The following is a 109969-nucleotide window of genomic DNA, read 5'->3' as shown; positions in this document are numbered from 1 at the left end:
AAAACTTTTATCACATTAAAAACAAAAAACACCCACCAAAAACAAACATCAAACCGTAGAATCAAAATCACAACAACAACAAAAAACCAAACACAACCCTTACTATTTAAGCATAACCCTATTTGAAAACGTAAATGCAAACCAAATGATAACTAAAATCTCCTCAAGCATGCCATATGGACTCCACTTTTAGGTTAGAAAATATACCTTCAAAACCCTAGAACAGCTACTGCCATATTTGCTCTTTTTGTAAAGTTTTGCTTCCAAAAACTTAGTGCCCTTTCAAAACTGAATAAACCCTTTGTATTAGGCTCGTAAACCTTCACAACTAGGGTATTTTCTCAATATTTCTCTCCTTGTTTTCTATCTTTTCTTCCTCCTACTCAACTCTGATTTTCAAGGGTTATTTATAGGGTTTTATTAGGTTTTTTTTTTATGGATTCAATCAAAAATTGATCATGATTGATCAATCTTGGCCATCTGATCGGAATGAAAGGGTTTTAGAAAAAAAAAACAACAACAACAACTGGAAGCTATGTACTAGGTTGGTTTTGAGTGGTGGTTTTGGTTTGGGGATTTTAGTGGTTTTACCAAACATGGAGACCAAATAAATATTGTTTTGGCCTTCTAATTTTAAGAGAAATACGGCCAACCCTTGATAAAAACATATTGAAAATTTTTTGAGTATGAACACACAAAAAAGTCAGTGGTTTTGCCAAATGAGTGCGAACCACTTTCGAGGCCTCATCGAAGCAACTTCGATGTCAACATTGCCTGAGACCACCAGAAATTGGTAAAGAAGGTGCACACATTTCAATTGGATCCAACCTTACTTAATTTGGAGGTTTGTATCTTCACATTCATTCGTCTAAAGGTGTCAACTCGATCAGCTTAGAATTTGAAAATGCAAGGAAAGTTGATCAGGGACAAGATGTCGGAGACTTATATGGAAGAATTGGGGTGTAAACATCCAATTTCATGGGTAGTGGTTACAGCCACTGAGGTAGTAAAAAATGTCACATTCATTCACCTGAAGATGCCAACTCAACCAGCCAAAATTGTCAAGGAAGGAGATGAACAATGGGTGAACGACACGTTGTCTAGATTAAACCTTAGAAATTAGGGTTTTTAATTTAAGATTTAGCAAATCTCAATTTGGTCCCTACTCTTTCAATCCCTATTAATTGCACTCGTAATTGTTTTCCAACTTTTAATTGCATGTAATTGCACCCCTGTCAAATTCAAATATCAGCCCCAAAGTTCAGCGTCTTTTACAAACAAGTCATTGTTTTTTAATTTGTTCAATTTCATTCTTAATTTACCACTAAAATTTTAATTCATTTCAATTTGACCCCTGATTTCACCAATTTCTACCCCCAAAATTGCATGATGCTAATAAGTTGGTACTTGGTCTTGGGAATCTGCAATTAAGTCCTTAAACGACCTCCAAACTTTAAATTTTTTTTCACAATTAAGCCCTTGATTTAACCAATTAAACCTTCCAAAGTCTATTTTCAATCCCCCTAAATTTCAATTTCTTCTAATTAACACCCAAATCGGCTCCAAATATTGATTTCCCTTACAATTAAGTCCTTAATAAAATTAATTAAGCCTTCCAAAATTCTCATTAAGTCCTTACCCATCCAAATTTATGTTTCTTTGCCCCAGATAAAAATATTTTCACTTATAGGGCCTTTTGTCAGTCAAAATTGGGTTGTTAATTTTGCTAATTTTATACGTTTTAGTCCTTCAACTTTTTCACTTGTCATCTTGGTCCTCCATAACCAATCTTAGGCAATCTTCTAGGCTTTCTTCATGTATCTCCTCTTGTAATTTTTATTTTTATATATTTTTTTACGTGTGGTAAAAAATAGGTAACAACATATGCCTCCTCTTTACAATGTTTACGAAGCAAATTATCATCAAGGTTTTGCGTAGTAAGCTTGTAAAGAAAATATTTTCACAGGCGACCTACCATTTTCAAATTCCTAAAAGAATTTTAGCAAGCATCCATGCTTCCCTGAAATTGGTTTATTTTCACGGGCGACTTGTCCATTTTGAAGTCCAAAAATTGGCCAATTTTCACAAGCAACTTACCCTTTTCAAATCCCAAAAAAAAATTTAGCAAGCGTCCATGCTTCCCTGAAATTGATCTATTTTCACGAGTGACCTGCCCATTTGAAATTTAAAATTTTTTGTTTATTTTCATGGGTGATCTACCCTTTCTAAATTCCAAAAAGAATTTTAGAAAGCGTCTATGCTTTCCTAAAATTGGTCTAATTTCACGGGAGATTTGTTCATTTAGAAATTCAAAAATTAATCTTTATTCCTAGCCAACCTACCTTTTTTTTAAATTCCAAATACTAGGATCTACAATGGATCCTCCCAAAACTTTTATAAAACAAAAAATACCCTTCAAATGTAATCTTTTAGTGCCTTGTCTTATAACCTTAATTACCCACACCTATGGATGAGACTTCTTCGTCATTTCTCGACTTTCGTTCACCCATGCAGATTTCACCGCCTTTCCTCTTGATTAACGTATCCTGCACCAACACCAATTCAAAGTTAAGGTTAAACCATATACAATACATGCCTTTATGAAATATACCCATCTCTTCTTCTAATTGATAAGGGTTGTAATTTCTAAGTTGGACTTTCTTGTTGGCTCATCCTCTAAGTTTAGTCGAGCAAGTTCATGCAAGTTACTTTCAAATCTTGAGTGTCGAGCTATCTTTGTAGCCTTCTCTTTTGTGAGTATTTAAGCTGTGGCGAATTCTATCCTAATCGAGAATAAAAAAAAAACTTCTTGCCTTATAACTATGTTTTTTTTTTTTTTTGCGTTTTTCAATTACTCATGACACATGCTTTGGTTTTTTAGGGTGTTTTTCCTAACAAAGATTTCACAAGATTTTACTTTGTCTTTTTAAGAACCTGAGACTTTTCAATGTCATATCAAATAACAATTTTCATGCAACTCCTATGATTTGTATTGGTTTTTAAAGAAAGGTATTTCATCATGGTGATTAGTTTAGGAGATGGCCCATTTTGTATTTGGATTTTCGCAATATGAACAAAGACAAATAGTTATTCATTTCATCATGACTCTCACAAATGGTTCCTTGCATTTTGAGAGCACTATTTATCAGTGTTTCCCGCTTGCTTGATTAGAATGAACTTTTCAAGACACGTAATATAGGTTGAGTTTCATGGTTGCCAAAGAATATGAGTTCACAAGCTCAAATAGTGTTTGAGGGTTTTTATGGGTTTAAGATCACATTTCACTCCTTTATGCCCTTTCATTCTCTTTCACTATTCTTCCAGCATATGTTATGCTACCAAAGACCTTCGCTTTTAGGAGATGAGATGGGGGATCTTTCCAGATTTTTCTTTTTACTTCAAACCTTTGATCAAACACCTAATCAGTGTTTCTTTCCTAAAATATATTTATCTGCTCTTATCAAGTTACCAATACCCTTTTCCTATTCCATTTGCAAGTTTCTCAATGATTCTCTTTTTTTTTTTTGTTCGTCAAAACAGTAGGAGAAACTTTTGTTTATGTGTCTTTTCAAGATTTGTCATTTAGCAAAGCTTTTTTCTTTTCTTCTTTCTTTTTTTTCTTTTTTTTGGGGGGGGGGGTTATTGGGCTTTTCTATTTTACGGCCTCAATCAAGATCTCATGGATTCCGTTCACATGTATTCTACTTTTTTTAGGTTTTCCGACCACTTTCTTATTGTTAGTGGACATTCTCAAATACCTTCATTTTCATCATTTTCTAATATTTGCCCCAGTGTAGGGTGTGATACTACCCAGGGTTATCTTACAAAGAAAAAAAAAACTTCACTTCAGCTCAAATCAAGACTGCAAGAGGCGTATTTATCTCTAAGGGATATAAAAAAATAGTCTTTCCTCATTTCAAGCAAGATTGGTCAAAATTGATAAATTTTGATCTCATTATCATAGCAATTTGCATGAAATCATTTTGCAAGTTCATGACTCATGAAAACCTCATCGTCTTTGCTTGATGTAGCTTTTGCACAACAAACTTTGCTGGTTGGATCGTTCATCTGGGTATTTAGCCATCTCCTAAGGAGTTTCTATGTGAATCATTGCATTTAACATATCATTGATTTTTCTTGAAATCGTTAGCCAAATTCATATCTTGGAAGAGAAAAAAGGTTTTGTTTTTAGCCTTTTAAGATCATTTGCAAAATGCACAAGATATAATGAGAATGAATAACCAAACTATATTGATTTAAAGAAGATGAGCACACTACACATAGTATTTCTTTATAGAGTTATAGCTCACAAACCTAGGCAAGTCACCTTCATCCATTCTTATCAACAATAGAGCTCCCTAGAAAAGGCTTTCTTCACTAAAATTAAGTCCTTAAATGGCCTTCAAACTTTAATTTTTTTCACAAATTAACCCCTGATTTAACCAATTAAACCTTTTAAAGTCTAATTTGAATCCCCCAAACTTTAATTTCTTCCAATTAACATCTAAATTGACTCCAAAAATTGATTTCACTTACAATTAAGTCCTTAATAAAATTAATTAAGCCTTCCAAAATTCTCATTGAGTCCTTAGCGATCCAAATTTGTGTTTCTTTACCCTATATAAAAATAATTTAACCAGCCTTCTGGTAGTTAAACTTGGGTTGCTGATTTTACCAATCTTATACACTTTAGTCCTCCAATTTTTTCATTTGTCACACGTGTGCGGCATCGCGGTGATCATCTTTTTAGGTCAAGATAGTCAGGAATGGTGTGGGAGGAACTGACAAGAAATCCTTGTCATTTCTCAATAAAAAGAGGGAATGAGAGTCGCCACATAATATTTTGGTCATTAGAAACCCTAACTGGTCTTAGAGTTTAGGAAAGGGGACTAATTGCATAAAGGTAAGGTATTAGCACTCCTAATACATCTTACATGAGGTAAGCTACATTGTTTATTTGTCTGGTATAAATTAAGGTATTGTTGTGTTTTCTAGTCATTGGTCTATCTAAGGTTTAAGAAGAGTCCTTATCGGTAAAGAGATCCTTATCTTATCAGGTTAAAGCCTAAACATTCTAGGACCCAAATTAGCGTCGCAATTACTTCCTAGATACAGCTAATTCCTAATGCTTATTAATTTATTTAATTTAATATTGTAAGTATGCATGAAGATTTATACCCTGAATATTAATTAAAAGAATTAGCCAAATTCTAAAGGATAATCATAAACTGGTTACAATATCCATATTGTATTTTAAAAAAGAAAACATGATTAAAAAACTTTTTTGTTTTTTAGAAAATATGCATGAAAATCTTTTAGAATTTGGTCGTATGCATTTAAAATATTAGGGTTAATTAAATTTTTTTTATCTTTTTCCCTTTTTAATCATTCATTTAACAAAAAATAAAAGGTAATAAAAAGAAAACACAACACACACACTTTTTTTTACTATATTTTACTCACACACACCCCCACAATTACATGTTTGCAAATAATAAAATTCCAAAATTAAAAAAAAAATCAAACACACCCTAAAAATTTAAAATTTGCAAAATGGTCATTCCAAAGGTTGGAAGCGGGTTAGAGAGATTGTTGGGAACTCAGAAAGCATATTTAAAGACTTTGGGGTTTGAGAAATAGTGGTGGCGTGTTTGCTCCACGCGCCACCGCCGCTGGCAACGCGTGAACCCATGCGTCGTCATCGATAAAGCAAAAAATGGGTGGATCAAGTAGATCACCTCTTCCTCTCACATCTGTATTGGCGATGTCATACATCATCACCTGCAAAGCAAAGAAAACACGCAAACAATTGATTTTTTTTCACAAATCTATTTCATGGGTCAGTTTTCTCAATTTTCTTCCCCTTTCTGGTTGCTTCAACAATAAACAATTGGGGAGAGGTGTGGTAGAAGTCGGCATTATGGGTAGGGATTGGTCGTTGGTCCTCAGTCGGGCTGGAGAGGAAGAGATTGTTGGTTGTGGTGAGGACGCGCTGTGAAGGACGTTGTTGTTAGGAGAAGGAGACGGCGCTGGTGGATCACGGTAGATCTGGGCCAGGAAGCGTTGGTGGGATCTTCTGCTCATGATGGTTAGCTTTGCTGCTGTCATTCGTGGTTGTTGGAGCTATTGGGATGTCGATGGTTGGTTGAAGATGGGTTGTATTTGTGGTTGTGATGAAGACCAAGGCTAACGATAGATGGTAGTAGTTGGTTGCTACTGGTCCTGCTGCTATGGTGGTAGTGTTGTGATGGTCTTTGGTGTCATGGGGAGGAGCTGTGGTTGTGGAGATCGTTGGTTTGTGGTGCATGACAAGGTCCCAGTGGAGGAGGGTTGGGGACGACAATATTGCTGGCTTTAATGGCGGTTGGTCGTGGGGGCTGCTGGTGGCTGGTTAAAGGAGAGAAGATGTGTTGTAGCCGGCGATGGGGAAGAGAAAATGAGAGTGAGGCTTTGTCGAGGGGAAATGGGTCTGATGGTTCCAGTGGTGGTGGTGAGTTGGCGGCTAGGTATAAAGAAAATGGGTTAGGGTTTTTTGTGTGGGAGATAGTGTGAAAATTTTATTTTATAGTTCTTTTTTTTTTTTTTTTTTGCCTCTCCCCCTCCTTCTCTTGTGTGAGATAAACATCTTTTTATATGTGGAAAATTTCGTCTTCTTTTCCAATTGCTTGGTCCAACACGCAACCTAAATTCATTTCAGTCCTTGTTTTCTTCCTTTTCATTTTGGTACCTTTGTCCAAATATTTTTTATTTTTTTATTTTTTTATTTTTTTATATTTTGAATTTTTAAAAAAGGCAAAATCAACGCTGACTCAATGAGAAAAACCAACGATTTTGAAAATGACGCGTTAAAAGTTGAACGTGTTGAAAAGAAATTTGGAATTTGAATCATTTTGAAACAACGCTGAAAATAACACAAACATATCAAGAACATATTTTTTTATTTTTTGTATGTTGAAAATATTTAGAAAAACAAGGGGTTAAAAATTAGGTTACAACAATACCCATTGTGGGCAATATTCTAGGTTTTTTTTATATATATCCTCTTGTATTTTTTATTTTTTATATATGTGGGAAAAAATGAAAAACAACGATCACCAAAAGAAAAGGTAATAAAAACCGTGGAAAAAAAGGAGCTAATTTAATTATTTCATATCTGCTCCACTTTCTTTTGCGCATAAAGTGTGCATAAAATATTATATTTAATACAAGAATTAGTTGAGAGATTAAAAGATTAAAAAATATATAGTAGATAATGACGGAAAGAAAAATCAATTCAACTTTGGAAATATATATATATATATATATAGTAGATTGATTTTAAATATCATGATGACCATATCAATTATGTAAAGTGCCTCTGTCAGCTGATTAAGTCTATCATGCATGCATGTCATGATCTATTTCAGTATAGATTAATTTTGATTAGACACCTTGTTATTTTGTGTCATGCTGAATGTTTCAAGCTAGAAAATTCCAAGTAATAATGCCAGGCATTGATATGAAGTGTTCTATTTTGTACATAAATTATTCAAAGAAACTAAAAGGGTTGAGATATTACAATAGCAATATTTATTGTAACTTTACTCATTGATGGATTGAAATAGTAAAATTATAATTTTGTCTTTCTCAACAAAAAAATAATTGGCTTCCCTGGGTAATAAGCTACTTTCATGTTTTTACACAGTAAAATGATTAACTTACCCCTTTGAAATAGGAAATATTAAAGTGACATTTAGGGATTGTTTAGATTTTTTCTTTATAAAAGCTCAGAAAAATAAATAAATTACCTTTTAAATAAGTTTTTTTAACTGGCATCCAGGGTTTTTTTTGGTATTTTTATTATGATTTTTTGTTATAATCAAGTTGGTTGAGGGATAATTTGATATTTCAATAAATATAAATATTAATAAAAATTGAAAAGTGTATAATATGTGCATTGCACGCGGAAGAGTGTGTGCTAGCCAATGTACCAAATGGCATGTGTAGCGTTGTCCGACGGCCATATGCCAATTTTCACAACGACGTTGGAATCATCTTGGAAGACCCTCCATCCCCTGGTGGCTCGGGTGGCCAACATACCTCTAGTTTGGCGTCGATGACCTTTTTCCCTCTCTTCTCCTCAATTTATGCGCCTAACCCTTTAAGTTTTTAAAACAACCCTTCAATTTTGTTTTCCCTTAGATTTAGTCCCTATTCTTTTTCATACTATTTTTTATTTTAAATAATAAAATTAGATTATTTTTTTCAATTTCATTCTCATTTGATTTTTTTACACCTATTAGATTTGGTCAACATTCTTTTGCTTGTTATTTATTTTGTTTTTAATCATTTTCTTAATTGAATTTGTTTTTCAATTTCATCCCTCAACATTTGATTTTATTTTTTTATGTCAATTTTGACTCTTATTTTTTTTTATTGTTGATTATTTTGTTTTGGGCCCTTTTTATTGAAAATTTCCTTTTCAATTTTATGGATCGGGATTTTGTTGGGTAAGAGATTTGGCTTTATGATTTTTTCAGGGTTTCCTTCTACGGTAATTTTGACCTTAGAACCGGGGTCACGTGTTTGAAAGGTTAGCCTAGGCTAACTTAAGTATTTTCATAGGCTATTTTTTACAATTGATTTTTTTTTCAATTACATCCTTCAATATTAGATATGTTGGAGATTAGGCTTCGTTATTTTTTTCTTTTTCCTTTCTAAAGGGTTATCTTGATCTCATGTGTCGGGTCACAGATTTGACGGGTTAACCCAGGTTGACTCGGGCTAATTTTATTTTGTTTGATTCATATACTCTTGTTCGCTTTTTTATCATATTATTAATTTAATCGAGCTTATTGGATCCAATCAAGTCAATAACCCAACTCATGAATTTTCCTTGTTTCTTTAAAAACACTATCATCACCTCAATATCTAAAAGAGGTGTAGGACTAACTATTGGGCAAGAAATATTATTATTATTATTATTATAAAAAAACCTTAAGTCGTGTCAGAGAAATATTAGAGCTAAAAACACTATTCACTCTCTCACATTTCATCATGGACTTACTGTGGAAGTTTTATTTTGGTCCTCAAATGTTTTTTTTTACCAATTCCATCCTTTTTTTAAGCCAAATTTAAGCCTGATTACTTCAAATTTGTTGACCAAAGGCAAGATTGAAAGAAAGGGGGCTGGAGTGAAAAACAAACAGAGGAAATAGGTGAAAAATTTTAAAATGGTGAAAAACGTTCGCTTTGGTCCTCATACTCTTCAGATTATAAACTTTTTGTTCCTTGATTTTTTGAAAAACCAATTTTATTCCAAAACTTTATTTTTCTTAGTTTTTGGTTCCTTGTTTGAGAGGAGATATAAAGTGATCAGATTTTGATGGTAGAGAGAAAGTCTAAGTTGACATCAATTCTGACCACAAAAAAGATCGATTATGGTGTCAATGGGTTCCATTTGATGAGGAGAGTTATTTGCCCTTAACTTTGCCAGAGATGGTAGATCCTAGCTCGAGAATTTGTTTTGTTTCAGGTTGATTTTGGGTTGTTTAAGACCACAAAAGGATTTATTAAGGTGTTTAAAGTGTTTTTATAGGTGTTTTGGATCAAAACTAGATTGTAAAATGGGTTTTCAAGTTAAAAACCTTCAACCATGATTTTTTAACCATCGTAATGGTCAGAATCTAGGGTAAAACGGACAATTTGTTGTCTACTGGCCTTTTTAAAAAAAATCCTGGGGTGGACAACATGTTGCCCACCCTATTACCAGATAAAAAAAAACAAGGGCTCATGCACGCAGGCCCTTGCAAAATGGACAAGGCCAAGTAGCGCCTAACTTTTTTTGTTTTGTTTTCTTTCTAATTTTGCTTTTTTTTAGTCGATACATTTTTTTAATATGTATTTTTTGAAATTTTTAATAGTAATATTCATTCTCTCTAATTTTTCATACTGTTTATTTAGCCTTTTTCTAAGCCCAAGCACACGGGCCACCCATGCCAAACCTGCATGTCTGGACTCTTTGTTTTTGTTCATTGGATTTTTTTGGTTCTTTTTTCTTCTTCTTCAATTTTATCATTTAGTGTTGGGTTTTTATTGGATTTATTTATTGGTTCTTTTTTTAATTTGTATATATTTTTATTATTATTTTAATAAAATATGATTTAATTTTTACTTAGTTTACGAATAGCTTTTAATTTTTTTTTTCTAGTCTTAGAAGGCATTCTTTCTATGCAACCTTACTTCAAAAAAAACTTTTCTCTTTAATTTTATTAAATCACTTTTCTATGCATGTTTTTTATTTTTATTTTTATTAAATAAAACATTGTTTTCAATAAACAATGTTATTAATTACAATCAAGCATAAAGTCCATGTTTCAAGATCTTTCTACATCCACGTCTATATCTCAACTTTCCAATTTATTCTTTAGATAAATATCATTTGATTTTTGCTTAGTTTTCATATAAAATGATAGCCTTTTTTTTCTAATATGTTCAACATTAATAATATTTTTTTTCTCTTTAATTTTATCTAATCGATTTCGTGTGTACATCTATGTATGTATATTATCATTTGATTAAATAAAAATTTTAATTTAAATAAATAAAGTCATTAAACACAACTAGGTAAATGGATCGTGTTAAAAACTTTTAAATGCAAGCATAAATTTTTTTTATTTATGTTTAGGATTTTTTATATAAAAAAAAACATGTTGTAAAAACTTGCGTATTTTTACTGGAAAAAAGAATTATTCAACATGCAGCAGAGCGCATGTCAAATAACTAGTTAATTAGCTATTTCTGATGTGTTGCTTCCCAGCTCATATAAAAATTAGACAAATATACACCAATTAATATATTAATGTCAATATTATATTGTAATTGTGTTTTATATCTTGCTTAGGTTTAAATTATAACTATAATATAAATAATTATTCCAGGTACAAAGATTCTCTATTGATTCGAGTCATTAGATTTTTATAAAAGTGTCATGCTTTGTAGCCATAATTAATTTCATTTATCTATTTTTAAGAATAATAAGATTATATTTTAATACTATATGATCATATTCAATAATCACATTAGAGCATTTTGAGAAAAATTAACAAAAAGTTTAGTGCCAAAGAAAATTTAAGATTTAAAAACTTTTAATTAATATTTTTTAATTGATATTTAGTGTCAAATAAATTTTCTTTTTGACAAGAATTTTTTTTATTATTATTGTATTAAGATAAAAGAGACAAAGACAACATGCATATACATGTTTCTCTTTACCTCTTGTTTTGTAAATACAAAAATTTATTTTAAAATTATTTTAAGAACAAATTTATTTTATGTTTTTATCTCTATCATTCAAATATAATTTTTTTGTTTTATTTTTTTTATTTTAAAACAGTAACCAAATACTAATATTAACTTCGATCCAATCTCAATTAATCTCCAATTCTTTAAGTTCTCACGGGAAAAACTCTAAATCAATTTCTAAAATAGTTTTGAAGAGTTCAAATTAACTTCACTGCATACATTTTCTAATTAAAACAAAATGTGAAAACAAACAGTTTAAAATTAAAAAAGAAAAAAAATTATAAATGTGAAAAAAGAAGCACACAGTAGGGTATACAAGCTGAACACTTTAAAGACATCTTAACAGGCCTTGGCTTTTTATTGAAAATCATGAATAGAAGTCTACCCTCGTTTCTATCTTGAAATTGATTGTGACTTAATTCTATAAATAACAACCAGGGTTAGGTGAACCGACTCTTAATAAATGAAGGACTCAATTGGAGCAATTTGTCGATGAGTACTGCTCAATCGAGGCAGGCAATGATCATAATAGTTCGAAGACAATTTTCTCCATTCCCTAAAAGGGAATATAAACCATCCTAGTTGTATATATTTTAAATAAATATTTTTATTGAAAAATTATCTCAATTGAAAATTCTAATAGTAATTTTATATTATTATCTAATAAGATGAATGATTTTTCATAGAAAAGAACCCGTTTCACATTCGATAAAAATTAGAAAGTTTGTTTATTGGAAATAATCAAACCTTGTTTCATAGAAAAAGATTGTTAAGTCAAACTTAATTATATGGGAATTAATGACATACTAATTAATGACTAGTTCTTCTTGAAGATTGCCCAGTTAATTATTTTTCAATTCGTACATAAAACAAACTTGAAATCGATTAATGGTTGGAGCATGTGGAAGAGAGTGGTCCTTTTTTCTTTTCTAAATCTTTGGTTGGTTGTGACATTCATTCAAATCGAGGATAATATAATTTAATGCAATTTGTTTGAAGAATGTACAATAATTGAGAACCCTTAGTAGGTACAAAGGGAGAGAAAAATGAGACCAATGATTTTTCAAAATTGGATCATCATCGCCAAAGTAATTAAAACTGTTGAAAAAAGGAGCTTATTTAATTATATTTCATATCTGCTCCACTTTCTAATCACTTTAAAAACAAAAAAGTGTGTGTATAATATTATATATATTACAAAAATTAGTTTGGAAATCAAAGGGCTAATATATATAGTAGATGACGACGAATAGAAAAATCAATCTTCTTTGCAAAAAATGAATATATTATAATTTTAAATATGTGAAGTGCATGCCTCTCTCAGCTAATTAAGTCTAACATGCATGCCACGACCCATTTCAGTCAAAATTTTGATTGTTATTTTGTGCCAGGCTGAATGTTTCTAGCTGGAAACTTTCAAGCTAGCAATAATGGCATGCATTGATATGAAGTGTTCTATTTCTTACACATGCTTGCTTCTAGACTAGTGCTCAAGTTTCCTGTTCATGCATGAAGTACCCAAAGAGTTGTTGGACTAAATATTGGGCAAGAGATGTTAATTAGCTATTTTCGGTGTGTTGCTTCCCAACTCATAAAACAATTAGACAATTATACACCAATTATGTGGGTTAATAAATTATTTTTCTTCTTAGCTTGCGCGTGATAAAATGTAAAAAAAAACAAAAAGATTTTAGTGCATAAATGTTCTATATGATTCACGCAGCCAAAAAAAATATTAAATTACACCTTAGCTATTTTAAGTTATTTTAGATGAATTTTAAACTTAGCTATTCAATTTGATATGAAAAGGCTTTGCAAGCTAAATCATTACGAGTTTAAGTTTCACCTTCCATGTTTTTTAATTAAAATTAAAAATTAAATATAAGATAATGGTGAACCTAATTTAATAAATATGAAAAAAAATAATTTAGAATTAAAAGAAATCTAAATATGAAAAAAAAAAAAAAACATAAGAGGGTATATAAGCTGAATACTTTAGAACCTCTAAAAGCAGTGTGTTTTTATTCGACATAATGGAGATTGTGTCAGAAATTAACATTTGTTTTTAGTTATAACAATAAATAAAGTAAAGATTTTTTAAAAAGCCTTGGCTTTTACAGAAATTCATGAATAGAAGTCGACCGTCGTGTCTACTTAAAGACAATAAATAAAGTAAAGACTTTTTAAAAAGCCTTGGCTTTTACAGAAATTCATGAATAGAAGTCGACCGTCGTGTCTACTTAAAGACAATAAATAACAACCAAGGGTTAGTTGAACCAACTCTTAATAAATGAAGGACTCAATTGGAGCAAATTGTCGATGAGAGCTCAACCGAGGCAGGCAAGCATAATAGTTCGATGACAATTTCTCCATCCCCTGAAAAGGAATATAAAGTATATATTTAGATAGATATTTTTATGTCTCAAGTTTGTTTTTCAATCTAGAAATTGTTGAAACACATATTTTTAGCCATATATAAAAAAAAAATATTTTTTATTTTTTATTTTGACCAGGTCGACCTGACTGAGTCAACTTAAAATATTTTGTTCGACCATAAATCGAATAAAAAAATATGATTTAACTTGAAAAAAAACAGAAATAAAATTAAAACAAATTAAACACCTAAAAAACACAAAAAAAAATTCAAAAATTCATGAACAAAACGGATCAAACATACAAAAAAAAATGAACACCCAAAACAAAACCCAACAATATGAACTCAAATCCAGACCAGATTTCATAAAATCAAAAGCATAGAAAGGTTGCAAATCATTCAAATATCAAGAATTAAGGGTTCATCACTTCGATTTTCATTAAATCATCACAAATTGGTCAAAATGTGTTTCGGTTCAAAACCAAAACCCTAATATTAAAAATCAATATAAATATGTTATTGGTGCAAATAAACATTATATTATTGGTTAGTCGTGCATAAAGAATGATTTTTTGCAAAGAAATGGACCGAAATTGGTTTGAATCAAGGGTTTAAGACAATGTTTAATTTTTTCCAAGAACACGAAGAACATTTGCCTAGAACCCATCACAAAACCTAGAATAAGGGTTCTAAAGCATACTCTTTTTATCCCAACAAGTCACAATATCATACACCAACATGTTTAAATATAAAAAAAAATTAACAAAAAAACATCAAAATCAAGCATAAGATACCAAATCTAGAAACTAACAACCTAAAACAACCTCCATGTTCATGCAACATGGATTCAAAATTGATTTTTTGAACTCATTTTATGCATGAAGAGGTACAAGCTAAGGATAAACACATTTGCATTAACATGCATAACTTAAACTAAACCAAAGCTAAAACAACATTTATATATCAAAATAAAAACTTAAATAAAAACTTTAATACATTAAAAACATAAAAACAAACTTTAAAACATTACTTGTTAAGCATTCAAAACCTCTTTTTATGCTTATAAACATAGATATAAACAAAACAAATAACAAAAGCAATAAAAGCAGCCCACAAAGAACCTACTTTTGGATCTGCAATGTATACCTAAAACAACTATTCTTTTTTTACTTTTTCTTGGAAAGTTTTGCCTCTTACAAGCTTACAAAGCTTAAGAAACTTTATTTTTACTCTTAGACCTCTAGCCTTATATTTTTTATTGTTATTACTCTACTTTTTTCCTTTTTTCTTTCCCTCTTTTTAGTCTGGCCCTTAAAGCATGCTTGAGGGGGGTATTTATAGGGTTTTGGGAGGTCTTGAATCCATTTATGGCCTCTTAATCTTGAGAGGAGTGTTGTGAACTCTTAGACCTCTAGCCTTATATTTTTTTATTGTTATTACTCTACTTTTTTCTTTTTTTCTTTCCCTCTTTTTAGTCTGGCCCTTAAAGCATGCTTGAGGGGGGTACTTATAGGGTTTTGGGAGGTCTTGAATCCATTTCTGGCCTCTTAATCTTGAGAGGAGTGTTGTGAACTCTGGATAAGGACTCATTGAGGAGCCCTTTATATGTGAACACACAAAAACCAAATCATTTTTTGCAAGATAGTTGCACTGTCAAGGCTAACCGAGTTGTCCATTTTCAAGGCTTTATTGGAGTATTCAAACATCATCGTCGCTTGAGACCACCTAAATTTGATAGAGTGGGTATTCACCTTTCATTTGGATCCATTTTTACTTAATTTGAAAGTTTGTAGCTCCACATTTATTCGTTCAAAAGTGTCAACCTGATCAGCCTCAAATCTAAAAAAATTAGTGATGTCTGATCATGAACAAGATGTTAGGGACTTTTCTTGGAAAACTATGTAAAAGTCTAATTTCATGAAAATAGAGTTGTAGAGGGGATGTTCCTCTTCTATTTGCAAAAAACATAATGCTATTTAGAGGTCTAGAACTCCGGAATGAGCTCTTGGAAAAAATAAATAGAGATTGAACAATGCATCATCTGGGTTAAAACCCTAGAAATTAGGGTTTTTAATTTGGGATTTGATAAAATTTAGTTCATGTTCTTCCAATTGTAGCACATACATCCTTTATTGACACAAAAACTTTTTAATTGCTTGCAATCTAACCCCCCCTCTGGACTCAAATACTAACCTCGAATTTTAGTGTCATTTTCATTTTGGTCCTTAGTTTCTGATTTTTTTCAATTGAACCCCCAATTGACCATCAAACTTTTAATTATTATCAATCCGGCTCCTGATCTCATTGATTTCAATCCTTGAAGTCCTGCGCGCCTTACAAGTTAGTCTTTGATTTTGGATTTCTTTAATCAAGTTCCTAATTTCTCATCAAATTTCAACATTTATGCAATTAAGCCCTTGATTTGACCAAATTAACTCTTAAAAATTGCAATTCAGCCCCTGGACTTTAATTTCTTCCAATTAAAGCCTAAATTGACTATAAAAATCAATTTTCCTTGCAATTAAGCCCTCAATAAATTCAAATAAACCTTGAAAAATTCTAATTAAGTTCTTAAAACATCCAATTTTGAATTTTTCTCCTTAAATTGGATTTTCTTTGTCAATAAGGCATTCATTAGTCGAAAATACATTGTGAAATTTTTTAATCTTGTATATTTGATCTTTCTCAACCAGTATTTGACATTTTCCCGACCATTCTGGTATACTCTTCTCATTGATATATATTTTTCAATTTTCTTCTAACAATTTTTTTAATTTTTTTGTATTTTCCATTTTTTAATATATATTTTTTTTATGTAGGATTCAAAAAATGGATAACAACAGTAAACATGAATGCTAGCCCTTTATATAGTGATCTCTTCAATCATTAATCGCAAATTCAGAAAGATATATGTTTGTTTACGGCCAGTATTAGACCATTAAAATATGATCCAAGTTCGAGTTGACTGCCATACATTTCTTATAATGTTTGTATTATGTCAACTCGTTAATGCATGGTTGTCTCCCACTAATGTATTTCAACAATAAATCTCTTCTCTTTTTTCTTTTTTTGGATGAAAATCGAGTGGATTAAACAAAAAAAAAATATAAAAAGTAAATCTCAAGTAGGAACACGTTGTATCAAAACAGTTCAAGATAGTGGAGGTCATGCATGAGGAGATAGAGATTTGAAGTCGAAGTTTGCTAATTTTCACTTACGATGAGGTATGTACTGTATCCCTCAACCATAAGGTTTTGTTCATCAAATATGTCAAGAATATATACATTTGTGGAGCTAAACAAATAGAATGCAGCACTACCATCTTTCAAATTCAAAGATCACTTTTATCTGTCGGCATGCATTAATTGGTGTATCATTGCACAAATTTAGGTCTGAGTTAGTTCCCCTATCCAATGTACTTGTCAATCAAATTTAGTCAAATGGTTAAAGTTGGCCAAAATCTTAGCTAATTAGCATGCATCACATGTCCATTTTAAGTTGATAATCCTGACTTCAATGGAAATTTCTAACAGAACTACAGGGAGTAACTTTGTCCTGAACTCAAATTATCAACGATCCATTTGTCGTTTTTGAAACTATAGGGTTAAATGTGACTAGATCATTGACCCACGAGACTTCCAATATAGAATAACCTACGGTTTCCATTAAATATAATGATTACCTACGCAACATCAACCATACGTGTTGAACTTGGTTTGTAGGTTAGCAGTGACTTATTGATGTAGAGCCTAGCCAAGGCTAGGGCTAAGTTTAATTTCAAATCAAATTGCAGGTTGACCTAATTTTACTTGATAGATCAGATAGGATTGATATTATTAAATCCAGTAGACATGATTGACCTATTTATACTTGATAGATCGGATTGATCTTATTAAATTCAGCAGATACAGTTGACTCTATTAAATCCGAGTAAGAATTTAGTGTAACAACTTCAAGAAATTTTTAAAATTTTATTCAAAATAATACTATTTTATTTAAGAGGAAAATAATATTGTTTTGAAATTAATTTGATAAACTTAAACCATCAAACTAGATATAATAACTATGACCTGTGTGCTCCTAAGCATTATGACATGATCTGTTTAACTGACTTATTACGAGATCCATTCTCCACACCAAGATGTTTTTAAATAGTAGATATGAAGGTGATTGTTAATTAGCTTATTAACTAGCTAGCTTGTAGAGTCTAGGTGATTTAATTAAATTCAAATTTCACTCATATCATTGGTTAAAAAAAACAAGGGAAGCATAAAGATACAAGCAAGGTTGTCAAAAAAATCATAAACTCATAAATAAAATATTTTAATTAATTATATATTAATAATTTTAGTTAAGTAGTAAATAATAACCTAGTGTGGAGTTTAGTAGTTGTTTAATAATATGAAAAATCTTATTTTTTAAAATGTTTTTAATTTTAAAATATATTAAAATAATATATTTTTTATTTTTTAAAATTTATTTTTAATATCAATATATTAAAATAATTCAAAAAAATAAATTAAAATTTAAAAAGTAATTAAAAAAATTCAAACCAGTCAGTATAGATAAAAAGTTGAATACTGGTGGTGACTTAGATCTTTGTAGTTAGTGGGGCTGCCAAGAACTTAGATTTCAAAGAAAAGAAATGGTAATTTGATAAATAGAACACAACATCAAAATCAATCATGAATAGTTGCCCAAGTCTTCAACTCGGTAAATCCTTAGCTGATGAGAAATCTTATGTGCTCATTTACACACACAACACAGTACCATCCCTATAGAGAGAGAAAAGAAGCCCACATAAACCATTAATTCAAGAAAACCTAGCTGGAAAGAGAGTTTGTTTGTTTACTTTCCTTTTCAAGAAATGGCAAAGTGGAGTTCTTGTTTCTTGATTTCAGCCACAATCTTGATCTTGATGCCGATGGGCTTATCATCCACCATTCAAGGAAGTGGAGAACTAGGGATCACCATCTGGGGTGGATTCCTCCCACTACTACCTCTAGATCATCAATATGTAATAAGGGTCTATAGCAGAGTGCATGGCCGAGGATGGAGAAGAGTTTGAGATGGACACAAAGATCAACAGGAATGTTTTAGCAATTAACAAAGAGTTTGTCAAACTTGTAAACTCGATCCGAGTTGACCGAGTTGATCGAGTTTAACCGAGTTTGCTTGTTTTTAAGTTTCTAACCTGATTTTACACTGTATATACAAGTTAACTCGTAAAATCATATGATTTTACGAGTTAACTCGCGAGTTTGACAACCTTGGATACAAAGATAGAATTATTTTAAGATTCTATTTGATTTTGTCATGAAGATTATTTTATGCGCCATTATATTGTGAAAACCCTAGATAAGGTGAACATTTTCCAGGACTAATCTTGCAAATACGAAAGAGTTCATGGATAATTACAAGGATTAAAAATATCAAATCCTTCTAAATTATTGGTCAAAATAAAGAAAAGTTTTTGAATAAATTATTCAGTATGTAGCTTGTTGCACTCCTTTTCTCCATTTGGTTCTTCAAATTGGTGTTTAAATAACATTGGTCTTCGGCTTATTAAAAAAATGTAATACAAAGCTCGAGATTTGATCAAGTTCTTATATTAAGTAAAAAGACAATTACAATAATTTCTACGTGGGCTTACTTAGAGGCATGCATGCCTAATGAGGTAGAAGTAGGGACGTGCAATAATATTTGCTTCAAATAACCTGGGGAGTCTTTCAAGAATACCAATGATTAAGACTTTAAATCTCTATTTAGAATGCTGATCAGGAGGTTTCAAACCTGAGGTCAATTACTTTAACTTAGGGTTTTGACTTGCCTAGCTCAAGGAAGGAAAGCTGACGTGCGTTTCCACAGTGCATGATCATATTTAGCTTGGAATCAAACAATTCATATAATTTTAAATAGAAAGCAATATGTGAATTTGATCAAGAAAACGCAAGTATATAATCCTTCTTGGAATTGTAATTACTGCCATTACATTACATTAGATTACGAGACAACAAAGTGATACAATAAATAACACTATTTCATTTCACCATGGACCTTCGCTATAGATCCTTATTGTAGAGAAAAGCTTGTTTCATTCAAGATCATTGCCTTCATTTTGGAAATTTGTTCGTAAACGATATAGAGAGAAGTACGTTGTTGCTACTGCTACGTATGCATCTCATATCTTGATCAAAAAGAAGCTTAGTAGTGTGGAGGAGGTGGGGACTTGTAGACGTATGGGGGATGGGGAGACTTCTTTGGAGGAGGAGGTGAAGAGTAGTGGTATGGAGGTGGAGGTGAGGGAGATGGTGGAGGTGGAGACTTGTAGATGTATGGGGGAGGGGGAGACTTCTTTGGAGGAGGAGGTGAAGAGTAGTGGTATGGGGGGGGTGGTGAGGGAGATGGTGGAGGTGGAGACTTGTAGACATAGGGAGGAGGGGGGGACTTCTTTGGAGGTGGAGGTGAAGAGTAATGGTATGGGGGTGGTGGTGAGGGAGATGGTGGAGGTGGGGATTTATAGACATAGGGAGGAGGGGGGGATTTCTTTGGGGGAGGAGGTGATGAGTAATGATATGGAGGAGGGGGGGATTTCTTTGGGGGAGGAGGTGATGAGTAATGATATGGAGGAGGTGGAGATTTCAATGGTGGAGGTGGGGATTTGTAGATGTATGGAGGAGGGGGGGATTTCTTTGGGGGAGGAGGTGATGAGTAATGATATGGAGGAGGTGGTGAGGGAGATGGAGGAGGTGAGGATTTCAATGGTGGAGGTGGTGATTTGTAGTAATAAGGCTCTTTAGCCACTACACTGGTGGCAACCACGCAAAATGCTAGAGCATAAATCATTTGTGACAAGAGTCCTGGCTGCCCCCCTTTTTCCATCTTTAGAACTACTGCTTCTGTGTTTGCATTGTAAGCCTGGATGCTGCCCTTTATATAGAGCTCTCCTATCATTATTAACAAAGATATCGGTGTTATAACCTTGATTAACGCTATAAATTTCCTATTGTTTAATGTCTTTTGTCAACTTTTTATTGGTGTGTTCCCACTATCTCAATCATGACCATAACAAACCTCGAAATTTTCAGCTTGAAATAGTTGGTGAGATGCTCTATTTCTCATCTAGAACTGTAAAACACTTCCTATCTGTACTACGTGCCTTCAAGTCAAGATTTGCAAATCTGATCACTCTAAAACGTTAGTGTCTTGTAATTTAGCCTTGGCAGGCAAAGTCTTGCAAATGGCTTAGGATCAACATGCAATAAGGGCTATGTGGACGGTAAATGCAGCTCCTGGTAACAAATTCATGGAGCCACCAATTTCAGTGTCGGCGAGTAAATTTTTTCACCGTGAAAAGGATATATCGCTTTTGCTTTTGCTGGACTACCACGTATTGAATTGTAAATTCATTTGTATATAGTATAATTTTAACTCACTTAACTATTTATCTCCCTGAAAGTTCAAAGTTAAGACGACAATTTTGATATTTAATTGAGTAGAAAATTTTCTAATTCCGCGTGGAATAAACTAAACTAATTAATAATTCCCACCTAATTTTTACAAGGACTAGTCAATATATATCCCTACTTGACACTCCAATCTGGGACCATAAATTAAAAGGATATTGTGCTATATAAATCTAGGGTTCAGTACTTTGTATGTGTTGAAAAATGATGGGAAGATTCATATTAATTCAATGTATACTTTAATTCCACTTGAAATTTAATTAAATCATTTTTTTAATGTTTCTGCAAAATTCCAGGCTGCTACCGAATTCTTTGATGAAATAGACATGTTTGGACTATTTAGAAAGTGCTTCATTTTCTTTTAAGATAAATTTAACACCTTGCAATTTAAGAATGCGTCAGAGTTCAAAATTTATATTTGTAAAATTAATCTGAACCATTTATTTTTAAAATTATGGATGTTTTATTTATCTATTCTAAATCATGTGTTTTATGAATGTTAGATTTCCTCGACGATGTATTTGTTTTTGCGTTACACTAGCATGAATTCATGTTTTTGTTGCGGCAAATACACAAGTATTAGTAGGTAGTGTTCTTGTTTGGTAAATCAATCTTCAATTGAACCACCAAGATATTGTTTAATGCAATTTGTTTGACAAAGGAACAAGTATAGATAAGCTGGCCTCCTTAATTGCACAAAGAAAATAAGGATAATAAGAACAAAGACTTGAGAGAATTCGATGCCTAACTCTTTGGCTCTCTCAGCTTTCAAGCACGAGATCGTTGTCAAAATACTCGACTTATCCATATAGTCAGGTAGTGATCGATTCCATGCAGCAGCTTCTGCAGAGTCAATAGTAATGTGAATCCGTCTTGTATGTATACTCAGCCAATAGCTGTCTAAAATTAGCTTGCAAATCATGCCTGCACTAAGAGATTGGGAGCTCCTTTCAAAGAGCCTCCTTAATTGCACGAAGAAAACTAGCATAATAAGAACAAAGACTTGGAGAATTCGATGCCTAACTCTTCAACAAATTACTTAGCTCTCTTCTTTCAAAAACAAGATAGTTGTCAATATACTCCTATAGTCAAGTAGCGATCCAATCAAGGAAGATATTTCAATCCAAACCTAATAGATATAAACTTAAATTGAATGAAATTGTTTATTTGATGGATAATGGATAGGATATCTATGATCAAATGTGATTTGATATATATATCAAAACTTGATGAATAAAGTAAGAGTAGCTTATATTTTATAAAGTAGAAATCCAATCTATAGATGCTCATAACCATCCCAAGATCGATTCTAAACAGCAGCTTCTGGAGAGTCAGTAGCAAATGTGAATCCGTCTTGTATATACTCAGCCAATAGCTGTCTAAAATTAGATTGCAAATCATGCTTGCACTAGGAAGTTAGGAGCTCTCAGTCCAAATCTATACAAGATTGCGAGAAAGAAATGATGAAGACATGAATGGCCTGCTTGAAATCTAACCCAAAAAATGATTCAGTCTTGGTGCAAACAGCTGTCCTGGAAATACTCCGGCTTGAAACCAAAAAATGGGGCTGGGATGTAAATAAATTATGCATCTTAAAAAATGCAATGGTCAAAAACTGATCAAAAACATCCAAAATGACTAGATAACAGAGGGAAGAAAAGGATCGATCTTTCTCTAAAAAAAAAAGAGGATAGATTTGAAGCAATCACCTGGGGACCCCAGTTATTACCAAACCATCTGAACTAGAATTTATTTGCAAGCATAAAATATTATTTTTAAAGGTTATGGCATCTAGATTGCTTTGAATTATATGTTCGGCATTAAAGTTCGACCACGTCTTGAAAAATTCTTCCCTGGAATTTCGTGCCGGCTCACATGAGTGCTGCCCCACGATACAAGTTCTTGATTCATGTTCTTGATAGAATGCCATACACCAACAGGCATGCTCTAATGAAAACCTAACACGGATGTAAGCAGACCCCATAATAAGGAAACAAGTCGATGGATCTTCATTCGTTTGAAAGTTAACCCTGTGAATATCATCGGTTACGTACGTGTAGTGTTAGACAATAAGCTAATAACACCATGAGATTGGGTTGATCATAAAAGCTCAGTAAAATCCCCTGCATTTTTTTGTAAAGTTTGTAATCTGATTTATTACAAAACTAGTATCTTTCCTTTCTACAGAAGAAAATGAAAATTTGATAGAGACAACTGTGTGAGCAAGAAAAATACCCAAACTTGAGAAACATGGAAAAATGAGAGAGTTTTCATCTTTATGTCCATCAGTCATTATAACCTTAATGTCTTGATGCATCGCCAAAAACCTCAGTGTAGCAAATGGGGCAAGCCTGTAGGTAGATGGTCATCAGCTTTTTAAGGAATTTGAAAATAAACCACAGCTCATGTTGTTCTCAACTTTGTCATGAAAATCTCAGCAGCTTACCTTATTGATGCAAAGCCATCTGGTCCCGCAACCAGCATGGTAGATATGTTTGCATGGTAGAGTGATCCGGCGATCACCTCGCTTATATTCCATTTGGCAAATCACACACCTATATCCAACAAGAAAAAAATGGTTAAGACTAGTGAAACAGAAGGAGAAGATGAACAAGTGTGGTCAGGATATTCATCGCAAAGTATATTCTGAAATTGCAATAAAAATGTTCACGTAGAAAGGAATGAAAAATCCACATGCTTCACCAATGATCAAGGAAAACCTATTCTTTACTCCGTTTTTTTAACCTTGCATCTAGCCCTCTGGTTCTAGTATTAACCGATAAATTTGAAAAAAAAAAAGTGTTTGAATTCATTTTGACACTCTTGGATAAGCATAAATTATGCTTGAAATGGTGTGCAGTGCCCGTACATGGATGTTGTCTACAAGATGTTTGACTAGCATGCCTCATATCCCAAAGCCTACACCAAGCATTGTTTTGCTAGAGTCCACAAAACCGAAAGTCCAATAAATATAAATAAGTAAATAAAAAAAATAGTTTCACCATTAAAACTAGCCTGAAAGCTCAATGAGTTTCCTCCATGAGACATTGAATTACAGACAGAATTAATAGCACACTGGATTGCAAACCAGTGGAAGATAGAAGGGTAATGAAAATTATGTCAAAATTCTCACTGCATTCATTTAATTAAAATTAAAAAAATGCAACCAATTACCAACCATAACAAGGAATCAGTGTTTATACCACATTACTACCCCTGCATCTAGTTCACCAATTAATTAACCAATCTAAATAATCTTACAGATTTAGCAATATAACAGAAAATCTATGCTAATGAAAATAAATTGAACAAAATAGAAGCAGAGAGCATGAACACTTTATTTATTGACAACAATTTGCACAGAATCCAGGTCCGGCAAGACATGACAGCTGTAAGCAAAATAGACAGCCAAACTACCACATGACAAAAAAATGTTCATCAATTTACAACAAATGTAAGCCCAAATGGTACCTCTCGCTTCTTGAATTCCTCCTTGAGAAGAAGCTGCGATTGTATTTTGAGATTGGAAGCAAAGAAATGAGCTCTTGGGTAAGACCTCGATTTTGGGTGCCAACTGTCTCGCCTAATTCAAGTAATTCCTGAATGGGAAATTTTTTATTAATAATATTTATACAAGTAGAGTGTTGTCAGCCAGACACAATGTCCTAAAGAGCAGAGAGTTCTGATTGCCAGATTTTCTGAGTTTGGAGGTTTGTACAGTATGATAATTCTGAACAAAGAAAATTTAACACAAGCGTGGGAGTGGCAGGAGGTGGATCTCTATTTCATCTCAGTGAGAAAAATCAGCTTTTTTCTGGCAATCTGGAAATGGACCTTTCATATTCTGAATGTCTTTTGGAAAGTAAAAGTACAACAACAATATGGAATTTATAAAAACAAAAAACTACAGAAGAAAAGAAATGGGAATTATGCTCTAACCTCATAAGTCATACTGTCTGGATCAACGTTGTCTTGCCAAATAGCCTGCGTAGGCCACAGATAATACAATACAGTTATTTAAGCGGGTACAACCATACAAGATATTTTAGGGGATGAAAAGAGAGTAGCAAATAACGTATATTAACTGCATTTATGTCTTATATCAACCAAAGTTGTCTGCAAAAGTGCCTCTTGGATCATGATTGCTTATTGATATGATCTAATGCTATAATAAGCAGAGACATTTCCAATAAAAGTATTAGGTGTTTGAAGTATGGATTCCCATTTTTACATGATTCTCTAAACATGGCCTTTTCCTAAGGACTACATAGTTCTGTATGAAACTATAAGCAAATGAAACAAATTAATGAAATTTAAAGGATTAGATATGAAGTTTCTCTTTCTTAGTTCTCAATTTCCTTCTCACTCTAATGATTATTTAGAACTCTGCATTGCTATCATTTCATTTGAGCGCTCTGTGTCCTGATTAATTACATTTGCTACATTTTCCTAAAAACTAAAGAGCACGGATGCTCCCACTGGGCAGCAACCTAGAGTAGGGATGTGTGTGTGTGTGTGTGTGTGTGTGAGAGAGAGAGAGAGAGAGGAGGCAATTAATATAGCTGTAGCATTGAGGTATAACTTCTTGTGCACTAAGACCATTACAAAGTTACCACACCTGATAATCCTGAACATTATGATGTCTGCGCAAACCTGGAAAAAAGAACATAACAAAGATAAGAAAAAGGCTGTTAATGTCCCAAATGAATGGTGTATAGGTGAAAAGAAGATATCACAATATGCAAAGATATGACTCAACTCAAATCAACAGAACATTAATCCCGTGACCAACTGAATGGAAATGTTAAATCTCAGAATAAAAGATCCATGAATAATTTTTCAACGTAATTCACATATGAAAAGGTACAACTTTCTTGCATCTAATAATAGAGGTAAGAAAATATTCATTAGGCTATTTGTTGGGTACATACTACCAATATATACCTCAAAACTTACATTCTACAGGGTCATCATGAGAAGTCCTGTTTTCATTTACTTCCCATTCTGTATTTACTCTGGAAGTCTGTTCATTAGTCGTTGTAGAAGAATTCTCCAAGGGCCTTCCATATTCTTCATTCCGTAGTCCATTATCATGGACCTCATAAATATGAGTAGGGTCATAATATGAAGTGCTCCCTGGTGGGGATATGCCGAACTTGTAGAAATTTGCATTTGTCGAGGGGTATACGATATCCTGTAAATGCAAGAAGGTCATTTGTACAAGAACAAAACCACAACCTACTAATTGCTCCATCATCTATATATTTAAAAATAAAATACAGATAACAGAACCAGAAAAAGAAACTCTATTTGTTTTGGCCACGAGCTTGCATTTTTATGGATCTAAATACTGTTCAAAACATATTCCAATTTGCAAATTTTGGATACAAAATTTGCAAATAAAAGGTACCTGAGCGTGGGAACCTCCATTGAAAATGAAATTCACATGGTCATACGTGAGACCTTCGAAATATTCAATGAAACTTCCAGCCGAATTATATGGGTAGCTAGGGTTCATGTAATGACCCTCCATGTGTGAATTCCAATTCATTTCGAACCACTAATCTGTCACACAATTAAGTCATGACATGATCCCAGAACATCAAAATAGAATTTAGTTTAGAAAAAAAACAGGTAAAACAGAGACCAACCTGCTCTTTTAAAGTTCAGACTCGGAGTTCTCACTCTCAAAACCAAAACTTTTGCATGAATAAACTATCCCCTAATCACTTTCTAATCAGCTCACTACTCCTACAAAACAAACCAACAAATTAGAATAAATTTTGATGGATACAAGAAAAATCAAACAACGAAATCAGCTATGCTTGCTTATTCAAAACACACCAAGGAACAAAGAATCCAACTTGTTGAAAATTGCTTCAAAAAAAGCCAATAATTACAGAGAAACATGGAAAAAAATTAGAGAAATACAACCAAAATAACTCTCTTAAGCCATAACTTGTCGTTTATACAAAAATGCCAAGAACCCATTTCCATTAAGCATCTAAACCAGATGCTTGTGATCTCTAATTACCTCTATCAACTCAAAAGGAACAGTTTTTTTACATTTTCAAACAGTTGTAACTACTGCAAGATTTTGATCTCTGAAAAAACTGTTAAGTGATTTCTTGATCTCTAAAAAGAGGAAGAACCCACATTGTAAGACTGAACCAAGGATTGGGAATTTAAGTTGTACCTGATTAATCAAGAACAAAAGAATCAATAAAATGTGGGAGAGCAATGGGAGAGAAACGTGAAACAAGTGGATCAGGTGATGAAGACAAGAATATATACCTCTCTATATATATATAAGCAATAAAGAACGAGAAAGAGAATCCGATACTTACAAACAGTAAAAAAAGAAAGGAAAGAAGAAAGAACCGAAAGACATTGACTGGTGATTGCTTTACAAGAAGAGAAGAGAAGAGAAGGTAGACTAGAGAGAGACACAGAGACACTCACTTTCTTTTATCTCTCTCTCTCTCCTTCTCCTCTTATTCTCTGTTCTGGGAGCAAGTGGGAGTGAAGGGTGGCTGTGCGATGTCTCGTGGCGTGGCGTGGCGCCTTTCCTGGAGCATTGGCTTTTCTTACTCGGTATACATATATTAAAATTATATTTTTTTATTTTTAAAATTATAATAGAATTGTTTTAATGTTAAAAAAAATGAAAACAATAATGTTTTAAAAAATAATATGTACAAAAATAATTATCTCATTTGAATTTTGACTCAAATAAATATTACAGAATCAATATTTAATCCGATTTTAAAAAAAAATCTCTATGTTCTCGCACAATATCAACAAAGTTGATAACCCTGTAGATATCTCAAAACAACACATCATATAATAATAACCATATCATTAATAGTTGAATTCCAAAATTTAATTGTTAGACCTAAAAATCTTGGCAATTGGCAGGAACTGCTACAGTTGTCAAGAAGATCACAGATGAGATGCTTGGAAAGGTGTCCACATTAACATTAAGCCGTGGATGGCCAATATTTTTTTTTATTATTATTATTAATGTGGGTGTTCAGGTTAATTTATGCGTATTTCGACTAATCCTACGGGTCCTGAAGTTAACGACCATATAAATCTCTAGCGGTCATCATATTAATAATTACAGGACTCGAATCTGAGATCACAAGAAACCGAACTTTTTAGTTTCAAACTCTTACTATGTTTATGTTTATGACTAGTATTTGTAAGAACATGATTTGGGGTGGCGCTGAGTGGTTGGTGGCTTGTGTCCCAGAACATGTGATAATATATATATATATACACACACACACACATACACAGGAAGATCACCAAACCATATGATTCTCTCGAGAGGAAGTTGGTGTGTGTCAGTTAAGGTAGGTTGGTTTAGGAATCAATCCTCCAAAACACACAAACACTCGTCAAAGATAAAGTTATTTGCCTCAGCTGGAAATATATCCATCTTCTGCTACACAAAATTACGTAATGGGGATCATTAGTTAGCATTTAATTATTGTTTAGAGACCGAAAAGACGGAGATGGTAAGAACTACATAAGTTATCTCATCCAAAACTGTCCTATAAAAGATTTACTTTTATATATTCACTTTAATTCTTTCAACTAAACATGTTTTCATCCCACTAACTTCATTTTTTATGTTCCTCGATAGTAACTAAGCTTTACCCAGTGTTTAAAGCTTTCTCATGGTAGGGTATCGATCTAGAACAATAAGCTTTAATATAAATGAAAAATAAACATGTTTCTATATATAAAGTGCATGGTTTGTATAACTAAATACGGGGGTGACATTTTTTAGCAGGTGCATGACATGGAAAGGATCAAAATCATGAAGAAAGTTTTGGGATGTCCTCAATGGGGACCCCACAAAAGAATTCTCATGTGCTTGGTGATTAGGGTTCGTGAGGAAACTATTCCAAGGAAGTACAGAGAAGTTCTTGTAACAAGCAAGGATAGAGTGGTTAGGTCCACCATGATGTGGGGCAAAATTAAAGGGAGTTTTTATCTCCACCTTCCATCTTCTTTCCTAATTTGTTCGGGAATATAATTGTGATTGTTTTTTTAAATATTTTTTATATTAAAATATATTAAAATAATTTTATTTTATTTTTTTAAAATTAACGTATTAAAATAATCTAAAATATATAAAAAATTAATTTTTAATAAAAACTAAAAAAAAAATTAAAAACTCGAGTATAACCATGATTCTAAACACAACCTCCACCTCAAGTTATGACAAATATTGGTAGGTGGAGAATTTCTCAGTAGTAAACGAGGATGGCTGTGCTAAACCAGTTTAGGTAAAAAGTCCCAACAAATTTCCTATTTGGGTTGAAAGGATAGGTGTCGAAGTTACATTCCCAACTTGGCCTATCCTGTTGTCATCCCCTCTCTTCAATATAATCAATCACATACTAAATGTCAACTGATCATTAGCAGGTAGAGTTTGTGCAGAGATGTACAAGTGAAAAGTAGGAAATTTCAAGTAAAATTTTATGGTGTTGACGGTGGTTATTTCTTGCAATCAATTTTAAAATGTAAAGTTAATAGTTTACTCTTGTGTTTAATTTTAATTATATAAATAGGGATAGTAAGATTTAAATTTGTAATTACTATGTCATCAAAACTCTGATACGATGTAAAAGAATTATTTTAATTCAATAGCTTAAACTGTCAGGTAAAGTTCTAAAATATAATTTATATTATTCTCTAATATAAAAAAAACAAATACAATAAAAAATAAAAAAAGAGAATGAAATTCATGTCCATTAAAAATAATAAAAATACTTCCACCTAGGATTGATTTCATCTAAAAAGGTAATTGATAAGATGTGATTAATGTCTGCAATTGCAGCTTCAATTTGAGGAACATAAAATTTCTCAAAATTGCATGGTATGTGACTAAAATTGATAGTAAAACCGATTAGATACTTGGTAGCTACAAGTCAGCTAGGACAGTACAGAAAGTGAAGTTCCTGCATCCCAATAGTTCAAATTTATGATGATTGGAGGCTACACCACTGGCCAGTGCCATGGACCATATGGCCATGCGATCAGTGTGGCCTGACCAAAGAGCCTAAAAGGCTGTCAAGCATGTGGGAGAAACAGAGAGGTGACAAAGAAACAGAACGTGAAGGTGAATGAACAAAACCTAGCGCGCGAATCATTGTGTATATATTCCCTCTATCCTTTATCTCCACGCTTGTTAAATGCTGAGTTCTGTTTTAGGCTATCCCTGATGTTAATATCAAAACCCAACATTGGATCCCAACTTACCTGCAAAAAGGTAGGGCTATTTATTTTCCTTACTTTTTTATTATGTTTTGCATCCCACCTAGACCCAGCCCTAGCTCTTTCAAAGAATTTCTTTTGGCACTCACTGATGGGTTCAACACAGCCATATTGAACCCAGAGCAAAATCATCATTCTTGAGAGATCAATGGCAAGGCATGCCCAGATGGGTTCAGCAAGCAATGCAAATGAAGCATTCCATGACTAATTGTTGTCTCAGTTCCATATGAAAAATGCATCTGATGTAGAGAATGCCATTGGGTTTGAACTTGAAAGCCTGAGAGGAAGTCATCTAAAACAGTTGAAACTTCAGACATAGCAAACTCCAATTGTCTTGTTAATCAGATTAAAACATTCATAAATCTGTTCAGATTGAGGATGTGATTTATCTCTAACAATAAATTCATTGATAATGCCATTCACCTCAATTGAACTAGAACCAGGAGTCTTCTCGACTCCTCTTTCCATCATCATCTTTCTTATGTTCTGAGCCTCCTCCCACTTACCAGCTTCCCTGTACATATTTGCAAGCAAGACGTATATTCCGCTGTCATGGGGATCCAAGTCAAGAAGCTTTGAAGCTGCTCTTTCCCCAATTAGAAGATTCCTATGTATTCCACAAGCAAAGAACAACGCACCCCAAACCATAGCATCTGCTTCCATTGGCATTGTTTTAATAAGCTCTTCAGCCTCCTCCAACAAACCAGCCCTACCAAGAAGATTCACCATGCAAGAATAGTGTTTAGGCTGGGGAGACAGGTTGAATCTGGACTTCATTTGATCAAAATACTTGCGACCTTCTTCAACTAACCCTCCATGACAACAAGCTGTTAGGACCCCAAGAAAGGTGATTTCATCTGGCATCAATCCACTATCAATCATCTTAGAGAAGTAAAATATGGCATCATTTACATTCCCATAAAGAGCCAAACCACCTATAATGGCTGTCCAGGTCAAAGAGTTTCTTCTTGGCATCTCATTGAAAACCTGAAGAGCCTTTGTCATATTCCCACATTTTGCATACATGTCAATTAATGCAGTACCTAAGGCAACATCTAAAGAGAGATTGTGCTTTTTAATATAGTTGTGAGTCCACATTCCAGTATCAAGTGCTCCAAGTTGTGAGCAAGCAGATAAGCAATGAAGCATGGTCACCTTATCAGGTTTCATATTGCTCAATTGCATTTCACGAAACAATTCTAAAGCCTCAAAGCTAAGATTTGCTTGAACACAACTTCCAATCATGGCATTCCATGCCACAACATTCTTCTCTGGCATATCATGAAAAAGCTTCCCAGCCATATCCAAAAGCCCATTTTTCGCATACCCAACAATCATCGTAGTCCATGAAACAACTGTCTTCTTTCTCATATTATCAAACAAAACTTTCCCCGCCTCAAGATCCCCACATTTCACATACATGTCCATAAGGGCATTAACAAGCGAAATTTTCAAATTCAATCCACTTTCTTCAATATACCGATGAATTTCTCTCCCGAGTTTCAAACTTTCTAATTGTGCACAAGCGGATACAACACCGATCATTGTCACCTCATCAGGCTTAACTTGCTCCGTTATCATTTGTTGATAAATCCCCATTGCCTCCCTTGGCTGCCTCCTTCTTACATACCCATTAATCAATGAATTCCAAGAAACCAAGTCTCTCACACAACCTTCATCAAACACCTTATGCGCCAACCCCGACTCTCCAACCGAAACCAACATATGTATGATCCCATTATACAGATACATATCCTTATCAAAACCCATTTTCAATACCTGTCCAAGAATCTCAAAACCCATATAACTTAACACTAAATTAGCACAAACTTTAAACAAAAAAGAATAAGTATAGTTATCAGGCCTACAACCAGCCCTAGTCAGCATCCTTTTATACAGGACTAAACCTTTTTGCGGATTTTCACTCTCTACGCACCCTCTAATCACTGCATTCCAAGAAAACACATTTGGGTTTTGTAAATTATTCAAAATTTTGATACAATAATCAAGATTTCTTGATTCTGATATTGCACAAAACGAAATTAAGCGACTTGAAGCAAACCCATCTAAGATCAACCCTGTAAGGATCATTTGAGCTTGGATTTGTTTCAATTGAGAGAAAGATTTGCAGTTTTCTAGTAAAGAAAGAAGTGGGTTTGAGAGAACATAAGTGTGTGTTGTGTTCCATGAAGTAGGGTTTGACTTGTGAGTAGAGAAAGAGTGTGAGTGAAGAGAAAGACAAGAGAAGAAGGGGTTTAAGAGAGGCTTTGGGATGAAGTGATGAGATCTTACTTTGGTTACATAGTAAACTGTCATCTGTTTATGTTCGTTTTCTGTTTGTGGGAGTTGGAGAGAGAATGAGTTGAGGCGGGAAAGGCTGTCAGTAGTAGTCTAGTCGTCATTAGTTATAAGGCCGGGGTCGGCCTATTAACCGAAAAGGTCCGGATTATGGGTTAGACGATCAACCATTGAATCAGCAGGCTGACTTGAATTTATGGGTTTTTTTGAAAAACAAATTTGTCTGATATTGTTTTAGATTAAAAAAATTAAAAAAAAACTAAAACAATATCATTTTAAATAAAATAAAAATGATGATGAGATCTCTTAACCAAATTATTTAGAATACATGTTGATTGATTGGATTATCTCTTCAGGCAATTCAAAATTAAATTCAGCTCAAGTCAAGCATTAGATTAACCTATCAATTTGGATTGGTTTGAATGAGATACGGAGATGATAATTTAATTTGATCCGGTGAATATTTAATTTATTAATCCGATCTAGTAGATATCAAATTTAAATATTCAACGTGTTTAGATTTTTTAAAAAAATATATATTATAGGAAGTAAGACATGGCTTTTGAATTAGATTATACAATACTTGATTTAAATCCAAATTGATCTAAATTGAAAAGTAAAAATCCTTCTTTTTTAATAATTAAATATTTTATTTTATTTTTATATCTAAACTAAGGTGAAAATTAAATTAATTTGATTAATTTGCTTAGATAATAACATATCTTATTAGCTATCAATTCAACTTTCTTAAATTATCTTAGTATTAATTTTTGCAGTTATAATTTAAAAAGTGAGGTTTAAAAAAATTATAATTTTTAATTGATATTTTAAAAGTTTTTAACATGACCAATATAAAATTATAGTCTGTTAAGTAGTAAACATTTTCAAATCAGCAATTAAAACACACCATCTACCATACCACAAGCATTAATGCTTGTTTGGTATTATGAAGTATGTATTTTTAAAAAATATTTCTTAATTAAAAATATATTAAAATATTTTTTATATATATTTTTTTTATTTTTAACATTAATATATCAAAATCATTCAAAAACACTTAAATAATAACACAAAAATAAACACAAACTTGAAAACCAGAAGAAAAGGTAAAACCCCGAAGAATGACAAAAACTAGAATGATCATCTATAATTTGATGAGATCAAAATCAATGTTTTGCAATTGCAACCATTCAGAATAGACAGGGTTGCAGGAATGGAAATCCTGAAACCGGGAAAACCCCTTGAGAAAAAAAGTAATTAAATGAGCCTAAAGAACTATCCAGGATAAATTATGGAATGGAACTCCAAAAATTTCATCACCATCTATGATTGTATGGGGTGAATGAGAATGAGACTTAATTAGGCCCCACCAGAACCAAACTTCTTCCCAAACACAATCATCTGAAGCTTGTCATATCCGGCAAGCACACCAGCACCAGCAACAGCACGGAGGATGTTTGCACCAGCACCCTTGAAGAGGGATTTAGCACCCTCGTTCTTGAGGATCTGAGAGAATGCATCAAAGGAGCTCTTGTACTTAACAGCTTCACCAGATGTCATCATCATTCTTCTGCGGACAGTGTCAATTGGATAGGATCCAAGTCCAGCACCGTTGGTGATGACCCAACCAAGAGCAAAGCTAGCAAAGAAGCTATCCTGAAATCATCGTGTGATAAATGAAACTACATGAGAATTCACCTTGACAAATGAGATCGAAACTGTTAAACAATTTATAGCAGAATTTACTAACCTGCATCTTTCCAGTTAGGACGACTGGCTTCAAAGAATCATACATTCCAAAATACAGACCACGGTACACAATAATACCAACACATGAAATGTTAAATCCACGGTAAAGCCCAGCAATACCATCTGATTGCATAGTCTTCTTGTAGACATCAACCAAGCCATTGAATTGCCTCTCCCCTCCCTTCTTTGCAGCCTTGGAATCATTTGTAAGACGGGTTCGGGCATAATCCAAAGAATAGACAAAGAGTAGTGATGAGGCACCAGCAGCACCACCAGATGCCAAGTTACCAGCAAACCACTTCCAATAGCCATCACGGTCCTTCTTGAAGTTGAAAAGCCTCTTAAAGTAATCTTTGAATGCAAAGTTCAGGGCCTGGAGGAGGGTTCACAGAATTACTAGATAAGCACAGAAATAAAACTCAAAAGGAATGAAAAAGGTTAGTAAAGCATCCAAGATGGAACAAACCTGAGTGGGGAAGTAACGGATGACATTGACAGTGTTTCCTCTCCACAATGACACCATCCCCTCATCTTTCATTGTTCTGCTGAAACAATCTCCAATTCCCTTATATGGTTCAGAGAGTCGACCAGTCTTGATCATCTCATCCTGGTTTTGGATCAAGAGCTTCACACGCTCAATGGGAGCTGCAGCAGTTTTGGACACAGCTGCAGAAACTCCACCCATAAGAAAATCAATAGCAAAGCCAGCCAAGCCTTTCTCTGATGGGGCTTGGACAAATACTGGTGAGGTAGATGATGCAATCAATGACATATCAGGGGTGGATTGGCATGCCCTTGTCATCGCATACTGGAATCCTGCATTGGAATAATTTCCATATGCAAACTGCCTTTGGTGTAAAGCAGGTCTCTGAAAGCCTTGGGAAAAGCTAGAACTGTGATGGGCCTGGCTTGCCATCTTTTGCATGACAGATGGTTGCTGGCGGCTATCAGTCATTTCCTCTCACAAATAATGAACCCCTGTTCCAAATTAAATCAAACAAACAATATTAAGGTACAACAAAACCATATCAAAGGTACCATTAAGCATATAACTTCATATGATTTTTCTGAATTCTAAGAATTTAACAAACCAAGAATTATATTTCCTTAAGCAGTATTGATAACAATACACCTTATAATTCATAAATATATATAATAACATTATACCTTATAACAGGGTTCTTTAAGCATGGGATTTGCAAACCATTTGAACTGACAAAACTGTGCTTACATAGCTAATGTAGACAGACGAGCATACAGCACATAGGGATATGGTTATGCTTATTCCTAACAAAAATCTACCAAATTATCAAATACCACCTTTATCAGCATGTACAAATCTAACAAACTGCCAAGAACTGTCAACCAGCTTTTCAAAAACTTCAAGTGGATAAATGGATAATCAATTTAACAAAAAGAAAATAAGTAACCGAACCATGGACTTATTATTTACAAGGAAACGCAACACCAAAAAGAGCAGCAGAAAACTGAAGCACTCAAGCTCCATAAAAAATTGATGCGACACTCCATCTGCAGTAACCCCAATAAAGTTTCAACAAAGCAAAAGCACATTAACCACAGTTGTTCTTTAAAAACAACTTCAGTCAGAAAACCGACCCCCCACAATAGCTTAGAATGCATGCATCACTCTGATTCAAGACATACCACTTGCGCAGTAATCAAATCAGGTTTTAAGAGCAAAACCAAATCTCCAAAATCAAATAAAAAACACCATTAACGATCGCATCATATTCTAACAATCAAATTGTCCATTCCAAACCAAGTAACACACAAGCATTCATCATTTATTCCGAAATCTAAGGAAAAAACAAATCTGTCTTATCAACACTAATCAAACATAATCTTTCTACTCTGTCCAAAATGAATTTACTAAATCAATTTCCCGAATCACATCAATCATTGATGAGATGGACACTCAACTTACCAACTGGTGGTTAGGATTATCTCATTAGGGACAAATATTTCAGAACAAATAGCAATATTCTGATCAAAATGACATAAAACAATAATCACATGCCAAAAAAAACAACCCAGTTCGTATATCATATCAACAACTCGCCTCACTATAGATTAAAAACAAAACAAAAATCAAAACTTTAAGGTCCAATGAAACCAATAAAGAAAAGAGAAATATTGATATAAAAAACAAACCTGTTAGTTTAAAAATCTATGAGAAAAAGAAAAAACTGGGCAACAGATATAACAAAGATGCCAAGAACCAGCAAAGGGAGGGAGGGAGGGAGAGATCTAAGAGAGAAGTGAAGTGGGTTTTATATAAACATGAAGATGTTAATGCTAGACAAAGAAAATATAGACTAGTCCAAAAAACAAGGAACAAAAGACAATGAACTATAACTCAAAAATACATGAAAATCACAAGTGAACGAGTCATGCGGCGTGTCAAATCAAACGTTTTCCTTGACCTCAAATGTAGCATTTGACAATTTAATCTCTTATAAAAAAAAAAAAAGGTGAGAGTTTAGACAAAAATCAATTATGTTAATGAGATTTCTGATTCTGTTGGAGTTGTTGGGTCAATTTTTCATTCATCAAATCAACATTAGTTAATTTTAAAATGATGAATTTTTTTTTTTATAAAATTTTTAATAAATTCCTTGAGTTCAAATTTGGTCGATTCAACCGAGTTATAATTGATCAGTTCGGTTACTTGAGTTTGATTTGATTAATATTTAAATGGTTCAAAATCAAACCTGGTCTAAACTAAATTCTAGGTCAGCAGGTTACTAGATGGACCTGTCAAGCCAGGTCATGATAAGAGTTTTTACTATGGTTTGGTGGTTGACTAAGGTCCTGTTTGAAAGTAAGGTAAAAATTATTTTTCAAAGTATTTTTCATTTAAAAATACATCAAAATAATTTTTTTTATTTTTTAAAGTTAATTTTTAACATCAATATATCAAAAAAATTCAATAACACTTATAAAATTTATTGTGATACTAAAAAAATTTAAAAGCTAGGTTAGACTGGAATGCCAAATAAATTTAATATGATATGATCATGAAAAACTTTGTATCCAACGGCAATGAAAACCTTGGTAGGTGAAGAGAGATGCATGTTTGAAAGGAAAGGTCTCATTTTGGAAATGAAGAAAACATGGAAATTGTCTCTGATTTTTTATTTATTAGCTCTAGGAAATTTCTTTACTTGAACAAGGTGGATGGATTCTTGCATATGTAGCTTACTTTCTTGACAAATTGGTGGCCGCTGTTCTACCACTGTCTGCCTCTTCATTTCAAGAATTTTCAACTTCTAGAAGAGAAACATTTTTGTTGCTGGGATGAAAAGTCTTTTACCATCATTATCATTTTTTATTGTATTTGTTGTTATTTTGATTATAATTTGTTGACTCTTCTGCTCTTGTAATAGGAATAAATTTGGTTCAAAATAAAGGTAAAATAAATTTGGATAAATAAATTTCTACTATCATATTTTTTCTGTATATATATATATATATATATATAAATAGGTAAAAAATTATTTCATTTATGTTTTAGATTTAGAAGAGGAAAAAAAAGTATATTTATTTTTGCATAAACTGAGTGTACTGGCTGCAACCAAGAATTCAACATGTGTGAACAATTGGAAAAAATTTCCAATTCTTTTGGGCTGGCTATAAAATATGAGAAGATAAATATCTTTCAACATAATCCGCTGAGTTTAGTGGACTGAAGAATTCTTAAGAGATTGTGAAAGAATTTGCCTTGAAAATTTGGCACCTTTATATTTGATTAGTATTGCAGACAGAAGAAACAGATAAAAACAAATCTATTTCTAGAACAATTTTGGAGTAAATTTCTATCATATTAAAACATGAAGAACAAGAAAACATGTCTTCTTTGTCCTAGTCCCTGTCTCTTCTATCGCAGAATGATAACCAGATACTATCTGTAGTGTTAAAGAGGTACAATGTGAGATTGCCATCTCCTGATACTTGTCCAAGTATCCACCCCACCTGCGATTTAGACCTGCGCCTCCAAATGAAAATCTCAAGCATGAAAAGCACATTGCAACAAGAGCACAACATATAAGACAAAAATCAACGTGGAGAATCATGAATTAGTCAAACACAAGGGGCAACCACCATAACAAAACACTCTAGTAGCAGCACAGTGAATGCTGGCTAAAATATGTTTATAGGATGTTAGAGCATTCAACTCAACCAAAACAAAGTGGAGAAGCCTGAAGAATACCTCACACGAACAATGAATGGAATTCCTAGATGAAGAAGTATTTCGGAGAAGACCAGCATAAGGTGCACAATGAAGGTTCTTACTGTCTTACAGATCACTATTTGGCAGGAAAAGTACAACTTAAGCAGCTTAAAACTTGTATTGATGTGAAATGGCCAGTGCAAACTAGTGAAGGATAGAACACTAAAGAAAAGAAGATAGATGGGCGTTTCATTAACTGTAAATGGGAATGCTTGAAGCTTATCGATTTGGTAGACCAAAAAGAAAAAATCAAAAAAGTTTCAAGCAAGAAAATATCACACGCGAGCATGGAAAGGGGGGAGGGGTATGGTACCATTCTGTTCGAGAGTAGGATTGTAGCTTCTGTTCATGTAGTTATTACTAGCAAATTAAACATTTTACAAGTCATATGAACAACCATTAAGTCGTAAAAGGAATGCATTAAAAGATGACGAGCAGTTAAAAGCTTCTGCACGTTTTACAAGTCATATCGAACATTCCTAAGGTTAATCTAAGGCAATATATGCGGTACATGATGTTAGGTATCATGTACATAATGCTATAGATATTGCGTGAAAGTCATACAAGATACCAGGAGTGAACTGTCAATCCATCTGTAAAGAAGCTATTGAGGCCTGCTCAGATCAATTGGATCTCTTCCTTGCACTCCGTCAATACCAAGGCAAGCAGGGTCGAATGATGGTTCCGAACTCCTAAAATCCATTTCCAGTTGCTTCTGCCTCAGTTGCAAAGCACTCTGCTCATTCTCCAGTTTCCTCCACTCATTCTCCAGCCTCAACCTCTCGAACTCCTTGTCTTTCTTGCTGCAGTATCTCAACCACTTGAACCGTTGTTTCTCAAGTTCAAAAGTTTGTGCCTGGATGCTTACCCTTTGCTCTAGGAGTTGCAACCTCTGCTTCTTAATCCACTCCTTTCTCTCCCATGGTGACACTGCAGGGTCTTGAAAAATCGCTGCCATTTCAACATCAAAACCATTTCGCCCACCTGATTGAGACCAAAGATGGGCATGCTCATCATTCACTCGCCCCTCACACAACTGGCCTACCCTCTCCCCGTCCTCATCAGCATTATTATTTTCTTCATTATCTGATTCATCATCATCATCATCACCATCATCACTGTCACCATTTCCCTCGGCTTCATCCTCCCCTGACCCATTATTATCTTTCGAGCTCCTCTCAAGGGGTAATGAACAACCTTGTAGATCAAGATCCTGGCAATTGGGTATTCTTTGCCCATTATGGTAAGCACACATTTCCTTATAAAACAAATGTTTTGAGCCCAATATCTTTCTGACATCATCCTTTGCCTTGGCTGAAAGATGAGGCATTGAATCCATAAGAACAGGGTTCTCCACCACTCTACAAGTAGTTCCCCTCCCAAGAATCTCGTTCAGCCTCTTGTACCTCTTATTCAGATCATTGAACTTATCCTCACACTGTTGTGGCGAAACATGACAGCCCTTGCTAATCATTAGCTTCGACACCATTTTCCATTTACCTTTCTTCTGCAAAAGCCCAGATTTTCTCTTAAGCCCCTCAACAGCATTAAGTGTACCATCATCACCCACACAAGCAACCACTGCAATAAGAAGCCTAACGACATTATCTGTCCATTTCATTCGCTGCCATGGAGATCCCTTTTTTCCCTTAACACCAGTAGAATTCTCACCATTCCCATCTTCCATAAAACTCTGGTCATCATCTTCGCTCGCATTGCCACTGCTTGCACAATTAAAAGGACTAACAGCTTTTCCTTTACCAAAATTCGCTGAATATACTTTTGATGGTGTACCTTTCACTTCCGATAACCCAATTGGTTGGTGATCATTATCAAAACAACCCACTAAGTTCACCTGATGTTGGTGCGCTAAGGAGGGATGACCTAACTGGGATTGTTGGTGTCTATGAATCGGGGACTCAAGGTCTAACAAACCACTATTTGGACCTGACAAAAAACGACCTCCCAAACCCGAATTATCCATGGCAACACACTTAATTCCTGAATTCCAAAATCCTAATGAACCAAAATTTCAAATTTCATATACTCCAATGCTCATGAAAGCAATCACTCCACTAATAACTACGGGGATCATCTAAACCAAGTTTCCATTATCAGAAACTTAGCAGCCAAAGAAAACAAAACCCCCCAAAAAATCCCACTTTCTCCCATTTTCCCTCATTTTCTCACCAAGCAAACAAAAGGGTCGCCATAGAAACCTCAAAACCCACCAAAAACCCCACCAATCCAATCCATATTAGAATGAGTACTAATCATCCAAAACCACCCTACAAGCTTAATCTCTAATATTACTCAAAAACCCAGTATTCCTAAAGCTGCAAATATACAAAAAAAAAGGTAACTTTATAATCAAAATCAAGTAAACAGCCCAACAAGATCCAATCTTTTCTATTCCAAGTAATAAAGGTTGAAACTTTCCTTATTAAATTATTAAAAAATGGATATTTTTTCATTAACTAAAGCTAAAAAACACAGTACAAATGAAACTATACTATATGATTGTTAAAAAAAAAAGGCGTTATTTTTCAAGCTTACCCTTTTAGTGATCCACAATAGAGGGTGCACTGTGGGAGAGGAAGAGAGAGAGAGCGCTTTTTTTTTTTTTTTTTTTAGAGAGAGAGAGAGAGAGAGAGCGCTTTGAATAGATGGGTTTTAGAGAGACAGAGAGAGACAGAGAGGGTTTTGAGAGAATATACTTAGATATGCCACGTGTAGAGATGTTGTTGTCGGTGAAAAGGTTGCTGGCTACAGACAAGGAATGTTGTTAATTCCGAACTATCAAACAGGTTTAACAAAAGGGACAAATTCAATTTACACCCTTAAAGTTTATGTTTTTCTAAATTTAGCTCCACAACTTTGTTTTGTCTCAATTTTCCCTTTCAAGTTTGAAACTTTTTTCATTTTTCTCCTTTTTTTGGTCTCCATTTAGTACATTGGCAAAATTGAAGAGATGACACTATTCGAATAATCCAACATAAACTTTTATTCTACACCATGTAGCATTAAAAAGTTTTAGGATTAAATAAATTTTATTTTCTAGTATAGTAGAAAACATTAGAGTAGTAGCACCATCAACCAGTATTCTTTTTAAATTAGAATTATATTGAAATATAATTATAATAATATTTACTTATATTAGGAAATTAAATTGTTTTATGATCTTTTAAGTAAAAATATTTATTTATTAAATCATATTTATATTTTTTATGGGATGATATTATCTAACCAATTAATGTATCAATCAAAACTAAATATCTTTCTAAATGATTTTAATGATACATTTTGTACTTATAACAACCTATCAATCAACAAATTAATACATTGAGTTTAATGAAAATATGTTATTTTAAACATAATTTTTTTAAAAAAAAACCAAAATAATATTGTTTTGAATAAAAAAATAAATTTCTCATCTGGGTTTGATCAGATCAACTCTTTAGATAATTCAAAAACAAAAATAAACTTGACTCGAGTTAAGCTAGACCTCGGATTGATGGGTCATCAAGTTGACGGAGTTGGCCCGGATAGGGGTGTTCACAGTTCGGTTCGGTTTAGACTCAAAAAACCAACCGAACCAAATTACATATTAACCGAACCGGACCAAAAACCGGTTCAAACCGAACCGGTTCGGTTCAGTTAAATCCAGTTTTTATGGTAAAAAACCGGGAAACCTAATCCCATCATTCATTTAGCAAAGCGAAGAAGATCTGTTTCGGTTCAATTTCTTGATCAAAACTGCCAGAAAAACACGATACAGGGAGCCATACTCTACTGATGCTCCCAAACACTTCAGCAAGATAAAGAAATAGAATAGCTAGTAGAGGAGTGAGGTGTTAGCTCTGTTAGCTCGAAGTATGCTGTAGCCCCCCTCACTGAATTAATTCATGTAGCAAATCCAAAAAATGATGATGTCAGCCTATTCTTGCTTTATTGACTAGATCAGTGTTTCTTGAGCTTGTAGAAGCATTTGATGAAGAGGTAGATGTTTCGTTTCCATCACGACTGTCGACTGACTTAGACGACTTCTTTGGGAGTCTATTGACTCAAGTCCACAACATGCATTGAGAGGAAACTGGGAAAGAAAGATTGAGAATTAATTTAGAGGAAGATTGGGATTTTCTCCAGGCAAGCGGCGGTTTTTTGTGAGAGGCAGGAAGAAGAAGGTTATGTTAATTGTTAGGGTTAGCCGGTTAGGTTTAACTATTTATACCTCAAAGATTTTTGTAATTTTTGGCTTTTAGTGGGTCTGGTTCGGTTTGGTCCGGTTTCTGGTTCAAAACCGAAACCGAACCGGACCTGTTAAAATTTATGGTTTTGAAAATCGGTTTATTTGGTTTTTCATTTCGGTTCGATTTTTTCAATTAATTTTTTTTTGGTTTTATCATTTTTCTCGGTTAATCAGTTATTTTAAACACCCCTCCGGATAACTATAGTCCCTGGTTCATTAGTGTTCTTGAATAATCTAAATAATGATTGAAGAGTATAGAATCAGGCCTCCTCAACTCTACCTGTTTCATGCCTTTTCTGCTACCAATGCTTGAGCCCTGATTGTTAGTTAGGAACTACAAAGACAAAACCTCATGACAAAGGGAGCTTCGATTAAACTTATGTCAAGCATTAAATGCAGAAATGACATACAATGAGAGGTATTGACTATGTTTTAATTGAAGCAAATTACAAAGTAACAGCTGCAGAAAGCAGCAATTGGGACAGAAGCCATGAGTCCATCTCTGTGCTAGCAAGTAAGCAGATTTACAGTGCTTTATACGAAGAGGTTACACATAAGACTGCAACAAAAGAGAAGAACAGACCACACTAAGAGATGAAGCAGCCATGCAAGCACCAGCAAGCCAAGGAGGTAACCGAATTACTTTGAAAGGGTACAGAATTCCAGCAGCAAAAGGCAAGCTAATCATGTTGTAGCCAAGTTTCCAGAAGCAACTAATCCAAATTCGGGATATGGTCCTTCGCGATAGGTCTATGGCTGCAACTACATCTTTCAGTTGCTTTTGATGAGAAGTATAGCAGCTGTAATCCACACCAACTCAACATGAACTCCACACAAGTAATCCTCAATATGTGCATACAATGGAGAGAGTGGATGCTGATACAAGCTGCAAGCAACCCTTTTGTTCGAATTAATATATAGCAGACTAGACAACAGAATAAAGCGGTGGTTCTGATTTAAGAGAAGGTTTTAACATGGAATAGGAAAAGACCTTAACTAGGGAAACAGAACGAGCCAGTTCCTGTTAGAGGAAGTAGCTTGCTTCATTGTTCGGACAAATTAGGCAATTAGCATATAAATTTAAAAAAATAGATGAATTTCACAGCTTTTCTTCGAGCGGTTCAGAACTGCCACAATTAATGTATATCGCGGTATAGAATCACGAGAACAATTAATTATTAATCACAACAATTAAATTATAGTTTTTATTAAAAAATAATATAAATTATTTTTTAAGACCTCACTTAATAATTTAAATTTTTAAATTGAATTGATTCTTTAATATGATATTATAATCTTTATAATCAAACAGTCACGAGTTTAAATCTCATTATTTTTATATATTTGATAAAAAATTAAGTATAAGATAATATAAATCTGTATAATTTTTAAGTTTAAATCATTAATAAAAAAAATTAATTAAAATAATATAAATTATATTTTAAAATTTTACTTAATAACTTAAAGTTTTTAATTGAATTGAAGATAAAAAGGCAAGTCACCAAAGTTCTCAGGGAGACAAGAAAGCAAGCTAAGAAGCCAAAGGCTAAAAAAAAAAAAAAAGAGTTGACTCTACCTTGGGACTGCAACTGGAAGTGAAGGAGTGGAATTTTTCCAAGAAAATGGAAAGAAACTAAAACAAGTGACTTATTTAGAAAAGTCAGTTATAGACAGAAGAGAAGGGACAGAAGGGAGTAAATACCTATGTCATGGAAAATTGACAGAATGTCACGCTTTCCGAGGTAACATTTATTAAAATGTTGTATTTTTAAAATAAAATACTACAAGTTAAAGCGTTCTATTTCATTAAAACAAAAATTGTATTATTCTGTTAAATGTTTTTAATTACTGTGCTAATCTTTGTTTATATAATTTTGCCCAGCCAGCCAGCTCTCTCTAGTTTTTTAATGCTGCTGAGCTTCCCACCTTGAACTTGATTCCATGAAAACCTTAACTACCACTAAACAGGAACTACTGCGACTGCAGTTTCTTTATTGCAAATTGACTGACTATTTGTCTCTGATATGGATTTCCTTGAATTAAAACAGTGTCTAATGAGGTAGGATTGTCATCAAATAAATGTCTTATTACTTTTGTTGTGATCCAACTCAATAATTGACCTAGAAAATAACTTAGATTATTAAATCATGAGGTCATTGAATTAATTCAGGTCAATTATATTTATTAAAATGATGTCTTTGTTCTTTTCTTTAAAAAAATTAATTAATATTAATTTGATTAGAGTTAAACTAAACTTGATTATGTCAATTAAATCACTAAAAGTTTAATTGGTAAACTGCATGAAAGTCTTTTCCCGATGCAACTTGAATCCAGACATAAATTAGGTTCTGGATAACAGATTTCCTAAATCAATCCATCTAAGTTGGGCCAAATTTAACGTCTGTGCTTGCTACTTTATCTTGCTTTCTCTCACAGTACTTTGGATGCTAATCTATTTTCTTTGTTCTTTGGAAAAGATCACAAGCAGCAACACCTGCTCTTTCACATAAAAGGAAGGGCACAGTTATGATCTGGGGAGTTAAAAGAAAGCATAAACTTCCAAATGATACATGCCATTGCCATGTTATATATGTTCCCAATGAATTTCCCACTATGGATTTCGTAATTTTTCCAATGCATACACTAAATTAGAAAGTAGAATTGACATTTCCTTCATTCTGTTTATTGCAACTGGCAAGTTGGAAGACTGCAAATGGGCATAGTGGATGGACCACTCTAGGCATATCTCATTCAAATCTTCCAATCCTTTCTTGCTCTAGTGTATTAGTTCCTAAGATCAAGACAAATTTATTGTGTATATACCAAGGGCATGCAAATGTTTATAATCACAGCAATCAGAGCAATGGTAGATACAGATAAAAACTAAAAACTAGCTAACATGAGATTGTCAAATATCGTGTAATGAGTTTTGCTTCAAGAGGCTCTATCTCTAACACGCAAAGGCTTCTTATAAGACTGCAGCATGAGAGAAGAACAAACCACGCTAAGTGATGAAGCAGCCATACAAGCACCAGCAAGCCAAGGTGGCAAACGAATTCCAGTGAATGGGTATAGGATACCAGCAGCAATAGGCATGCCGAGTATGTTATAACCAAGAGCCCATACGTAGTTTAGCCGTATCCGGGACATGGTTTTTCTTGATAAATCGATGGCTGTAACTACGTCTTCTAAGTTGCTTTTGATGAGAACTATATCAGCAGCTTCTATGGCCACATCAGTGCCGGCACCAATTGCCATCCCAACATCAGCTGCAACTAGAGCTGGCGAGTCGTTTATTCCATCTCCCACCATTGCTACAGTCATTCCTTTTCCCTGCATTCAGTTTACAAATTTATGCAATTTGAACACTAGTAAGAAATCAGTTCACACCCAACCCAACCCTATTGCTGTTCAATCAAAATGCAAAAGAATGACTAAAAAACAGAACCGCTCAGACTCCTTTTAAAATTACATTAGCTGCCAATTCTGGAAGTTAAAACTCAAAAAAGTTTCATGTCATCGTCTTGCCCTGGGACTCATCTAGGATTTCATCCAATGTAAACTGTTTAACATTTTTTTTAATACCATAATACCTTCAATATATAAAGGGATGGGCATTTGCATGTTTCCTTGAATGTCACCATCCTCATAAGATTAGTAAAGGTTAATCATTATTCAAAGCTCCAATTCATTAACATATAACACCATGTCACAAATTTTTATTTGCCTACTTCTCTGTTTATTTTCTTGCATTGGAAAGATACCTGTAAATCTTTAATCCTGTCAGCCTTTCCTAATGGATCTGTTTCAGCAAACACCTTCTCAATCCCAACCTCCTTAGCAATGGCACTTGCTGTAGCCCAGTTATCACCAGTCACCATGATGCTTGAGATGCCCATGGAACGAAGAAAAGATATGACACACTCAGCCTCTGGCTTCACTGGATCAGTCACAGCAAAAGCTCCAGCAACCCCTCCGTCTATGGCTACTAGCACACACGTTCTAGCTAACTGCTCATGTTCTCGAATGTAGTTCTCAACCTCAGAACCAACTGAGACATTACAAGACTGCATGAGCCTCCTGTTCCCAACCAAAACATTTCTGTCACCCACTTTTCCACTCACCCCAGCTCCAGTGTGCACTTCAAAGTCCTTAACCTCTGCAATATATTCTGCATTAGGAGCAATCTTCTGGCGCAGCCTCTTAGCATGCTTCACCACAGCTTTTGCTATTGGATGTTCACTGTTTGCCTGAGGATATGGATGGGGAAATAAAAATAAGCTATCTTCCCCAACATGTTATGAGTATGATTTCAGTATCTAAATATATCAATGATTGTTCAAGAGAACAATAACTATTCATATTTCATAATACTTCAGAAATGGAAACTGATCTTATTTTTCAGACAGCATTATTCCTTCCCACCCCACGGTAAACCAAGCTGTTTATTAAAGTGGCCTCTCGAACCTTTTTTTTATGAAAATCAAGATGTATCTAAATCCTATAGTTTTGATATCAGAACAATGCTCGAGATATAGATGCCCACCTCTGCAGCAGTAACCATGTCACAAAATTCCTCCATTGAGAAACTGGAAAAGAGCACAGCACTAACTACCTCTGGTTTTCCAACTGTTAATGTCCCTGTCTTGTCAAAGACAACCGTTTTCACCTGGAGGACAGTAACAGCATGATCAGTTACAAGAGATATTGAAGTTCGGCAACTGACTTTGTCCCTAGTGAATATGAAATGTATTTGTGAAATCTACTCTTGCCTAATGTAAAAAATGGCCAAGAAATTGCTTCATGGGAAACAAATCTACCACGGATAAGGCTTGCTAAGTTCTCATAACAGCAAAGGAGCCCATGCATTAAACCCAATTTCTGACAACAGAGATGAAGGTTTATCAGAAAAGTTGCCTTACCTTGTGTGCCTTTTGAAGTGCATTTCCGCCTTTGATGAGCACACCTTGAGAAGCACCCTTTCCAGTGGCAACCATGACTGCTGTTGGTGTTGCCAGACCCAGAGCACACGGGCAAGCAACTACCAGTACTGAAATACCAAACTGCAGTGCAAGCTCAAATCTGTCCATTGCTTTGGGTATCCAATGTTTTGGGTAAAGACCAGCTTCTCCAGGTATAAACCATCCCAGCCATGTAATAAATGCTGCAATAACAACCTGAAATGGCATTTCCAAGATACATAAAAATTGGAATGTTCTGCATTCCCAGTCATCCCATATAATTAAAAAAAAAAACAGTATTGAAACATGTGCAAGAGTGAAAAGATCAGAAAGTGCCTTGCCCTCACAATTATTATATGTACAAATGGATGCCTTATATCATGAAAGTGCAAGCCCTTGGAAAGAAAAGAATATAAAGAGAGAACTAGATGAAAACACACACAAAAGGAAGGAGGGAGAGGGAGAGAACTCTTCAAGAAAATCAATCAAGCCTCAGAAAAAGACAGATAGAGAGACAGAGAGAAACTCGCTTCATTTTCTAGAATGATGCATCTCCCTCCTAGTCAGACAGCAAAGTCTATTATTTTTAAATTACTTAAGATTTTTACTGATTCAAGCGATAGCAAACTTTTTTGTAAAGCATGTGGAGTGTGTCATCTCATAAAAGACCTGATAACCAAACATTAATTAGGATATCAAACGAAGGATTTAATGAACTCACTGTAGGAACAAAAATCTTGGAGATTCGGTCAGCTAGTTTCTGAACAGGGGCCCTGGAAAGCTGAGCAGCTTCAACAAGTTGAACAATTTGGGAAAGTGCAGTTTCTGATCCAACATGAGTAGCCCTGACCAGTAAGCACCCATTCTCATTCATGGTCCCGCCAATCACCTGTTAACAATTGAAACAGAAATTCCTGGCTGAGCCTTCTGAATTGTACAAATGCTGCATATAAAATCTATGTGAACAGCAGATGAATTGCAGTGTTATACCTTGTCTCCAGGTCTTTTAGCAATGGGCCTTGCCTCCCCTGTGATCATACTCTCATTCACATAGCTTTGACCATCTATAACAATCCCATCAACAGGGACCTTTTCCCCTGGAACAATCTTAATCATGTCATTCCTTTGTATCAGTTCAGTACTAATGTCCATCTCTGAGACAACATTTCCATCACTGTCTACTGTTACCAAATGAGCTGTATCAGGAGCGAGTTCAGTCAGCTTTGCTAAAGCATCTGAAGTCTTGCCTTTAGCCACAACCTCCAAATATTTTCCCAAAAGAATAAACGATATCAACATGGCACTAGTCTCAAAGAAATCTTGCCCTTCAAATGTATCTGACGTTATAGCTTTTATCACCATGTATACAGAATAGAAGTAAGCTGCATTAGTGCCTAGTGCAACTAAAACATCCATGTTAGCAGATTTCCGCCTCAAAGCATGGTATGATCCCACATAAAACCTGAAAATAACATCAATAGTAAAGATTTTAACAGTCTGAATTTCACTTATCAAAGACAGAAAATGTAGAAGTAAAAATAAAATTGATGAACATAAAAGTAACGCTTATTTCAGTACCTTCGGCCAACAATGAACTGCACTGGTGTACAAAGGATCAACCTGAGAAGCATCCCCACTGTGAGCATGTTGTGAATCCTGTATTCTAACCAGTTACCATAAGGATGAAGCATTGGGAGTACCATGGAGAATACAAGTACTGGAACAGAGAAAAGGCAACACAACAAAAATTGGTTTCTATACATCCGAACTTCTTGTAGTTGCTCTGTTTCTCTTCGTCTTGGAGGAACATATAATTCTGCGTGGTAAATGTTGGGACCAGATGATGCATCTCCAATGCGCTGTATAATAGATCTTGGGCCAATGAGATCTGGATCATAGCAAACAGTTACCTTATGTTCAGCTAGGTCCACTTCAACATGATTCACACCTGGTGTGGACTCAAGACAGGATTGGATCATGTTACCATCTTCTGCAAAATTAAATCCTTCAACTTTAAGGTGCACCTTGTTCATGTCATTCCCAGAACTGATGAGCTCAGCTCCAAAGCCAGCATCTTGTACTGCTTCAAGAATGCCGTCTGTATCAATGAGGTTTGGGTCAAAGTGGACCTTTGCTTCTTCAAGAGCTAGACCCACCACTGCTTTTTTAACTCCATCAGCCATTAGAAGGACACGTTCAACAGACTCAGAGCAGCTGGTGCACATCATTCCTTTAATCCTAAGCCGGCATACTTCTATATCATGCTCTGGAAATTCATCAACAGGAAATCCAGCATCTTCTATAGTTTCCTTGATTTTATTAACCTAAAGACAATAAAAAAAATCATTAAATTGCTACTCATCAACAGGAGAAAAATACCATACAAATTAGTACCAACAAAAAATTCAAACTAGCTATCTCAAATCCGAAATCAAACAAATATCAAAGAGTCCACCACATGTGCCTTTTCATCCACATTTGACAAGTATAAATAATCGAAACAAAACAACTCTAAAACATACATAAACATACTTATTCTAACAGGACAAAAGAAACATGACTAACAATAAGCTTATACAAGTTTTCCAAGCTGGCTTACATCAACAAGCTCAGGCACATAAGTGATAGCAGCACGGCCATCAAGGGGCGATATTACAGCACTTTCAACCCCATGAACCTCTCCCAACATAGATTCTATAGACGTCGAGCACGATGTGCACTTGATTTCCCCTATTTTGAACTTAACAGTTCTGACCTTCTTATCTCCTTTATCAGGGAAGACAGTAATTGCAACATCCTCCGACGGCTTCAGCAAAGGTGCCTTCAGATCATCATCTGCTTTCCCATTGATTTTCATTTCACCATCCGAGCCCATATCTGCTAAATCAGAAAAATAAAAACACTAATTTAGCACTGTTTAATCCAAATTAAAAAAAAAATTCAATCAATCGACCCCCATGATTGAAACTTTAACAGAATCACAAATACAAAAAAATATTTCTAATTTACCAAAATAAATCCATAACTTATTGAAATCGAATCATTTCAACACAAATAATATTAAAAAAATCAAGTTCTCCAAGTCAACAGAAAGGCGGGGAAGGAGAGGAAAAGGTCCTTACTTTATTGAAGAAATCGATCGTTCTCAAAGGGGGAATTTAGGGATTACGATTTGATGATTAGGGTTTTGTTGATTTTGATTGAGATGAGATACAAGTGTAAAACGTCGGCAGGAGGCGGGAGAGAGAGAGAGGGTTGCGTTGCGCGAGAAAGTTCTGTGCTTTGGGGGTTTGTGGGTTTTTTAAGGTTTTTGAATTTTTGAAATCTTAACGGTTTATATATAGCCTTCCCACCCGGTCTAGACTGATCCCCTTGGCACTGTATAATTGGTGGATGGACTGCAAGTGGAGAAAATGGTTTTCCCTTGTGTTTTTATAAGTTGACGAGAGGGAATGTTTGGGAACGCGGTTCAACCCGCGTTCTTAAAAAATTAAAATTTTTTTTTTTGTTAAAATTTAGGGTTTGTTTGGTAGTGTGGTTGCGGTTACTTTTCAAATAGCTTTTTGTGCCAAAATGCATGCCAATGATTTTTTTTATTTTTTAAAAATCATTTTTGACATCAGCACATCAAAATGATTTGAAAACACTAAAAACATATTAATTTGAAGTTAATAAAAAAATAAAAAAATTTCAAATTTTGTCAAAAGCGCTTTATGTCAATATGGTTTGTATATTTTGAATCGTTTTGATGTGCTGATGTCAAAAATAATTTTTAAAAAATAAAAAAAAATCATTGACATGTATTTTGGCACGAAAAGTTATTTAAAAAGCACCTGCAAACACACTGCCAAACAAGCTCTAAATCCCTCATCTTTTTTTTATTTTAAAACTTTGGTACATTGAACAATTCAACTATGGTTTTGAAATCATATCATATAATCTCACCATCACCACCACTATTATCATCCTTCGTTAATCACAAATTACTTTTATCAGCAACATAATTTGCTTCCACCAGCATTATAATAATTAAACTCAGTTTGATAGGTTACCTTGCTGTTAAATTTAAAAAGAAAAAAATATTAATCTAGTTCAAACTTGATCATATCAACATCAATTAGTTATTTTAAAAGATTGAAATAATGATGACTTGATAATAAATTTTTGATAAGTTTGACTTGGTAGTTCACAAGTTGACCCAACATTTAATCTGAATTGAAAAAATAAGTCTATATATTCGGTGGGTGTGGATTTAATTTGGTTTGCTATATTTTTACTCAATTTAACTATTTAGACAAAGTAATGGAAGGTGGAAAAAATAAATTGGAATAATTTCATACACAAAGTAATGAAAAAGTCACCATTTCCTGTCCTTAAATTGTTTTTACATATTAATATAAAAAATATATTATTTTTAAATAAAAAATAATTTAAAAAATATTTTTGTAGATAAAGCCATCAATATCAATAGTACTAAAATTACAAACACTACATGTGATAAAGCCATCAAAAGTATAGAATGAATAAATATTGCATGTCATCTTTTCTTCTTGTCACATGGCAAGGCTTACAAAATGAATCCAAAAAAAACAAATCATATTTCAGAACGGGGAATCCTTCTATGTTTAGGTCAATAAATATGAAAATAATTGACAAGAGAAGTAGGTCCATTCGAGGAGACATAGAGGCCAAAAAAATATTTCATTGATTAAGAAAAGTGAACTTCAAACTTTCTTAAAACTCGAAACTTTTCATTGTAATGAGTGCGGAAGTTGTTAGACTCCCTGAAAGTTAAGTGGGTTGAGCTCAAAAAACGTACCAGACAACCCAATGGAGTTGTTCTAAAAACATTGAAAGATAGGGTATATTCATTTTGGGTTGGCCAACTGGTCACCTGGAGAGTTGGGAGAGTTGGATTTACTTCTCAACAATCACGAATTCAAGTCTCCTTAGAATCACTGAAAGCTTACATAATCGTTAATTTCAGAGCTTATGAAAATAGTCAAAATACACGCAAACTGACTCAAACACCTACATTAATAATAATAAAAAAAACTTGGTATCTTTGGCGAAGAATTGGGGCTTTTATGAGGCATCAGTAGGGGAGAGCATCGGTTCATACGGTTTGGTTTGGATTAAAAGATCTAACCAAATTCAATAAAAAGAACCGATCCTATTGGTTTGAATTTATTAAAACATAATAAATCTAATTTGAATTAATAGATGTTTAGTTGGGTTATTTTTAACAGACCTTGATCTAATAGATTTTAGTTTACAACAAACTTTGAATTTACAATGAATTTCTTTAGTTTATTTTAAAAAAAATACCAAACCGTACCAAATCAATATTTTTTTAAAAAATTAAAACCAAAATTATTCAAATTTTTTTTTAAAAAATCATTCGATATAGTTCATCTCAAATCAGTTTTTACAGATATTTTGGATAATCAGAAAGTATGCTCACCTTCACGTATTGGACAACCAAAACTAATCTTTCATTACTCAAAGATTAATCGAGACAAATCACATGAACATGCTCAAAGTAAGTCTGGCTCTCATTACTAGCTACATGTTCTTCCAAATCCAGATCAAGGGAGTCTTGATTGAGGACCACTTCATCATCGTCCTGGATGGTCCTCTGTATATATCTCTTTGTTCTTAGGCCATGCTTATTTTGGATTCTTGCACCTTATCAATCTCCACTACGAAGAAACAATGATCAAACCTTGAAAAGCTTATGCACTCAGACATGGCGAGCACTTTGTCAGAGTCTCCACTACGAAGTAGCAGCGGATCAAACCTTATAAAGCTTGTGCGCTCAGCCCTGCAAAGATGCACAATGTTCCTGGAATCTAATCAGAATTGCTTTGTGATGGCCAAATTTACGAATCCAAGGAGTGCAAGGTCAAATCGTTCCAATCTTTTTGGTGCTCTGTAAGATCCTGATGTCTACTATTCAGAGCTTTTGCTTTGGCAGGCCATGACAGTGGCACACCATACAATGTGCATGTCAAGATCAACAAAGAAGTGGGGTAACTATTTTAAGAATTTTTTTTTTTGAAAAATGACAAAGTTTGATAAAAGTTCTGAAGAATAATATATGGAAAAAATAGTAACCATTTAATGCTTAGTTAAAATCAATATGCAAGTTTTATGTAAATTAACTAAAAAATAAGCAAGATATAATAGTTAAGAAAAAAGAGAGGAGATAATACGATGTGATATGAGAAAGAAAAGAAAAAAAAAATAATAGGTTACCGTGGTTTTGTTTGTTTATATAATCAGTATCATTAAAAAAATCTCAACGAGATGATTTTAATTACACATTGAAAAACCATCAAACGAGATCATAATTAACCCTGAACAAAATATTTAACCAATTATAATCTTATTTGGTGATCTTTTAATATGTGGTTAAAATCATTTCGCAAGAAATCTTTCTAACAATATTGAGCGTGTTGAAAACGAAGCACTGGTGTGTCTTTGGTGACCCATTCTTTGTTTTATTTTTTTCTTCTCTCATTCTTTCTCTTGTCATGATAGTTTATCTCTTCTATCTTTCTTAACCATTGGATAATGAATCTATCTCTTGACCATTAGATATTTATAAAAACTTTGGTTGACTTTTATATATATATTAATTAATTTGAATGAGAAATATATTTTGAAATAACTGTTATTTTTAATAGCAATCGTGTTTAAACTGCGTTATTTTCATAATATTTTTTTAACTTGTTTTATTTTCTCAAAACTTTTAACTAAATGTGTAAGAATTTTTTTTTAATAAAAAAAACCCATTTTATAGTCTCCCACGAGTGGTTACGTGAGATGATTCATATATATATATATATTTTAGTCAAATAAATCAACAATGTTTCATTTAGATTCTTATAAATTATAATTTTTGGATTGGACCCTCTCACTATAATCTTCATCAAATCCATATCATTGAATTCAAACTTAATTGTAAGTTTTGAAATACGACTGATCGTGTTATTTTTTAATAACATCAAAGAATTCAAGTCCATAACTTTTTATAATATTGTTGGATTCTTTAAAATTAAACTATTTTTCTCATTAAAATCTAGTGTCCAATAATAAATGCTAGTTACAATAACTTTTAATATGATAATATTAATAACGTTGTAATTCTTATGATTTTATTTATTTATTTCAAGAGTTTATTTTTAGTAAAAATGGTGGATCGATGTAGATATAATCTTAGCTGCTTAAGCTCAATATAAATATAATAAGGTTACGTTTCTTTTATTTTTTTAATACATATTCTTATCAGTTTCATATGACCCAATGTTCCTAATGAAATATCTGCCTTTTCTCATTACTTTTTATAATTTTTCCTTTCCAATTCTCGTAATTGTGATCATATTTCATTAATTATAGTTTTTATACCCTTAAAATCACTCAAAAAGAATTCAAAAGATGGCCACCTTTTGCATTATTTAACAACAAAGGATACCACTGTGGAACTTCTGAAGATTTTGAGGGCTGATGTTATAGATTTCTAAAGTATAAGGGGCATAGTGAAACATTGCAAAATCATTCACGCACATTGATCCAAGCGACTGTTCAAGGCATATTTTCCCTTGAATTTATCAAATTCAAGTTTTGGATTTAGCTGGCTTTTGTTTTTAAATGTTTCTTAGAAGTATGTTTATTTAAAAAAAAATATTGAATTGATATTTTTTTTATTTTAACATATTAATGCTAAAAATAAAAATAAAATCTAAAAATAATTCATTTTAATATATTTTTCAAAAAAAAATTACCCTTGAAAAGCACTTGTGAAATGCTACCAAGGCAATATTTGTTTTTATAATGATATCGTGATTTTGAAATAAATAATTGTTTTTATTTTAAATTAATTTTTTTTATGTTTTTATTATTTTAATATTAAATTTTAATATATTTTTAAACAAAATTCACTTTAAAAAATAACTATTAACTCTCGGCACACAAAAAAAACACTTCCACGAATCAAGATGATGGAATGGGAAAGCCAGCTATAGCATTTGTTGTGTTAGGCATTCAATTGGCTGAAAATTTGTAGTTTAATTGGTCAGGTTTTAAATTTACTTTATAGAAGTTAGCGGTTCGAGTCTCATAAATCTTAAGGCCACTGAAGATTTACATGGTCGTTATCTTCAGGGCCTATAAAATTAGTTGAGACACGAGCAAACTGGTCTGAACACCTATATTAATAATAATAAAAAAAATACTTAACACACAACAAAACACTTCTACAAATCAAAGTGATGGAGTAGGAAAGCTAGCTATAGCATTTGTTGTGTTAGGCATTCAATTTGCTGAAAATTTGTGTTGTCTCATCACATTGATACAAAAATAAATAAATAAATAAAAATACTATGCATGACCAAAAAATATTGATTAAGATGAGACCAAATGCATACAAGACAAGAGATCATCATAAACATCTGCAAAATTGTCTTTATGTTTTTTCTTGTTTTCTTCAACTGAGTTATCATCAAATAAGAGACATTACAAAGGACAAATCATGAAGAAGCTAATCTCTCTCTCTCTCTCTCTCTCTCTCGCTATATATATATATATATTTCAATTTAAAACTTACGATTACCTCATAAGCTTGTGCTTGTACTTTTGCCTGGCTTTGAACTACTATAAAATTAATACTAACTTGCAAGATTAATGTATAGGCACAACGCATTTTTTACATAAAAATATAAACACTAAGTCAACACAATCCAAAATAAATATACCAGGTCAATGATTCTACGAAAAAAAAAAGGTCAATATTCATGCCTTCTAAAAATATAATTACTAAGTCGGCAATCATGCATTTTTTATATAAAAAATAAAATAAAAAACATAATTATTAAATCCAGGCTGAGTTGATATGATAAATTTGTGATTTAAAATCAGTTTAAACTGAGTTTTTAAATTAAATTTAAAAAAATATTAACATCATCAAAATCTATTAATTTAATCAGATTTTAATGATATGGTTAATCTTTTATTATATATTTTTTTAATTTATCTTTTTTGGGTGAAAAAAAGAGAAAAGGAGGCTACGATGTGAAATAATTAAATAATAGTAAATAATTATTATTATTTATTCATGGTAAACAGTAATAAATAATAAAAATAAAAATATCGGACTCGGGAAGGGGGGCGTCAAGCTCTCAAGCATTGATTTTTACGATGGATGGATGAATAGGTGGTGGCAGGATAATGCACATCGATGAACTGAAGGAGAAAAGGTTTCTTCCTTTTGTCCTCAATCCTTCCTTTATACCTTTGAATTTGTTTTTGTTTTTTTGTAATTTTTTAAGTTAAGGATTAGGATCTAAATTTTGCAACGGATAAGAGAGAGGGGGAAGTAGATGCAAGGCTGCTGTGGTTTTGTAATTTGTGTGTGGCTGAATTATGTTTTTTTTATATATGCTGGGTGAATTAAATTATTTTTTCAAGTTTTATTTAGTTTCGGTTCAATTCAGTTTACTTCATTGCAAATGTTAGAAGCCAAGTAAATCAAATAAAACAAAATTTGTTTTTAAATTTTTAAACCAGTTTTTTTATTTTTTTCTATTAATTTAGGTATTTTGAGTTGTTTTAGTTTCTTTAGGTACCTGGTTTTTTTCCTACCCCTAGAAAAAAATAATGTTAATTTGCTTTTTGAATAACGTCAGCTTTTCAAAGAGTTTTTTAAAATGTTTTTTATTTAAAAATAAATTAAAATAATATATATTTTTTATTTTTTTAAAATTAATTTTGATATTAGTAAATCAAAAGAATTAAAAAATATAAAAAATTAATTCTAAATAAAAAAATTCAATTTTTTTAGGAAATTGCACCTAAAAGGCAGACAAAAATTAGAAGGAAAAAGTACATTTTGGTCCTTTTAATTTTGATATGGTCAAATAAGGTGCTTCTTGCTTGATGATGCTGTAAGTAACTGATACACCTCTCACTGGGGTGTTTTACCCCTTCATTTCTCCTTCTCCGAAAACAAATCCCCAAATTAATTTTCTTCAATTGGGGATTTCTTTTTCCTCCACCACAATGAGTAAAAACGACGACGTTTCCTTCACTTCATCTTCTCTCAGAACCCCCCCTTTCCTTCACCACCAAACTAAACCCTCTCTCCCTCTCTTCTCTCAACTCGCCAAAACCAAACTCACCTTCGCCAGCTTCCTCGACTCACTCCTAACCCGCCCGTCAACTCGGACTCCCAACTCACCCCCCCTCTGCTCCGCCTCACTCTCCCTTTCTCACTCCTCCTGCTCAGACCCCAAACCCCTGCCGATCCTTGGCTCCGCGTCGCTGTCGCTGAGTCAGTCCCAACTCGGTGAGTCGAATCAACTCGACGAGTCGAATCAACTCGACTCGGTGGTTACCGCCCAGCAGAAGAGTGGTGGGGCGAGTGGGGTTCATGGGTCGGGTAGGAACGATGAGGAGAGGGTGTTGATCAGTGAAGTGCTGGTGAAGAATAAAGATGGGGAGGAACTGGAGAGGAAGGATTTAGAAGGTGAGGCTTTAGCGGCGTTAAAAGCTTGCCGTGCTAACTCGGCTCTTACCGTTCGTGAAGTTCAAGAGGATGTGCATAGGATTATCAGTAGTGGATATTTTTCCTCCTGTATGCCTGTTGCTGTTGACACTCGTGATGGGATTCAGTTGGTTTTTCAGGTATGTGGGACCCACCATACTTCGCCTTGCTGCGCGAAAGCTGGCCTGAGAATACCCTTTGTTATAGTGTTGTTTGGTTATAATTGGGATGTTATTGTGCTTATAGAAAGTACAAGTCTTTGAGTATTGTGGTTTGCATTGGTGCATTGCTTCAGGGTGAGGATATTTGATTGAGAGCAGACAAGTCAGTGGTTTTATTCAAGTGTTGTTTTTGTAGGCATCGCAGTGTTATGGGTTGAATTAATGACTAATGTTGCTTTCTTGTGGCATAAGGTAGAACCGAACCAGGAGTTTCATGGTCTAGTATGTGAAGGAGCTAGTGTTCTTCCGACAAAGTTTATACAGGATGCTTTTCGTGGCGGTTATGGTAGGTGGTATTTGGCATTGCAAATATAGAGATTTAATAATGTATGTTGTCTGTAGAGCTGCCCCTTTTTATCTCTTCCCCTCCCCCATCTCGTTCTTTCATAATTTTGAAAATTGTTTGGCCCTTATATTGTTTGCACGTTTTTCATAAATGTATAATGTCTCAATCTAAGCGGATGCTAAGTATAGACCGTCTTTTTTTAGTTATGGTATAATTTGAATGTACAGTAATTGTTTGGTAACTATCCATGCGTATGGTTATGAGTGTTGTCATGCTTCATGTGAACTGTTATAATAGGATACTTTCATTGATTTTATTTTTGGCGTCAAGCTGTGCAGGAAAAGTGGTAAATATTAAGCATTTGGATGAAGTAATAAATTCCATCAATGGCTGGTACATGGAGCGTGGCCTTTTTGGCATGGTTTGTGCTTCATCTTTCATGATATTATTTTCATGTCACATTTTGGCTAATGTGGGATTGGACTGTTAAGTTCTCCATGGTTTCTTATTACAACTTTAAATTAACTAACATCTTCATTTACATTATTATAGGTTTCAAATGCTGAGATTCTCTCTGGGGGTATTATAAGGTTACAAGTTGCAGAGGCAGAGGTGAACGACATTTCCATATGTTTTCTTGACCGAAAAACGTAAGAGATTTCTTTCAATTTGTCGCACAATCTCATCTGCACTCCCACACACCCTGACATGGAGACAGAGAGACTCATGACTAGCATGTGTTTTATTGCTCTTCAGTGGTGAACCAACCAAAGGGAAGACAAAGCCTGAAACGATACTTAGGCAACTTACAACCAAAAAGGGACAGGTAATTCTGGAACAGCTTTTTTTGGGTACTCTCACACTATATGTCCTCAAGACCCCATGTATATATAGTGCTGATTTCTGGCTGAAAAGGGTGCTTCAGCATTTTTCTGCTTTGAGAGTCTCTTTTAGTTTCTGTATTTTCTAGCATTTGTTTGTTTTTTTTGTTCTGTGGTCTATGAAAGATAAAGTCCTCTTTTCATAAAAAAAGAACTCTTTAACTCTATTTCACCTTACTTCCTTTTTTTCCTACAAGGATCTTTACTCAAATTGCCATTTGTGGAAATTAAACGTGAGCTAGTGCTTAACATATTCACTGACAAATGTTTTTCTATTTGAAATGGCTCCTTTGTAGGTCTACAGTATGCTTCAAGGGAAAAGAGATGTGGATACTGTGTTAACTATGGGAATCATGGAAGATGTTAGCTTTATTCCCCAACCTGCTGGAGGTGAAAAAAGATGTTTTTTCATTTTAAATAGTCTAATAAAATATCATACTTAGAGAAATGCTAACTGAAATATACATCTATGAACATACATGTGCCCACACTCCGCACATGCACATTGCATACTGTGGATTGTTGCGGTAACATTGAAATCATTCTTGGAGAATCATGGGTAGAATCTGCTTGAGAGTACAATTGAATAAATCTGGTTTTGTGTGACTTGATATCAATTGGTGTGTCAAGCAAAACACAGAAGATTTGATGTTCTGTAGATTATACCTTTTGACATGGTCTATACTTTTTGCTAGTGATTCAGTGTCTCTTCTGTGCTATACATATTTTCAGAATAATCATTTATGTTAAGCATAATTGAATTGAGGTGCTAGTGGGCACACATAAACCTCAGCTGTTCTATCCCAATCAATGAATTTTGAAACTTTATTTGTGCTCTCTCTTTGTTTTAGATACTGGCAAAGTTGATTTGATAATGAATGTTGTTGAACGTCCAAATGGAGGTTTCTCCGCTGGCGGTGGGATATCAAGTGGGTGAGTGGTATTAACTTAGAGGGCACTGATACCATGCTTTTCCACCTAATTTACATGTATATTATTGTATCTTTGGTGGATTGGAAACATCATACACTGATTAATTTGCAATTTCTAGGATCACAAGTGGCCCTCTATCAGGACTTATTGGAAGGTAAGTTTAAAGAATACACGATGTGGTTGGTTTAGTTTTCTCTCAAATATGCTCGTTAATTCTTAATTATTGGCTGTCATTATGTGGAAACTTGCAAGGAATGCTGTTTTACCTCACAGTTGCTTTTATTTCTGTTGCAGCTTTGCATATTCCCATAGAAATGTTTTTGGACGAAACCGGAAACTTAATATTTCCCTTGAGAGAGGCCAAATTGACTCGATCTTTCGCGTAAACTACACAGACCCATGGATTGAAGGGGATGACAAACGGACTTCTAGAACAATTATGGTTCAGGTAATTTTTATTATGTAGCTTCTAGTTACAATTACTTCTTGGTGATAGTGTAAAAGTGCTCATTGTTGGGCGAACTGATTCTTACTGCACCAGAATTCAAGAACCCCTGGGAATCTTGTTCACAGTAACCAACCTGGCAATAGTAGCCTGACCATTGGCAGAGTTACAGCAGGTTTAGAATTTAGCAGACCACTCAGGCCAAAGTGGAGTGGAACAGGCGGACTTATATTTCAGGTACTTTATTATTGAAACTTGGTAGCATTAATGAGTAAGTGAAATTCTGTACCTGGCTTTCCGTAGCTTTCGCTCAATAATAATGATGTTGTGAATTAATGTCTTCATATGTTCATAGATTAGTCACCTGTTTCTTGTTATTTTATATTTTCCATGCCCATAATTATTTGGATGCTTGTTCCATTATATAATGTTTTAACCAGTGATTCAAAATAATTCAAGGAATTTTGATATCTCTATGGTGCACCGGGGCTGTATGGGAACATATGCAATACCTATTCTGGTTCCTTACGATGATTTTGAAAGTTTTATTCCCTTTGATAGATAACCATTTGGCATAAGCTGTATTACCTACTTTCATTTATTGGTCTTGATATCTCAGCATGCTGGTGTTCGTGATGAAAATGGCAATCCTATTATTAAGGACCATTACAGCAGCCCGCTTACTGCAAGGTACACATCTTTGGTTTAAAACGTTACGATGTTTGGCTGCAATGGTTTATTGGTTATCAATTGTGAATATTGCCTGGTTTATTGGTTATCAATTGTGAATATTACCTTGTGATTTACTGTTCTGTTTACATTTGTGTCATGCAGCGGCAAGACTCATGATGATATGTTGCTTGCCAAATTTGAAAGTGTATATACAGGTTCTGGGGATCATGGCTCTTCAATGGTTAGTCATCTATAACTAAGCAGGGATTCCTTATCCTGGCATTTTATTATGATATGCTTATTAAACACTGAAAAGAAAGAAAAAAGAAGGAAAAGTTTTCAGTTTTGGCTCTTACTGTTTTATGGATTAGCATTTTTGTCGGTGCAGTTTGTGTTTAACATGGAACAAGGACTACCTCTTTGGCCCGAGTGGCTGTTTTTCAACAGAGTTAATGCTCGTGCTAGAAAGGGTGCACAAATTGGTCCTGCTTTGTGTCTTCTGAGGTATGGTGTTTACTTTTTTTTTTTGTCTGTGAGCAGGCCTGTAAAGTAAGCTTAAATGACCTTTCTTGGGGATAAAGGATGAAAGCTTCAGATGATAAACAATAGCATTTGTTGGAAAGCCTTAAAAGCTTTGTACCAAGTTGCTGGCTATTCAATCTGGAAAATTTTATGTTTTTATATATTAGGGAAAATTACAAAATTATTTAAAGCTTTATAGTAAGTCAGTGCATGCTATCCACAATGTTAAAGTCCACTATGCTTCTGTATCATAGGACATCTTTTTCTTGGATCCCTGCCTGTATTCTTATTTACTTCAAAGATGATGCAAATAATAATCGGGTACTGCTGGCTGACTTGCTTCTTTTCTTTTTATTTCCAGTTTGTCTGGCGGTCATGTGGTGGGTAATTTTTCTCCTCATGAAGCATTTGCCATTGGTGGAACAAACAGTGTGAGAGGATATGAAGAAGGGGCTGTGAGCTCTGGTAGATCATATGTAATTGGCTCTGGTGAAATTTCTTTCCCTATGGTAGGTGATTGCGGGCAACTTTTCTGTTTTGGTCTCTGAACATTGCGCCACTGGCAGTTTTATACATGCGTTTATTTTTAAATGTAATGAGGTCCACTTTGATGACTTCTGTGCATGCTTGACACCAAATGCCAACATAATCCAAATGTTAAGGGGAAGCTTACTAATTTGTCTTTTGCTTTTCTTTCTTTTGCAGTTGGGACCAGTGGAAGGAGTTATTTTTGCTGACTATGGAACAGATCTCGGATCTGGACCCACAGTGCCTGGTATGTTTTTTGTGATTTCTTGATCCAGTATTTAGAATGGTGGTTCTGTCTGTATAGATGATGTTTTTGTGTGAAAAAGGATGGGAAAATTGGCACGAAGTTATTTGATCTCTCCTTGCATTAAAAGTTGATAGCACTTGACGCGACAATCGCTCCTGGAGTGGGGTGTCCTGACATACAGAGCTGGCTTATGCCAAGCATTAATGATTCTGAGTAGGACAGTCTTACCATTGTGCATTCATGTAGGGCAGGGTACCTCAACATGATTTATTTTGAGATAGTAACTTGCTGGCCAATGTATATTAACCCTGATTGCTGAATTAATTAGTTTTGATTCTTCAAATAGGCCGTGCATGAAAGGGTGACGAATATCTTTGCTGGGGGCCAGGGGTTTACTACTTGAATGATTTTCACATTTCACCTTTACCTCTGCCTTTTGTTGTTCTTTGCAGGAGATCCCGCTGGGGCAAGGCTGAAACCTGGAAGTGGATACGGGTATGGCTTTGGCATCCGTGTGGACTCAGCGTTGGGCCCTCTTCGTCTTGAATACGCATTTAATGACAAGAACATGAAGAGATTTCATTTTGGAGTAGGTCACCGAAATTAGTGTTCTTCGCTTCATATCATATTTTGCAATCAATTCTATTGCTTACTTAAAGAGGCCCTGTTTCGGTTTCTTTCAAAATCGATCTAATATCGTATCATCACTGGCTTTGAAACCCAGTGGCATGCTGAGTTTGTATACCCGGTAGCTTTTTTCAGTGAAGCAAGCTCGAGCCCTAGCGATCCTAATTTACTTCGGTACCATGAAACAGAAGAGGACTACTTCTACTGTATGGTCGTTGTATGCACTATTGTTTTGTCTGTGCATTGATTATGGGTGGTCACCTTCAAATCAAATCGACAATGGGGTGTAGTTTACATTGAATAGGATCATCTCCTCATGCTTTCCTTTCACCGTCCATTGTCTTTTGCATTCAATGTTTTGTCTTGGCGTGTGGCTCTTGTCCAAACCACAAGGAAAACTTGCCATTTGTCATGGAAGGAAATCTTCGTTTGCCTGTGGTTGGGGCTGTTTAATATCATAGATAAGCCACCTAAAGTGGCTTAGTAATTGTGTATTCAATAACCACAGTTTCCATTGATATTGTGGAGCCCTTATTATTAAAAAAAGGGAGGAATTATGTAAGGTTATACAGATTAAAGATATTATTCATAAATAAGTATATATTTTTTATTTTTAAAGATAAAATTGATTGATATAAAAGATTAAAAAAATATAGATGAATTAGAATAATCTCTTTAGAAATTTAATTACATACAAAATAATTAAGAAACATGGTTATTTAAAAAAGGCTAAAAAATGGCTAAATAAATTAGAAGGGGTATTAATTTAAATAAAAATTAAAAAATTACTTTAAAAAAACACATTAAAAAAGAAAAATCATATATATATATATATATAAAAGGTTAGGTTAGGTGTTGTTGGGTTTGACAAGTCAGGTTGACACGCTTGACCCATTTGGAAAGGCACGTTTGTTGGCTTGTAAGAGCAATTAGAGCAAGTATGTGCGCGTCAATTTTTATTTTTTTAATTGCGGATAACTCTTTACTTGTCTCAAGTTTTATTCAAAAAAATAAAGTCAAAATGACGTGTCATTTGCTTTTCCTTATATTTTGGCTATTATTGTAACCGAAAAATCATGGTTGTTGGTTTTTTTATGTAGAGACTTATTTTTCAATTTATTTTTGACCCAAAACATCTAGAAATCTTGATAAACCTATAAATGACCTTAAAAATCACACAAAAATCCGAAATAAAAATCTTCCTAACCTTAAATATGTTTTTTAGACGATTTGAAGGTGAAAAAAACATTTAAGTGGAACTCTCCTTATTAAATGAAATTTGTTGACATCTAGATCAATCATCTTAGTGGTCGAGATCAGCGTCAATGCTAATGTTCTCTCTCTATCAACGGGGTTCGACAACTCTCTCCCTCCTCTCTTAATCTAGGAACTTAAAAACAAGGAAAATAAAGTTTTGGACTAAAATTGATTTTGTTTTGAAATTTTAGAAATTGGAGGGACATAATATTTATAATTTGAAAAGTATAAGGAGTACAATGAACATTTCATCCAATTTCTAAAAAAGCCACTCATTTCCTCTATTTTGTTTTTTACTTTGGTCCCCTATCTTTAAATATTACCCATTCCTAATAAATTAACCTAAATTGGCCTATAATTTAGTCATATAAGGGTGAAATAAACCAAAAAAAAAAAGGGATAGGTCCACAATGTTTTGTGATGAAATCCATAATGCAATTTGCATAATGAATCCCCCATGCTTTTTACTGCCAATGTCTAGGGCCCATGTTAGATCTCATGCTCGAGATAAGCGAGCACGTGATTTAAGTCCAAATTCATTTTGCTTAGGCGTAATCATTACTCTTCAACTTTTCACTATATAAACTATAAAGAGATATTGTAATTTTTTTTTATGTAGGATAAAGAGTCTTGAGTTTCATAAAAACATGCTAACCAAGGATTATTTGACATTAATCTTATATTCACCTATAATTTATTTTAATCATATTAATAATTCATGTTAAAAAAACTCTTATTGGAGAATAATTTCTAATAAAATTTTAGCCCAAAAATTAAACGTATCTGACTTTTAATTTAATCTCAAACATGTTTATTATCCATGTTTTTAAAACAAATTTCCAACATTTTAAATCATCATTGTCTCTCGTATTCCCAAAAAAGAAAGAGCAAATAAAACGTGGCGATTACAAAAATTGATCCCTTTACTACCAGTTTTCTATATGTTTTTTAAATTAGCATTGTTTTAATTGTTTTTTTAAAAATAACACAATTAAAAAAAACAATTGGTGACGAAGTATAATTTGATACATGCCATGATTAGAAAATACAATATTTCAAAGAAACTGGTAAATGAATAGCACCAGGTAACTAATTTTTATCACATTCTCTAATCGCAATATGTATTAAACTGTAATATTTTGTTAATTTTTTTTAAATCATGTTATTTTACCAACTTAAAAAAGTTAGCAAAAGTACTCCAATATTCCACATTTATTTAATTCCTACCTTCTTTATGTATAAAAAAACAAAAGAAAAAAAATTGAAAAACATTGTATAGAGGATCCCGACTAATTCAAGTAGACCAATGAAGGCGCCAATGCAAGAGACATCACAAAGAAATAAATGTAGCTTGTTAAAATTGTACTTGGAAAAATAATTGAAGAAGCAAGCACAGGTAGATAGGTGAGACATAATGAGCTATAACACAATTATATTGGGCAACAAATTTAGATTTATTAATTTTGGTTGTTGGTTTTAATATATATATATATATATATATATATATATATATATATATATATATATATATATATATAGAAATTAATTTGATTAGTGTATAGCTATATATGAGATTTGCTTTCTAGTAGGAATTTTATTTTTTGGGATATTGGGGAAATATTCCATGCAAATTAAGCACCGTCATGGTCAATGTCCTGAAATTATGCTGCACAAGAAAATGTAAATGGGATTATTATAAAATAGACAAAGTTTTGTTAATTAGTGTTGAGGAAACAGATGCAGATGCTTGAAAATGCCATTACAAGACAAGACAGGAATTTTCAAAGAACTCACATTATATCCCCTCGTGTTGTATTGGAAACATGGAGGGATTGGTGCACACAATCTGGTCAGAGAGAGGAGGCTCTTTGTGAATTAATTATCTTATGATTCATATGAGCCATAGCTATAGGTCAAATGGAGACCTGTGATTTGATGTAGCACGCAGCGTTTTTAGCAGAAGGACCTTAACCGCAAGGCAAGGTTTCTTAAACCATTCTGAGCTAGCATGTCTGTATATATTTAGCTAGAGCAAGTCAGAAACAAGAGATCATAGAGAGAGATGCCGTTGTTGTAAGATCTTAAACAGTGAACATTTCTCAGCAGGTACTGAGCCAAGCCGACATGGGCGTGCCCCCCAAAGCAAGTGCTGGGCTGGTATCAAACTGAATGCTTCCCCAGGATCAGAGAACAAACCAGCAAGGCAAGAAGATGAAGTCAAAAAAGGCTGTACTATTAACCAAGCATATATACATGTATTAGCTAGGGTTGGGATGACGTAGAGAGACAAGCTTCAAACCCTAAGTATGATCAGTTGAGTTGAGTTGAATGTTGAATGTTGAATTTTGTTTTAATAATAATAGTAGAGATATAAAATTGTTTGGCAACGTGATGCAATTATTAAACAATTTATATTTCAAATAAAAAACATAAAAAAAAACAATATTTTAAATGCGAAACACACGATTGAGTTGCACTAAGATTATCTAGTATTAATATTAGTACTACTCTCTTCTCTTCCACTTCTCTCTTTGCCTTGGCATATTTCTCTATTGATTAGTTACACCTCACAAATGATATCTTGCCTCTCCTTTTGTAGTCAATTGGGCTAAATCAATCAACCTTAACCTTGTTCGTTTTTCCTTCAACCCTTCCCTCATACACTTCTTTTAATTTGGTGGTCTTGTTCAGGCTCCACCTTGTCAAAACTTTTAGCCATCTTTAGTTTTTTTGCTATCTCTCTTTCTTTCTTTCTCCAATAACCTATCTATCTACCCAAGTAACTGCTCTCTCCTCCCACTTTCAATCATGGCTGATCCATATTCCAATTACTTCAATGGATGGTACAACTTCAACCACCTCCACCATTTATCTGCCTCAGCATCTTCTTCCAATTCATCACTATATGCATCCCATGGATGCAATATGTACTCAGATAATAATATTATCTATGACAACTCTTTTATTCAGAGTCATTCCACGTCACCTCCTTCTCCTCCTCTCAGAGAAGCTCTTCCACTTCTTAGTTTAATTAGTCCAACAAGGCATCATGAAGATCAACGGGAGTACTCCTCATGTAGTGCCATGGAAGTGGACAAGAACAAGGACAGAGAAGAAAGCCTATATGATGATAAAACTGTGACTGTGGCTCTACATTTAGGGCTACCTAGACTTGATTCTGCTGATTTGGTGTCTTCCACAGAGATCTCATCAGACAACGAAGAAGTAACTGTTGCTTCTGGCTATCAAACAAGCAGTCGTACTCTTAACAAGGGTCAGTATTGGATCCCTACCCCTTCTCAGATTCTGATTGGTCCTACACAGTTTTCATGCCCACTTTGCTTCAAGACCTTCAACCGATACAACAACATGCAGGTATGTTTCATCAAACGAAACCCATGATAATTTCAAAAAGCTTACCTTTTACTCCTCGATCTCCCATCCCTTTCTATGTTTCTCCTTTTGATTTTGCAGAAAAAGAGAAAATTCAATTCTTATCCTTTGATTCAACAATTCACTTTTATTCTAATTTAGACTCTCTTGAGAAGAGAAGAGTAAAAATGGGACCTTACTAGGGTTTTCCCTTTTCTTTTCTCTACTTTAACACACATCTTTCCTCCTCTCCTGTTCCCCTCTTTCTTTCTCTCCTTTTTGCATGATTTGTTGCTCTGGGATTTATAAAATAAGAATAAATCAACCTGGTCTGACTGAGAATAAGATCAGTAGCTCTCTTTATGTGATTGAACTACTAACGCATTATGCTTTTTGTTCATTGGAGTATGTGTTTCACACATTGTCAGGAATGTAAAACCTGAAATTACAAGGTCATATGAATTCTAGATTCAAACTTTATTTATACCGAAAATGATTTTTTAAGATTTTTTGATGACATTAAATTATGGTTTAATAAAAAAATTTAGGTAGTTTTTTTGTTGTTTGTTGTAGTAAATTAATTTTTTTTTATATCCTTGTATTTCACTATGGTTTTTTTAATATACTCTCAATACTTATATATAAAAAAATATAAAAAAAAAAACAAGGGTCTTATGAATATTCATCAAACCCTGATCAGCAAACTAGTGTTTGCACATGAAAAGCTTAAGCAGTGTACCTTGCCTAGTCTGTTAGCATTACAGTTCAAGTAAAAAATGCATTGGTCTGCTTTTTTTTTTATCTTGACTTTTGAAAGTATAATTAAGCCCATGTTAGGTTATGATCATAATCAAACTTTCAGGTTAGAAAACCTATGTTTATATATAATGATAATTATAGAGTGTTATTTCGATGAATATTAGTTCTTAAAATATATAAAAAAGATAAAGATAGTTGGGACATATGAGATATGTCCTTCTGATCTTTTTATTTTGAAATGATAATAATTCACTCTAAAATTATTTTTGTTTTTCTCTTTGCATCGTCTATCCTGAAACGCTAACGAAGCGCAACTCCAGTATATAACTTTTACTTTGAGTCAGCGCAGATATATCTACAGCAAGCTTGTAGCATGCATCTTTCCCAGTTTATTTAAATTTGGATTCTCCTTTCTATCTGTCTTTACTTTAAGATATGATCAAGTTGGCAACTATGTGTTAAGATAGTTTTGTTGTTTTTAAATATATTGGTTTTTCTTCTTTGGTGGTTTTTCATATGTGAGCATGGCTTGAATGCATGTGTAGATGCATATGTGGGGGCATGGATCTCAGTATAAGAAAGGCCCAGATTCTCTAAGAGGTACGCAGCCAACAGCAATGCTTAGGCTCCCTTGCTACTGCTGTGCAACAGGATGCATAAACAACATTGATCATCCAGGAGCAAAGCCTCTCAGAGATTTTAGAACCCTTCAAACTCATTACAAGAGAAAGCATGGAATCAAGCCTTTCCTGTGCAGAAAATGTGGCAAGGCATTTGCCGTGAAAGGTGATTGGAGAACCCACGAGAAGAATTGTGGCAAGCTTTGGTATTGTACTTGTGGATCCGATTTCAAGCACAAAAGATCCCTCAATGATCACATCAAGTCATTTGGACATGGCCATTCGACAAATGACATTGATTTTCTTCAAGAAAAAAATGTTAGAAAATAATATAAATTATATTTTAAAATTTTATTAAATAATTTAAGTTATTGGATTAAGATGATTTTTTAACATAATATCATAGTTTTGATGATTAAACGATCACGAGTTCGAATCTAATTATTTTTATTTATTTAATAAAAATTAAATATAAAATAATATAAATTTTAAATTTATTGTATCCAAACAAATCCAACCACTCTTGAACTTCATTAGCGATCAAACCTTCTTGTACAATTGAGATTGTCAAATTGTCAAAAACTTCTTCCTTGTTAATGGCATCAAAGGCAATCGAATTCTCAACCATCAGATCACAGTGACTTTCTCCTTCAACTTTTATTCCCTACCTTGTAAGATGATGGTCCTTGAAAAAGATTCTGTACTGCCAAACACTTCACATCAGATCACAATGACATTCTCTCCCCACTAAAGCTAAAAATCTCACTTGTTTGCTTAACTTTATATTTTATAAAACAAATTTATATTGAATAACTTAATTTTTTAGATAAAATTTTAATATATAATTTATATTATTTTTTAATATGATATCAAAGTTTTGAAAACCAAGCGATCACGAGTTCGAAATTTACCATCCTTATTTATTTGATAAAAATTAAGCATAAGATAAAGTGAATCTGTGTAAATTTCAAGTTCAAAAAACTTTCATTTGAGGAGGTATGTTAGAAAATAATATATATAATATTTTGATATCTTATCTAACAATTTAAACTATTGGATCGGGATGGTTTTTTGACAGAACCAGCCTCTAAAATTAAGCAAGATAATGAATCCATTCAGTGAAATTAAAGGCTAATATCTGTTTGAAATCATGATCTTGTTAATTTTTAGTTGATACCTCATGTGTTTTACACAAAATCATGGATCTTTAGAGGAAGAAGCCTATCGAGGATTAGAGTTACTCGCTCTTTTCTTTATGTTTTCTGTCGCCCCCTTTACCACTTTAGTAGCTGTTTAGTTTAGAAGAATCCTCATTGAAAATTGTTAGACCAAGTTTCTGCAACTTCATTTTGTCTCTCTCTCTCTCTCTCTCTCTCTCTCTCTCTATATATATATATATATATATATATATATATATATATATATGATGTAAGGATATCTGATTGTCTGAAATTGCTTTTATTCTAGGTTGTTCTCAATATATGTGCAGAAACTTAAAAACCTATGAAGCATATGCCATGCATAGGTGCAAGAGAGGTTCATTGTGTAATAAGCTTAATATTAAACATGATCCGGAGAGTTAAACTAGAAAATATGTGATTCACATCTTAATTTAGATTGGATTTTAAGTTGGTAAAAAAAGAAATTAACTCAAAGTTTTTAGTAATTTTTTTAAACTTGACTAAGTTAAATCTAAAAAAAAAATAACATGAATTTGATTTATACAGATCAACTTCATTTACTAAAGAAGGAATTGCAAACATATATATATATACACACACACACTCACTCATGCTAAAAAATAATAATCATTACCATATTCCTAAATATTTAAATATTTTGAGATTGTGTGCAAGCAGTCACAGGGTTCTTCGATATGTACGTTGCTAGGAGGGTCTGTTTGGGAGTGTGATTACAATTGTGATTGCTTTTTAAAGTGTTTTTCGTGTCGAAATGCATTAAAATGATTTTTTTAAAAAAAAATTATTTTTAAAACCAACACATCAAAACGATCCAAAACATACAAAAAAAAAATTAATTTTTAACAAAAAAAATTAAATTTTTTAAAAACAAGGGTCGACCTGCATTTCCAAATAAACTCTCGTAGTTGTCTCTAACACCTTGACTCCACAAATTTTTTCCCCATATCTCCGAGTAATGGCAGTGCTGATTACTGAAGTAGCTGTTGGTTCTACAGGAGAGTGTAAAGGGAAAAACTTTTAAACGAAAAGGTGGTGATGAATCCGATAAAAAACAAAAGTGGGATTCTTTTCTTGTTTTCTTTGCTATTCAGTGACTTGTCATGGCGCATTTCATCTTTTTTATGCTAATGAAAAATCAACAATCTATCAACTAACCATGGAATAATGTTGGAGCCTTTCACAGTTCTATGTACTACAAGACCTATCCCACTTCGTCGATTTTTCCTTTTTAAAATAGCACATTTAAAAAAAAAAAAATAATAATAAGCTAACACTAGTTTCTTTTTTTTTTTTAAATAGCATAGCCAATTTTTAGTATAAAGATGTCTTCTTTCAAATACGTAGTTTTCATCTGTGGCTTGTTTAAATACCGCAGTTCCCAACTGTGGTTTTTTTAAATACTGCATTTTTCAACCGTGGTTTTTCACCGGCTGTGCAATTTTTCGTAGTCTCTTTTTCTACTGTTATTTTATAAAAAATAACACCCGTGCTAGAGCTAGTTATGCTCTGGTCAAGAGTGGAGTCCCGAGAGAGGGAGAATTCGAAGAGGATTCTGTAATGATATATTAGTCTACGGAAAACTGATCTGGGATTGCTAGTGGGAAAATTTGAAGGCATGGAGGGCCATGACTACTCTATTCAAAACTTCAACAATGAATTATGATTAGAATCACACGTGAGGCTCTTGATCGGGTAAATCAGGTTAACAGGTTAATCCAGATTTTTAAAAAATTAAATGAAATTATATCCGAGTAATTACTAAAGATAAAGTTCGTAAATGCATGAGTATTATATCTTCTCCTTCCTTTTTATATAATATAATTAAAAAGAGCAAAACTAGCTAATGAGTTATATTTTTTTAAAATGAATTTTGACCAAGTGGTTACATGTTGACGAAGAGACCCACCAACCCGGGTTGCAGCCTTTTCTTCTATTTTCCATCCCATTGTTTCTGCTGTTATGTTAGGAAAAACAAGGGCTGGCATCAATTGTAATAACTAAAGCTCTCATTTTCATCTATTTTGTAGAACTACAGCTTGTAACTTGCTAGCCCAGAAACCATTTATCTTCCATGCAAGCAGCAGTATACTTGGAAGCTCATTGAGTGGCAACACTATGATAAATGAAACGAACTTCATCGAAGAGTATGCAATCCATAATTGTTCCCCTTGTCAACCCTTACTGCCATTTTAGATTTTCACACTAATCAAAGTAAGAAGATCAGTACAATTTTGAGGTGCTTAAAGCTGGAAACCGCCATGTTCTCAAGGATTGTGCCGCCAGTTTGGCCTTCTGGCGAGGTCAAATCATCGGATTTCAATGTGACATTACACAGGCACCATGCAGCACGACCTAAATCTCTCTGGTTTGGGAATGTACAAATGGTTACGTAGGTTGATTAAAGCTGATCCACAGCTACAAGCTCATCTCCTCAGGGAGGCTGATTTCAAGAAAATATAGGCTGCAGACCAGTATCAATACATGTGAGAAAGATGATTCGGATTTTGTGACAAATAATAATAATTAGGATCTTGAAATAGAATCATGTACAGTACGAGTTCTATTACCTTGCCGACATGAAAGCCATACCAAAGAATACAGCCTTGACAGCTTGTTTCTGACCCGCATAATCAAATGCCAGTGGCAGCATTTCATGCAAGGTTAGGAAAGCCATCACCCCACCAACTGCAAATGCAACATAGAGTTATTGAGATTGAAATAGCAAATTAATTTTCCTAAATCATCAGAGATAACTGAGAAATAAATGGTACTGCATACCTGATGCGAGCAAACCCTCCAGAATTTCAGGACTTAAGCTGCTTGGGAATAGATATGCTGCAGTTAAGAAAAAGGACATTCTTATTGGTCAAAATTAAATGATATCCCATGCTTTGACATCACAAGCAATAAAAAGAAGTTGTCATACCGACAAGCACCACACCAAGTGGCTCAGCAAAACCAGAAACTGTCGCCAATTTGAATGCCTGCCACTTGCTGAAATGTGTAAAGAGATCAACCAGTTAATTTATATTACGAGTACAATGCAATAAATTCTAATGTAGAAATAGCTGCACAAAACATGTAGCCAAAAAACATCAGAAAGAAAGAAACCAGAACACTGTAGTCAAATAAATGAGGGTATCTACTACATATCTAATCACTCCGACCACCGAGGCAGGTGGCTGCAGTCTGGAGCCAAAAGTTGTTGTATGCACTAAATCATATGATTAAATGATATGCACTAAAATCGTAGTATGCTTTCTTTTGTTTGAAATCCTTGCTTTCTTCAGGATTTGAAGATTAAGGCCAAACAAAGAGTATTAGTGAATAGATTCAGGGTGCCATGGTAGCCACTAATGCTACCCCAATAACAGCAGCACTTCTGATTTTCAAATTTAGCTACAACACATGGACATAACATGCAACAATACAGTTGCTGCCTTGACCATCTTCAGCAGTCCCCGTAATATTCAAAAAAATTATATGAAACTCCAGGGCAGTTTCTGACCTCTATGCTCATTACTCGGCCACTCTACCCTGCTAGCTCCAGAGTTAAGACAGTAAACAGGGCATCTATCTCCACCTCTACCACCACAATGGTCATGTCACTATTTTGTTGATTCTTATTTCCAATAAAGAACCTTTTCAAGCTACTTCCACCTAAGACATACTTTGGACCAATGCTTTCTAAAGCAGGTTTTACTGATGCTTTAGAGAGCTGAAAAGTACAGTGCCTCGAGAGATTTTTACCTCTGCGTTGCAAAATATATAGGAAGTGCAACAGCAACACCCTGTAGAAATGAACATAAAGAAGTTCAGACAAAACGGAAAATCCCCCCTATTTATATATTTGTAGATGGGAAAAAAGGATCACGTAAGTTATAAATAAGTAGCTTCGTGTCTAAATACAGGTCTGGTAACCAAGGTTTTGGATATCAACCGGCACAATAGTCCGTGTGGGGACTAACCGCAAAAAATCCTGTGTTAGGGTGGATCCTAAGTACAACATCATAGAACTTTCAAAATAAAATAAAAAAATATATCCACTGCTCTAAGACAAATCTTGTCATAGGATAAATTGTGCATCGTGTCTACAAAACCAGAAAACAAACTTAAAACGCATTAATGCTGACAGCAGAACTCATCAATTTTTTTAATTCCAATCCATAAATATTTGGCACTGAAAATGTTTGAAGTTTAAAGGGACCAACTTCATTCGGGAAGGAAGCAACCACTTTGAAGAACCAATAGCATATGCAAAAAGGCAATACTACAGAATCAAAGAAAACATACCTCTGGAATGTTGTGCAAAGCAATTGCCAGAGCCAAATTAAGACCAACACGGAGGCCCTAAAAAAGTATCATTAAAAGAAGATGACAAAATTGACTTACCCAAGGATAAGAAATAAGCTTCCAAAACTCAAGACCAAAAATTAAAACAATCATAGTTAACTTCCAATTGCCAATTGCATTTAATTGAAAGAACATGCACACTAAGATTAATATCTAAAACCAAGTGGTACAAATTTGGTTACATCCAGGAACTGCCAAATATTGAAGTGTAACGTGACCACAGGCAAAAGTATAGGAAAAAAAATCTTTGACATCTTAACCAAATATCCTTTGCTGTTGTAGTTTGGCAATTCATGATAGTGCTTTGAAAATCAATGAATTTGTTTCTTTCAGATGCAGAGCAATTGTATCATTAAAAAAAAGGATCTGAATAACTGCTTGATTGGGTGCCCATTGAATAAATAGTGCAGCTGAATGTTTCAGTTTTCTCATCTTCAAAATATCAATGTTGAATAAACAATCTCCATAGCACAGGAATATTTTATGACTTAACACAGTTAAAATGGCATGCAAATGCAACCCAGGAAACCAAAGAAACCATTCAGGTAAAAATAGCGTGCATGTATAAGGAATTGTGCAGTACCTTAGTGCTAAATTGAAGCTCAAATTTGTTCAACAAAGTCACACATTAAGATTTTGAGAAAGACCCTTTGTGTTCCTTTTTTTCAGGATAAAGCTTGATGCATATATTTCATTCAAGACAGGTGCATTTTAAGACTGACATAAGCACTAAAATCTATGTACATATGTTGCAGCTGAATTGAATACTGACACTACAGAGAGATACAAATAAGGCTAAGGCTACCTTAATTGATCCAAGGAACACTGCCATTCCCTCCGGAAAGTTATGCAAACTTATTCCTGCAATCCATGAAAGACAAGATTCAATCCAATCAGACAAGTTTATGAACTTTTTCAAAAAATAGGAAGGTGCCAAATTTACAGTTTCCAACTATTGGGGGACTGAATTCTGATATCTCGAGGTTTAGTCAAAGAAAAAAACAAGAAAAAAACAAGGCCTGAAAGCAAATAAAATTGAAGTTGGATAGTGATAGAACAGGATCAGAGAAGGTAGGTATACCTATTGCAGTGATAATTCCACTGAACAAAACTTGACGACGATGCTTTTTCATTATGTCCTTTCCCCCTTGGTCGCCATTTTTCTGTTCCCAAACAAATTGCCAAACTGTCACTCTACATTCTAATATTCTAGCCACATCGTGAAAGGCACAAAACATTTAAGTATTAGAAAACTGTATCACCCAGAACCTTTTTACTTTTAACATCTGAACTTGGGGCAAATGTTGGCTCTGGGATAAAATTGGCAATGATGCCAAAGAATACAACACCTCCAAAAAACTGCAAAGCCAATTAATAGAAGAAAATGACAGGTATAAATGAATAAATAATGTCTAGTAAGAAATGCAATTGGATTTGATGAAAAAAAGGAAAGATATAGCTAACCCAGAGGTTGCCTTTTAAGAACCCAATTGAGTTGATAGCATTATGAGCAAGATCAAGGAATGATATGCTCAGCATCAGGCCTGCAGCAAAACCCTGCATAGAGAAGTTTAGAAAGTATTAATGCAAAAACTTTCCCCTGGAATTTAAAATCACGTTAGGATCATTCATGGTAACTCCATGCCACAACATTCTTTCATAAACATGCGAAGAAACCACTATCCTTTCATAGGGTGATAATACACTAAAGTGGGATTCTTTTCCTTGCAACTACTTGTACCTGTAATAGTCCAAGCATCTTCAAATTGGGAGCCTGAAAAAGAATTACAAAGAGTGCACCTGTTTCATAATCCAAGAGATATAATTAGATTAAACAACATGTAATCCTGAACTAGCTTCATCTGATTAACAGGCATGATGGAGGAAAAAATAGTATCCCAATAAAGAGTTAAATCACCTTTTAACTTAAATCAGATTTGCAATGAAGATATAGAAAAAAAATGCTGGTGATTTTTGTTTCTGATTGAGTTTGTTACAAATTCAATATCACATAGTGATCATTACAACTCAACTGAAGAGATTCTTGATCCCAGTAAAACCTCAACACCAAAAAACACACTACCTAAACCTTCAATAGTAGTATTATTTTTCCTTTCATTCAAATGTCTGAAACCATGTAGGAAACAGGAGAAACCAGTGTCCATACACAAAGTCGGCGAGTAGCCAAAAGCAACTATAGTTACTACCAATGCAAAATAATCAAAACTTGAGGAGTAAAAATATTAGTCAGTAGTAATATTTGAATTTCATGCCATATCATGTAAACAAGTGTTATTAGCTAACCCAATGAAGCACTCAAACCACCCAAAACAGAAACACCAAGCACGATCATCATGAAACTGTCCATGGAGATACTCTCACTTGGACCAAAATGTTAATAATATAGAAAAATATGAGTGTTGGGACTTGGGAGGTGTAATGTATGCTGAGTATTACTACTATGGATTACATACATCCGCGTACACCAGCCTTCTGAAAGAAAGGAATATAAAAAGAATGAGATGGTTTCATAAGGTGATTCAATAAAAGGAGAAAATAAGTTGATCGTTCCTACCACTGCATTCTATACAGTCAACCTAACTTTTAATTGTCCTCTTGTGCAGCATTTGATGAACAGATTATTCCCTCACTTATATTGGGTGAAAATAGAAAGTTTGCCTCAACATATCTCTTACTGTCCCACACTTGTCAGTTACTACCTCTCCCTGTATGAGCTGCTTAGACTAGACTAAGTAAATTAGGTAATAACCACTTTCAATAGAAGCTTGATTTGTTTTGTAAACTGTCTGGAAATTACGAATCAGGCTAATGAATTTATTTATTGACTACAATAAAAAAATCAGTGTCCATTCCTTGATGATCATCTTTACTGAAAAAAAGAATCCCTCCATTCACCAGTTCAAAAGCATCCTCAATAATTAACTTCTCTCTATATATAGCTTTTGGTTTTGGACTATTATAGACTCCAAACATATACACACGCAGCCTTCAAAGAGAAACAAAATATAGAGAGAAAGAGATGGTCTCTTAAGGTGATTCGATAAATGGAGATAATAAGTTGATAATTGTTATACCACCGTCTACAGAACTTTTAATCATTCTATAGAGCAACACACTGAATTGAATTGATAGTTCCCTCACTTATACTGTGCAAAAAACAGAAAATCCGCTGCCCAACTTATCTCTTCCTGAATCGTACTAATCAGCTACTGCCTCTCTCCATATGAGCTGCTTACACTAATCTTAGTAAACTAGCTAACTTTATAAGCTTCGACAGAAATTAAGGCTAATTGGTTTTGTTGCTTTAACTTGATATTCAAAAAATCATTGTCAACTAACTCCATTCGCAAGTTCTGAAGTATTCTTTACTAGTTCAATCACTAGTCTTCATTATATATAACCAGAAACTCTCAATCAACTTCTACATTAACATCCCTAAACTTTTAAATTTCTCCTTGTTTATAATTCAGATTCAAGAAATCACTCGCACAAGTAAAAACACAAAAAGATGTTTCTTTTTGAATAACCCATCATAGAAAAACACAAAAAGTTGCAAGCTTTTATGCATAACTTACCTATAGAAGTGCTTAATCCACCCACAAGAGAGAGAGCCAAAGCTACCATAACTTGAGAATCCATTGAAAAAAGATGCTTCTTTTCGCTATATGACAACGACCCAATAATTGATTAGAGCTGATATATATATGACCACTCCACTGAAGGAGTGATTGTGTTTAGAGGGAAACAATATAAAGAGGAGAAAGAAGTTCAAGGAAGAAGACTTTCCTTACAGCCGATACCAAACTCATTACCGTCGACCACGTTGTTATTAGCATATTTATAGGAACCGAACTGGGATGACCCGGTTCGAAATTTAGGTTACAATTGTTCATGCGATTTAAATTGTATTTAGCTTGAAAAAACATAAAAATATTTTTTTTTTCAAGTTAAACAGAGTTTAAACACACCATTATCACATAGATAAACAGGGATTTAGATTAAAAATTAGATGAATTGAGTTAAGTTGATAATCTATATTTTAAAAAAAAAATCATGTTTTAATTGATCATATCCTAGTCAAGTCGAGTAAGGCTTATCTTGTAATAGTAGTTACTAATATATAGACAAGAATTTAATTATTGAATTAAATAGAATTAAGTTAGATGTGGATGATCTCACGTTAATTGATATTCTTTTTACTTCAACTACAATGCAAAATTCTGGTTAATTACTCTACAATAAGTTTTGGAAAAGCGTGTAACAAACCCCTAGAAAACTTTTGGTGATAAAGAAATAACTCGATGGTCCAATGAAAGCAACAAAAAAAAAACCTTCTTAACAATTTGCTGCAACAAAAAAAATGATTACCTGCGGATGGAGCAACGAGGAATGATTCATGCCACAAGGAAAAGCGGCATGGCAGGAATTGCAACACGGCATTTTAGCCCTGGATTTTGCAGGCCCCAAAGAAGGACTGACCTGGTTCCGGTTGGTGCTGTTTCTTTCATGTTGTTTAGGAAGTGCTGCATAACAATTATTTTCGGTTTGATTTGATTTTTATTAAAAAAAATAATTAAATTAAAAATTAAAAAAAAAAACTGAAACAGATTCAAACTGGCCAGTTTTGGTTCGATTCGGCTCGGTTTTTTAGGACAAAAACCAGTTCAAACCGGTTTGGCTCGGTTTTTTTCTGGTTTTTTTCGGTTTAGGTTTGGTTCGGTTTTTTCAAAATTTTAATCAGTTTTTTTTCACGGTTCGGTTTTTTCGGTTATTTTTTTTCCGGTTTTCTCGATGTTTTGGTTTTTTTTCTTACCCCTACTCCAGAGCAATACCTTGCTTGGACTTCATTTTTTTCAGTTTGCTTTGAACTTCTTGACGTCCTATGTATTGGAAATTTTATTGATCAATGATAAAATGGATACCTACAAAAATGGATAAAATAGACAGTTTGCAGCTATTAACTGGTATGTAAACCAACATGGCTGATAATTTATACCTATAAAAGATCCTCTTTAATGGATATACTCTCTGGTGCTTAAGTCAACAACTTTGTAGAGGGAGGAAGTGCAATGATATTTTAGAAAAATAGACTCTGAAAATATGAATGTTGAAAGTGTTATGAATGAAGAGATTGTGAACCTTGAGTTTAAAGGATTCATGGTATATTTATAACCCATGAGTTTTGTCATTTTATGGTGAGTAGGGGTTAAAATGTAATTTTATCTTTGTGATATTTTAAGTTGTATTATACTCAAAATAATACGTATTAGATTAATAAAACACTAAGAGACCTGTATGGGGTCCTAAAAAAAATCTAAGGGAGTGGTGGGCTTGGGCAAGGTGCCGGAGCCTATTAGAGGTGAAAAATAGATCCAAACACTCTACCTGGACCCAAACATGTTGGGCTTGGGCTTGGACGTGGTAGCCCGAGCTCATGGGGATGATGGGTGCACGCCCAGCAAGGCTAGGCATGTCATGCCTAGTATGTTGGGCATACGTCCAAATGGTGGGCTCAAGATTCCATGCCCGAGCTCGGGCATACACCTAACATATGCACCTTAGTTAAAGTTGGGTTCAAGCATGGTAGCTCGAGCTAATTGAGATGTTTTTGGACCTTTTTGAGGTCTTTTGGGCTTTTTAGGCCTGATAAATTTGGATCCATCAATAACTCCTCAAATCTTTGTGGTATTAATTCGCAAAGACTTTAAAAATATCAGGTTATCATGACAAGTTCATCGTACTTTCTTTAAATGAGAATAGAGGTGGAAACCCTGAGTAATATACCAAAGAGCCTATATGGAGGAGCATGCACTATAAATGAAAAAAAAAATCTAAGTATGTAAAGGGGAAATCATGAAGTGTAAGCCTATACTTGAAAGATTTTCTAAATGGATAGCGAAAGGATCCATGTCGACACCTATACTTAGAAAAGTTTCTAAGTGATTGAGGAGATGAGCTCATGTCAACGCCTATACTTTAGAAAAAAACTTCTAAGGGGAGGAGAGGACGAGTCCATAGAGGGTCGTGTTATTGCACTAGAGAGACCAAGTTCATCCTTTGGAGAATGGTCACATTGGAGTGTAGGAGGTATGTGACCTTTCTAGGATGATATGAGGCATTAGAGCCCTCCACTAAAGAGTGGTTAGTGGAGTGTAAGAGGTATATGACCTCCCTAGGATGACATAGGACATGAAAGCCCCCTACTGGAAAGTGATATCAGTCCGAGACTATATTGAAGAGGCAGGAGATCCAAGATCAATCCCTAGTGAATTGTTGAGAGGCCATTTGACATCACCTGAAGAATGTGCTTGTGAGATCCCACATTGGAAGCGAGCGTCTAGAGCCAGGGCCTTATAAGTGCATGCTCACCTTGACTAGAAAGACGCGTTTAAAACCCTGAGGGGGGACCTGGGTGGAAGCCCGGTGATGGGTGGACTAGAAGGCCTAAAGGGAACAGTATCTCACAGGGTGAGTCTGCTGCGCTACTCTGAAAGACGCGTTTTGGGGCCATGCTTAGCTGCCAAAAACAAACCTGTGAGGAGGACCTGGGTGGAAGCCCTGGATTTGGGTGGACTTGGAGGCCCAAAGCGGACAATATCTTGATAGTGAGGTGGGATGTTACATTTGGTATCAGAGCCGAGGACGGCTCGTCTTAAGGTGGGGGGATTGTGAGATCCCACATTGGAAGCGAGCGTCCAGAGCCAGGGCCTTATAAGTGCATGCTCACCTTGACTAGAAAGACGCGTTTAAAACCCTAAGGGGGGACATGGGTGGAAGCCCAGTGATGGGTGGACTAGGAGGCCCAAAGGGGACAGTATCTCACAGGGTGAGTGTGCTGCGCTACTCTGAAAAACACGTTTTGGGGCCATGCTTGGCTGCCAAGAACAAACCCGTGAGGGGGACCTGGGTGGAAGCCCTGGATTTGGGTGGACTAGGAGGCCCAAAGTGGACAATATATTGCTAGTGAGGTGGGATGTTACAGTGCTAATCCGAGACTGCACGAGAAAATGAAGGATATGAGATTAACCTTTGATATATTGGTGAGATGCCTTTAATCATCACCTAGAGAATGTGTTAGTTCGAGACTGCACTGGAGAATATGGGATCTGAGATCAATTCCTGGTGAATTGGTGAGAAGCCTTTAGACATCACCTAGAGAATATGACAGTCCAAGAGTGCACTAGAAAATAGGAGATCTGAGATCAATCCTTGGCGAATTGGTGAGAGGGGCTTAGACATCACTTGGAAAATCTGTTATTGCAATTGGGAGATCTCATACCTACCCTTTGAAGATTGTGGGGATATTGCTATAGAGAGACCAAGTTAATCCTCTTCAAGAAGAGTGGTGTTATTGCACTAAAAAGACCAAATCAATCTTTTCCTTAGAAAGTGCCCAGAACCCCTCACTAGAGATTTGTAGTTAGAAAATGTATATCAGAGAAATATTATTTTTATTTTAAAAATAAACTTACATTGCTATTAAGGATCATGCATCCTGTCACACCCGAAAATAGATATTTTAGAAACATAGACTCTGAAAATATTTATACTGAAAGTGTTAAGAATGAAGAAATTGTGAACCTTGAGTTTGAAGGATTCATGATATATTTATAGTCCATGAGTTTTGTCATTTTGTAGAAAGGATGGGCTAAAGTGTAATTTTATCATTGTGATATTTTGAGTTTTATTATACTTAAAATAATATATATTAGATTAATATAAAATACTAAGGAACTTGTATGAAATCCTGATAAATTTTCCAAGGGAGTGGTGGGCTAGCTTGGGCAAGATACATGAGCCTATTAGAGGTGAAAAATAAATACATGCTCGAGTCTATGCATCTTGGGTATGGTAGGATGTATTTTTGACATTTTGAGGTTATTTGGTTTTTAAGGGGCGGGGCTTGGAATAAATTTAAGCATATATATGTTTCGTGTCTTGTAATAACCAAAACTTGAAACAAGCAAATATTGAAATTAAGTTCAATGGTCTTATCTTACATGAGACCAGAACCAATCATGATAAGTTGGAAGTTATAAACTAGCTAGTTTGGTATGCAAGCACAATGTGCATGGATTATGGTTTCTGCTTCTCAGAGTAGTTCATGAAGAACTCCTTAATGAGCCTTATCAGCAGCCAGAACACAGAAATTTGACAGCCTATTTTATACACTCTCCATATCAGATCAAGTCAAATTAGCTAGTTGAGTTATCAGAAATTTCATTGCTGAGCTGCTCCATTGCCTTTTTTGTGAAGTTTCATAAGGCTCTTTGTCAACCAAATTGCTGTTTCTCTTGATGATACAGCTTCTTCACTGAAAGGTCTTAGTACTCCTGCTAGCTCCTCGTACCTTTCCTGTCTAACCAAAGTTGCACAAATCTCTAGTAGTGATTCCAGAGCATCTGCTCTCTGCAGGCTCTGAGGATTCCAGTTAATCTTTGTTTCATCACCATGTAGAGAAGTCAGTGAACTCACTGATGAGATGTCACTAGGGGATCTATTCAATTCCTTTTGTCTATCTCCGTTTCCGTGAGGTGGTTTCGATTTACTTGGTGTTGATTTCATGTCTGTCACTGTTGGGGGTTTGCAGAATTCGGGTTCCAATTCAAGATCATGTCTAGTTTGGTCATCCATTGCCAATGCTGATGCCTTTTTGTAACCAGCAAGACCAACATAGCCTGTTGAATCCGCAGACAGCTTTTCCATTCTTTTGCTATTCCCTGAACTAGCACTTTTACATTCCATGCCAGCTTGGCCAACTCCACAGAGCTTCTCTTGAACTATTTGTGACTTCTCAGAAGCAATTTCTTGTTTCTCTTCATCATGGTGAGTCCTTGCAATACTTGCTGAACTGGTTCCTGAGTTGACCTTTTCAGTTTGTTCTGCACTTTTTGGCGAATCATTTGCTGCTACTCTTTGTGCAAAAGCACCAACTTTTTCCTGGTTAAAACATTTGCACTCCTTTGATGGGCTTGCTTTCAACGCTATGGCATTCTTGTGAACACTAGACTTGTTAGGTAATCGGGTTCCTCTTGGTTTATCCGTGCAGCTGTATTCGGACGTCACAGGGAGAAAAACAGGAGATAGATTTTGGCATTGAGCAAGATATGGTTGTAGATGGGGGTGCCTCAACAACTCTGCAGCCTAGTTGTGGAAATGCAAACATTAATAAAAATCATTTTCTGATCAAAAGAAGAGAAGGAGCAAGGGCAACTCAGACTCACTGTTGGTCTATGCTCTGGGCTCTTCCGCAGCATGGTTTTGATCAATTGTTTTCTGGAGATAAAAAAGCCAACCTATTCAGTTGTATTTTCCTTATATAGTGCATATGCATTGGGAGGTTGCAGAGAATATCACGTACAATGTGGAGGAATAGGCAGTTGGGAGTGGAGAAATGGAGGAGCGATTTATCTTGTTAATCAGTCCAGCCATATCCTGTTCATAAACATTGTAAAAGTTATTGACCTTCATCAGGACTGAAAAAACTTGATCAATTTTTGTCTGAACAATGCCGACGTGTGACACGTACAGAAGCTCTAAATGCAGGTTGATGTGCAGCAATCTCAAACATGCAGCAACCTGTAAAATTATAGCAAAATGTGATTTAAAGAGATTCCATGCTAGCAGGCTGGAAAATTAATGCATAAACATATAACAGGGTTTTCGTTACCTAGAGACCAAATGTCCGATTTGTAGCCATAAGGTATGTCTGCAAGAAGTTCTGGACACATATAGTTCGGAGTGCCTACAATCTACAGAAAAAACAAGCAGCATTAGTAGCGTTTTCCAGGAAAATTCAGTTAAACAAATGATCGTCCTTGTTGTGTCACCAATGCCAGAATTAACAATATATAGGAACACATCACAATCAGACCGAATCGACAATTGAATCATTACCGTGGATGCAAGATCCTCCTTGTTCAACAATTTTGCAAGTCCAAAGTCACCTGGACATGTACTGTGAGATAATACAGTTTCTGTACAATCGAAGCAAATAAAATGTAAAAGAGTTCTGTGTATTTGCATCCTCACCTAGCTGGATGTTGCCATCTTTCGCGAGGAATATGTTGGAGCACTGGCATTAGAGAGTATATTCATATCAGAATGATATCACGAACAAATTTTTTTCAAATGAGAATTGCTACTGATGCATACTTTCAAATCTCTGTGCAAGACACGATTGGAATGGAGATAGTCCAAAGCAAGCAACAGCTGCGTCAGCCATCTGCAGAGCATCTGGAGTAGAGTAGGAAAATAATTGCAATAGATGCAAAACTAACATGAGAAACAAAATTGTCTTAAAGGACTTTAGTTTATTGCAGAAATTTCATATGTCCATTACCTCTTCAGGAAGATATGTCCCTCTAGCTTTCTTAATCATTTGAGCCCTGTAAAATCAAATATCAGATAAACAAATGGATAAAATATCAACATGGTTGCCTTGAAAAATTAAGCCAGCTGCAATGGTGAGATGTTATTGGCAAGGGGAATACTTTGCGCAGTCCTGACCGTGCAGATCCCCACCTTCAATGCAGTGCACGTGCCATGGGAGCCAACCGTGCGTGCAGTGCATGGATGGTGGGGATCCGAGCATCCACACAGTCTCAACTGCACTTAGAAATAGTTGGTATCCTGCATGCCAATTCAAGATTGAACTTAAAATTTTATACTGAATTAACTTACATGTCTCCTCCCTCACAATAACTTGTTACAATGCATACATAGGATTCCTGAAACATATATGCAGAGAGTGAAGATACTATTTTTGTTATTGGGATAGATGATTTTCTCAATAAATTTTCTTTTTTTCCTCAATTGTGAGTCAAACCACATGAGCAAACAAGAACAGATTGCTAAAAGCTACCTTCTCCACCCATGAATCTTTGTACTGCACAATGTATGGGTTATTAAGCTTTGATATCAAATTCATCTGCAGCATATACCAATAGTAGCTAAGTTATACTCCTCAATGCAATACATGAACATCATAGCAGAGTTAAGTAATTGATGAATTAAACAGTTTTCTGGAGGCTAATTACCTCTTGATAAGCAGTTTGCTTGAACTTTTCTGTTTGTTTAGCCAAACGAATCTTCTTCAATACATACCTAAAGAATACAGATAGATTTCGTTTAAAAATGTACTGAAACCAAAATTAATTTTCTGACAGTTTGGTTTGTGTTTTACAACCAAAAAAAAAAAAAACGTATTTGGTTGAAGCAACAAGGAGGAAGATATAAAAATAAAGTGACGGAATATACGAAGAAGATATGTCTTTTCTGTCCCAACTATCCCCGTGTTTTTGTTCCAGAATATTAACCACACACTGCCTAAATCTTCCAAAATAACTTGGCTAAGCTGGATCAACGTCATGTCAGGTTTCTGAAAACAGCTGTATATGGCAAAAGCATATTGATTCTGTAATAATAACAGCAGGAGGAAATAAATGGCATATGTGGGCCTAATCACACTTCATAAACAAGAAACCGATCCTTTCAATTATCACTCAAAGGACAGTGCTAAGAACTTTATTTGGCATTTATTAACCCTCCTAAAGAATCCTCAGTAACATTCAGCTCTCTAGTTTAGAGAGAAAAGCTTGCATAATATTAGGTCAAAAATATCAATTCTAGTCCTTTATCCTTCCCAACTACCTCCTCCTCCTCCTCTCTCTCTCTCTCTCTCTCTCTCTCTCTCCTTGCTGGTTCTTAGTGTAGCAAGACAGGACTCAAAATGAGTCCTACCCCTTCCCCTAACTTGCGAGGGAGAGTTCTTCTACTGACCCCTTCCTAAGTACAAGTAGACATGATATCTAAGCTGAAGTGCAAACACATCCTATACAAAAACCTGAAGAAATTGGGAAGAGAAGAAGAGTTGGGAGAGATTTTTGTTTACCTCTTATTCTCAAATTTATGAAGAACAAGAAATGCAGCACCAAAAGTTCCTCTTCCAATTTGCTCTATAACTTCATAATCGTCCATCTTAGATACCATTTCTTTGTTCTTAGTCTCCATGACTAACTTCAAAGCTCAGAGAAGTAACAGACCTTTCAGCTATATATCCACTTATCCTCTAGCCTCTCCAAGGGTGCTCCTCATTGACTGGTTCATGTCAAGCAAGCCATTGTTATTATATGGCTACAAAAACCATTAAATTGAATTCAAGACCACAACAGAAACGTTAACTGTTTGCAGAGAACAATGTCACAGAAAAAGTTGTGTGGTTCAGAGATCACAAACAGGAATCATGCAGCAAACATGAAGACAAAGTGCGATAAATTCTTCATTTACACATACATATAACTACTCAAGAATCACCCCATAAAAAATATAGCTAAAGAAGCAGAATTCTTTGACTTGTCATCCAAACTCAAGAGAAATGTGAAGGGATGAAAAGATATTACAAGCTTAAGGAAACAAACTGAGCATTTTGAATACTAATTTTAAATTCAAAAGAAAGAGCAAATTTGAGGCAAAAGCAAAGGAAAGAAGAAAAAAAAAGGCAGAGGTTTTAGTTTCCTACTGTGACAGGTGTGCCAACCACAGTTTTGAAATAGATAGGAAAGCTTAGCAGTTTAGCATTACTTGCATTTTGGGATTCCCTACATATCATTACTGCCATATGTGGTGGGTGATGATGACCGAAATAAAATAGGAGGTAAAAAAAATATTTATTATTATTTTCATGTTTTTATTTTTTCAGGATAGTAACCAAATATTATTTATATATTATTTTAAAAAAAATAAATTTTTGTATCAATTTTATTTTTTAAATTTCAAATACATATTTGATGATAGAAAATCATTTCACATGGAACTTCACGTTTTATGTTATAAAATTATAAAAAATCAAGATTATTCGGAGATAAAATTTATTTGAAGGTAGATTTAATACTAAAAATATTTTTTTTTTCATGTTTAAAAAATATTTTTAAATTTTTTTGTGTCAAATTAATATTTTATAGTTTTAGATGGTTTTAATGTGATGAAATTAAAAATAAATTTTAAAAATTAAAATATTATATTAATATATTTGTAAATAAAAAATACTAAAAAAACAATTGCTATTTCAATTGAATTACTATATACCTCGATAATTAGAGAGTCAGTTTTTTTTTTTTTTTTACTTGGGACAGTACCTGATGTCTTGTCTATTTTCTTTTCCACCGATGGTGCCTTATTTACACAGTTTTTAATGGCTTTTATGGACAGAAAAATCTCTTTTTTTGACAAATTCTCGAGACATCAATTCAAGGTTGTAATTTCTTCGTCCATTTGGTAGGGCCATAGCTAATCATTATGAGGAAGGTGAAAGCTGGATGGCCAGACCATACCCACCAAGCAACTGATCAAATCTAATTATAAAGTTGGACTCTGAATATTTTTCTTTTGTATAATAATTTCTTGGTATTTGGCATCACTATACCTTGTTTTAATATACATGGAAGTCTTTTTTTGTGGAGTATTTAGCATAGCTTCTAGTTCTAGTGCTGCTTTTAAATATTTTTTAAAAATATTTTTAATTTTAAAATATATTAAATTGATTTTTTTATCTGTACTCAAAGTTTTCAAGGTTATAGTGTTTTGAGAAGTTCAGATATTAGAAAAACATTGTAGCTATACATTTAAAAATATTATTTGTTAAAACAATGTAATGGTGATTTTATTTATTCATTCAAAAAACTTAGTGGCTTTTGTTTATGCGATTGCGGTTGTTTTAAAGTAAATTGTAGTTGGTAGACGTTTGATTAAGAAAAAAAACTATTTAATATGCATGGGTCCCATAGTTAATTGCGTGTGAAACGCAAGCAGAAGGAAAGCAGCTAATTGTTGCTTTTTCTTGCACGGATGAAAAGTTTAACCATGCTACAATGTTCAGTGAACAGTGAAGGCATGCTACACTGTTCACTGAACAGTGGAGCAGTGAACAATGGAGCATAGCTCCACTGTTCCGGCCGGACATGGTCCAGTCCAATGCGCAAAATGTATTGAACCAGGTCCGACGCAGTAAAATAAAAAATATATTTTTTTTTATTTTTTTAATTGTGTTTTATTCGCTTGATGACGTAGTATCTGCAAAATTTGATTGTAATTCTAATTTTGTTCATGATTATATTTTACAAGTTATGTTGTTGCGCGTTTAAGAAACCAAGAAAACTGTCGGATGTATTTTAGATGTGATGGAATTGTAGATAGTTGAATGGAATAATAAAAAATATTTTATATAAAGTATTATTTATTTCATGATGTAGTAACAATAGTTAAATATACAATATTTAAATTAAAAACCATCAATATTAATATATATATTTTAAATTATTTTATTACCTCAATTTCAAAAGCATTCTTAACCAAACACATTAAATTACTTTTTATTCAACCTCAATTTCAACCACAGTTTTAATCAAACATATATTTTTCCAAATCAACTTCAATTAAAAGTACTTTTTTATAAAACAACTTTTTTCAAACTACAATCACAACAGCAACCGCAATACTAAACCACAACCACAATATTATTTAGCATAGCTTCTAATTTTGCTTTTAAATATTTTTTAAAAGTATTTTTGGCTTTAAAATGTATTAAATTGATTTTTTTTAGTATTTTATGGTGGTTTTGATATGTTAAGGTTAAAAATAAAAACTAAAAAAAATTATTTTGATGTATTTTAAGCGAAAAACTATTTTGAAAAACACCCTGCACCATGATCTCAAATACCCATAAAACCTGTTTGTCATTACCAAATTGACCCATGACAAATAAATATTTTCTCATTTTAGTTGGATTTAAATGTTTAAAATATACTTGAAAGCAAAAAAATTAAAATTAGCCTTAAGGAACACTTTCGAATTTACACAATGGATGTTTTTGTTATTCTAATGTCAACTGAAAGGTAATTTGGTATTTGACCAACTATAAAAAATAATAAACAATTAAAAAACACAATAAATCAACTAAAATACCCTTTAAACGACTAAAATACCCTTTTAAAAAAATTAAAACTAGAGTCAAATGATTTCAGCTAAAAATACCAAAAAAAAAAACAAGTATGAGGAAAGCGTCCGAGCATTTTGAGCGATGCGTACAACAAAGTATGATGTATCTTTTTGCACAAAAAATAATCTGGTCCTGCAACAAAGCGCGAGCACCAAGTCTAGTTTTCACTCAAAGTTAAATTACAGACAATATTTCTTACTTTTATGTAGTTTTACATATCAACATGGTTATTAAACCAGGTATACCTGACAGGTTGACCCAATAAACCTATAACATAGAATTTAATACAAGTCAAGTTTTAATTGAATTAGTTTTGAGATTAACTTGATAAAACTAAGGTGAATTTTACATATATTTACCATGTGACTCGAACAAAAGTGGCAAAGTTAAAATCAAGGATTTGTTTTTTTTTTTTAAATAAAATAAAATGATGTTGTTTTGAAAATAGATGATAGATCTCAATCGACCAATGACCCATCATATTTACTCGCTGCCTAGTGACCCCATGCCCTTTTCTAAGCTAGACCGCCAATTGAACTTGACAACAATATGCTCGTGACTCCACAAATCATGGGGCAACATCACATGTTGATTTTTTTTCTTTTAATTATGAAGTTGAAATTTCCAAGTCCAGTTTTCTAACATCATATTCAAGAAGATTTTATGAAAGATAGTCCAGGTTTTAGACAATAACATAACAATACCATCCAGAAATTTCAAGAACAAGTCGTAAAATTATTCTTATAAAATCTAACTCTAAAATCATATGAAATTCTAAGAATTTAGGATCAGATCAACTATCATATATTGAGATTCAATTTTTTCTAATTCAATATTGAATTGACCATTCATTTTTAAAGTGATATATCCATAAAATATTTTAAAACATGTTTGGTAGTGTAGTAGTTTTTACGATTATAATTTGAAAAAATAAATCTAAAAAAAGTTATAAATTATAAATCCTTTTGTAACTAGGATTTTAAGAAAGAGTTTTAAATGAAACTCGTATCAAATTACGGTACGGATTTATTAGTCAAATATTTTTAAAATTATAATTGACACAAAACAAGGTTTTAACTGTATACCACCCCAATAGCAAACTTACCCTAAGATTTTACTCTAATTATACATCTAACATGACCTTGGTTTTGATAAAATAAAAAAAAGAAAAAAAAGAAATGTACTTGAATGGTAGATGTGAGAAAGGAAAGCAGCCACACTTACCTAAGTGAAAAAAGGAGAGCCTGGAAGAAAGCATAATTTGGTCATCGGAAGAGGCCCACATGCATTTCAAACAATATCTGGCGCCTTGCTCCTTTGTAAGCCAGCCAAAAAACAGCACTCAAAACTCAAAAGTAATCTTGCAAATGGGGAAATCTCCTCCTGCCTTGGAGAATCAACTTGTGTGGTAAAGTACTGTTTATGGTCCAACTCTGCTTGTGTGTTATCCTCCTGCTTTTATTACAGCCCCTTGATTTTATCCAGAAAAAAAAGAAAGAAAAAGAAAAAAACAATTGTTCTTTGTGCTCTGAGCTCTGACAACCACCATTTCTTTTTGATCTTCGTATCATCGTTGTTAAATTTATCTTGTTCGACGGGTTAATTTTATAATTCAAGATCTGATCTGGGATGGATTTGATTTTAAATCATTTAAATGGTAACTCAATAAATCAATCCAGTATTTTGATGATGTGAAAATTTATAATTTTATTTTTATTTTTATTTCAAATAATGTTATTTTATTTTTTTAATTTTATCCAGAACAATATTATTTTAATTTTTTTATATTTTTTAAAATAAACCCAATAAATCCGAGCCGACCAATCTAATGCACGGCAAGGTTTTGTGAGCTCAGCCTAGTTTTATAACTATGCTTCCAGTGAAAACAAAAAATCTCTTGTTCATGGCATGGTTATCAGATCTAGCCTAGAGGTTGATCCAGTTAAGGGGCCGGATTTCGGGTTACACGGGTTGACCTAAAAAAATTAAAAAACAATTCATGTGAATATATGTTATACATGTTATAAATAATAAAATTTAAAAGATTATTTCAAAAGGTTTTGTATTCCACATTAAAAAAATACTATGTTATTATGTTGTTCTTTTAAGTTGAAGTATTTAAACCAAAAATTTTTTATTCCACATTGAAAAAGCATAACTTTTTTCTTGTGAATATAAAGTATATATATATATATATATATATATATATTAAAAGGTTTCAAATTCTACATTGAAAAATAATTTTTTTCTTATGAATATAGAGTATACATACTAAAGGATTTCAAATCTCACATTTAAAAAATAAAACATTTTTTTAGTATTTATATAATGAATTTTGAAAGGTTTAATAACCAACTAAAATATATATAAAAAGGGGTCTTTAGTTATAAGAAAAAACACATTTAAAAAAAAAACCCGGGTCTCAACCGGGTTTTGCAAAATCGCCTGGGTCAACCGAGTTTCGTCGGGTTTTTGCTTATCCTGATTTTTTATTTTGCTTAGACTGGTCCAGTTATCGGGTCAACCTACCAGGCAATTCAAGATTAATGACTATGGGTGATAGGTGACTTTGTTAATTGAAAGAAAAAAAAAGCAATTAATTTTCTATTCTAGTGATGGCTTCAAAATATTGATTTCAAATCAATTTTTTAAGGTTAAAGCAAAGGATCCTCGAGACCAAAAGGTCTCCATCCAAATAATTATAAATTCAAACATGACATGGTGAAGAACATGAAAGAACCAATTCAGACAAAATTCAACAGTCTTTGCAATTATTATTTTTATAAAGCACAAGGTCAATTAAATCCATGAAGTGACTGTTATAGCTATACACTTATTATTATTATTATTATTTATTCATTGACTTCTTACTATTGATAGCCTGAAAAGATAAAAAAACCTCGAGTCTTGAGAATTTAGGATTTACCAAATAACATTAAGTATAGTTGATTTTAAACTTAATTTAAAAATATATATTTTTAATTAAAGTAAATAAATTAACTTAAAAGTAAATATATATTTAATTAAAGAGTCAACAAAATAAGCATATAAGTAGCATCTTTAAAAAATGTCACAACCATGATTATAAACTCTAACTTGGAAGTTGATCACTTCCAAAACTCAGGTTACTTATCTGGAAAATTCACTCTAATAAATTTAATTTTTGGCTTTTTTTTAAAAAAATAATCTAAATTAACATCATATCAATATTTTTTTTTTTGAAATTTTACACCGGCTCCCCACTCCGAACAGATCCTAGGTCGGCAGGCCATCAAAGAGACCTCCCTTGATGCGTTGAGTCAGGTCTTATAATTAGGTCCAAAACCCTTAATTAATTACCATAAGAATCTGAAAAGCCACATTTTGGATGGATTAGCAGGCATAACAGCAACGACATGTCATTTTCTTGTATGTCATGTCGTCGTCAGGCACCTCCCTGCCCTACATAGTACATAACAACTGGCAGGTGAAGTTAACAACTCTCCTTCAGAAATGGCAAAAGCCGTTAATTAGTTGGAATCAAAAGGACAAAACAGGAAACCTTGAAAGGTACACGCGCATCCAGTAAAGTGTTAACACGTAACCCCCTAGTCAGTAAAGATGGTTCGGTTGGCTGGCAGAGAGAAGCCTTTATTTATTATTATTATTATTATATATTTTTGTTCCTAAAAATGGAAAACTATATTTTAGCCCTTATAGATTTAGAAGCATCTCATTTAGACCCATTTATTTTATAATTTTAGAATATAATCCTATGTTTTTTAGAAGATTTCAATCAACCTTGATTAATACGTGATAGATGACACTTGAGTCTCTTTATCTGCAACCTTTTCTACTTTTTTTTTTTCTCATATTTTTTTTATTTTTTATATCTTTTTTGTTACTTCTTTTCATAACTATAAGATTTAACTTGGGGGTTGATATGGTTTAAAACTCAAATCACGAGTTTAATAGATTAACTTATAAATTAATTAGTCAATTAGAATTATAATTTAAAAAACTAAAACATTGTTCTATATTAGTAGAAAAAAATTGGTTCAGAGTAAAGCTCATTTCAAACAAGCTCTGGATATTTTATTTCTTAAATTATTTACTTCTTTCTCATCTTATATGATTATTATTTTCAATTTTTCTTACTCTATCCATGGAGAAATTCCATTAAAAAATATATTTTATATAACACATGCATTTTTTTTAATTAATGAAAGTCTTCTATATTTAATATTATTTTAGACAAATTTCAACAAGTTTTAAAGTCATTCATAGTTAGATTTTATTTGTTATAATTAGTGTGAATTTTTGGAAACTATAATATAAAAATAATAATATATCTATATATATGTGTGTGTGTGCTGAGATGTATAATTAGTTTATAATTTTTTGAAAAAAATATAAAGAAACAACAACAAATAAAGTTCTTGACTTAGTTTCCTTTTTACATCATTTTTAAATCCGAATTCCAGCATGTTCTTAACTGGTGTGATTTCTTTCATTAAATATAGTAACTAGCTGACAATAAGAAATTTCAAACCATATAGATCAAAGTAAGATAGTAGTGATTCTCTAGGGACTGAAATGTAGTTTACCTTTTTTAAAATCAAAGAAAAATTATTGAGAATCAAAATTATATAAAACAAAAATAGAGAGAGAGAGCCAAAAAAAAAACACATCCCTCTCTCCCCTCCCCTCCTGGCTTGGCTCTCTATCTTCTCTGGGTGATCTGGTCCATTTCTTGCAAGGTTAGCACCTTTTGATTTCTGGGTTTTGATTTATTTTGCTTTGTGTTTTAATTAATTTGTTGTGTTCATATTTATTTATTTAATATTTGCTTATTTGTTTCGTTTCATTTGATAAAAGCAGGAATTTTTTTATGGAGTTTTGAGCTAAGATCGGCTCAAAGGAATCGTTTCTTGTTTAACCAGGTTAGACTTTATACATAACATGCATGGATACATGCATATGGGGTATCCATAAGCATGTACATGCATATATTTGTTGCTGGTAGCCTTTTTGTTTCTTTTTGGTTTTACAACTATGGGATTATGGGCATGTGTGATTTTATGGGTTTTGATAAGATGAAGGAAAAACATGATAAAGTTAAGATCTTTGTTAGATATTGATGATACAATCTGTTATTTCAATGGTCAAAAGGGCTAAAAGAGTCAGCTTTTTTATTTATTTCGAGAGTGTGTTTAAATGAGGATATGTATGTTTTTGTGTTTCGGATGATTGAAGTTGAGGTTTCTGAGACGTTTGGATATTTTGGTATAGTTTGGTTAATACTTTGGATGTGGTTGAAGATTTGTAGGAAAAGTTTGAAAGTAGGGTCTTTATTTCCTTTTGTCACTTGTATGCATGTGGTTTACGGCTGTTTATTAGGGTATGGTATTTTTGAAAATCGTTTTCAGTTGCTTGAGATTGACTTGTGTTGCAATCTCAGCTGGTTTCCCATTTATGTGCATACTGGTATATGAAATTTTCATTGAATGATGTTTGATGTAGGTTCAAACACGAAAGAATTGTTAGAATCTATCTTGAGGAAGATATTATCAGCCATTAGTTTATGAATTTTGTATCACTTGTATGCATTTGGTATCTGTTGTCAAGGAAGCTAAAGGCAGACTGAGAATTAAATATTCAAATTATGGAACATTGAATTTGCCACAATCTTTGCTTCTTTCAAAAGGAAGTGCTGTGTTTTCTTTGTTCTACTTGTCTTTCCTCAAAACATTTTGGCATTATGCTATGAAACCCTCATATTTGGGTAATGTGGCTGGATTATATTGCTTAAAAGTTTAAAGCAGAGATAAATAATCAATATCTGATATGTAAATAATTTCACTTTGCTCACTAGACTAACAAAGAAACTTTGCATGTATAAATCCAAAACTAGTTTGAATTGTTTAGTTTCATTTCGGTATTCTGGTTAAATATCTTTATGTAGGAAGTTTTGTTGTTTTTGTTGGAGAAATAGTCTTGCATGAGAGTAATAGATGGCTTTTATTGTTAGATGGGCTTTGGCCATTGGTCTTAATCATTGTGTGACCATGCTTCAGTTTGAAAACTAGTTTCAGAGAAGGATTTGTCTTGGGTAGATCATTTTGGAAAAGGAAAGGCCGTTTTAAAATTTTATGTTCCTTCTAGTATGGTATTAGAAATAATGTTTTGGTAGGGAAGGGTATAATACCTTTGGCAGGGAACATAGTTGTATGTCTACCATCGCTTTTGCATGTATCTGGCGCCTGAATATGCATTCTTATCTTCTGATTATATTAAAGTGAATTTTTGTTTCTTTTACATTCATCTTCTGCTTATATTGATCATCTAGTTGTTGTGCAGGAAAGGTGAAGGATGGACCATGACGAGACAGGATGCCAAGCTCCTCCAGAAGGTCCTATTTTGTGTACTAACAATTGTGGCTTCTTTGGAAGTGCAGCTACTATGAACATGTGTTCAAAGTGCCACAAGGGTATGCTGTTAAAACAGGAGCAGGCTAATCTTGCTGCGTCATCTATTGGAAGTATTGTGAATGGATCATCAAGCAGCAATGTTTTTGAACCTGTTATTGCTGACATCATTGATGTCCAAAACAATGCAGTGGAGCCTAAGACCATCACTGTGCAGCCATCCTGTGCTTCAGGCTCAGGGGAGAGGGTTGAGGCAAAGCCGAAGGAGGGTCCAAACCGGTGCACCTCTTGCAAGAAAAGAGTTGGTTTAACAGGGTTCAAGTGTCGATGTGGTAGCCTCTTTTGTGCATCTCATCGCTACTCAGATAAACATGACTGCCCATTTGATTATCGTTCTGCTGCCCGTGAAGCAATAGCAAAAGCCAACCCTGTTGTCAAGGCAGAGAAGCTTGATAAAATCTAAGTATCTGATGGAATGAAGTTTCATGTTCTGAAATATGATGCACATTTTCATCTTTGGGGCTTCTGAGTTGGCCGAGTATCGAATCAGGTGCCCTCTTTTAATTGTCATCTTTGGGGAGAAGGACAGTTTAGGACAACTCGGCAGTATGAAGAACTCCATATCTTGTGACTGCCGAGAGTTTGTATGTTGGCCCCATTGTTTTAAGTCTTGATCTATGGTGGTTTGAAGAACTCTGTCATGGTTAAGTTTGTAGTGTGCCATCCTGTTTCATATGCCATTTATCTGAAACCATTTCTGGATGTTGTGGAGGCCGTCCATGGACGCTCATGTGGACCTTTGTAAATTTCAATTATGGCTTTGATGGCATTATTTGCGTCCCTGAATCCCTTTTATGGTGGGTAGCTTCAAATTATAGTTGGAAAAATATATTAAAATAATATTTTTTTATTTTTTAAAAGTATTAACTCATCAAAATGATTTAGAAATATTAAAAAAATATTAATTATTTTTAAACAAATTTAAATTTATTTAAAAATATTTTTAAAACATAAAAATACTATACATCATCAATTTTTTTCCCATATTGAAAGATATGCCAATATAAAAAGGGTATCTTTTTAGCCATAAAAGACTGGCTTATGGTATTTTACCTCACCATTGATTTTTCCTGCACCAATGCTGTCACTCGCCTACTGGCTCAGTTTTCTCTAAAGACAGGACTGATGGGTTTTTTGAATTTACAGGGTTCTTCGAGCTCCGCTTGCTAAGATTTAGTCCTTTTCTGGTCATTCATAATTTCATACCCAAAAAAAGTATATTCACAGAATTCTCCCTCTGAATTCGAACCCTACAAACCCATTTACCATTCAGGTTAAGGGTGTAAGCTCGCTTACCATTCAGGTTAGGTTTTCGTTCGTTATCGTGGCAAACTGCAATAATAAACATTTCAAAAAGTACTTATTTTTGTGGTTAGATTTGTTTTTCTGATTGTATTTTATCAAAAAAAAAAAATATTAAATTGATATTTTTTAAAATAATTTTTTGATTATTTTGATGTATTTGTAATAAAAAAATATTTTGGAGAAATATAGTATAATGTTTTACCAAACGCACGAAACATTCAAATTTCAAAGTGTAAAGCAAGCAACAAATTGAGGAATTGTTGTCAAAAAGGTACACACATTGAACAAGTAGAAGCCAATTCTATGTTGTTTTTCCACCAAAGTATGATTGCGGAGTAAAAGCTAAGGCAGGCGTGTAGAGCACCATCATAGAACACAACATTCAGAATTTCTTCTCTTCCGTTTTGGATTACCTTCGTTCAAGATTCAGGAATGACAGAAGAGGTCCCTACAAACAAGTAATCCAGGAGTGAGCAACAGCTTGCCTGTTTTTCATTGAGTTTTGCAACCGCTAACTAGTGTGTTTCTAAAATGTATTTGTTCTATAAATATATTAAATTAATTTTTTTAATGTTTTTTAATTATTTTAATATGTTAATATTAGAAAATTTAAAAATTTAAATAATTATTTTTAAAAAAACATTAAAAAACAAAAACATATACCACAGTTCTAAACAAGGCAAATGAAATATGATTTGGATTGGTTTTCAAAGTGTTTTTTACTTGTAAATATATTAAAATAATATATTTTTTTATTTTTTTAAAATTATTTTTATATCGGCACATCAAAATAATTTAAAAACATCAAAAAAATATTAATTTTAAAAAAAAAAATAATTTTTTTTTTAAATTTTTCAAAAAATGCTTTTGAAAAGCAAAAGCAAAAACAGGCCTTAACTCTACACCCACGGACCACACACAAATGGCAAATCCAATCTTATAAACACCATGGAGAGAGAATCTATTCATCTGTTCTCAGCTTCTCACTCTGACGATCAAATCTCCAGTGCAGATATTGAGCTTAATCCTGATAGCATAACGGCACGTAAAAATAAACCTGGTACTCATTCAATAACAATCTCCTTTTTCAGCAAGTTCTTTGAAGCAAATCAAGGAAAAGTGGAGGAAAGCTGCATATAACACGGGAAGTTTTGGTATGATGGATTATGTGACATCTCAGGAATAGTATGACATTCAACCCTTCCCCTGCTTTCAATATGAGGTTATTGTTGGTGAATGAAAGAAAAATGCACAAACACGTCTCCAAACTTAATTTAACTACAAAATTTGCACATCATCCATAAAGGATTCAAGAATAACCCTTGATATTATACAGGCACTTCAGTTATTTGCTACTCTAAGAAGGTCTTGGTATTTTCTATTCTAAAAGGCTTCATAGCCTGATGAGTCAATAATGGGAAATCGCAATCATGAGAAAGCCAGATTACATGGCAATGCCTCTAGATTCAGCTTCCAGATACTTGCACATTCTCTCCATAACCTCTCGACCCTTGGCACTATTCTGCATGAACTTCTCAGCACATTTTTGCTCAACCTTCTCTGCCATTGATGCCAGTGCCGACAGTGGCTTAATCCGTATGCTAGTCTCCTGTCGACACACTGTCCACTCATTTGGATTATCTGGGTGAGGATCGTAGCGGATCTTCTCCTCCACTTCTAGGAACTTCTGGAGACTGATGTTGCAAGTGGTAAGTTGCATTGACTTAGTTCGGGCATCAACAACTGTTGATTCAACACAGTGGCAGATATCCTGACCAATGATTTTGCGGACAAACCAAGGTCCAGGAGCATGGACAGTAATGGCACGAGTCGTGTAAAGCTTCCCAGATTCAGGATCCAGCTTATGGTTTAAAGTATCAACCTCAACGATATGGGATAGAGTTCGCTTGTTCTCGGGGTCTGAAAACTTGCGCCAAGATGCAGATGTTACCCTCTCCCATGGGTGCTTGTAAACATGCTCCTGTCCGTATGCTTTCACCATGCTGTTTCAACTGGTGCTCTTCATTAAAGAATAAAAAATTGGTAAGCACATTTTCACAAAGGGAAGGATAACATTATTTTTTCATGATTAATTCAGATCATCATTCATAAGATAACAAATTCTGGACAAAAAGATGACCAAGAAGTCAAGCCCAGGCAAAAAAAATACATCGCTTCGCTGTTTAAAAGCTTCCATTCTAACCTCTTTTTGCTCACCAGGAATAAAGCATCATCTATAGCTTGTTTTCCGGGTTAATGATTAACTAGAGCATTACAACATGCAATGAAGTAAGAACATCAGAAAGACGAATGTCCATTCAACAAGAATCGTTTACACGCACCATTGCTCACAATGTTTAATCATCCTGGCTCATGTAAACAAGAAATCCACCAAAAAGATCATGGTTATTTCCAGAGCAAAAATTAATGCACAATTACTGGTAACTGATTACCAATTTATCAAGAATATGGGAAAATAAGCTTTTTTCTTTTTTCTTGAAACTGCATCCATCTCAAAGAAAATCCAAGAACCCATCATTCCTATGACTACGGGACAGAACAAAACAAAACAAAACCACAAGTTAATGAGATGGCCAAGGCAATAAAAACCCAAAAAAGGGCCAAGCAGATATTCAAAACCTATCTTTCAATTACATTCTAGAACACAAATTTAAAGCACCAAATCCAATCAAAGCTGTTATTTTCCTCAAACAATTATCAATACAGCTCTAAGAAAGTCACAACCAATTAACAATCATGCCCTAAAGATCATTCCAAGAAACAATTCACGCAAACACATGTAAGTACATCAATATATGGGAATTTGTAGATTTGATCTATCTAAAGTCAGCGCTAATTATAACAGAAAAATCAATGAAACTCAGAGATTTAAAAGACAACCCATTTCAGAGAAGATGCTAAAGAAGAGATTTAGAGGTGAAAGCACGCACCTTGAAGAGAAAACTACGATGATGGAGAGCTGTGAAGATCTCAAAGAGAGATGGAGGCTGGAAAAAGTCGTGAAATTTGACAAAATATAGTAAAGTGATGGCGGTGTAATGTGTCTGTGGAGTACCTTGCAGCATGTGATGGTTGTACCTTTAAGACAATCTTACCCTTGCTAACGAAGTAGAAACAGATTTTCTTTTTCTATTTTTTTTAATCCAATGATAGATTAGGGAGTGGATTGGAGAAGAAGTTCGATTTTTTCTTTAACCTAAAAAAAATATTTGAAGGAGGCTGCCACAAAAAAAACTTTTTTTTTTAATTAAAACACAGAAAATTATTATTATTATAAAAACTTAGCTAATAGACTCGATCAAGCTTTAGTAAGTTGATCTAAGGCCTTAATTGAGTCAAGTTTCACAATAAATAAAAAACTTTTATTTCATATAACATGTAAAAAATATAGGTTGACTTGTGGTAAAAAATTATTAATTTATTTTTGATTTTTTTATAAAATATTATTTTGATTTTTAATTTTTTTGTTTGTTAATCCACCTGATTTGTAATTCATGTTAACTGGGGTTAAACTCAGATTAATTTTAATTCAAGAAAAGAAAAGAAAACTAATATTAGCTAAATTAATCATTAATTATATATATAAACAATTTACTTTAAACTCATAAAAAAATATAAAGTCTTGTTAACCTAAGATATACATTAAAATAATTGTCAAGTTCAAAACTAATATTAGTGGAAAAAGAAATCAAATCATATCGGACTGTTATATATAAAAAAAGAAATTTGTGTCCAATAGTGTTTTTACTTTCAAATTTTAGTGAATTTTGTCTTTAAAAAAAATAAAAAGTCAATATTACTAATTGACGAAGGACCATCATCAAAATTTAAATATTTTTTTTTATGTTTGATATTGCAGTTAAAATACTGTTTGTTTAAAATTTAAATATTTTTAAAATTAGTTTTTAGTATTTTTAGATTTTTTAATATGATAATATTAAAAATAAATTTTTAAAAATAAAAAATATATTATTTTAAAATTTTTCTAAACAAAAAATATTTTATAAAATAACTATTATCACAGTAAAAAACGTATCTCAGCCAGCCAGGAAAAGTCTATGAAGGGCCTGAAGTATATATGTTCCTTCTAGGAAATTAGAGAGAGGCAACAACTAAAACTAATGATTGTTGTGCTAACTAGATATATAGTTGAAAAAAATACGATTAAAATTAAATCTTAGGAAAGGAAAAGGGTTGGGTAAGTATAAATATCCCCAGCTTGACTAGTCAGCGGTTCAAGGCCCAGGTTTTAATCGATTTGATTTATCTAAAATATTATTATTTTGAAAAAAGTTTTAAAAATTAAAATGCTATTATTTAAAAAAAATATTAAAGTTAAATTAATTAGTTTCACTCAAATTTTAATTAAATCATTAATAAATCCATATAGATTGATCAAATTTAATTATGTCAACTTCTACTTAGTTCATTATAAAACCTGACATGAATTAAATCTTGAATCAACAAATTTAATTATGTAAATCACATTTTGGGTCAAGTCAGTTCCGGTTAAAACCTTAGCTACATTAATTTCCTCTTTCAAGAAAAATAAGCAGTTATACCAACAAATTAAGTTGAAAGAAGATTGTCAACTTATCAAAGAAAGCCCTAGCTAGGGTTTTACATTTCCTCTTGAGGGTTTTGCTTTAAAAATCAACTCCTATGGCTTAATCAAACATAAAGAAAGCATAGTCAAATATATTGTCCCCCATCACGCATGCATCTCCTTTAATTACTCCCATCTCTTGATCATAGACTTTTTTTTTTTTTCCATTTCCAATATCTGATCACTCATTCCACATTGTAAAAACACCTGGGTTGGATCCCTGAACTGATTCCCCAGACCAACTTCCATAGCCACCAGAAGGCATATCATAATCTATCTTAACAAGTGGAAGTTCCTCAGCTACTGCATTAGACCCTGTTGAATTGGTAGCCATTCCCAACCCATTTCCCAGATAACCGACAGTACTATAACTCCCACTAGAACTGCCATTATTCTCCATTAGAGATGATGAAGAACCCATGTTCCACAATCCATGAAGCAAAGTGGGATTGTTTTGGATATAGCTGTTGTAATACTGAGGATTTTGGCTTGATTGGTTATTATGCAGGAAATTAGACCCTGCAGATAGCTGGTGCAAATGAAGCTGTGTTTGAAGGTAATTTTGCTGAAATGAAGAATCTTGAGTGTACTGAGAAATGTCTTGATTTTGTAGAGTAAGTAAAGGTTGAGGTTGCTCAAATGGTTTCTGCATTAGAGAGTAAGCTTGTTGTCGACTAGAGCTTGAAGTTGATCCATATGGATAACTTGATCCAAGAGCAATCATTTCTTCTCGTTTTTGTGACGATTCGATTGCTTGAGCCTCCTTTAGCCTTTTGGCTGCCCCTCCTCCAATTGGCAAACTATTGCTCTCAAGAATGCTTTTCACATCATATCGATTCATGTCAAAATTAGTCACTGCATTAAGCCCTCTAAACTTTATTGCTGCTATGTCATAAGCTTCTGCAGCCTCCTCCTCAGTGCCTGCATAGAATTAAAATTATGCTTCGTCTCACTTCTTTATTTCATTAAAATAAATGTTTGAAAAAAATTGACTTCCCATAAGATGTGGAAAGCAAAAGAATGTTTTCTAATCAATGTGCATGGAGACAAAAATGACTTACTAAAAGTTCCCAAGTAGAGATCTTTGTTTCCTGCAACTCTACCAATTCTTGCTTGCCATCTTCCATGTTGGTGATGCCTAATCAATGATATTCATACGCAAGAGAGATCAGAAATGGGGAGAGTGAAGGAAGAAGAGGGGGGGGGGGGGGGGGGGGGGGGGAGATGTTAAATGTGGTACCTTGTGACTCCACGATACATGGATGCACCCCTAGAGAAGCCACTACTCTTCCTGTGATTTAACAAGAAGAAAACAATTAGGGCTAGCTGTGATGGTAATGTTACTTCAAACTTGTAATCCTATGCATAAGATAATTTTTTTTTTTTAAATGTAATCATCCTGGTGCCAATTTGCAGTAGCTATCACTTACCTTCTAATGGAGGCCACAAATTCTTGTCTGGTCATGTTCTTCATGTCCTCTAGTTCTTTCTCATAGTTGCTGATCTGCAAAAGGAAAATCAAGGAAAAAGTTGGCATGCATTCATGAAAACCATGCATCTTGTCAGTGGTTTTTTTTTACTAGAAAAAACTTACAGGAAAATTGGTAGTGGTCGATGTTCCCCAGTACTTAAGTGCAGCAAGATCATAAGCCCTAGCAGCCTTGTCTTCTTTGTCATAGCCACCTGAGCTCGTTAAGAAGTTAACAGAGGATAGGCTTAGCTATCACGTGTAAAAAAATTCTCAACAAAAACTATCATGAGAAGTGAACTTTACCCACCTAAATAGACTGCAAGAATGATGGAACCAAAGGCAGGCATGGAAATAAAGAGAAACAGTTAGTACCATGTAAATTAGGACACAACTAAAATTTATAAACCCTAGCTAGAAGATCAATGAACATTGTGTACCTTGTCTTCCTTTCCTGGATTGACCTTCTCTTCTGCAACTATTATCCCATAAATGAGCTTCATACCTTCCTGTCCATCGATGCCTACATATGCCACAAAAACTACCCATTAATTTCAAAACCCCAAAATGTAACTGATCATCAAGATTTAAAGAAGAGAAACAATAAAATATGAAACCAATTCAGAACTACTAGTCGTGTCAACCTTGTTACACCACGATAGATGGATGTTCTTTGACCAAATGTATCCAAAGTCCTTCTTGGAGCAGCAGCTTCGACAGAATTAGTAATATTATCACCACTGGTTTCACATTTAGAACCCTTACCACTAGCACTGCCCATAGACAATGTTAATGACTGCAAATTGCTAGGATTTTCTTGAAATTCGTAGTTAGTACTGGCGGCTACCACAGCATTTTGGACCGGCAACAGACTATTGCTTGAAAAGAGATACTCAGAATCACTGGCTTGAATTTCATTGAAGGCTACGAGATCTGATTGATTCTCAGATTTACTTACACCAAGAAAATCTGCAACCTTTGGCACTTCATTGTTGCCTTGAGTGTTAAGAAGACTCCACTCTAAAGGAAACAAAAAAAAAAACATACGTATATATAAACAGAGAAAGTGAATAGGAAATTATAAATAACTAATAATTCTCTAAGAAAAAGAAGAGGAAATTATTATAAGAGTTGTACCTTGAGTTTGAAATGGGTTTTCCATATTATCATTGACTAATCCTAGAGAGAATTGATGAGGGTGAGATGCATGTAGATGGGCAGGCAAGGTAGGATGAGTAGGAGAAAGAGGAAATGAAAGCCAGTTGTTCGAATTCATGGATCCCAAAATTCTTTGAAAATTAATGATCTCAAGGGTAAACTTGCTTGCACTTCAAAAACTCAAAAACCTCCTGCATGTAACAGAACATAACACAAAGACGACTTCAAAACATAACTTTTGAGCAAGAAAAATTAAAGAAAGCACATGAGAGAAGCCATCAAATCTTTGCAGCTATATGTTTACCTATATATAAGTATCTAGGGTTTGCAACACTGCTGTCTCTCTCACACACTCTTTCTTTCCTAAACTTTTGACCTAAATGAAGATTGTATGTTTGGGACCATGAGAGAAGAGAAGGGAGGAGGAGAGGCTGAAAAGAAAGAATTTTGAGAAAGATATAAAGTACTTAAAATGCAAGAGTCTTTCTTTGTTTCCTCTCTCTCTCACACACAGAAGACACACAAATCAACCAAGTTGTTCCTTTCTCACCCCTTTTGTAATGGCCATTCTAAGCGGTAAGACTCTCAGCACCATTTTCCAACACTTCAAAACCAAGTCACACTATAATATTACAAAATCTACATAGGACACGAGTGTATCCTATGAAACTCCAACTACAACTATTTTTTTTTTAAAAAATTGTTCTAAATATTAAAATATAAATTTGATCTAGCTAGAGCTTCTCTGATCAGTACTCTTTGTATTGAAACAAACCCACAAATCCAACTGGAAAAATCCAATCAATACCTCCCTTGACTCTTTATAAAAATCTTTCACACCCCCACTTGGTTAATTTATTGGAACTCTCGTCGACCTCGTTCAATGCGATATATGACTCCCCAAAGCCCAGCATTCCCACACCATGCAAATCATCTCTCACTCTCTAAATGTCGACCACTCCACGCAAAGTTAACTCCCTCTCTCTCTCTCTCTCTCTCTCTCTCTCTCTCTCTCTCTCTCTCATCTTCTAGAAATTAATTATATATTTATAAATGTTTGGTATGTTATTGAAAACCCTCTTAAAATTATAGATTAAAAAAAATTATAATTTATAATTTTTTTAAATCTATTTTTTAAACAATAACTATAAAAATTAACATAATACCATATAACTATATGTGTGTTTGGTATTGTGTTAATCTTTTTATACATATGGGATGATGATCGAACCCATAACCATAGAAGATCTCTCATCTTTCTCTCGCAAATGGGTTATCACCGAAAACCAAATCTGTGGATCTCCGAGTCCCTGCATTTGTAAGGCCACGCAATATTTTAGGGTTAGAATCCGACATATTAAATATTAAAAGTACTAGAGAAAGGGGGAAGAGTTACCGTTTGTGCAAAATTTGGACCACTCAATAATTAATTTGGTTCAAATGAGATAATTATGATTTTTCTTGAGGGATTTTGTTTGGTTTCCCCGAGTAGAAATCTGTTGACCACCTCTAATTGATCTTTGTGCCCCGTCAAGAGGTTTAAGTTTAAAGATTAAAATAAGTTCCTATACATGTATTAGAAAATCTGCATTGTATGTGATCAACAGTAGTTGTTTAAGTGCATTGCTTCGTTAAGCCATCACTAATGAAACTGATCAAAATATTTTAATGGTCTGTTGGGTAAGTTGTAATGTAGATGAAAATTCTCTATAAAGTAAACTCTCTTATTTTTTTTCTTAGCATGTAGATCTATAATTTTTTGATACTTGACTCGAAGAACAACCCGATTCAAGACTCAGGTTGCAGTTCGAAAATTAATTTGATTTAACTTAATTTTTAATATTTTTAATAAAAACATAAAATAATGTTGTTTTTTATAGTAATCAACCCAAACAAGATCAAGAATATTACAAACACACTCTTCATCCATACATTTATCTATAAAAATCAATCCACATTGATACAGACATATATATTATCTATCACGTGTGTATTAATGTTAAATATAAAATTCGAGAATTGATAAGAAATAATTCAATTTTGTTTTTGAAGGTTTAAGATATATATCCACATGAAGTTAGGCTCACTCTGACCAGGGAAGTGTGATCAAAACTGTTTATTCATCATTTACAAGCTGAAACTTTTCAGAGTTTCCGGGTTCAGATCATAATCTAGTAGACTGTATCACTACTTTTCTAAGAACTAAACTAATTAATTCTCAGAATCTAAAGTCTATAACCATCCAAGTAATAATAAATAGGACAACGTTCTACAACACCAAGCTGTAAAGATCAGAGATCGTAAAAAAAAAAAAAAACAAAATCCTCTGCCATTGTTGATGACACAGTTCCCCTCAAGTTCTTAAACATAAATATATAAGACTACGTTGACTGAATTGCACCACAATAAGGGAGCAGAACCCACGTCTCTCGCTTTCTCTCTATCTTCCTTTCTTCTCTCTTCACGTTTAATTTCTCAACTCTACAACCCTACAAAATATACAAACCAGCTGATTGCATGAACCCTAATAATTCACCCAAAAAATTAAATCCTTTAGCCTTCTCTCCAAACACATTTAAAAAAACATAAAAGAAAAAAAAATCTTCATTATATAAACAGAAAATAGTGATAAAAAACAAAAAGAAAAAACATTTACTTACATTCAAAGACTGTAACCAAACAAGAATCTCTTAACTCTTTGTCTCTCTCTCTCTCTAGAGAGAGAGAGACAGAGAGGGCACCGGCCATTTAATCAAAGAGGGCTCAGGTCGTTTCAGTTATTGCGGCCAAATGCAGAGGAATGTGACTGACACGTGCCAGTTGTTGCCTTTTTTGGACTTTTGAAAGTTGGCAGAGGCAGGAGGAGGGAGGGCCAATTATCCGGTTTGCATGCTTTGCACAAAAAAACACAAAATAGAAGCATCACTTTGACCATTCTATGACAAGATAACATAAGTTTCTACTTCTCATTCTTACTATATTGTCCTCTTGTCTAAGTTTCAAATTGGAAACTAAAGAGTTCATAATTTGAAGTTTCCAATTTGATTGAACTCTTGTCTGAGTTTCTTACAATTAATTTTGATTGATTTTTAAAAAAAGTTTTTGATTGGATGCATTAATTTGAAGTTTTAATTCAACCCAAAATATTGCTTTAAATTTTAGAAGGCAATTCAATGCATTAATTTTTATCATAAGAGACTTGGACTCATATTTTTTGGGTGTTGATTTTGCCATTTTTGATTTTTTTTTTCTTTGAATTAATTTTTTTTTGGTGTGCTTATGTTAAAAATAAAATTTAAAAAATAAAAAAAATATTATTTTGATACATTTTTAAACCAAAAGTATTTTGAAACACAACATTTACCACAGTACTGTCAAACATATACTTTAAATTGTGAGTGTGATAACTTCTGCTTTTAAGTATTTTTTACTTGAAAAAAATATCAAATTAATATTTTTTAAGTATTTTTTTGATAATTTTAATGTGTTGATATAAAAAAAAAAATTTTAAAAAAAAAATTTTGATACATTTTCAAGCAAAAAATATTTTTAAAAAACACTTTAAATCACAATGCTAAAAACACATATAATGACTTTAGTATGATTGTTAGTTGAAATGAGATTTTCATATATCTGGTCTGTAGTACGCAAGTATGAAGGGAGAGGATTATATTCTTACAGGTGAGATTCAAACCATGATTTCACTTGATCAATGGATGGGTTATGTTTGACCATTAATGAGTTACTGAAAGCAATTAGAAACAAACTTTGGAAAGTTAATTTGTATGTAACATGAACATGTACATGTTGATTTTGGTAAATAAAGTAGTAGTAAAAGAAAATAAAAAATGGGGAAAGGGAATCTTGTATGACTCTTCAACCATATATTTTTTTCTTTTACAATGTACGATTTTTTCGTGGAATGTAATGTTATGGTTCTAAATTATATGCAAGATCATGTATATAATTGTCGACCGAAAGTCTTAAGAGTGATTCAACATTTCTTTTAAAGTTCCAATTTGCAGAACTACTTCCTAATGTTTGATGGCTGTGACGACAAAATCTATGCTTCAATCCGTGTGCTAGACTTACACATCCTTGATATTCCAGTAAACATAAATGATGTTACATTACAAGAACGTGTGCTAGAAGAAGAAGAAGAAGAAAGTGAGTTCTAAAAGGGTGTGTGTTTGTAAATGTAATGGTGGAATAAGGGCAATGTAGGGCAAAGAAGCTCACGAGAATCCAGAGAAAAGTTTTGAGAATTTCTAAAATGTGGGAGGAAACGCCGGGAAAGTGCTCGTGTCGCCTCGAAATGAAGCACTCGGAAAGGCAAATGAATTTCTAGGAACCCTTGTTTTCTTCTTACAGACAAAGTACAAACCCTAACAGGGTTAGGGTTTAGAGTTAGACTAGTGTTAGGGTTGTTTTGAAACCACTAGTGCCAACCTTAATTATAACAGTAGTGCAAAAGACAAAAAGAAGAAGAAGAAGAAGAAATGAAATTCATATATAAATAAGTTTTAGAACATAGTAG

The 109969-nt window shown here is 33.7% G+C and overlaps 12 protein-coding genes across 50 annotated transcripts; 4 read left to right on the top strand and 8 right to left on the bottom strand.

Annotated features, from left to right (window-relative positions):
- Positions 1-19604: 19604 nt before the first annotated feature.
- LOC127904018 (uncharacterized) lies at positions 19605-20528 on the top strand. Of its 2 annotated transcripts, XM_052445425.1 has the most exons (3): positions 19605-20070; positions 20167-20217; positions 20266-20528. In XM_052445425.1, the coding sequence occupies exons 1-3, from the start codon at positions 19897-19899 to the stop codon at positions 20455-20457; spliced, it is 417 nt and encodes a 138-aa protein (XP_052301385.1). In that variant the 5' UTR covers positions 19605-19896; the 3' UTR covers positions 20458-20528. The 2 variants fall into 2 exon arrangements, with proteins under 2 accessions (XP_052301385.1, XP_052301384.1); XM_052445424.1 differs by having other exon boundaries at positions 20167-20528.
- Positions 20529-23219: 2691 nt separating this feature from the next.
- LOC7460566 (E3 ubiquitin-protein ligase BIG BROTHER) lies at positions 23220-27688 on the bottom strand. 16 transcript variants are annotated; one of them, XM_024604802.2, is made up of 10 exons: positions 27418-27678; positions 27280-27319; positions 26775-26874; positions 26534-26688; positions 26080-26317; positions 25742-25776; positions 25063-25107; positions 24595-24722; positions 23570-23678; positions 23220-23474 (listed from the first exon to the last, which is right to left on the bottom strand). In XM_024604802.2, exons 4-10 carry the CDS (start codon positions 26672-26674, stop codon positions 23424-23426), a joined length of 747 nt encoding a protein of 248 aa, XP_024460570.1. In that variant the 5' UTR covers positions 26675-26688; positions 26775-26874; positions 27280-27319; positions 27418-27678; the 3' UTR covers positions 23220-23423. The 16 variants fall into 16 exon arrangements, with proteins under 16 accessions (XP_024460570.1, XP_052305292.1, XP_052305297.1 ...); XM_052449332.1 differs by having other exon boundaries at positions 26534-26683; positions 27158-27319; positions 27418-27677; XM_052449337.1 differs by having other exon boundaries at positions 26534-26683; positions 27418-27677.
- A 2238-nt stretch (positions 27689-29926) lies between these two features.
- LOC7487029 (pentatricopeptide repeat-containing protein At2g22410, mitochondrial) lies at positions 29927-32867 on the bottom strand. 2 transcript variants are annotated; one of them, XM_024607014.2, is made up of 2 exons: positions 30838-32867; positions 29927-30691 (listed from the first exon to the last, which is right to left on the bottom strand). In XM_024607014.2, the coding sequence occupies exons 1-2, from the start codon at positions 32728-32730 to the stop codon at positions 30587-30589; spliced, it is 1998 nt and encodes a 665-aa protein (XP_024462782.1). In that variant the 5' UTR covers positions 32731-32867; the 3' UTR covers positions 29927-30586. The 2 variants fall into 2 exon arrangements, with proteins under 2 accessions (XP_024462782.1, XP_002299231.2); XM_002299195.3 differs by lacking the exon at positions 29927-30691 and having other exon boundaries at positions 30706-32867.
- Positions 32868-33834: 967 nt separating this feature from the next.
- On the bottom strand, positions 33835-36897 carry LOC7487030 (ADP,ATP carrier protein, mitochondrial). 2 transcript variants are annotated; one of them, XM_002299196.4, is made up of 4 exons: positions 36634-36897; positions 34928-35439; positions 34463-34834; positions 33835-34368 (listed from the first exon to the last, which is right to left on the bottom strand). In XM_002299196.4, the coding sequence occupies exons 2-4, from the start codon at positions 35414-35416 to the stop codon at positions 34072-34074; spliced, it is 1158 nt and encodes a 385-aa protein (XP_002299232.1). In that variant the 5' UTR covers positions 35417-35439; positions 36634-36897; the 3' UTR covers positions 33835-34071. The 2 variants fall into 2 exon arrangements, with proteins under 2 accessions (XP_002299232.1, XP_024454635.1); XM_024598867.2 differs by lacking the exon at positions 36634-36897 and adding an exon at positions 35629-36532.
- A 2144-nt stretch (positions 36898-39041) lies between these two features.
- LOC7487031 (uncharacterized) lies at positions 39042-41383 on the bottom strand. Its single transcript, XM_024595658.2, has 2 exons — positions 41270-41383; positions 39042-41049 (listed from the first exon to the last, which is right to left on the bottom strand). The coding sequence occupies exon 2, from the start codon at positions 40695-40697 to the stop codon at positions 39318-39320; it is 1380 nt and encodes a 459-aa protein (XP_024451426.1). The 5' UTR covers positions 40698-41049; positions 41270-41383; the 3' UTR covers positions 39042-39317.
- A 4376-nt stretch (positions 41384-45759) lies between these two features.
- Positions 45760-51243, bottom strand: LOC7487032 (copper-transporting ATPase HMA4). Of its 2 annotated transcripts, none has more exons than XM_024586402.2 (9): positions 51046-51243; positions 50523-50803; positions 49502-50247; positions 48914-49385; positions 48645-48812; positions 47885-48139; positions 47509-47631; positions 46727-47212; positions 45760-46295 (listed from the first exon to the last, which is right to left on the bottom strand). In XM_024586402.2, exons 2-9 carry the CDS (start codon positions 50796-50798, stop codon positions 45897-45899), a joined length of 2925 nt encoding a protein of 974 aa, XP_024442170.1. In that variant the 5' UTR covers positions 50799-50803; positions 51046-51243; the 3' UTR covers positions 45760-45896. The 2 variants fall into 2 exon arrangements, with proteins under 2 accessions (XP_024442170.1, XP_002299234.1); XM_002299198.3 differs by having other exon boundaries at positions 50523-50800; positions 51046-51242.
- A 6644-nt stretch (positions 51244-57887) lies between these two features.
- LOC7487033 (outer envelope protein 80, chloroplastic) lies at positions 57888-64346 on the top strand. 10 transcript variants are annotated; one of them, XM_024591233.2, is made up of 17 exons: positions 58471-58606; positions 58713-58762; positions 58884-58973; positions 59312-59394; positions 59526-59623; positions 59730-59799; positions 60151-60244; positions 60706-60787; positions 60906-60941; positions 61082-61235; positions 61329-61469; positions 61852-61922; positions 62067-62145; positions 62293-62408; positions 62788-62935; positions 63132-63201; positions 63654-64346. In XM_024591233.2, exons 1-17 carry the CDS (start codon positions 58518-58520, stop codon positions 63806-63808), a joined length of 1626 nt encoding a protein of 541 aa, XP_024447001.1. In that variant the 5' UTR covers positions 58471-58517; the 3' UTR covers positions 63809-64346. The 10 variants fall into 10 exon arrangements, with proteins under 10 accessions (XP_024446996.2, XP_002297781.3, XP_024447025.1 ...); XM_052455793.1 differs by having other exon boundaries at positions 58474-58606; positions 58713-58790; positions 59304-59394; XM_024591261.2 differs by having other exon boundaries at positions 58474-58606; positions 58713-58790; positions 58880-58973.
- A 3283-nt stretch (positions 64347-67629) lies between these two features.
- LOC7496034 (zinc finger protein WIP2) lies at positions 67630-70136 on the top strand (the record flags this gene model as incomplete). Its single annotated transcript, XM_024596294.2, has 2 exons — positions 67630-68460; positions 69762-70136. Coding segments are annotated over exons 1-2 (942 nt in total), but the record flags the coding sequence as incomplete, so codon positions are not given.
- Positions 70137-73124: 2988 nt separating this feature from the next.
- Positions 73125-79271, bottom strand: LOC7496035 (zinc transporter ZTP29). The gene is made up of 12 exons (XM_002299199.4): positions 78988-79271; positions 77133-77191; positions 76856-76948; positions 76661-76750; positions 76473-76554; positions 76197-76252; positions 75332-75388; positions 74789-74829; positions 73965-74032; positions 73817-73873; positions 73606-73723; positions 73125-73499 (listed from the first exon to the last, which is right to left on the bottom strand). The coding sequence occupies exons 1-12, from the start codon at positions 79049-79051 to the stop codon at positions 73454-73456; spliced, it is 831 nt and encodes a 276-aa protein (XP_002299235.1). The 5' UTR covers positions 79052-79271; the 3' UTR covers positions 73125-73453.
- A 4095-nt stretch (positions 79272-83366) lies between these two features.
- LOC7487034 (serine/threonine-protein kinase Nek6) lies at positions 83367-88022 on the bottom strand. 5 transcript variants are annotated; one of them, XM_024600141.2, is made up of 14 exons: positions 87933-88022; positions 87306-87511; positions 86452-86518; positions 86277-86342; positions 86096-86142; positions 85755-85800; positions 85568-85648; positions 85445-85487; positions 85310-85359; positions 85083-85164; positions 84942-84991; positions 84774-84847; positions 84637-84688; positions 83367-84556 (listed from the first exon to the last, which is right to left on the bottom strand). In XM_024600141.2, exons 2-14 carry the CDS (start codon positions 87422-87424, stop codon positions 83633-83635), a joined length of 1701 nt encoding a protein of 566 aa, XP_024455909.1. In that variant the 5' UTR covers positions 87425-87511; positions 87933-88022; the 3' UTR covers positions 83367-83632. The 5 variants fall into 5 exon arrangements, with proteins under 5 accessions (XP_024455909.1, XP_024455912.1, XP_024455915.1 ...); XM_024600144.2 differs by having other exon boundaries at positions 87306-87547; positions 87933-87983; XM_024600147.2 differs by lacking the exon at positions 87933-88022 and adding an exon at positions 87707-87925 and having other exon boundaries at positions 87306-87547.
- Positions 88023-95029: 7007 nt separating this feature from the next.
- LOC7487035 (zinc finger A20 and AN1 domain-containing stress-associated protein 8) lies at positions 95030-97660 on the top strand. Of its 2 annotated transcripts, none has more exons than XM_002297747.4 (3): positions 95030-95146; positions 95268-95329; positions 96747-97660. In XM_002297747.4, exon 3 carries the CDS (start codon positions 96759-96761, stop codon positions 97275-97277), a length of 519 nt encoding a protein of 172 aa, XP_002297783.1. In that variant the 5' UTR covers positions 95030-95146; positions 95268-95329; positions 96747-96758; the 3' UTR covers positions 97278-97660. The 2 variants fall into 2 exon arrangements, with proteins under 2 accessions (XP_002297783.1, XP_024456408.1); XM_024600640.2 differs by having other exon boundaries at positions 95053-95146; positions 95265-95329.
- A 1767-nt stretch (positions 97661-99427) lies between these two features.
- On the bottom strand, positions 99428-105962 carry LOC7487036 (AP2-like ethylene-responsive transcription factor PLT1). 6 transcript variants are annotated; one of them, XM_002299202.4, is made up of 10 exons: positions 105737-105962; positions 105412-105623; positions 104919-105294; positions 104715-104797; positions 104585-104593; positions 104401-104489; positions 104237-104310; positions 104047-104097; positions 103868-103944; positions 102752-103727 (listed from the first exon to the last, which is right to left on the bottom strand). In XM_002299202.4, the coding sequence occupies exons 2-10, from the start codon at positions 105548-105550 to the stop codon at positions 102988-102990; spliced, it is 1638 nt and encodes a 545-aa protein (XP_002299238.2). In that variant the 5' UTR covers positions 105551-105623; positions 105737-105962; the 3' UTR covers positions 102752-102987. The 6 variants fall into 6 exon arrangements, with proteins under 6 accessions (XP_024454781.2, XP_024454785.2, XP_002299237.2 ...); XM_024599013.2 differs by lacking the exons at positions 102752-103727; positions 103868-103944; positions 104047-104097; ... (5 more) ...; positions 105412-105623; positions 105737-105962 and adding exons at positions 99428-100199; positions 100633-100726; positions 101131-101198; XM_024599017.2 differs by lacking the exons at positions 102752-103727; positions 103868-103944; positions 104047-104097; ... (5 more) ...; positions 105412-105623; positions 105737-105962 and adding exons at positions 99428-100199; positions 100383-100443; positions 101131-101169.
- Positions 105963-109969: the final 4007 nt, after the last annotated feature.

This window comes from Populus trichocarpa, chromosome 1, assembly GCF_000002775.5.
Source record: "Populus trichocarpa isolate Nisqually-1 chromosome 1, P.trichocarpa_v4.1, whole genome shotgun sequence".
Taxonomy (NCBI): Eukaryota; Viridiplantae; Streptophyta; class Magnoliopsida; order Malpighiales; family Salicaceae; genus Populus; species Populus trichocarpa.
The sequence above is the reverse complement of the archived record's forward strand: the minus strand, read 5'-3'. Positions and strand labels throughout refer to the sequence as shown.

What these genes read in the sequence shown, in the direction of transcription:
- LOC127904018 (XM_052445424.1), top strand. Translation starts at nt 19,897, where the DNA reads ATGGGGGATGGGGAGACTTCTTTGGAGGAGGAGGTGAAGAGTAGTGGT. An exon ending in TGGTGAGGGAGATGGTGGAG is followed by an intron (nt 20,071 to 20,166) that starts GTGGAGACTTGT and finishes GAGATGGTGGAG; the next exon opens with GTGGGGATTTATAGACATAG.
- LOC7460566 (XM_024604826.2), bottom strand. Translation starts at nt 26,674, where the DNA reads ATGAATTGGAATTCACACATGGAGGGTCATTACATGAACCCTAGCTAC. An exon ending in TCATGATGACCCTGTAGAAT is followed by an intron (nt 25,777 to 26,079) that starts GTAAGTTTTGAG and finishes TCTTTTTTCCAG; the next exon opens with GTTTGCGCAGACATCATAAT. An exon ending in AGGAATTCAAGAAGCGAGAG is followed by an intron (nt 23,679 to 24,594) that starts GTACCATTTGGG and finishes TGTTGGATATAG; the next exon opens with GTGTGTGATTTGCCAAATGG.
- LOC7487029 (XM_002299195.3), bottom strand. Translation starts at nt 32,730, where the DNA reads ATGACAGTTTACTATGTAACCAAAGTAAGATCTCATCACTTCATCCCA.
- LOC7487030 (XM_002299196.4), bottom strand. Translation starts at nt 35,416, where the DNA reads ATGACTGATAGCCGCCAGCAACCATCTGTCATGCAAAAGATGGCAAGC. An exon ending in TCCGTTACTTCCCCACTCAG is followed by an intron (nt 34,835 to 34,927) that starts GTTTGTTCCATC and finishes ACCCTCCTCCAG; the next exon opens with GCCCTGAACTTTGCATTCAA. An exon ending in TCCTAACTGGAAAGATGCAG is followed by an intron (nt 34,369 to 34,462) that starts GTTAGTAAATTC and finishes CGATGATTTCAG; the next exon opens with GATAGCTTCTTTGCTAGCTT.
- LOC7487031 (XM_024595658.2), bottom strand. Translation starts at nt 40,697, where the DNA reads ATGGATAATTCGGGTTTGGGAGGTCGTTTTTTGTCAGGTCCAAATAGT.
- LOC7487032 (XM_024586402.2), bottom strand. Translation starts at nt 50,798, where the DNA reads ATGGGCTCGGATGGTGAAATGAAAATCAATGGGAAAGCAGATGATGAT. An exon ending in CTAAAAGACCTGGAGACAAG is followed by an intron (nt 48,813 to 48,913) that starts GTATAACACTGC and finishes AATTGTTAACAG; the next exon opens with GTGATTGGCGGGACCATGAA. An exon ending in CACTTCAAAAGGCACACAAG is followed by an intron (nt 47,632 to 47,884) that starts GTAAGGCAACTT and finishes ACTGTCCTCCAG; the next exon opens with GTGAAAACGGTTGTCTTTGA.
- LOC7487033 (XM_002297745.4), top strand. Translation starts at nt 57,983, where the DNA reads ATGAGTAAAAACGACGACGTTTCCTTCACTTCATCTTCTCTCAGAACC. An exon ending in AGCAGCCCGCTTACTGCAAG is followed by an intron (nt 61,923 to 62,066) that starts GTACACATCTTT and finishes TGTGTCATGCAG; the next exon opens with CGGCAAGACTCATGATGATA. An exon ending in GTGAAATTTCTTTCCCTATG is followed by an intron (nt 62,936 to 63,131) that starts GTAGGTGATTGC and finishes TTTCTTTTGCAG; the next exon opens with TTGGGACCAGTGGAAGGAGT.
- LOC7496035 (XM_002299199.4), bottom strand. Translation starts at nt 79,051, where the DNA reads ATGGATTCTCAAGTTATGGTAGCTTTGGCTCTCTCTCTTGTGGGTGGA. An exon ending in CAGATGTTAAAAGTAAAAAG is followed by an intron (nt 76,555 to 76,660) that starts GTTCTGGGTGAT and finishes GTTTGGGAACAG; the next exon opens with AAAAATGGCGACCAAGGGGG. An exon ending in TGGAATTATCACTGCAATAG is followed by an intron (nt 76,253 to 76,472) that starts GTATACCTACCT and finishes CATGGATTGCAG; the next exon opens with GAATAAGTTTGCATAACTTT.
- LOC7487034 (XM_024600141.2), bottom strand. Translation starts at nt 87,424, where the DNA reads ATGGAGACTAAGAACAAAGAAATGGTATCTAAGATGGACGATTATGAA. An exon ending in GGACATATCTTCCTGAAGAG is followed by an intron (nt 85,649 to 85,754) that starts GTAATGGACATA and finishes ACTCTACTCCAG; the next exon opens with ATGCTCTGCAGATGGCTGAC. An exon ending in TCTTGCACAGAGATTTGAAA is followed by an intron (nt 85,488 to 85,567) that starts GTATGCATCAGT and finishes CTCTAATGCCAG; the next exon opens with TGCTCCAACATATTCCTCGC.
- LOC7487035 (XM_002297747.4), top strand. Translation starts at nt 96,759, where the DNA reads ATGGACCATGACGAGACAGGATGCCAAGCTCCTCCAGAAGGTCCTATT.
- LOC7487036 (XM_002299202.4), bottom strand. Translation starts at nt 105,550, where the DNA reads ATGAATTCGAACAACTGGCTTTCATTTCCTCTTTCTCCTACTCATCCT. An exon ending in CGACCACTACCAATTTTCCT is followed by an intron (nt 104,311 to 104,400) that starts GTAAGTTTTTTC and finishes TTCCTTTTGCAG; the next exon opens with ATCAGCAACTATGAGAAAGA. An exon ending in TCTCTACTTGGGAACTTTTA is followed by an intron (nt 103,728 to 103,867) that starts GTAAGTCATTTT and finishes AATTCTATGCAG; the next exon opens with GCACTGAGGAGGAGGCTGCA.